General features: G+C 44.8%; 4 protein-coding genes across 7 annotated transcripts; 1 reads left to right on the top strand and 3 right to left on the bottom strand.

The window, feature by feature from the left end:
- Positions 1 to 298: 298 nt before the first annotated feature.
- On the bottom strand, positions 299 to 31,921 carry LOC309560289 (uncharacterized protein). The gene is made up of 8 exons (XM_082263888.1): positions 31,800 to 31,921; positions 22,280 to 22,461; positions 19,611 to 19,719; positions 15,540 to 15,629; positions 9,150 to 9,248; positions 3,920 to 4,072; positions 3,112 to 3,237; positions 299 to 1,191 (listed from the first exon to the last, which is right to left on the bottom strand). The coding sequence occupies exons 1-8, from the start codon at positions 31,810 to 31,812 to the stop codon at positions 611 to 613; spliced, it is 1,353 nt and encodes a 450-aa protein (XP_082120014.1). The 5' UTR covers positions 31,813 to 31,921; the 3' UTR covers positions 299 to 610.
- A 4,124-nt stretch (positions 31,922 to 36,045) lies between these two features.
- LOC309559955 (uncharacterized protein) lies at positions 36,046 to 54,603 on the top strand (the record flags this gene model as incomplete). The annotated part of the gene is made up of 4 exons (XM_082263432.1): positions 36,046 to 36,203; positions 46,686 to 46,910; positions 47,081 to 47,195; positions 52,766 to 54,603. The coding sequence occupies exons 1-4, from the start codon at positions 36,129 to 36,131 to the stop codon at positions 54,601 to 54,603; spliced, it is 2,253 nt and encodes a 750-aa protein (XP_082119558.1). The 5' UTR covers positions 36,046 to 36,128.
- Positions 54,604 to 65,383: 10,780 nt separating this feature from the next.
- On the bottom strand, positions 65,384 to 83,548 carry LOC309560367 (uncharacterized protein). 4 transcript variants are annotated; one of them, XM_082263994.1, is made up of 3 exons: positions 83,505 to 83,548; positions 72,382 to 72,481; positions 65,384 to 66,941 (listed from the first exon to the last, which is right to left on the bottom strand). In XM_082263994.1, the coding sequence occupies exon 3, from the start codon at positions 66,860 to 66,862 to the stop codon at positions 65,495 to 65,497; it is 1,368 nt and encodes a 455-aa protein (XP_082120120.1). In that variant the 5' UTR covers positions 66,863 to 66,941; positions 72,382 to 72,481; positions 83,505 to 83,548; the 3' UTR covers positions 65,384 to 65,494. The 4 variants fall into 4 exon arrangements, with proteins under 4 accessions (XP_082120120.1, XP_082120121.1, XP_082120123.1 ...); XM_082263995.1 differs by lacking the exon at positions 83,505 to 83,548 and adding an exon at positions 83,259 to 83,485; XM_082263997.1 differs by lacking the exon at positions 72,382 to 72,481.
- A 31,285-nt stretch (positions 83,549 to 114,833) lies between these two features.
- LOC309560498 (uncharacterized protein) lies at positions 114,834 to 115,611 on the bottom strand (the record flags this gene model as incomplete). The annotated part of the gene is made up of 1 exon (XM_082264130.1): positions 114,834 to 115,611. The coding sequence occupies exon 1, from the start codon at positions 115,605 to 115,607 to the stop codon at positions 114,834 to 114,836; it is 774 nt and encodes a 257-aa protein (XP_082120256.1). The 5' UTR covers positions 115,608 to 115,611.
- Between the last annotated feature and the right edge of the window lie 28,568 nt (positions 115,612 to 144,179).

A 144,179-nucleotide genomic window follows, 5' to 3' on the forward strand; every position in this document is an offset into this window, starting at 1 on the left:
CAGAGAAGGTTGTTGAATTTTGAAGGCTTCCTCATAGAGACTGTCTGAGTCAATGCTCAATAGAGAGGTAGGTATGAACACTTTTCTTTAACAGCACCCCTAATAAAAAAAAACAAAAAAAAAAAAAACACAGAAATACAACAAATACCAGTAACCGGGTCGCCCCTTTTAACAATACAGATTTCAGGATTCATACAGTTTTTATTGCATTTTTTTAATGAAGTAAAGTAAATCTGTATTAACCAATGCAGAGTCCCCCAATAGAGGGGAATAAACTCTATGGTTTAAAAAGACTCACTGAGAGGAAAATGGACAAACTGCAGCAGGTATGAGCTGCACACGCTTTCTGTAGACTTCTAAACCTTTCCATCATGGCTGACCCTCCGGGGGTTCCGAGAGGCAAAGTTACGGCACTTTGCCATAGTGCTGAAGCTAGCTGACCCCTTCCTTCATCCAGCACATACCCATGGTCTAGTGGGGCTGCTAATCATTGTGATCGGCCAATAGGAATGTCCAGCCTAAAACTTAACAATAACCTCCAACACTACCCAGAAATGTCAGAGCTTCACCAGTTATCATACTTATTGCACTGCGGAGAGGGGAAAGGCTTTTACCCAGTGTGAGTCTTTTGATGCCTCAACATGGCATCTTTTAATGAAAAGGCTTGTTCACAGTACTTGCAGACAAATGGTTTCTCCCCTGAGTGCTGCCGTAGATGGACAATCAGGCTGGCATATTGGCAGTAACTCTTGCCGCATTCGCTGCACACATGCCGCTTCTGCTCTGCGTGCATCCCGGAGTGCTTGACCACACTGGATTGCCGAGTGAAGCCTTTCCCACACACGGGGCAGGAGTAGGGCTTTTCACCAGTGTGGACTACCTTATGGAGGACGAGATGCTGGCGATTGAAGAACCTCCGGTCACACTGGTTACATTTATAGGGCCGCTCTCCAGTATGTGTTCTCATGTGACTGTTCAAGTGACTTTTGCATTTGTATGTCTTATCGCACTCATCGCACGAAAATGGACGCTCTCCACTATGTATCTTCATGTGTTTCACAAGGGTCCATTTATTGCCAAATACTTTCCCACACACTTCACAAGGAGAAGACGGCTCTCCTGATCTTGGCTTGTGTGTCCTGGCTCTTTTACTTGTAGGTTCCGATGGTAAGTAGTCTTGGTCTGTACAGTCTGCAAGAAGAAAGAGTGACAGTTGAGGATCCCCATAGAAATTGTCATTGCATACAGGTTTTAAAAGTCCATCCTGAATTTTGTAGGAGTTCTAATTGGTAAAGGCCAACCTCACAGGGAATGGATATTTCAGTTTTCTGTGGGCACGGGTGGATTGAATCACCAGCCAACTATTTTTATCTATTAGACTTCACTTGCAATATTTTCTGCCTCCTCTAACTATGCCTTAAAGTGAACTGGTTTCTTGCCTACACAAGGTAGAGCAACAGGTTCACTTTAAAGCGGAGTTTCAGCCACAAAATCGACATAACCGATTTTGTGGCCATCCGCTTGCTTTTCCTCACCTGAAACAGAAATGGATAGTTAGGATTTTTTTTTTTTTTACTTACCTTGTAATTGTAGAAAAATATACTCACCTGTCTTCCACTTCCTCCCTCGGCGGTTGCGGCCCGCGCCGTCACTTCCAGTTTGCAATGATTCCTGGGAGCTGAACGTCATCGCTCCCAGGAATCAATGCGACGGCACCGGCCCTGATCGTCACTTCCGGTGCAGCGCCGCATTCCTTGCTAAACAGCTTCTGGGCATGCCCAGAAGCTGTGGAGGAATGCGGCGCTGCACCGGAAGTGACGAGAGGAGCCGGTGCAGGCGCATTCTTGGAGAAGAAGACACTGAAGAGGACGCAGAAGAGGATCGCGCTGGCTTCAGCTGCCCACATCAGAGATGGCAACGCTGGAGAAGAAATTTTAAAAGTGAGTATTTCTTCTTGCAGGTAAGTGCGAACCGGGACAGATCAGAGGCTAGCCATTGTGGAATGTACTAGCCCTGACTGTCCCGGGGGTATTTTCATTGAAAAAATGTTTTTGTGCCCGAAACTCCACTTTAATGTGTACCTTCATAAATGCATACACTTGGAAACAAAGGTAAGCTTTAGGAGTCTCCACTTACACAGAGCTTTGGACTTCCCATTTTACAAAACTTAAAGTGGAGTTCCACCCAAAAGTGGAACTTCCGCTCATTTGCTTCTTTCCCCCCTCCGGTGCCACATTTAGCACCTTTCGGGGGGAGGGGGTATCAGGTACCTGTTTTTGACAGGTACCCTTCCCCCACTTCCGGGAGATGGCACCGTCCCTCGGAAGTTTGGCCTCCTCCTCCTTCCCCCCCGCCGCCGAGCCAATCCAAATGTGCAGCGCGCTTCGCACATGCGCATTAGGGACCCACCCCTGAAGCTGCAGGGCTTCGCTGCCAGGTCCCCTCTCCGGCAATGGCGGCTGCAGCAGCTGACAGCCAATGGAAACATTGGCTGCGGTGCCGACATCGCTGGACTCCAGGACAGGTAAGTGTCCTAATATTAAAAGTCAGCAGCTACAGTATGCAGACAAGAGGGTATGCTTAGCTGAGAAAACCCCTCAGGCATGGTCAATGAGTCCTACAGGGTGACAACACCGGAGTGTCTATGCTGTAGGAAGAGGGTGACAATGCTTCTAGAATTTGAGTAATAATTTTGTAATGCAGTTAACCCTCTCCGGGAAGTTAAAAATAAAAAAGGAATAGTGGCAGGATCAACCGGTAAGAAGTGCTGTTATTAGAGGCAAACATTTAGACTTTTTTGGATGCATTACAATACCTGTTTGATTAAGCTGCCAACACACCACATCACATTTAATGAACATGGCACTATATCATAACAGATGGTTTCCAAGTACACTGTATTGCTTTAATGCATTGGGGTGCCATTAAAAATGAATGGAACTACAATGCGTTTCATGTATAATTGTAATACAGCAGCATAAATGGCCCATAACCCTTACAAAAAATGAAATACTGAGCAATGCACAAATTGTATTAAATACATTATATAAAAAAAAATGAAAATTAAATTTGTGGAATACATTTTAACAAAAGGGTGAACAATGTGCTTACCTTGACTGACTGTGTTCTCATATACTGACATATCTGAATCTTGGCTTTCCTCTCCCTCCTCCTTGATGCGATTGATGATATTGTAAACATGTTTGCGATCATGAGAACGAGGGACCTGGGGAGATTCTGGAGGGACATGAAAATGTGCAGCTTTTAAATATGTAAAGAAAGAATTCCTCTCTATGTACTACAGCAATTCTAACAAAGGGTGATCATTCCATACCCCGTGCAAGTATCATTTTACAGGTATCATCAGTGCCTGCCCCAACTCCTAAACCAGTATTCCTTCTGCAGTCATACAAGTGTACCCCCTAATGTGCATACCAGGGTTTGACTGGGGGGTTCCAATAAACGGCAGTGGAAGAGTGCAGGGAAGACACATATCAGTGGTTGGGATGGAGAACATGCCACTTTTTCATGAATGGTCAAAGAAACAGATTTACTTTGAAAGCCCAAATCTGGGCTCCTCCCCCTTCCTTTTCCAAAGTTTTCATGATAGTCTTGTGATGCCCTATGGTCATCTTCACCTCTACTCCACACAAGGTGGTCCTCAAGGATGCAGAGAGCAGTGTTGGCCTGATGTCAGCCCCACTCTCTGCACCATTACATGGTAGACATAGGGTGTTGTAATGATGGCTGTCCATGACACCCTGCACTCACAGTATGCCCTCAGTCTACTGGGTGTAGTAGTGGATTACAGCATAGAAAATGACTATTTTTCATGAATGTTCTGCTCTGTCAGGAGCCTTTTCCCAAAGTCAGAAATAAAAGCTGTAAAGATGTCCATGTAACTTAAGTAACTGATTACCTTCATCCGCACTGTCCTCAGTGTCACCAGAGGACTCTCCACCAGGTTCAGATTTAATATCAAATGAAGAAATAAAGTTGAATCCAGATGCACTTTGGGCTTCTTCAAAAGGTAGGCGAACATTTACAGTAGATAGAAGGGCTGATGTCCCATCTAAAAGAGAGAACATACACCTCTCAGGTTACATGGAAATGGTTCACCCTTACCATAGTAACGGTACAGATCTATTGGACAAAACTGTTTTGCTTTCAGTAAAGGAGACACTGAAAACGAAGAAAAAGTATTGGTTGGACATACAGTTTAAAGTGATTGTAGTCTCTCTTTTTTTTTTTTTTTAAATAACAAACACACGTTATACTTACCTCCTCTGTGCAGTTGGTTCTGAACAGGGCAGCCGGGATTCTCCTCTTCTCGGGTCTCTTGTTCCTTCTCCTGGCCCCTCCCTCCTATTGAGTGCCCCCACAAAAGCAGCTTGCTATGGGGGCACCTGAGCCGAGCTGCAGCTCGGTGTGTCTATTAAGACACAGAGCTACTGTTCGGCCCAGCCCCCTCTCTCTCCTGATAGGCTCACTGATTTTGATTGACAGCCATGGGAGCCAATGGCGCCGTGGCTGTATCGCAGCCAATCAGTAGGGAGAGTCCCAGGATGGCTGAGGGACTTGTGGACATCGCTAGACAGAGAGACAAAACTGCATCCTGAATTTCCGGTACCAAAATGTACATTCGGTGCACCTCTTATAATAAATTTACATTTTTTTTTTTTTTTTTACACACACACAATTTTTTTTTTTTTTTTACAATTAGGCTTCAACGCTGGTTCGATTACAAAAAAGAGCTATGGAAAAAACTGACAAGAGGTCTAACTTTTCTATATTCTATAAAAAAAAATAGAATTTTTGACTTACTGTAAAATCCATTTCTCTAATGTTCAGTGACGGACACAGCTCCTGATTCTCCATAACCATTGGGTTATACTGCCCCTAGAGGAGTAGGATACTAGGCAGGAAAAAGCTTGACTACACCTATGGGCAGTCCCAGGGGGTATACACCCACAGTCAGCTATAGGCACTCGGTTTTGTTACAAGAAATGTCAGAAGAAAGCCAACTCCAAAGAGGGGTGGGGTCTGTGTCCGTTAATGAACATCAGAGGAATGGATTTTACGATAAGTCAAAAAATCCCATTTTCTCTTTCGTTCATTGATGGACACAGCTTCTGATTCTTAACCACTGGGACGTCCCAAAGCAGTGTAAAACATGAGGGGTGGGAAAACAGCAGAAAACAATTCCCAAGGCTAACCATAGCCAACCAGGTAACATGGAGCTCAATCATAACAACTGGAGCTCACCTGAAAAAAACAAAACACCCTCAAAGAGGACCAGGTCCTCTAAACAGCAGCCTGCAAAACCTTGCGGCCAAAAGAAGCACAGACGACCAGATGGCTGCCTTGCAAACCTACATCACTGATGCCTGATGCCAGAAGGCCCAGGAGGCACTAAGCGCCCTTAGTAGAGTGTGCCTTAACAGGGAAAGGAGGAACCTGACCCCTAATTGAATAGGCCTGAATCACTGTCTGTCTGATCCATCCAGAAATGGTCACAGCAGAAGCGGCCAACCCTTTGAGGTCTAATCGTGAGTACAAACAAACAAACAGTCAGTCTGATTTCCTAAAAGACTTCGTAGCCAGGTACACCCTGATTGCCCGAACCACATCCAGGGAATGCAGAGCAATTTCCTTAGGATGTTTAGGCCTGGGACATAAGGAAGGCAACACAATGTCTTCATTCAAATGGAAATCAAAGACGACCTTTGGAAGGAACAATGGACAGGGACGAAGAACCACCTTAGCTCTGTAAACCAACAGGTAAGGTGAACGACAAGACAACCCTGCCAGCTCAGACACCCTGCACGCAGAATCAATAGGCACCAAAAAGGCAACCTTCTGGGACAACGCAAGCAGGGGTACCTCCCAATATTTTTAAAGGGAGATTCCTGGATAGCTGACAACACCAATTTGAGGACCCATGGCGGTAATGGTGACCGCACTGGATGAACCAAGTGTCGAGCTCCCTGGATAAAAAGGTACGCACCAAGGTATGTGTGGCCAATAGACGTTGAAAGAAAACCAACAAACCCGAAACCTGGTCCTTGATGGTACTCAAGACTAGGCGCTGCACAACCCCTCCTTGGAGGAAAGCCAAGTTCCGAGCCACCGAAAAAGGAGCGAGAGAGAACCCCAAAAGACTCACACCACGCAAAGTATGTCTTCCAAGTATGATGGTAGATCTTCCTAGAGGTAGATTTTTAACCTTGAACAGCGTAGGAATCACCGATTCAGACAAACCTCTATCCTTCAGCACCTGGCTAGAGATCTGGTGTGGAACTGTGCAAACGGAACCGCCTCAAAAAGGTAGACATCATCAGGCCCAGCACCCACATGCAAGCCCAGAGGGATGACCATCTGCTGGACAACAGAAGCTGAATTGCCTCCTGCATTTTTTTTCCAGAGGAAGCAACACTCTGGCTGAGGCCGAACCCACCCAGATAGTTCAGTTTTGTGGACAGAACCAGAGCAGGCTTCTGAAGGTTCAACCGAACTCCCTCAGAGATCGCAGAGCAATCTCCAAGGTGTCTATCAGAGCAGTCGGAGACTCTGCTCACAGAAGATGGATCGTCCAGGTATCCCAGTACCGCGATGCAACAATGCTAGCCCCGGGGTCAACACTTGTAAAGACCTGAGGAGTGGAGGCGAGACCAAAAGGTAAATGCCACAAACTGATAATGCTCCCCTCCCACGGCAAAGCGGATGAAGTGCTAGTGACCAGCACGTATTGGAATGTGAAGGTAGATGTCCTTGATGTCAATGGAAGCGAGAAAATCCCCCAGATGTAGGGACGCCACTACCGTGCGAATGGACTCCATTCGGAACCTCTGTACCTGCACAAAGCAGTTTAGCGCCTTGAGGTCCAGAACTGGACGTACCTTGCCTTCCTTTCAGGAAACTGAACAGGTTTGAGTATCCCGAACCCGGGACAATCACCCCATGAAGTAACAAGTCTTGCACTGCCCCACAGTGACCCCGTAAGCGATCTGGGGAAAAGTGAAGGTTGAAAGGGAAGAACCTTTCCGGAGGAAAAGACCGAAACTCGATCTTGTAGCCAGACCGAATGACTTTGTGGACCCACTTGGCCTGTACAAGAGAGGTCCACGGATCCGGAAATCAGCAAAGACGTCCCCCCACCCCAGATACGGGTGGGGGCAGCCCTTCATGCAGAGGAAGCCTTGTCCGCAGGTCTGGAAGAGCCCCTCGTTGCTTGCCAGATTAGGTCATCTTGGAACCTCCGGGGGAAACCCTGAAGGACTTTTATCCCTTGGGGGACGAAAAAGGCCTCTTATGAGCCGAGAAGAATGACCTATGTCTGCGACGGGGTTCCTTGCCCTCCGTAGCCTGTGGAAGAAGAGTACTCTTTCCCCTTTGAGACCCTTAATGATGTCATCCAAGGAAGCTCCAAACAGGTGATCCCCCGCCAAGGGGGGATCAGATAAGGCCTTCTTGGAAGTCTGGTCCGCAGACAAGATAAGACGCTGAAGGACCACTGCTGATACAGACAGCCTAAAATCAAAGGAGCCGCATCCAAAGAGGCATCACAGAAACTGTAGCCCCTGGATCAACTGATCTGCCAGCTCCACAAAAGCAGGGGGAAGCCGTTTCCCCTCCAGGTCCTGGTGTAAAAGTTTGGCCCACTCATCAGAGTTTGCGACACCAGGGCAATTTAGTAAATACTGCCCAAAGCCAAACCAGCCATAGTGAAACATATGGTGGGCCAGAGCCTCCACTCTCCTATCAACTGGATATTTAAAGGCCAAGGACTCTGCAACCGGAATTAAGGTAGCTTTATTTAACCTGGAAACCAGCGAGTCCACTACAGGTGGGACCGTCCATTTTTTAAACAGGGAATCCTTATAAGGATACCACATAGCAAAACGCTTAGGAATCACAAGAGTGGGTTTTGGACAACCCCACTGTTATGTGACAATGTTGTCAAAGTAAGCAGGAAAAGGGGAACACCCCTAGCCACAGTGGAGGACCTGTGGTGCCAAAAGGGACCTGCGCCTCCGATGCAGCATCTCCGACATGTTTAAAATTTCAAGCTCTGACATAATCAGTGCATCCACCAGCGCTTTTTCATGCACAGCTAGAGGAGCAGAAGAAACATCCTCACTGTCTGAGCAGCCAGGGTGGGTGGACACAGACCCAGTAGGCAGCCAAAACAGATTCAGGATCTGATGGACAGATAATGCAGGGAAGGGCGATGCACACTATATACTAGGTCACCCAGAAAAACATAATCAGGGGAGGACCGCCGACTGCGATCCCGCAAGGGGGATGCTGACCCAGGGTCCACGAATGGACCTCCTACTGGACCCCGCAAAAAACAAGTGGGTCGCCCTCTGAGCCCCTCCATAGATGCCCGCACAAAAAAAAAAAAAAAAATGTAAAAAGGAAAAAAATTACTACGACCAGAGATCCCAGCAAGGAACTAGGTACTTACTCCTGACTAGGCAGAAAAAAAAAAATACTGAGTGCCTATAGCTGAGTAGCTTTTTCTGCTGTTTTCCCACTCCTCATGTTTGATACTGCTTTGGGATGTCCCAATGGTTAAGAAGACTCAGGAGCTGTGTCCGTCAATTAACAAAAGAGAAAATGGGATTTTTGATTTACTGTAAAATCCTTTTCGCTCTGTGGAGTTGGCTCTCTTCTGACACTGCTTGTAACAAAACCGAGTGCCTATAGCTGAGTGTAGGTGTATGCCCCCTGGGACTGCCCATAGGCATAGTCAAGCTTTCTCCTGCCTAGTGTCCTACTCCTGTAGGTGGCAGTATAACCCAATGGTTAAGAAAAAATCATGAGCTGTGTCCATAAACGAAAGAGAAAAAAAGTTTTGACTTTATATACACATTAGATATCAGAGTGGTCTGCTGCTGTCCTATGCACGCAGTAAAGCCAGTTTAGGAGGAAATAAAAACAACAGTATATTTTTTGGGTTGAAGGTTGAAACAAAAAGCAGCTAGAGCAAACCCATAAACACATGGAAAGAACATAGAAAGATGGGTGCAAGCAGCCACCTGGTGAGAAGTAAAAGCAGGACCCATGTACTTTAAGGCAATCCAACACATCTCTAAGCATAAAGCCAAGCATACTGACAATCTCTATTCATAGTGAATACTTGCCAGCAAAAAGATGAGGTTCTCTATCCGGCTCCTCCTTAATGCAGAGATTGATGGGGTAGTTTTTTTCTGTACTATCCAGCACTGGGGATGTTGGTTGTTCTGAAATCAAACAAACAAAAAACAAATCCACATCAAGCCACAAAGGTTATATAAATCTATTTTCAGGTGATTGGGCACTGGCAAAAGAGAGGCTACAGGGGCAGTGCCCAAATAAATCTTCCTGCTTATAGCATGCCTTTGCAAGAATACTAAGACGATATAGGTCTTCTTACTGAGAGAAATAAAACAGTTATCTCATCTTTTTGTCTTTTGCCTGTAATGTTGCTTTGGACACTAAAGCCTGTGTTAGGCGTTCTCCTTGGCACATTTGAGTTAGCTGCAGGGTGCTATACAGGTCCAGGGCCATTGTCCACCGCCAATAAAGCCTGATGACTGAGGACCCTTTCTGGGGTATTCCCACCGGGGGGGGGGGGGGGGAAGACCTAGATGGGCTTGCATCCTGATGCCTGGTTTGGGACTAGAAAAAGACAGCAGGTGTAAGTCAGGGCTTTATCTTTAAACTGATCCAGCAGGGGTGCAGTTTTTTTTTCAGGGTACAGCCGCAACACTTTCTTACGGTCACAGATCACAGCCTTGAGGAGCAGGCTGAAACACAATACATGCTGTTGCAGCCATAGAGCACGGGTTGCAACCCTTTTCATTGAGTCTGTCACAGTCTTGAATTTTTTAACTTTTAAATTTGCCATTCTTACGTCCCCCCTGACGTAGTGAATTTGTTTGGCACTGGAGTCGGGAGAATCTTTTTCATCCAGTGATGTGGACAGTTCTCACAACAGGTGCCAGCCTGTTGAGCTGGGGTGGAGTCCTGGATACCCTCTCGGTTCAGGGTCCTTGGTCGCTGGGGGGGAAGCTCGGTCTCCCATCAACATCCTAGATGTCAGGCAACTTGGTCAGCCCTTCAGAATTGGACCACCTGTCTCTGGGCTCACCCAACCAGAATCCAGTCAGACAATGTCACAGCAGTGGCTTATGTCAATCATCAGGGAGCACTAGAAGTGGCATAGTTTAACCACTTACCGCCCGCCCGCCGTCATATGACGGCGGGACGGTGCGGCTATTATCCTGGGCGGACGTCATATGACGTGACCCAGTAAATGCACGGCAGGCGCGCGATCGCGGGCGCGCCGCCGTGCACTGCCGGTGTCGGCGTGTCCCCGGGACACAGCCGGTCACCGGCAGGGGGGAAACAGCCAATGGGCGTGGCTGTTTCCCACGTGATCGGCTGTGTTCCAATGACACAGCCGATCACAATGGAGGCGGCCGGGAGATGACCGCGCATGCGCGATCGGGAGCGCGCAGCGCGGTCATGTCGGTGGCACTGTGTTCCGTAGGAACACAGCTGTCACCGGCGGTAGTAAACAGTCACTGACAGTGACTGTTTACTAAGTGATCGGCTGTGAATCCATTCACAGCCGATCACAAAATGTAAACACAGAGCAGTAACTGACTGTTACTAGCTCTTCTCCCCTCATACAGTTTCCAGTATGAGGGGAGAAGAGCTAGAAATAGTGAGTTACTGCTCTGTACACATGTAAAAAGTAAAATCACACTAAAATCACAGTAATAAAGGTCCCCACACAGTCCCCAGCCCCCCCCAATGTCACCTGTCACCCAACAGTCACCTCATCAGTGCCCAGAAATTGACACCCATAACGTTCACATGTGAGCGCAGCGATCGCGGGCAAAATCACCGCGATTCTGCCCGCGATCCGGAAATCATTGCAAATTGCGGGACGCCTGTGCGTTGCCCGTGATTTGCAATAGCACCCCAAACGCTGTGCGATGTTGCCGCCATTTCCGCCTGCCAAATCGCAGTAACATCGCGCAAACATCGCATGACGCCCAAAAAAGTACAAGAGTTTCTTTGGGGCGTCATGCGTTGTTTGCGTGATGTTACCGCGATTCGGCAGGCGGAAATCGCAGCAACATCGCACAGCGGGCAACGCACAGGCGTCCCGCCATTTGCAATGATTTCTGGATCGCGGGCAGAATCGCAGTGATTCTGCCCGTGATCGCTACGCTCACATGTGAATGTAGCCTAAAGTTCACCGGTCACCAGAGACTGCCATCAGTACCGCCGTGCACCATCGCCCGTCACCTGTCACCCATCAGTGACCATCGCCCCGTCACCTGTCACCCCATCAATCACCGTCACCTGTCACCCCATCAGTCATCGTCATCTGTCACCCCATCAGTCATCGTAACCTGTCACCCCATCAGTCACCGTCACCTGTCACCCCATCAGTCATCGTCACCTGTCACCCCATCAGTCACCGTCATCTGTCACCCTATCAATCATCGTCACTTGACACCCCATCAGTGATCGTCACTTGTCACCCCATCAATCATCGTCACATGTCACCCGGTCAGTGATTGTCATCTGTCACCTCATCAATCATCGTCACCTGTCACCTCATCAATCATCATCACCTGTCACCCCATCAGTCATCATCACCTGTCACCCCATCCGTCATCGTCACCTGTCACCCCATCAGTCATCGTCACCTGTCACCCCATCAGTCATCGTCACCTGTTTGCCATATACATGCAATCACTTACTGACCGCCTAACGACTATATGCGTCGGCCATTAAAAGCTAAATACTGGGGTTATGGCAGAAGATAGCCCCCATAACCCCGGTATTTTTTGAAACGGCGGGCGGTCGGCTTTCAGATAAGGGTGGTCCCAGTGGCGGATTCGCCGCGGAATTACCCTTACGGTGCAGGGGAAGAGGTGCCCCCCCCCCTCCTGCCGCGTCCCAGACGTTTTCCCAGCTTACCGGACCCGCCGGCAGCGGGGAAAACTATCCGGTCCCGGATCCTCAGAGACAGGAAGTCGAGTGAGGGCAAGATGGCCCTCACTCAACTCTATGGTCTTGGAGGACCGGAGCTACGTCAAAAGATGTTGCCTAGCAACCGGTTTAAAGGGCCGCTTTTTTTTTTTGCTTTTTTTTTTTTCCTCTTTCAACAATTTTTTTTTTTTTTTTTCTTTTTTAGTGTAGTTGTGAGGTGTGAGGTCTTTTTGACCCCAGATCTCACAATAAAGAGGACCTGTCATGCCTATTTCTATTACAAGGGATGTTTACATTCCTTGTAATAGGAATAAAAATTATCAAAACATTTTTTTTTTTTAAACTGTGTAAAAATAAAAAAATAATAAATAAAATAAATAGGAAAAAAAAAAAAAAAAAAAATTAAAGCGCCCTGTCCCCGTTAGCTCGCGCGCAGAAGCAAACGCATACGCAAGTCCCGCCCACATATGTAAACGGTGTTCAAACCATACATGTGAGGTATCGCCGCGATCGTTAGAGCGAGAGCAATAATTTAAGCCCTAGACCTCTTCTGTAACTCTAAGCTAGTAACCTGCAGAAATTTTTAAAATGTTGCCTATGGGGATTTTTAAGTACCAATGTTTGGCGCCATTCTGTGAGCATGCGCAATTTTGAAGCATGACATGTTGGGTATCTAATTACTCGGCGTAACATTATCGTTCACATTATGGAAAAAAAATTTGCTAAATTTACTGTTTTCTTATTTTTTAGATCAAAAAAGTGATTTTTTTTCAAAAAAAATCGCATTTGGAAGACTGCTGCGCAAATATGGTGTGATAAAAAATATTGCAACGATCTCCATTTTATTCTCTAGGGTCTCTGCTAAAAAAAAATATATAATGTTTGGGGGTTCCAAGTAGTTTTCTAGCAAAAAAATGATTTTAGCTTGTAAACACCAAGTGTCAAAAATAGGCCCAGTCTTAAAGTGGATAAATGGACAACTTTGTGTAAAGCGCTACTTGGATGTTAAGCCTATGTATGTGGCCAGGCTGTGAAAAAGTGTTACACATGTGGTATCGCCATACTCAGGAGGAATAGCAGAATGTATTTTGGGGTGCAATTTTTGCTATGTACATGCTATGTGTTAGAAATATTGCATAAATGGACAGCTTTGTGTAAAAAAAAATGTGTTTTCATTTTCTTTCCACATTTTCCAAAAACTTGTGGAAAAAAATGACATATTCAAAAGACTCATTATGCCTCAAAAATTATACGTTGGGGTGTTTGCTTTCCAAAATGGGGTCATTTTATAGGGGTTTCCATTGTCCTGGTGCTCCAGGGCCTTCAAAAGTACGATAGGTTGTCAGGAAATTATATGTGAAATTTGTGCTCCTAGAATGCCGGACGGTGCTGGTTGGATGTTAGGCCTCTGTATGTGGCCAGGCTGTGAAAAAGTCTCACACATGTGGTATCGCCATACTCAGAAGGAGTAGTAGAATGTGTTTTGGGGTGTAGTTGCAAGTATACATGTGCTGTGTGAGAGAAATAACCTGTTAATACGGCAATTTGTAAAAAAAAAATAAAATAAAAAAAAAAATCTTCATTTTGCAAAGCATTGTGGGAAAAAATTACAACTTCAAAAAACTCACCATGCCCCTTATTAAATACCTTGGAATGTCTACTTTCCAAAAAGGGGTCATTTGGGGGGTATTTGTACTTTCCTGACTTTTTAGTGTCTCAAGAAATGAGATAGGCCTTCAGTACATCAGGTGTGATCAAGTGTGATCAATTTTCAATGATTCACACCATAGCTTGTGGACTCTATAACTTTCACAAAGACCAAATAATATACACTTACTTGGGTTATTTTTACCAAAGATAAGTAGCAGTATAAATTTTGGCCAAAATTTGTGAAGAAAAATTACTAATTTGCAAAATTTTATGACAGAAACAAAGAAAAATGCGTTTTTTCACAATATTTTCAGTCTTTTTTTATTTATAGCACAAAAAATAAAAAACCCAGTAGTGATTAAATACCATCAAAAGAAAGCTCTATTTGTGTGAAAAAAAGGACACAATTTTTGAATGGGTACAGTGTTGCATGACTGAGTAATTCTCAGTCAAAGTGTGAGAGCGCTGAAAGCTGAAAATCGGTCTGGGCAGGAAGGGGGTGAAAGTGCACTGTAGGTAAGTGGTTAAAGAAAGTCTAACCTCATTCTACCTTGGGCAGAACTACATTCCCTGCGCTGATCTCACCACACCAGGCATGGACAATTATCAGGTCAACTTCCTCAAAAGTCAACGTCTTGATCTAGGGAATGGTCTCTCCACTCGGTGGTGTTTCAAACCCTCCCTCAGAAATCGATCTTCTGGCATCAGGGTTTAACAACAAACTGGACAAATCTGTTGCCAGGTCTAAGGATCCTTAAGCCTTCACAGCGGATTCTCTGGCTATTGAGTGGCTTCAGTTCAGCCTGATCTATGCCTTTCTCCCTTTACAGATTCTCATTTGTCTGATCCAAAGGATTGAGAAAAAGGACGTTTCATTGATTCTCTTGCCATCGAACTGGCCCAGGAGGACGCGGCACTTTGCAATACTCAGACTCCTGGCAGATTGTCCATGGGCCCTTCGATAACATTGAATCTTCTGTCCTAGGGGCCAGTTCGCCATTCTGCTTCTTGGTCACTGTCTTAAATGATTGCCCTGCTGAAGCCCAGGTCCTGAGAGACAGAGGTTTATTAGACTTGGTCATCTCTACATTCCTGAATGCTAGAAATTCAATGTCCCACGATATCTACCACTGCACACGGTGGGTTTACTTTACACAGTGCAGTGCTAGGAAATTCCATCCTAGGAAAAACACAGTGGGAGGAATACTGTCCTTCTTTCAATCTGGTCTGGAGTAGCATCAATGGACAAATCTCAGACCTGGCCATTCCGTTTCAAAGACTATTTGCAGTTCATTCCCCAATTAGGGCCTTTGCTCTGCTCACATCACTTTTCCTGTATGCTCCCCCAGTGATGCTGTGGGAACTTCATCTGGTTCTTTCACCTCTGACTACCTTTAAACCATCAGGTATATTCCTTTAGCCTACCTCACTTCCAAGGTGGCCTTTCTCGTTGCCTTATCTCCATGAGGCAGGTGCCTGGGTTAGTGGCTTTATTGTGCAAGGAGCCTTTCCTGATATTAAAGCTACTCCCACCACCATTCTGAGACTAATCTATCTACCCTGTGAAAAGCCTAAAATAAGGTATAATGGAAACAGAAAAAAAAAATAATTGGCATGTTAATAAGGTGGGAGGGAGGGAGGAATCAGGAAAAATGAAATATAGGCAGATAAACTTTAGCTTTAGAAAAACTATATTATAGGACTGCAGACTATAACTGAAGCAAACAGAGAAAATGTATAAAAACATAGGAACATACAAGATGGATGTAAGAAGTGTGCTTATTAGGAATTAAACTCAGGACATGTGCACTTCAAAGCAATACAACACATCACCAAGCCATGCATATTGTTGACGTCTACTCCTTATAAACTTCAATTTGAACACCTACCAGTGGAATGATGAAATTCCTCAATCGGCTCCTCTTTAATGCAGAGATTGATGGGGTAATTGTTTTCTGTGCTTTTCCGCACTGGGGCTTCTGAAATAGATTAAAAGCAAAACGCCATATTAAACCATGTTTTCTTAAACATCCGCCACCACTTCGCCCTCCCCCCCCAAAGAAAAAAAAATCTCTGGTATGCATGGGCACCTACTGTAGAGAAGAGCTCCCCCTCTCCTCTTCCCCATAAAAAAAGAGTGAGGAGCACTGTAGGTCACAGAATTAATAAGGCAGAATGCTAAATGTTAACACTAAGCACAGATTTAAGCAGCATCAACTTTTTTTTTTTGCATTTAAACTGATACAACAAAACTCTTTCAAAGTTACGTTTAACCGACGGAGAAGAAGCAAAATAAGAGAAATAGATTTATAAGATGTACAAAAACAGCGCTACTAGGCATACATATTCAAATGAGATAAGTGAAATATAAAGTGCATCAGTGACAACCTCTAAAATCAGTCATAAGAAAATATTATACCAAATATAAAATGATTTTGCCGAAAATACAATTGCTGTGCTTACATCATTAAAAGTCCAAATTTAAAGTGCAATAAAATTGTATTAATTGTGCAAAATTATTGTGCAAACAGTGCTAAATAAGGTGCAGTCCAAAGAAAGTTCTTCACTTAAATAGGTATTCGTGCTGAAAAAAGTGCAAAAATATGGAACGCTTCACGAATATGCGTGTCATCCTTGCGCAGGGGCCATGCTAATCTTCTCTGTATCGTTCCAATTTTAGTATATGTGCTGCCGAGGCAAGCACTTTCTTTGGACTGCACCTTATTTAGCACTGTTTGCACAATAATTTTGCACAATTAATACAATTTTATTGCACTTTAAATTTGGACTTTTAATGATGTAAGCACAGCAATTGTATTTTCGGCAAAATCATTTTATATTTGGTATATTATTTTCTTATGACTGATTTTAGAGGTTGTCACTGATGCACTTTATATTTCACTTATCTCATTTGATTATGTATGCCTAGTAGCGCTGTTTTTGTACATCTTATAAGTCTTCTTGGTTTTTTACCTTGTGAGCAGCAGCTGCAGACGGCACTATTTATTATCTATTTATGTAGCGTGGGTTTTAATACACATATTTTTTTAAAGAGAAATAGATTATTTTACCCTCTCATGGGACTTTGTCGGCAACCAAACACATGAAAATAGAAACATTTATTTAAAAGTACAAAAATGGTTTTCTTTATTGAGAACACATCATAAAATTCACCACTTGTGGCATTTTTTTTTTAAAAACAATGTTTTTTCATATACATTCACATAAGAGACAGAGAATCAGTATTGCAAAGATACAGATAGTGATCTGACCAGTTATTGTCCCCTAACTGGGATATCACGTCCACAGTGCGCTTCAACTGGAACTATTGGGATTGTCCCAGTTGAAGCGCACTGTGGAAGTGACATCCCATTTAGAGGACAGCAATTGGTCGTACCACTAACTGTCAAGTATATCTTTGTAATATTTATCCTGGGTCTTTCTTGTGATTGTATACAAAAAAAATAGTTTTAAAAAATGCCAAAAATCCAAGTTGTGAATTTTATGATGTGTTATCAATAAAGAAAACCATTTTTGCACTTTTAAAAAGTGTTTATATTTTCATATGTTTGGTTGCCAACAAAGTCCCATGAGAGGGTGAAAATCATTTCAATTTTGATGTATTATGGATGGGGACAACCCTTACCTACATTTGAAAGGATAAAACAAGCTTTAAAATAGATTGTTAGAGTTTACATACACAAATATAAAGCAGGTCTGTCATGAGAGGAATATGAAGGCTGCTAATGTTGACCTCTCCCTCTGAAAATCACAGTTGTCTGGCTTCTGTACCTTCTGACCTGTAACAATTAAGAGAGTAGGAATTATAACTTTTCAGCTTTTGCATGCTTGTTGGGTCTGTGATTCACACGAATTGAAGCCAGACAACTAGCAGTTTCAGAAGGTGTGCTTCACCTAGGTTTCCCTATTGACAGGTCAACATTATATCAGGGTAACAGACTTTAAACGGCATACGAAGATTGGCACAATGACAACTGGAAGAGTTATAAATACTGGAGAAAACTGACGTTTATTTCCACTATATTTACCCCTGGAAGCTGATACCATCATAATCTGTTATCGAGCAAAGTGCTTCTCCTCCAACACCCGTGAGATAGGGTGTTCAAGAGCTTCCATGACAAACTCCTGAAGAAGCTTTTTTCTCCCCATTAGTGGCTTCCCATGCCTTGCTCTGCATGGAGATGTCCTTGGTAGAGGCGCGGGGTTTCGCTTCCTCATGTTAGAGCCTTCCCCTAATGACTGGTGATCTAATGACTGGTGATCTAATGACTGGTGGGGTAATTATCAAGAAGTAGCATGAGAGATGGGGGAAGCACAGATCCACATGCTGGATTGAGCAGAGAGATACTTGCAAAGCAGGTCCTCAGGTACAGCTTCCTCTTCAGCAAGGAGAACCGTGATCAGCACAGTAATGACATTACCAAATCTCACTCTAAGTCTAGTGAGACTAGCAGTCAGATGGAGCAATGCTTTATAATGCAGATATGCAGCCATGGGACTCAAGGCACAGGAGTGTCTAGGTAGAAGAAGGGAACTGTTGTATTCTCAGGAGGAAATCAAGATAAAAAGTAAATCTTTAAAGCAGTTGTAAACCTAAAAAAAAAAAAAAAAAAACCCTGCAAGACAAAGGCATAATTAGCTAGTATGCATCGCATACTAGCTCATTATGAATTACTTACCTTAGAACGAAGCCTCGACACGGACCCCCGGACACCGCTGTGGGAGCTGACATGATCCCTCGGCGTCTCTTCCGGGTTTGGCGGCTCCGGCACTGTGATTGGCCGGAACCGCGATGACGTCACTCCCGTGCGCGGGAGTCATTTTCCAGCAAGCTTCCGTCAAGGAAAGCTGAAGGTCCGTGGGACCTTCAGCACGCATGCGCCGCTCGCGTGAGCGGCTGCATTGTAACGCTCCTGCGTTTCTTATATGGTGTGGATTTTCAGCTGCAGAAATAGATCCACGTCAGTAGTCATGTAAGAGATATGCTGAGATACCATTCCCAACCTCAATGACTCATCATGTGTGGAAGGTCTTATTTCAGCCAGTAAATACACACAGTTAGCAAGCTGGTTCCTAGAATGACTTTATGCATGTGGTAACACAATGATGAAGGTTGAGGGATAGGTTGAGTGAAGGTGATAGACACTTGAAGGTGAGACAGTAGCAGATGGATGCAGGAAGGTTTAGCAATGTTGTATGATAGCAGATGATAGAATAGCAGGTGGACATACAAAAGAGATCAACCCAGTGCAGAAAAGTAGCAGTAGTCTCAAGAGCTAGCAATCTAGTTTATGCAGATGTAATAAACAGTCTTTACTATGCAGAGCTAGATAGTGTAAGCTTAGTATAAGTTTATAGAGAATTCCCCTGCGGGGTACTTAGCACTATTAGCGATACAGCCGAAGGGTGGTTCAGGAGAGGCGGATGATCCAGTAGCGGGATAAAGGGATCAGCGCAGCGAGGTTCCGTCAGCGAAGTAAGCTTGCAAGCATGGAAGCTTCAAGCAAGGTTAGCATCCAAGTAAGGGTGTTTGAACGAACACATGTGAGTGAGAACCGACGCCTTAAATAGCCATCTAGTCCGGCGCTGAGTGATGACAGCTCCAGTCTTAAAGGTGTATGCGCACCTTTCCAAAAGTAAATGGTAGGGCGCATACACTTGTGGAAAATGTAATTTAGGGTACCAAAGGTACCGGAACATTACATGCATGCAGTGTAAATATCTCCTAAACCGTGCCGGTTTAGGAGATAATAATTGTACCTACAGGTAAGCCTTATTATAGGCTTACCTGTAGTTAAAAGTGGAAAAAAGCCGTATACTACCGCTTTAAGGGTGCTGTTTAAGCACAATTACAATTTCTAGATACTGGTAGCTTGCTTGATAATAGACTGTGAAGATGCTGTACATTTTTCCCAAAGATTTTTGAAGTTAGTTCTCACCAATGATACAGGTGTCCTGGAACTTCTTAGATTGCTCTCTATGTCCTTCAAGATATTCCCCCTCATCCTCAGAGATGGAGACAGCAACATCCTCACACTTTAAAGGCACCTGAAATAAAGAGGGAGCATAGGATAGGATAAGACAACTTTTGAAGAACAAGTGGAAGGAGCTAAATTATCTGTTATCTGCAAGTAAAGGTAGAAGAGGCAAAGATCCTTGAGCTCTCTGCCATCCAGAGTTTGGTAGGGAAGGAAATAATATACAGTCCATTCATAAAGAATTCAGACCCCCCTCACTTTGTTCAATTTTGTTAGGTTGCAGCCTGATACTGCAGTTGTGTTATTACAGTTTTTATTCTCATTAATCTACATTCAGTACCCCATAATGACAAAGTTAAAACATCATTTTAGAAAGGTCTGTGAATTTATTTAAAATAAAAAAACTGAAATTTTACATTTACTAAGTATGCAGACCCTTTACTCAGTACTTTGTTGGAAGAACCTTTGGCAGCAATTACAGCCTCAAGTATTATTGGGTAGAATGTGAAAAGCTTTGCAAACCTGGATTGGGAGACTTTCTGCCATTCTTCTTTGCAAATCCTCTCAAGCTCAGTCACATTGGATGGGGACCATCGTTGGACAGCCATTTTCAGGTCTCTCCATAGATGTTCAATAGGGTTCAAGTCAGGGTTCTTTACATTTACAGAGTTGTCCCTAACCCACTCCTGTGTTGTCTTGGCTTTGTGTTTAGGATCGTTGTCATGTTGGAAGGTGACATTTCGGGTTTTCATTGAGGTGATCTCTGTACTTTGCTCCATTCTGCTTTCCCTCAACCTTGACCAGTCTCTCAGAATTGAAGTCAAACAGTTTCAATTTTGGTCTCATCAGACCAGAGAATCTTGTTCCTCACAGTCAGAGTCCTTAAAGTGCTTTTTTGCAAACTCTAAGCAGGCTTTCATGTGTTTTGCACTGAGGAGAGGCTTCCGTTTAGCCACCCTGCCATAAAACCCAGATCAGTTGAGGGCTGCAGTGATGGGTCTCTGTAACAGATCACCAATACTTGGACCAAGTATTTCTGTCTTAGGTCTCCAGAATCTCACGTGATGCAGTGACCTGGCCCCTCAATTCCCCCCCCAGAATCTCACGTGATGCAGTGACCTGGCCCCTCAATTCTCCCCCAAACATCAGCCTAAGCTTGATGAAGGGTAAAACAAAAGACACTTTATTCAACAACTCACTTCCAATATATACAGTCTCATGTGTTTGATTTCATTATCATATGCAAATGCATAGAGAACATAGTCAACATACCTTGGTCATCTTGAAAGAGACAATAGGTGAATGAGACTGCAACATTATCACAATTAACTCAACACACAACAAGCCCCCAAAACAAAGCCGAATACATATTCCTAGAGGTGTAAAGACAAAACCACCTCTAAACAGATGACAGCAGAAGACGTAGGCTCGCAGACTGCCCGTTTTCGCTTTCAAAACACCTTACTATAAATGTCAATACACATCCCCACAGCAGACAATCGCTGAGTTTGACGTCATTAGCAACTCTTTAGTCTCTCAATGTGAGGAGAAGTCCTCTGCTGCAACAGGCAGCTTTAGGCTTGTAACATTGATCCCAGTCTGAGTCTGTATCTTGGGGTGACATGGATTTGAGTCCAAAGCAACACTACTCCCATGGTCCTCCAGCATATACCCCCACACAGAGGTGCACTCCCCTACAAGCCAGGGCCCATAGTCCGTGGGCAGGAGTCTGGCCACCACACACCTCCAGTAGCACGTGACGAACGTCCCAGCAAATGAGCGTTCGTCAGTCTCCTTCTGCTGGAACTTTATCCCATCCCCACATAGGATCTCTGGAGCTCAGTCAGAGTGACCATCAGGTTCTTGATCACCTCTATTATGAAGGCCCTTCCCCCCCCCCCCCCCGACTGCTCAGTTTGGCTGGGCGACCAACTCTTGGAAGAGTCCTGGTTGTGCCAAACTTCTTCCATTTGAGAATTATGGAGTCCACTGTGTTCTTGGGAATCTTCAGTGCAGCAGAAATTTTTTGTAGTCTTCCCCAGATCTGTGCCTTGCAGTAGTTCTGTCTCTGCAGGCAGTTCCTTTGACCTCATGGCTTTTGTATGTATACCGTATGCATTGTCAGCTGTGAGGCCTTTTATAGAAAGGTGTGTGTGTGTGTGTGTGTGTGTGTGCGTGCGCGCGCGCCTTTCCAAATCACTTCCAATCAATTTAATTTACCGGTGAACTTCAATCAAGGTGTTCTAACATCTCAGCAACGATTAAGAAAGTGTTGTTGTGAAGGGTCTGAATACCAATGTAATATTTCAGTTTTTCTTTTTTCATACATTTGCAAAAGTTTCCAAAATTCTGTTTTCACTTTGTTATTATGGGGTACGGAGCATAGATTAATGAGAAAATAAAAAAAAAAAACACACACACACACAATGGGGTTGATTTAATAAAACTGGAGCACTCACAATCTGGTTCAGTTGTACATGTTATCCAATCTGTTTCTAACTTCAGTTGGTTCAATTAAGCTTTGACAAAAAAAAAAAAAAAACTGAAAGCTGATGCGCCAGGTTTTGCTCTCCAATTTTAGTAAATCAACCCCAGTATATATAAATGTATTTTACTAATGAATTTCCCACCTCCCTAGTCAGTCGGACAATTTTGTTGGCCAGCTCTGCAATCATCTTCGGAGTCTTGTGCTCCATTCCCAGGAGAGTAAAGGAGAGCGCTGGACATCCAGAAGTGGAGTCACACACGTTGATTTTAACCTCTACAGCACGAATGCTGAATGTACATCGAGTCTCTTCACAACAATAAAATCCTGCACAAAGAGAGGAAGAGATCCTCTGTGAAACCTAAAGCAGAACGTTACCCATAACAACTTGATAAATAATGTTCTTTAGCAAGGAACATACAGTGGGTAAAGAAAAGAATCACCCCCATTAAAAATAATCACATTTTGTTGCTTTGCACCCTGAACTAAAGACAGACACAGTTTTTGTTTTATCCAGATGTATGCAACTTATAACATCCTAACATGTCAGAAAAAAACAGAATCGCTGAGTTGGAAAATAGATTATCCCCTTGTGGCAGTATTTTGTTGAACCACCTTTTGCTTTAATTACAGCCTTTAACCTGTCGGGATAGGTCTCTACTAACTTAGTACATCTAGACTTTGCAATATTTGCCCACTCTTCTTTGCAGAACTGCTCAATGATGGTGGCCATTTGTGGATTGCAGTCTTCATGTCATTCCATAGATTTTCAATGGGGTTTAAGTCTGGGCTCTGGTTAGGCCATGCAAGAACATTCACAGACATTCACCCTTTTCTCCTTTAACCACTGTGTGGTCATTTTTGCAGTGTGCTTTTGGTCATTGTCATGTTGGAAGGTAAACCTTCTTACCATTGACAACTTTCTGGCAGAGGGTAGCAGATTTTCCTCAAGAATTTGACTTATTTTGGCCCATCCATTTTTCCTTCTATCCTGACAAGTGCTCCAGTCCCTGCTGCTGAGAAACACCCCCATAACAGGATATTACCACCTCCATGGCTTACTGTAGGATTGGTGCTATTTGGATGATGAGCTGTATTGGATTTCCGCCAGACATATCGTTTGGTGTCAAGGCCAAATAATTACATTTTAGTCTCATCTGACCATAACACCTTTTTCCACATGGCCTCAGAATCTTCAAGGGGCAATTCGGCAAAGCTCAGTCGTGGCTGCCTGTGGCCTTTCTTGAGGAGTGGCTCTTTTTTTGCCACCCTTCCCTACAAGCCACGATTGTGGAGAATTTGTGATATTGTTGTCACATGCACAATGACCACTCTTGGTCATAAATTCCTGTAACTGCTTCAGAGTTGCTGTAGGCCTCTTGATAGCCTCTCTGACCACTTTCCTCCTTGCTCTTTCATCCAGTTTGGAGCGACGTCCTGATCCAGGGAGGGTTTGTTTTGTACCAAATACTTTCCACTTCTTAATAATAGACTGTGATTCTAGGCATTGATAAAGCCTTTATATTTTTTTTTTTTGTATTAATCTCTTGACTTGTGCCGGTCCACAACTTTATCCCTGAGATCTTTTGACAGTACCTTGCCACCCATAGTGGTTTGCGTCAGTTGCACTACCAAGGACTGAAATGCTCCAGGAAAGCGCTTTTCATGCTGAGCTAATCAAAATGTCCACAGCTGATCACAGTTGAACGTCAAATGGCTTTGAGTAGCATTGAGAAGGTGATTATCTACACCGGATAGAGATTTTTTTTTTGGGGGGGGGGGATCCTTTTTTCAACAGTGATTCTGTTTTTTTCTGACGTGTTGGTGGCATATCATTCATTTGGATGTTATAAGTTGTAAATACAGCTGGATAAAACAAACACAGTGTGTCTTCATTTCAGGCTGCAAAGCAAGGGGGATTCTTTTCTATACCCACTGTACATTTCACATTAATAATTATGCTACCAGAACTAGCGTGTGCTGTAAATTGCCTTCAACATTGCTCATGTTTCCTTTTTATTGAGGCTGCCATTTTTCTGAAGCCCCCGAACATCAGTAAATCATAAAGCGGAACTAAACCCATTCATTTATTAGTTTCAAAACCAGTTACATTCCTGAAATGTTGGGATTGCGGACTGTCACATTTGCTCATGTCCTCAACCAAACTGTCAAACGATCCAATGTCAAGTGTCATAACTGATCACATGTGCAGCACCATGGCAGTTGAAGATCAAACAGAAGCAGCTTCCTTGACTGTAAAGGACAGGAGAGTTTAATATTCTTTAAGGCTGTCAGGAGATTGTCCTCTACAAACTCGGAAGTACCTAAAAATGGCGAACAACTGTGCAGAGCAGGGAGAGATAGTGTATTACTGGACTTTTAAACAGTGCAGACCTCCTTTTTAATATTTTACATAGCTATACCTGCAAAAAAGAGGCCAGCCTGAAGTGATCTAGAAGGACTTAATTTTCTAACTTTAAAGCGGTGTTCCAGCCTCCCCCTCCAAAAATTCAAAGTCAGCAGCTACACACACTGTACACATACTGTAGCTGCTGACTTTTAATATTAGGACACTTACCGGTACCTGTCCTGGAGTCCAGCGATGTCGGCACCGCAGCCAATGTTTCCATCGGCTCTCGGGGGGTGCTGCCGCCGCCGCCATTGCCAGTGAGGGAACTCGGCAGTGAAGCCTTACGGCTTCACAGGTGGGTCTCTAATGCGCAAAGCACGCTGCGCATTTGGATTGGCTCGGCAGCGGGGGGAGGAGGAGGGGGCCAAACTTCCAAGGGACAGCCCAGCGGTGCCGTCTCCTGGAAGTGGGGAACGGGTACCTGTCAAAAGCAGGTACCCATTCCCCCCTCCCCCCTGAAAGGTGCCAAATGTGGCACCGGAGGGAGGCAGAAAGCATTTGAGCGGAAGTTCCACTTTTGGGTGGAACTCCGCTTTAAGTTTTTTAGCAGACAACAAAGTAATATACTGTATTCTACTAACACCTATGCCAAAGAGCAGGTAACGTCCCCCCAGCACAATTTCGCACCCCTCCCAAGGCGCCCCCCCAATACATATCTGACCCCCTCCCAGCCTAATTTCGCACCCCTCCCAAGGCGCCCCCCCAATACATATCTGACCCCCTCCCAGCCTAATTTCGCACCCCTCCCAAAGCGCCCCCCCCAATATGTATCTGAGCCCCCAACATAAGCCTACTACCTTCACAAAGCACCCCCTAATATGTATCTGTCCCGCCCAGCACAATTCCGCACCCCTCCCAAAGCATCTCCATGTATTCCTATGGCCCTAGTTTACACCAGTGCAGTCAAAAGGAGAACAGGTTTCATTTTTTTCTGTATGGAACGCAACAAAACGTATAGACATGAACCAGAACGCACACTGCCCTGAGATTGTTCAAGTGCCAAAATGAAAAGGAGAAAAATGCACAGGGACGCAAAATGCATCAAAAACGTGTGTAGACACATATGCAAAATCGCATCCAGAAATTGAGGAGTGAACCAGCCCTAAAAGTGTATATTAAACCCATGTGCAGGAGATTGTACAATAACCCTTTTCTCCCTATTAGTAAATACCTGGTTGATCCCGCCATATTCATGGGCTCACTGGTGGTGGCACCAATCTAGCAGTTGGTCCTCCGGCTGCTATGTTGTCACACTCACTGGGCATGCCTCTCCAGCCCCCCTTTAAAGGCCAATCACTTCTCTTCTCCTTCACCAAATGCCGTCTAACATGATTGGTTCTGCTGGATAAGAGGCGGTTCCACAGGTTGAATGGCAGGTGCCTGCTCCTATCCCCTCTCTCACCTGCAGCCAGCTCCTATGATGCCGGTCTGTCTTCCAGCAAGCTGCTATCCCTTCATCTGCTTGTGTGCTGGTTGCCGGGCAACAAGCTTGGTTCTGGCAGGACCCCCCCTCCTATTAGCCAATAAGCAAGCTGAGGAGTGAGGAGAGGAATCATAATAGCATTGGGTGCGGGGAGAAGAATAGACAGCAAGGAGGAGGAGGAGGAGGAGGAGGCGGCACCCAGATTATGTAGGGCCATATGTCAGGCTCCTTACAATGCATCTGTTTCCTCCCCCTCCTTACAGGCTTTATTTAATGATTTTATTCTTACACTGATCACAACTAAACTTTCTGCTTGCTCCGCCCCATATCTCAGCACAGGGCGGAGCAAGTGCACTGCATCATGTGACCAGCAAAAAAAAAAAAAAAAAAAGGTATCATATTTCCTTTTTTTTTTTTGGAAAAAAATCATATTTACTTTAGAGCCCGTTCCCACTTGTGTGACTTGTGCTGCGACTTAGGACTGCAAAGTCGCATGACATGTCACACCCCATGATTTCCAAAAAGTACTATTCATATCTGTGCGACTTCAAATCGCAGCGACTTCAAAGTAGTCCCTGGTCATTTGCAGTGTGGTTTTTAAAGGACACGTGACTCAAAAACTGCACCTATGGGGCTTTTTTGAGGCGCTTCCCATTCATGGAGAAGGGCGTTTTTGAGGCACTTCCAATTCATGGAGAGGAGCGTTTTTGAGGCACTTCCCATTCATGGAGAGGGGCGTTTTTGAGGCGCTTCCCATTCATGGAGAGGGGCGTTTTTGAGGTGCTTCCCATTCATGGAGAAGGGCGTTTTTGAGGCACTTCCCATTCATGGAGAGGAGCGTTTTTGAGGCGCTTCCCATTCATGGAGAGGGGCGTTTTTGAGGCGCTTCCCATTCATGGAGAGGAGCTTTTTTGAGGCGCTTCCCATTCATGGAGAGGGGCGTTTTTGAGGCGCTTCCCATTCATGGAGAGGGGCGTTTTTGAGGCACTTCCCATTCATGGAGAGGATTGTTTTTGAGACGCTTCCCATTCATGGCGAGGGGCGTTTTTGAGGCGCTTCCCATTCATGGAGAGGATCGTTTTTGAGGCACTTCCCATTCATGGAGAGGATCGTTTTTGAGGCACTTCCCATTCATGGAGAGGGGCGTTTTTGAGACGCTTCCCATTCATGGAGAGGATCGTTTTTGAGGCACTTCCCATTCATGGAGAGGATCGTTTTTGAGGCACTTCCCATTCATGGAGAGGATCGTTTTTGAGACACTTCCCATTCATGGAGAGGATCGTTTTTGAGGCACTTCCCATTCATGGAGAGGATCGTTTTTGAGGCACTTCCCATTCATGTCGAGGGGCGTTTTTGAGGCGCTTCCCATTCATGGAGTGGATCGTTTTTGAGGCGCTTCCCATTCATGGAGAGGATCGTTTTTGAGGCGCTTCCCATTCATGGAGAGGATCGTTTTTGAGGCGCTTCCCATTCATGGAGAGGATCGTTTTTGAGGCGCTTCCCATTCATGGAGAGGATCGTTTTTGAGGCGCTTCCCATTCATGGAGTGGATCGTTTTTGAGGCGCTTCCCATTCATGGAGAGGATTGTTTTTGAGGCGCTTCCCATTCATGGAGTGGATCGTTTTTGAGGCGCTTCCCATTCATGGAGAGGGGCGTTTTTGAGGCGCTTCCCATTCATGGAGAGGATCGTTTTTGAGGCGCTTCCCATTCATGGAGAGGAGCGTTTTTGAGGTGCTTCCCATTCATGGAGAGGGGCGTTTGAGGCACTTCCCATTCATGGAGAGGAGCGTTTTTGAGGCGCTTCCCATTCATGGAGAGGAGCGTTTTTGAGACGCTTCCCATTCATGGAGAGGGGCGTTTTTGAGACGCTTCCCATTCATGACCCATTCATTCAAACCTCCGCTGACACCCGCTGGCATCCGTATCCGATCCTGTCCGTGAAATCTGGAGGGATGGAAACCCTATTTTTCCATCCGTTCAGGGATTGGATTGGATCGGATGAGAGTGGACAGCCGGTCCGCTCTCATCCGATCCCCCATAGAGACACAATGCAAGCGGAGACGGAGCTGTCATCCGCCGGCTCGGCGGGGATCGGCGGATCGATCCTCGCTGAGCAGCACGGATCCGCCTACGGAGGCGGACTGTGTGAAAGAGCCCTTACAGAGGAGGTCTAGGGCTAGAATTATTTCTCTCGCTCTATCGATCGCGGCAATAACTTACATGTGTGGTTTCAACTCCGTTTACATATGTGGGCGTGACTAGTGTATGCGTTCGCTTTTGCGCGCAAGCTCGGAGGGACGGGCCACTTTAATTTTTTTTTTTTTTTCTTAACTATTTTATTTGTACACTTTAAAAACATTTTCTGATCACTTTTATTCCTATTACAAGGAATGTGAACATCCCTTGTAATAGAATGAGCAGGACAGGTCCTCTTTATTGTGGGATCTGGGGTCAAAAAGACCTCACATCTGACATCTACACTTCAAAGCAAAAAAAAAGGAAAAAAAATATGTCTCCTGTTTCATCATGAAAAAAGTGGGCCCTTTAAGGCCGTTGGGTGGAAGCGACGTATGATGTCGCTTTGGTCCTCCAAGGCCATAGAGTTCAGTGGGTGGCCACTCTACTTCCTGCTGGGGACCCAGAAGGACCGGTGTTGTAAAATTTTGTCGGACCCGTGAAAAAAATCGGACCTCGTCACTTCCGGCTGGTGCGAGCCCTGGTGCGCATGCGCACAAGATCGAGGAAATTCTAAGACTTGGCGAACAGCTGATTGAGAGGAGGAGGGGCTGAGGAGGGATGCACCTACCGCCGCGGGAAAATTGCGGTCACGGGCGAACCAAAGCTGCTAGAGACCCCAAAATTATATCGCATGTAGCCAAAACGCTCCCCTATAGCTGATAGAAATTTGGGGTCCCGGGGATGAAAGGGCGCGGAGTAGTGACCCCGTGGGTCTCGGGGATGAAAGGGCGCGGAGCAGTGACCCCGAGAACTTGGGACCACTGCTCCGCACCCTTTCATCCCCGAGACCCCAAATTTTAACAGCTGTAGGGGAGCATCTTGGCTACCTGCAATACAATTTTGGGGTCTCTAGCACATATGGTTCGCCCGTGACAGCAATTTTCCCGCGGCGGTGTGTGCGTCCCACCTCAGCCCCTCCTCCTCTCAATCAGCTGTTCTCTAAGTCTTAGAATTTCCTCGGACCTTGTGCGCATGCGCACCGGGGCTCGCACCAGCCGGAAGTGACGAGGTCCGGAATTTTCATGGGTCCGATAAAATTTTAGAACACCGGTGTAATGTTAAAAAAACCATTCCCCGTGAAGAAACCATACCCTCGTCACTTCCTGTGTGAAACAGCTGAGCAGCGCAGCAGTGCGCTGCTCAGAGCCCCGGATACCTAATTGAACAGCAAAGAATTTGACAAATGCGCATGCTCGGAGGGTATGAAATAATCACGGCACTGTGTGTAATGTTATACTTGCGGCTGTTACATAAAACAGGTCGGCTGCAAAATGAGTCATCTCCTCTCCTATCCCTGTCACTTCCCTGATATCCCCTAGTAAATATAAAAGCGGCGGCGGGTGTATGAGATGTAAATGACGGCGATCCTGGCTCCGTGATCCGCTTTTATATTTATTACCCGAGATCAGGGAAGTGAGAGGGGAAGGAGCGGAGATGATTTATGTTGCAGAGGAGCTGTTTTAATCTAACCGCCGCAAATGTAACTACTGTGAGAAATCCATACCCTCCGTAGGAGCACCGGAAGTGACGAGGGTATGGTTTTCTCACGGGTTTGTTTTTTTCACGGAACACCGGATCGTTTTCCCCGCTACTGATGGCTCCGGTAAGTGGGAAAACGACCTGGAAGCGGCGGGAGGGGGGTGGGCACCTCTCTCGTCGCCTATAAAAATGATCCTGGGGCGAAGCCACTGCTGGGACCACTTTTATGTGAAAGAGAACTGCCATCAAAGTAGCAACGTAAATATGCGGCGGGCGGTCCTGAAGTGGTTAAAAGAAGTCAATGCAAGTTTTGATGAAGTCGCCCCAAAGTAGTGCAGGAACCTTTCACAGCGATCTGTGAATGAATGAACTACAAGTCCTGTCTGCCTCCATGGTTCTCAATGAACTGTAAGGACATTGGTGAGCGATCTCCTAGTCCATTGATCTTCCTGGACTTCAGTAACTGTCTGCCCGCAGGAGCCTAAAGGCCCGTACACACGTACCGATCGTCGGCATACAAACGTCGGTGGACGAAGGATCTGCCGATTGTACGCGTGTTAGTATGGTGCCTCCGACAGATGTCTGCGCACAATCCGCGGACAAAAGTCTTTCGTGCAAACATGAAAATATTTGTATGCCGACACCAGAACGGACGATTGTTCGCCTGTCAGTACACAATTCGGCCGACAGACCGCAGATTTGCAAGACTGGGCATGCTCAGAAAATAGAAAACACAGGGAAAGTTAACCATTACATGACATCACTTCTGCAGTCGGCGGACAAAATTCTTGTGCTGTCCTTGTGCTGTCTTTGCACTTTTCAGCAGACACCGACATCCCGGGGAGAAAAGAGGAACATTTGTAAGCCGACCATCGGTACGTGTGTACGGGGCTTAACATTGCACCTGTGGGTGCAATGCTCTGCAGGCTCCTAAGAAAAAAAAAAACAATGTACATTTTTTTTGTTTTCTGCATGTATTTTACTTATTCTTTAGGGTGCATTCACATGTGTGAATGCACCCTGCCTGCAGTTACCCTGGGGGGGGGGGGGGGGGTCCCATGATTAGCTGTGAGTAGACCGCTCCATTGAAAGCAATGGAAGGCTCGGGACTCTCACAGCTGATCGCACCCTCTTCCATGTAATCCCACAATGCTGACTGCACCCTTAAGCTTATGCAGCTTTGAGCTCCTATTAACCCTTTGTTGGCCATGTCTCCAATGTCACTGACTACCTAGTAGAGAGACAGTCACTACACCAGGGATACATCACCAGCAATCAAAGGGTTACACTTCCATACAGACCCTTTAGACCTGATTTATTATTATTTATGTATTTTATGCCATATTCACATCGGTATATGTGCAATATACTGCACGGGATGCAGACTATTCCTGGCAGAACCACCAGATGATCCCGTGTAATATATACATCTCATTAGATAGAATCCTTCTTAAGACTTTATGTGCAAATGTGAAATCTGCAGAGATGTACGGTGCTGGACGCAGATCTGTCCCAATTATTTTATACATCGCTAAATCCAGCGCACATTTTTGTATTGATTTCCCATAGTGCTGCATGCACAGAAGATGACACACTGTATGTATTTTTGACACCCGTGTGAATGAGCCCTCCACCAAAAAACAATCATTCACATCAGTCCCACCCCCAATCCAATCTGCATCCCATCTCCAGACACCCCCTCCCCCCCAGAGGTGATCAGTCTCTTTGTACTGGGAGAGGAGATCCATACAAACACCTCCAGACTGTGTCCTGGATGGGACCCCCAATGTAGAGGATCAGGGAAGGACACAGCGCCCCCTATGGACAGTGACAGGAGCTGCATAATAGGTGATGGGGGTAGAAATGCAGGGAATGGAGAAATCAGTATTTAGGAGAGGGGTGCAGGGTGGGGGGGGGGGGGGTGCAGGGTGGGGGAGGGGTGTCTGTGTCCTCCACTGCTAGGAGATGGAAGATGAGAAAAGTCTACAGAAAGTAACATTTCCTATTCCATCCTATGAGCTGAGAAATGGATCCCCTCCCCCCAGCACACATGGATGGATCCTATATACACACACACACCAAATACACAACTTTTACCCCAACAAAGCTCTTACCTGCTTCTACCATGTGAGTGGGCGGGGCTGCTGACTCTCAGCTCTCATTGGCTCACCTCTACAGCTCCCCAAAGGCATTGTGGGACTTGTAGTGCTTCCAAAGCAGAAATCTCTTACTGGCTCAATGCCGAGCCCCAGCTCTGATTGGATGTTTGTCCCCGAACGGATTGCAGGGCATGCTGGGATAGCTTGGCTTTGCAGGGAGGAGATCCTGGGACTACAACTCCCATCAGCCCCAGAGGCTAGGGGGCGGGGTCCCTGGTGTGAGCAGCAGCCAATGGAGAGGAGCAATGGAGGAGAGGAGCAGTGGGGGATGGGGTGAGATGTAAGGTGAGAGATGTGTGCAGGGTTACATTGGAGATAGAAAGAGAAGCTGTCATCATTGTTACATGAAATGTCCTCATTGCTGGGAATAGAAATCATTGTGGGGATGATTATCCCATTTCTTCTCTATGGTGATTGGCCAGTGAGATCTCCATCTATTTATATTACACATCTTATTGTCATTAATATATATATATATATATATATGTATATATGTGTATACAGTATAATTGTTTGCTGGAGCAATACAAGTAATAAATAAGATGTGTAATATAAATAGATGGAGTGATATTGCAGATCTTATTGATTAGAGGAATGGATTTCCAGGCAGATGTGACAGCTGAGAATTATGTAGCAGTCAGTATAGAGAACAATGATGATTTGCAATGTATGTGTGCTGTATATATGATCAATGTGAAAGGATGCATTGGGGTTGATTTACTATAGAACTGTGCACTTTGTAATCAGAGTTGCTCCAGAGCTTCGTAAATGTGCTAAAGCTTTGCTGACTTCAATCATCCAATCATGTGCAAGCAAAAATGCTGTTTTTTTTTTCTTGCATGTGATTGGTTGTTCTTTGCAAAGTTATTCTATATAAAAAAAAAAAATGAATCCAAGTAATGCGAATAATTAGATTCAGCATCAGTTTATTTATATAGATTAAAGGGTTGATAAATGTGTTTAGCGAACGCATTGAGAAAATGGCGGCAGCCGTATTTCCTTTTCTCACAATTTAACCATGTCAGCTCCAGAAGATTTACCCCCCTTCACGACCTGGTCATTTTATACAATATGGCACTGCGTTACTTTAACTGACAATTGCGCGGTCCTGAGACACTGCACTTAAAGAAAATTTGTGTCCTTTTTTTCCCACAAATAGAGATTTCTTTTGATCACCTCCACCATTTAAATTTTTTGCGCTATAAACAAAAAAAATGCAATTTTGAAAAAAAAAAAAAAAAAAACATTTTTACTGTCTGCTATAAAACATATTCAGTAAAAAATCGAATTTCTTCATTAATTTCAGCCAATATGTATTCTGGTACATATTTCTGGTAAAAAAAAAAAATCCCAATAAGTGTGTATATATATATATATATATATATATATATATATATATAATTTCACTAAAGTTTTAGCGTCTACAAACTATGGAATATATTTATGAAATTTTTATTTATTTTAATAGTAATGGCAGCAATCAGTGACTTATAGCGGGACTGTAATATTGCGGCGGATAAATCAGACGCTGACGTTTTTTTTTGGAGCCAGTGACAGTAATACAGTGATTACTGCTAAAACTATGCTCTCACTGTACTTATGACACTGGCTGGAAAGAGGTTAACATCAGGGACGATCAAAGGGTTAAATGTGTGCCTAGGGAGTGCTAGCTAACTGTGAGGGGGAGGTGCTTATACTGCGGGAAGGCAGAGATCTGTGTTTCTGCTTAGCATGAACACAAGATCATTGCCTTCCCTTCTCACAGAACTGCAATCTGCCTTGATTACATAGCCAGATCGCCATTCTGTCTGTGCCTCGAACGATTGGCAGGTCCCGGCGGATGCAAAAACAAACACAACGCATATGCTGTGACATTCATTTTTACCAGCAACCCGAATGAGGCAAACATATGCGTGTTTTTTTTATGGCCAGAGAACGCACAAAGCTTAAAAGAGATGGATGAGCTTCTTTTGCCTTGCATATGGAAGCTCTTTGCGCACATTGCAAAAACGCATACATGCATGATTCCTGGCACTGTGCATTTTAGTGCGAATGGGGCCTTAAATCTGAACTCAGATTTAACCTTAGGCGCATAGTTACATTGGTCCAGCTTGGCACAATGTACTGTAGTATGCCTATCTCAAACCTGAGGTTCCGCTGTGGAAGCTGCCTATTACTGTCGTAATCGGCACTGCTCTCTGCGATCTTTCTGTGTCCTGTGCTGAGCACAGCTGCTCCACTGCATACTGACCACAAGAGGTCACTCACTCAGTAATGCCACCATTCACAGATCGCCCTGTATTTTTTTCAATGAATAAAAGGCATTCTCTGATTGGTCAGAATGGAGATCATGACATCACCACCCCTCCTCATCATTTTTCATCTAATTAGAGAATGCCTTGTATTCGTTAAAAAAATAAAAGGCAGTCTATGAATGGCAGCGATCTCCTGTGGTCAGTACAGAACCCAAAAGATCAATCTGATTGTCGGCTTTCATAGAAGAACCTCAGACATCAAGATATGCATACTTACATTCGGCCCAGCTGGAGCATTATAAGTATGCAATAAGGATCATGCTTGATGTTTAGCTTTAATTAAACATTTTTACAATGGTCTGTACTAGGGGTCTCCAAACTTTTTAAACAAAGGACCCGTTTACTGTCCTGCAGATTTTAGGGGGACCGGACTGTGGCTATCTGGAGTAGAAAATTACCTGGTATCTGTGGAAGTAAACAATGCCCCATTGTTGGTGCCATTGGGAGGAATTGTGCCCCATTATTAATGCCATTGGGAGGAACTGTGCCCCATCGTTGGTGTCACTGGGAGGAACTGTGCCCCATCGTTGGTGTCACTGGGAGGAACTGTGCCCCATCATTAACGCCATTGGGAGGAACTGTGCCCCATCGTTGTTGTCACTGGGAGGAACTGTGCCCCATCATTAACACCATTGGGAGGAACTGTGCTCCATCGTTGGTGTCACTGGGAGGAACTGTGCCCCATCATTAACGCCATTGGGAGGAACTGTGCCCCATGATTAACGCCATTGGGAGGAACTGTGCCCCATCGTCGGTGTCACTGGGAGGAACTTTGCCCCATCGTTGGTGTCACTGGGAGGAACTGTGCCCCATCATTAACACCATTGGGAGGAACTGTGCCCCATCGTTGGTGTCACTGAGAGGAACTGTGCCCCATCATTAATGCCATTGGGAGGAACTGTGCCCCATCGTTGGTGTCACTGGGAGGAACTGTGCCCCATCATTAGTATCATTGGGCCCCATTGTTGGCTTCACTGGTAGGAACTGTGCCTCATCATTGGTGTCATTAGGCCCAATTGTTGATGTCAATGGGTGGAACTGTGCCCCATCATTCATGCCATGGGGGGACTGTGCCCCATCATTGGTGTCACTGGGAGGAATTGTGCCCCATCATTAGTATCATTAGGCCCAATTGTTGATGTCAGTGGGTGGAACTGTGCCCCATCATTAATGCCATTGGGAGGAACTGTGCCCCATCGTTGGTGTCACTGGGAGGAACTGTGCCCCATCATTAGTATCATTGGGCCCCATTGTTGGCGTCACTGGTAGGAACTGTGCCCCATTATTGGTGTCATTAGGCCCAATTGTTGATGTCAATGGGTGGAACTGTGCCCCATCATTAATGCCATGGGGGGGGGGGGACTGTGCCCCATCGTTGGTGTCACTGGGAGTAACTGTGCCCCATCATTAGTATCATTAGGCCCAATTGTTGATTTCAGTGGGTGGAACTGTGCCCCATCATTAATGCCATTGGGAGGAACTGTGCCCCATCGTTGGTGTCACTGGGAGGAACTGTGCCCCATCATTAGGCCCAATTGTTGATTTCAGTGGGTGGAACTGTGCCCCATCGTCGGTGTCATTAGTAAAAATTTTGCCCTATTCATTGGCGTTATTAGTAGGAATTGTGCCGTGTCAATGGGAAGAATTGTGCCACATCATTGATGCCAAAAAAAATGAAATAGTGCCCCAAGGGCCAGACAAAAGCAAGCAAAGGGCCGCAGTTTGGAGAACACTGGTCTATTCCTTTTTTGGACCATTGGGGCAATCGTAAATTGAAGAGCACCAGTGCTGCTCACCTATTGTAATAATATATGTTACTTATGACAGCTGAATTCAATCAATTGAGTATCTTGGCTATGCTAAAATATCTGTTTTAACAGAGATCTGTTAAAGGACCTTCAAGTCTACGTGGTGTAGAAGGAGAACCTCAATAGTCCCCCATAGCCTGTGAGAGGAGCTGAAATAGAAGATGAAGGGTTGTACAATGGAGACAGAGAAGGTCATCAGCCACATCCTGGAGATCATCTACCTAATGACTGGAGAGGTGAGATCATTCCAGGCTTCTTAATGACCACTTGGGGACACTTTCAATATTCATCACTGTGTTGCACCCTTCTGATATTATCTATTTTTCCTTCATGTTGCTTCTCTTTTGATCTCCACTCTATAAGGTTTTTGCACAAGAGCTACATGATTTTGGCACCTGATGAGGTGAGTGTGCATCAGAATAAAGTGGGGTACACACTATAAGAAAATCAGAGGAATGATCGTCCGATTTTCCTCGTTGTCTTACAGCAAATTGGAACTGATGAACAATAATTTGTTGTACGAAAATTCTCAGACAAAGGCTTTTTTGTTGTTATAAACGGGGGGTTGTGAGAACCAGCGCTATGGATCAGAACTGACAGGCAGTAAAATATAAGGTTGCAGCCACCAACCGAACCCCTAAGAAACTTAGGGGCAGGAATATAGTGTGGGGGTGAATAGTTGGAAAACGGCGCTACCTAACGCATGTGCAAAGATGCGGGTGAGGAGGAGAAAAGTGCTTAGTGCATGCAAAGTGACATATAGATAGTTGTGTACATGGGTCGATATATATAAAATTTAGGCCAAGACAATAAATAAATAAATAAATAAAAAGTAAATGTGTAGTGTGGTAAAAATGTATGTTAAAAGATGTATATTGAATCAATAATATAGTGATTTCCAATAGGTGCTGCTGAATAAATAATGATTAATACAATTATTAAATAGGTAAATAATGTAGAATAAATACTGTTGAATAAGTAATGTTGGGTAAAATAACGCTGGATGTATTGGTTATAAATCGTTCTTAAATCAAAGGAGCAGTGAGGATACTAATTGTATACCTTTTGGGATGTAATTCTCCAATTTAAACACTAGGTGTCACACTTACCCTAAGACCACAGATGTTAAGTATATGAGCCAAAAGACAGGATGTAGGTGAGATCCTCAAACCTGTCTACTGACGGTCCCCTCGGACCCAAAAAGATCCCATCTGGGTACAAAAGGGAGAAAAGAGAAAAGCTACTCAGTGTGATAAGTGTAGATCGGGTATACAATATGATAGTAGCGACTCACGCTTGGGTAGATGCAGCAGATCCCTTCAGATATTGGCAGTCTGCGCCAAGGAAGCTCCTGCGTTCCAAGCCTAGGCGAGCTGCGGACCGGAAGTGACGTGGGTTTCCGCCCTACGTACGTTTCGTCATAGGACGTCTACGGGGAGCGGTACCCGTCAGTCGACCTCATCGTCCAGAAATAGCCAAAGTCATCCCATCAGCCAATCAATCGCCCTGATACACACCTGAGGATGATTGTACGATAATGGAAGAACGGTGGAGTGTACAGGCTTATTATAGGATGTCTCTCTAGGCTATAGTGATCATCATAATAGATCATGCTGCCATCTAGTGGATCAATTTTAAATTACAAGAGTATTAGAACAAAATTTTATTAAGAACGAATATGTGTAAAAAAAATTCCGTAAAAATGTGTGTAAGAAGAGGGATAAAAAATAGATATAAATAAAAATAAAAATGGGCATCAGACATTTATTTAAATGTTTTTAATAAGGAAAAAATATTTTTAATAAGGAAAAAATATAGAAGTGATGGAAAAAGTGTTTTGTGAGACATAAGGGTCCCGAAGGAACATTAGTGATAATCTGACCACAAGAAATTATATTAAAGAAAAAAATATTAATATTTAGTGTTTGCGTCGATATATATGAGCGTGTGAGTATATCCAAATAAAACATTAGTGAAAAGAATAGATGAATAGTATTAGTGGAGTGAAAATGAAAAATGTGTATAGAAATACACCCGTGAGATATTTATGGCTATAATGAAGTGTGGGAAGGGAAGTTTAAAAAATCCTCATGAACTGAGGTTAATGGAAACATCCAACTGTTTGGAAATAACGTGTCCAATTACATTCTGAGGTGACAACAGAAGTCCACCCATAGGGGAAATATAATAGTTATTCCTTAAAAAGCTTAAAATGTGGAGTGATGTTGGATGAGAAGGTCAAAAAAAAATTCCATAAAGATAAAAATAAAAATAGGAGTGGATATCATATGTAAGATAATAAGATAATAAATCAATTGATGCGTTGACTTCCATATCTCTTCAGAGATGGTGATCTTGATAATAATGAAGAATTGATGTTTAAGCGAAAAAAATTCCAAAAAGGTTAAAAACATTTAGGAGGCGCTGGACAGTCATTTATCAGATAGGAGAAGATCCTCAACATAAAAGATGGTATATTAATATTATCCAGATGTTAAATGAGGAGGCTAAAAAGAGGATGTCGGATGAGAAGGCTAGAAAAAATCCGCATCACAAATGATGTAAAATCCATAAGAAATATCTAAAAAATATCCAAAAAGTAGAGATGCGTATCGAAAAAAGAAAGAAGGCGTGTGGAAACAGGCTTAAAAAATACATATATAAAACATATGTAAAAACATATGTAAAAAATATATATCAAGAAATATAAAAATATATAAAAATAGCACATAAAGGATATCATAAAATGTCAGTAAAAAAGGGGAAGTAAAACAAGATATAAAAACAAAATGTAAAAAACAAAACCAAAAGAGGTTAATTCTTGAGGTAAAATCCAAAAGGAATAAAAATGAGTTATGTGTCTGTGATAAAACAATTTAAATCAATGTCGGCATTTAATCCCTCAGGACGGAGAGAACGCATTAAGAAAATCCATTTAGTTTCATTCTTTGATACCATTCTTCTTTTGTTGCTGCCTCTCCAATCGTTTTTTATTTTATCGATTCCATAAAAAATCATTCCTGTTGGATTCTGTGCATGAACCTCTTTAAAATGTCTTGATAGAGTGTGTTTTTCAAACCCCTTTTTGATGTTCTTTATGTGTTCTCTGATTCTTACGAAGAGGGGTCGTGTGGTTCTTCCGACATATTGCAATTTGCAAGGGCATTCCACCACATATGTGACATGTGTACTCGTACATGTGATGGTGTCTTTAATTTTATACTCTGTGCCCGTGACATTGGATTTAAAACTTTTTATTTTTTTCTGTTGTTTCCTGTTGTTTCTACAAGGGAGACATTTCTGACATCGGAAGAAACCATTGATGGCTGTGGGTAATAGGATCTTTTTAGGTGGATTAATTACATTATGCACAATTTTATCTCTTAGGGTAGGAGCTCGGCGATAGATAAATGATGGTCTTGTGGGCAAAAATTGCTTGAGAGTTTTATCTGCTCTGAGAATAGGCCAGTGTTTTCTGATAATTTTTTCCATATCTTTGTGTTGTTTGTTGAAGCCTGTAATAAATGCATACTCAAAGCTGTTACCGTTGTTTTTCTTTCTATTGTTATTTTCTGTGATTAAGTCCTCTCTTTTCATTTTCCTGACCAACTGTTTGATATGTTCAAGTTCCTTCTTCTTGTAGCCCTTTTCTAAAAATCTGGTTATTAATATATCGGCCTGATTGTCGAAGTCTTGTATGTCACTACAATTCCTCCTAATTCGTAGTAATTGGCCTTTGGGTATATTGCCTAGCCATCGTTGGTGGTGGCAACTTCGTGTAGGTATGTACCCATTCTTATCTGTTTTTTTGAAGAAGGTTTTACTTTGTAACTTACCATCCTTTTTAAAGAGCTCCAAATCTAGATAAGCGATTTTATTGAGGTCCCAGTTTCCCGTGAACGTAATTCCATATCCGTTATCACTAATCTCATCAAAGAAAACTTGTAATGATTCTGGGGTTTGTTGTTGTTTATTTGTTTTCTAATCATGCGCAGTCTTTTTTTTTTCTGATTTTTTTTTTTGTACAAAAATCTTATGAAAACGGTACACGTTTGTTTTGTTCCCGTACGAGAAAATTTCCTTACGAAAATTCAGAATCGGTTGTCGAAAGTTGTGTACACACTATACGAAAATTCTTTGGACGAAAATGTTCGCCCGATTTTCTTAGAGTGTGTACTAGCCTTTAGAATGACTTAAGGATAGTGTTTAAAACACAAATAAGCCTAAAAGCCAATATTTATTATATTGCAGCTTACCAATTCTTACATGTGATGGCTACATTTGTTTTATTTTATAAGCTTGCGTTCTTCTATTTTCATCTGGTGAACCAGCCAGCAAGTCAGTTTACATGGATGAGAGAGACCATTTAAAGTATAACTAAAGGCAAAACTTTTTTTTCTAGTTTTGGACAGCATGGAGCGGGATTAGAGCACCTGATAGTATTTATTTTTTGCTGTCTGTGCCCCTTATTAAGGAGATTTGCCCTCTCTATTTGTCCCGTTTTGCAATTATCATTAAAAGTGAAAGTAAAAGAAAATTCTACATTTTGGGTTGTCCCCAGAAAAATAATAGAGGGGAAATCTTCCCATGGGGATACTAGTTCTGGCGACCTGGGGTTCCCCAGGAATTCTCTCAATGTGCAGAGATTTCCTCTCACTTCCTGTTTGGCTATAGGACAGGAAGGGTCTCAGCCCGAGTCGTAGCGTTCCCCCCATTTCATTGGAGAGGGGTTTTGTCTGAAGCGGTGCCTGCCTGGTTCCTGGTAAGGTGAGTAGCTGTCGCGGTGGAGGGTTTTGAGGTGGACGGATTTTGTTGTAGCCTGTGTGTTCAATACACGGCAGCCATGTTTGTGTAGTTCGGCAGCCATTTTGCTGTGGTTTGCCATTGAAAATAGCGGCATCGATGACAGTGGACAGCAGTTTTGGCAGTGGGAACCCCTTCTCATCCCCTGGTGCTGACTCCTGGATCATTTTACTTCCTGATTGCCACACGTGTAGTGCAGATTATTCTGGTGGCTGCTTGTCTCTGCCAGTGGTGATTCTGGTAGGGATCCTTACCCTCTCTGCTAAGTATCGCTTGGTGCTTTGTGCCTGGCGACCGGTTGTTGCTGCCAGGGCAGTGGGGGTTGTCCCTTAGCAGTGTTTTACACTTTTTTATGGGGTCCCCCTAGTGACTCATGAAGTCTTTGGAGCACATTTCCCAACCTGATCCCCTCTCTGAAGCTGCGGGGTCCTCCGGGTCCCATTCATCCATGCACTGATGGTGGTCCTGCAGTCCCCTGTGTCCCAGGTGGAGGTGACTTGCAGGCGATGGGCTAGCAAAAAAGCACCCCCTGCCTCATCAGATCCTGAATCTGATTTGGCCGCCGCGGACGTGGGTCACCCTGCTGGGTCTGGAAACACGCGCCTGGAATCCTCTCAAAGTGAGGAAGATTCCTCCACGTCTGCGACCACACACGAAAAGGCACTGATGAATGCACTGATTGTATCTGTGCAGGAGACCCTGAAGATGGAGGACGCAGCTGAAGCTGCGACAGAGGTGCACGTACCCTTTGGCACTCACAAGCCATCCAGAGCGGCAAAGGTGTATCCTTTCCCTCCCTATTTTGACAGAATTGTCGCTAAAGAGTGGGAAAGAAGAAATCGTCCCCGTGTGATCCCTAGGCACTTTACTAGGTGTTACCTCTACAAGGAGTCCCTTATTTAGAAGTGGACTGTGCCACCGGCAGTGGATCCTCCGGTTTCCAGATTAAACAAGGCAACCATGATTCTGGTTGAAGAGTCCCCAGCCTTTAAGGATCCAGCTTCAGACTTCAAAAAAGGCCTTGGTTGATCTTCCTTTCCAAGGAAATCGCCTGTTTGGAGCTACCCTTGATGACATCATTAAAGGTCTCACAGGGGCAGAAGAGTACTTTTCTTCCACAGGCTACTAAGGGCAAGGAACCTTGTCGTAGATGTGGGCCTTCCTTCTCCGCTCAAAAGAAGTTTTTTTTTGACTGACAAGGGCTCAAAGCCTTTTAGGGCCTCTTCAGGAAGATCCAAACTAACCTGGTCTGGCAAGCCAAGATCGGGCTTCTCCAGACCCGTGGACAAGGCTCCTTCAGCATGAAGGTGCACCCTCTCCCGTATTGGGGGTGGGGGGACGTCTTCACTGGTTTCTGGACCCATGGACTTCCCTAGTGCAAGACAAGTGGGCTCACAAAGTCATTCAGTCTGGCTACAAAATTGAGAACAGGGCCTGTTTGGGGCGGTACAAGACCTGTTCCTTCAAGGGGCAATTGTCCCGGTTCCGACTTCGGACCGTTTTCAGGGCTTTTTTTAAACCTGTTCACAGTCCCCAGAAAGGAAGGCAAAGTGTGTCCAATCCTGGACCTCAAGGCGTTAAACTGCTTTGGGATCCTAATTTGGTGCTTTCAGCTCTGCAGAAGGTTCCTTTTGAAAATAATCAGGAGGCTCCCGTGCTTTCATTGTCTCAGAAGGTGGTCTTTTTAGTGGCTATCACTTCTGCGTGCAGGGTGTCGGAACTGGCGGCGTTATCCTGTCCTTCACCTTACCTGGTGATTCACAGGGATAAGGTGGCTCTTCCTCCCTGTCCGTCGTTCGTTCCATAGGTTGCCTCTGATTTTTTATTTGAATGAAGATATTGTGTTGCCTTCCTTGTGTCCCAGGCCTAAACATCCGAAGGAAATTGCCTTGCATGTGGTCTGGGCAATTAGGGTGTACCTAGCAGCTTTGGAATCTTTTGGGAAGTCAGACTTATTATTTGTGCTCACAGATGGGCCTCGGGAAAGGGTTGTCCGCTTCCTCTGCAACCATTACCAGATGGATCAGACAGATGGTTTTTCAGGCCTAGTCAGGTTCCTCCTTTCCCTGTCAAGGGGCCCTCTACTCTGGCACTTAGTGCCTCCTGGGCCTTCCGTCATCAGGCGTCAGTGAAGCAGGTTTGCAAGGCAGCAGTGCACACTTTTACAAAGTTTTTAAAAAATGGGTGTGTTGCCATCTGTGGATGCTTTCTTTTGGCCACAAGGTTTTGCAGGCTGCTGTTTAAGAGGTCCTGATCCTCTTTGAGGGTGTATTGTTTTTTTTTTCAGTTGGGCTCCGGTTGTTTGGTTGAGTTCCTGTTGCCTGGTTGGCTAATGTTTAGCCATGGGAATTTTTGGTTGTTCCCATCCCTCATGTTTAACACTGCTTTGGGACGTCCCAATGTTTATGAATACCAGGAGCTGTGTCCGTCAATGAACGTAAGAGAAAATGGGATTTTTGACTTACCGTAAAATCCTGTTCTCTGATGTTCTTTGACGAACACAGCACCCACCCCTCTGCAGAGTTATTCTCCAGACACTGCTTGTTACAAAACTGAGTGGCTATAGCAGAGAGAGGAAGTATACCCCCTGGGACTGCCCATGGGTGTAGCCAGAATTTTTTCTGCCTAGTGTCTTACTCCTGTAGGGGACAGTATATCCCAATGGTTATGAATACCAGGAGCTGTGTCTGTCAATGAACATCAGAGAAATAGATTTTATGGTAAGTCAAAAATCCCATTTGTTTTGCTAGAAAATTACTCAGAACCCTCAAACATTACATATGTTTTTTTAGCAGAGACCCTAGCCTAGGGAATACAATGGTGGTCATCGCAACTTTTCCTGTCACATGGTATTTGCGCAGAAATTTTTCAAACGTGTTTTTTTTTTTTTTTTTTTATGAATTAAAAAAAAAAAAAAACTGTAAAATTTGCCCAATTTTTTGTATACTGTACTGTGAAAGATGATGTTACGCCGAGTAAAAAAAGATACCTAACATGTCATGCTTTAAAATTACGCACACTCGTGGAATGGCGCCAAACTTCGGTACTGAAAAATCTCCATAGGCGACGATTTAAACATTTTTACAGGTTACCTGTTTAGAGTTACAGAGAAGGTTATGGGCTAGAATTGTTGGTCTCGCTCTACCGTTCTTTTATTTTTACACTTTCCCTTTAATTTTCTTTTATTTTTGATCACTTTTATTCCTATTACAAGGAATGTAAACATCCCTTGCAATAGGAATAAGGCATGACAGGTCCTCTTTAAGGAGAGATCTGGGGTCAATAAAACCCCAGATTTCTCCTCCAGGCTGGAAAATAAATAAAGAAAAAAAAAAACCAAAAAAAAAACGCTCTCTGCTTTTCAGCCGAGAAGATGGCAGTATCTACAACTGCCAGGCTGGACGTGACGTCAAAACGTCACGCCCGGGCCTCCGAGAGTCATAGAGACTGCCAGAAACCATGTGGTCCTCGGTATTCTCTATGATGAACTTCCGCCGTCGGCGGATTCCTTCTCTGGCTCGCTGATCGCACAGGCGAGCCGATACAAGCATCGGAGTGTGGCGGGAGGGGGTTGTTCCCTCCCGCCACCTGTAAGAACATTCAATTGGAACAACCGCTATGATTGTTCTTACGGTGCAGGGAATCGCCGGCTGAAAAAAAATGATATCTGAATGATGCCTGGAGCTGCACCCATCATTCAGATATCCCCACTCAAAGCCCAGGACATCCATATGAGGACATCATATGGAAGTGTTGAGACAGAATGAGACCTAATGAAATTTTAGTGTTGAGGGAGGGAAGTGTAGTTTGGAGGTTTAGTGTTGGGCAGTTAGAGGTTTTTGGTTAGCTGCAGTATTCACAGCAGTTCTCCCAGAGCTGGACGCTTCACTAAAAATAAAACATCCAATCCCCCTGGTTCAAAAAATGATAGGAAAATGGCTGCTGGAATCACCCAAACCTGACTGTATAGCACTCATGCTCAGTGAACCTAACCTAGGGTTGCCACGTTTTTAAAAAATATACCAGCCTTATGGTATTTTCCCTATTAACAATATTGGAAACAAAACCAATATTTACTAGCCAGCCAGGTGACAACCCTAACCACACAGCAGCTTGAACCCTCAATAGATACAATGAAGTCTAATGATTGTGACTGCCAGGTTTACTCTGCTCACTTTTGTATATAGTTTCATGTCCTTAGCTTTCTCTGTACTGTTGGCAAAGAAATCCTTAAACACACCTGTTGGAGAGTGTTATTGCCCTTTAATTGTTGCCCTCCTATAGTGTTGTAAAGAGTGGAGATAGTGCTAAGTTATATGCCTGCCGGTGGTGGGGCCCAGTGTACTTGGGGTATGAGAGCAAGACACCCCTGATCTGTAGTGATGTAGTACTATGTGGCCCACCCGTACACACCCACTACAGGCTCTGTTGTACACATATATAAAGGCTCACTAAGAAAGAAAAAAAGCAGTTTCTCATAGCCACCTATCTTAATACCTGGAAGGTGATTGATAAGCAGAAGAAGTTATAGGGGAAAGGCTTTAGGAAGTACGCTCCCAGAAACCCTGTGAGGTGCTCTCTGAATTCTTGCTGCAGTGAATTATAGATGATTTAGATCAAGGTTAACTGTGTGAAGATTCTGACTTTAGCATAGTTGCCAGATAAAATTTAGTTTGTGGATTTGGTTTGTTGCTTGGCATTGGTCTTCAACAAAGAATAAAGTGCAGTGGAACACCAACCAATTAAGTTTTTACAATCCTGACTGCTGTATTTTGATGAAAGCTGAAATCTGATTGGTGTTACTACACATCTCACACAGTCCTACCTGTTTGCACTACCTCAAGGTCAAAAAAGTGCTACAGTTAATGAGTCATTTTAGACTTTTGTGACATCTGGATTAACTTCTATGGTCTTTGAGTCTATAGAAGCCCGGAGAAAGCCCAGAGGGGCGATAAGCGTGAGGAGGGTGGGACCTGTGTGATGACATCACGCTGGGGGGCCTAGATGCCATCTTGCTGATCTGGCAGATCTACACTGTGTACATGCATGCTGTGAATAGACACTTGTATCTGTCTCTGAGCATTGTGAGTGTTACTTCTTTTTATTCTTTTATTAAAACGTCACTGGCACTACTACACTATTGGATCTTTTTTGTATATATCGCTTTGAGATTTTTTTTTTCTTTATGCAAGAGCTGCAGAATATGGAGATGTGACCTGGGTGCTGCTGACCTACTACCTATGTGATTATAGTGCTTTTGACCACCTTGATTATTTTAAGGGACCCACCACATCAGATGAAGAGATACCCAATTGGGCACGTGGGTGATACTCTTTAATGGCAGACCATGGTGGAAGATATCTGATACTGTGGAAGACTTACATTTATTTGTGACACAAACTGTGGTGGTGATCCTTTTTTTTTCCCTTTTGGACACTTATAATCTAATTGGATGACATAGAAGACTGTTTTCACGTTTTTTTACTTACAACCTAAATAGATGTAGCTGGCGGTTATCTCACATGAGCCGATTTTTCAATCCGCTATCAGATCAGATGCTGCTGCTGCCGTCTTCTCCACTAAGGAAAACTGTGTGTGAAGCATTGCAGCTTCACAGCAGACTCCCTACTGAACATGTGCGGGGCCCGGTTTTCTAATAGTGCCAGCTGCGGGGAAAGGGGGAGATGGGCCGAATTTCTGGCTGAGTTTGCCATGGGGAACTTAGCCATAAGTGAGGGCGGGTACCTATCAAAACCAGGTACTTGTTCCCCCCCAAAAAGGTAGCAGCAGATGGGGGGAGGGGGATTCAGATAAGCGGAGCTTACCCTTTTGGGTGGAGCTCCGCTTTAAGGAGTACGGTTAGTAGGCATAACGTCTGTGGTACCAGCTCATCAGCAGTTTATTGTATTGTACAGGAATACATGATCGTGAAGAAACCGCCGCTGTATAAGTGCTTTTCCCAAGTTTCTGAAGACCTTTGTCAAACCAAGCATTCTGTCCTAGAGATCCCAGCGGACTCAGAAGTTCATGTAAGGCGGAATGGATGCAACACTGCTTCATCGGTCATCTGTGGCATGCTGGGAGAAGCACAGACCGAGTCTCTAGATTCAGCCCTCCCGCCACCTCCTGGTGGTGCCCATGTAAGTGTGTTTGACCAGGATGGGTGAGTGACAGTAGATGTCAGTATCTTACATTTAAAACCAGTGAATCTGTAGGAATTGCTGATTGAGGACGGAGTGGTTTGTACAATATGTTCATACATTATTAGCAGGTGACTCATGATGTATTTTATTTATTTCTTTTGACTCAGGTGCAGATTAAGTGTGATGATGTTGCAATGTATTTGTCAATGGAGGAGTGGAAATATTTGGACCATCATAAGGAAGAATATAAGGTTACGATTGGGAAGAATCATTCTTTTCCTGGTAAGTTTATATAAAGGAAACCTGTATTGAGCGAAATAGGGGGTTGCCACTGCTGATCTACTTTTAACCACTTAAGCCCCGGAAGATTTTACCCCCATTCCGACCAGGGGGTATTTTGCGATTCGGCACTGTGTGACTTTAACGGACAATTGCGCAGTCGTGCGATGCTGTACCTAAACGAATTTGGCGTCCTTTTTTTCCCACAAACAGAGCTTTCTTTTGGTGGTATTTGATCACCTGTGCGATTTTTGATCACGCGCTATATACAAAAAAAGAGCGTCAATTTTGCAAAGATAGCAATATTTTTCACATTTTTTTATATGAAATTCCCCAAAAAAAAAATTTAAAAATCAAAATTTTTTACTTTTTCGGCCAATTTGTTTTATGCTACCTATGTTTGGTAAAAAAAAAAATCGCAAAAAGCGTATTTTGATTGGTTTGCGCAAAAGTTATCGCGTTTACTAACAAAGGGAAAGATTTCTGTCATTTTTGTTGTTTTTTTTTTTAACGTGTAATGGCGGCGATCTGCGATTTTTTTTTTTGCAGTACTGCGACATTGGGGCGGACAGATCGGACCCTTGACTGACATTTTTGACACTTTTGGGGTTACCAGTGACATTTCTACAGTAATCAGTGCTATATATATGCACTGTTACTGTAAAAATACACTGGTAGTGAAGGGGTTAACTTTATTTGGGAGGGAGGGGCTGTGTGTATCCCTAGGGGCGTGCTTTCTACTGTGATTGGCTGGGGCTTGAGCTGTATGGACACTGATCAACGGATCTACATACTAGATCCGAGTGATCAGTATCCTAACAGCAAGGAGAATGACAGGTGGCTTGTTTACACAAGCTGCCTGACATTCTCCCTCTCCCCCGCCGATCGCCGAGTGACCGGCGGACATCGGGTCCGCCGGTCACACGCGCGGGGGGGGGTCTGTGACCACGCGGGAGCAGGAGCGCGCCTCCGGGGGCGCGCGCTCGCTCCCTAGACCCTCACAAGCTAGTGACGTAGCCCTACGTCACTTTGCCTGTGAGGGGCTGACTGCCGACGTAGATCGGCGTTAGGCAGTCGGCAAGTGGTTAAAGAAACCTGGAAGTCAGGATTTTTTTTAATGGGGCCCTGTATAAGATCCATATCCATATTTTCCTCTGAGGTAGTTGGTGACACAGACAGTCCCGCTGATGAAGATCCTCAGCCACTGAAAACTTCAACTTCCACATTGGGCAGCACAGTGGCACAGTAGTTAGCACTTAAAGTGATTGTAAGGCTCCGTTCACATATTGGCATCCTGGATTGCGGGAGTTCTTGTACTTCTTTTAGGCGACAGGTGTCCCACAATTCTGTTTGTGTGATTTTACTGCAATACGTCAGGCCACAATCGCAGCAAAATTGCATGTCAAATCGGACCCAATTGCACTGTCTGAATTGGTGCGATACAGACTTAGCGGCACCCCACCGATTCCCAAAAGTAGTTCCTGTACTACTTTTGTCAATGTCGGGGGGTGGTTTTCAATAGACATCTGTGCAGGAACCTCTCACGATTTCAAAAACGGCTTCCGTGTGAACATGAGCTAAAGGATCAACTTTTTTTTAATTTTTTTTTAAAAGAACAAACATGTTATACTTACCTTCTCTGTGTAATGGTTTTACACAGAGCAGCCAAGATCCTCCTCTTCGCGGGTTCTCTTGGCTCCAACCCCATCTGAGCAAGCCACCCGCTATGGAGGCACTTATGCATGCTCGCTCCCAAGCCGGCTCTGTGTGTCCATACATAGAGCACAGCTTGGCCCAGCCCCCCTTTCCACTCCCTCGTCACTGGCTGTGATTGACATCAGCCAGAGCCAATGGCTCCTGCTGCTGTATCAGAGCCACTAAGGTGGCAGAGAGCCAGGAGAGCAGCTGCTTTTGTGCACATCGGGGGATCGAGATCAGGCTCAAGTAGGTAAAGGGGGGGGGGGGTTAGGAGCTACATACAGAAGGGTTTTTTAACTTAATGCACAACCTTCAGCCTTTACAACCACTTTAAGCCTTGCAGCCCTAGGGCTCTCAATTTGAGAGGGTTTCCTCTTGGATATTCTGGTTTCCTCCCACATTCCAAAGACATGCTAATAGGTTAATTGGCACAAGTTTGTATATGTATGCATGTGAGATAAGGCCCTTATATTGCATTTTATTCTATAATTTTATAGTATTTAAAGGCATTGAATATGATATTTTAATAGTGCTGTCCACCAAAATCAACATAATTTACTGATAGAGATATATACACTGCTCAAAAAAATTAAAGGAACACTTTTTAATCCGAGTATAGCATCAAGTCGAACTCCTAGGATATTGATCTGGTCAGTTAGGTAGCAGAAAGGATTGTTAATCAGTTTCAGCTGCTTTGGGGTTATTGAAATGACCAGAAGGTGCACTATATGGGCAACAATGAGACGACCTCATTACATTTGGAGGACAATGACAATTTCTTTTCCCTACTCATCTTTTCTGACTGTTTTCACTAGTTTTGCATTTGGCTAGGGTCAGTGTCACTACTGGTAGCATGAGGCGATACCTGCACCCTATAGAGGTTACACAGGCAGTCCAACTCCTCCAGGATGGCATCAATACGTGCCATTGCCAGAAGGTTTGCTGTGTCTCCCAGCACAGTCACAAGAGGAAGGAGGAGATTCTAGGAGACAGGCAGTTACTCTAGGAGAGCTGGACAGGGCTGTAGAAGGTCCTTAACCCATCAACAGGACCAGTATCTGCTCCTTTGTGCAAGGAGGAACAGTATGAGCACTGCCAGAGCCCTATAAAACGACCTCCAGCAGGCCACTGGTGTGAATGTCTCTGACCATACAATCAGAAAGACTTCATGAGGGTAGCCTTAAGGCCTGACGTCATATAGTGGGCCCTGTGCTCACTGCCTGGCACTGTACAGCTCGATGGGCATTTGCCATTGAACACCAGAATTGGCAGGTCTGCCACTGGTGCCCTGTGCTTTTCACAGATGATTTCCAGAAAACATATGGAGGCAGCTGAAACATTGCATTACCAAGAGACAGCCAAGAAACTTTAAGGATTTAGAAAAGATCTGTAAAAGAAGAGTGGACCAAAATCCCCCCTGAGATGTGTGCAAACCTGGTCACCAACTGCAACATACATCTTACCTCTGTGTTTCTCCACCAAGTACTAGGTCATGTTCTGCTTGGGGATCAATTACTTATTTTACTCACTGAAATGCAACTTAAAGTTATAGCATTTGGTGTATGTGTTTTTTTCTGGATTTTTGGTAGTCTACAGTATCTCACAAAAGTGAGTACACCCCTCACATTTTTGTAAATATTTTATTAGATCTTTTCATGTGACAACACTGAGGCTACGTTCACATGTGGGCGTTTTGGGGGCGTTTTTCTGCCCTAGGATCAGCTCTCAAAACGCCCAACAAGATAAATGCTATTCATTTCAATGGCCCCTGTTCACATCTCAGCGTTTTGACGCCGTGAGCAAAACGCCCAACGCTCAAAAAAGTACCTGAGCTGCTTTTTGGGCAGATTACAGGCGTTTTCCATTGGTCTCTAGTCAATCTAAAAATGCCTGCACAAAAAACGCCTGCAAAAACGCCCATAAAAACGACTGTAATAGCAACGCCAAGATGTGAACTTAGCCTGAAGAAATTACACTTTGCTACAATGTAAAGTAGTGAGTGTACAGCTTGTATACCAGTGTGAATTTGCTGTCCCCTCAAAATTACTCAACACACAGCCATTAATGTCTAAATTGTTAGCAACAAAAATGAGTACACCCCTAAGTGGAAATGTCCAAATTAGGCCAAAAATGTTGATATTTTGTATGGCCACCATTATTTTCCAGCACTGCCTTAACCCTATTGGGCATGGAGTTCACTAGAGCTTCACAGGTTGCCAATGGAGTCCTCTTCCACTCCTCCATGACAACTTCACAGAGCTGGTGGATGTTAGAGACCTTCGCTCCTCCACCTTCTGTTTGAGAATGCCCCACAGATGCTCAATAGGGTTTAGGTCTGGAGACATGCTTGGCCAGTCCTTCACTTTTACCCTCGGCTTCTTTAGCAAGGCACTGGTCATCTTGGGGGGGGGGGGGTGTTTTGGGTCGTTATCATGATCCGAAGGGAGGGGATCATGCTCTGCTTTAGTATGTCACAGTACATGTTGGCATTTATGATTCCCTCAAACTGTAGCTCCCCAGTGCCAGCAGCCCCAGGCCATGACACTCCTACCACCATGCTTGACTGTAGGCAAGACACACTTGTCTTTGTACTCCTCACCTGGTTGCGGCCAAACATGCTTGACCCCATCTGAACCAAATAAGTTTATCTTGTTCTCATCAGACCACAGGACATGGTTCCAGTAATCTATGTCCTTAGTCTGCTTGTCTTCAGCAAACTGTTTGTGGGCTTTGTGCATCATCCTTAGAAGAGGCTTCCTTCTAGGATGACAGCCATGCAGACCAATTTGATGCAGTGTGCAGCGTATGGTCTGAACACTGACAGGCTGACCCCCCCCCCCCCCGCCCCTTCAACCTCTGCAGCACTCAACTTCTTTGGTCGACCATGGCGAGGCCTGTGCTGAGTGGAACCTGTCCTATTAAACCGCTGTATGGTCTTGCCACCGTGCTGCAGTTCAGTTTCATGGTCTTGGCAATCTTATAGCCTAGGCCATCTTTATGTAGCGCAACAACTCTTTTTTTCAGATTCTCAGAGAGTTCTTTGCCATGAGGTGCCATGTTGCACTTCCAGTGACCAGTATGAGAGAGTGAGAGTGATGACACCAAATTTAACACACCTGCTCCCCCCCATTCACACCTGAGAACTTGTAACAGTAATGAGTCACATGACACTGGGAGGGAAAATGGCTAATTGAGCCCAATTCGGACATTTTGACTTAGGGTGTACTCACATTTGTTGCTAGCGGTTTACACATTAATGGCTGTGTGTTGAGTTATTTACACTATTATACAAGCTGTACACTCACTACTTTACATTGTAGTAAAGTGTCATTTCTTCAGTGTTGTCACATAAAAAAGATATAAAAAAATATTTACAAAAATGAGAAGGGTATACTCACTTTTGTGAGATAATTTATCTCTATCATTTAAATTACACCTATGATAAAAATTACAGACTCTTCATTTCTTTGTAAGTGGAAAAACTTACAAAATCTGCAGGGGATCAAATAATTATCTTCCCCACTGTATATGCCTTTAGATATCAGCAGGAATATCTCCCTGACCTAATTCCCAATTCTGGTCTTGTCCTCTTAGAAGTTTTGGGTGTTCTCACCCATCTCTGCACTTGTATTCCACATGAAATAAAATGAATCCCAAAGCTGTCAGAGAGTGGGAATCCCTCATAAAGGGCACAGCAGGTGTGCAGACCCAGGAACACAAGTACAGAGATTTCATCAATCGCGTCCTGGGAATGAAAAAAAAATTGTCAGGTGGTGTTATTCTCCAGCTTCAACCAAATATAAAATTATCATTTAGATAAATGAGTACTATCATGCATGTCACTGGGATAACTTAACAGATTTATTTTGTTTCAGCAGATGGACCAAATGGGCAATGTTTACAAGCTGATTATCCTTCCCAGTTAGATTTAAAACAAAGAGATTGTAACAGTAATGACACTATAAAAGAGGCAAAAACCATAGACTGGAATTCAGAAAACAGGTTTACAGCTCCTAAAGTATCTGGTTTCGGAGCTTGCAAGACGACCTCTTCACCTAAAAAAGAGAGTTCAGACAAAATATATGGACAAAAGAATACGACTGTAGAAACCTGGGACTCTGTACAAAGTAGAGAATTCTCTGCTTTGCAGAATAACAAAACTTTAAGCCACGAACCTCTGTCTAGCACATTCTTAGGGACAGAAATAAAGGACGAACAAATTCATTTTGAATGTGCAACAGATAACTGTGAAGGTACAACAGTAAAGATCAATAACTCTGATCAGGTGGATAATCCATCTCTAGACGGTGTCCAAAACCTTTTCTCAGGCATACTTCAAAAAACATACAGCCATAATGCATGGAGCAAACAAGAGTGCTTACTGGACAGCCCTCGAATAAACACAGTAAATGTTATGGACTCGTTTGTGGAGAGCAATTATTCTTTAGATTTTATCCCACAGTCCTTTTCAGAGAGATATCAACACATACCCATACTGGATTGCCATCAACCTAAGATGGCAGAATTCACTGGCCCTGCTTTGTTGGACAGTAATACTTTGGATCATGTTCAAAGCCCTTTTGGAGATATGCTCCAGAGAAAACCCTTTATGAAACCGCTATCTAACGAAAGATGCTCAGTAGTTGGTCAAGAAATCAAGAACCGAGAGGCGAGTGACTTTTGTCTGCAGAATGACCATAGCTTAACTGTCACAAATATTTTTAAGGATATACCCCAAAAAACCCATACAAAGACTGAACTTAAAAAACAAGATGGCCATCAAACTAAGACAGTAAACCTAAAATGTCCCTTGGAGAACAATGATACTAAGAATAACATCAACATTTTCCAGAATGTGTTTGAAAAAGCTCATATAAAAGGAAAACTAACTTACCAAGATGAAACCAAGAAAGTAGAAATCAATGACCCTTTAGTGGAGGGCAGTGATGCTTTGTACCAGCTCCCAAACTCTTTTTCAGATGGACTTCAAAGAACTTGCCTAAAGACCGAACTAATCCAACAGCATGCAACAAATGGTCATCAACAGAAAACAATGGATAAACCTGAATCTGCTCTGGCAGAAAGTCATATTTTTGGCTATGACACAAGGCCTCTACAAGGACATGGTAAGAGAAAATTAACCTATCAAGAATATTCAATATGTAGTCAGCAAAGTGAGATGGTAGAGTTTAACCGTTCTACTTCAGAAAACAATAGCAGTTCAAATATAAATTGGCAGGTGAATATTAAGCCTTCGACTAATTTAGATCACCAGTATTTCATAAAGGAACCCGTACAGAATAGTAAAAACAGCACCTGGCAAGCTGGAAAAGCTCAGCCCTCCAGTAAGCCACTGAAAATGGTATCGTGTAGTGACTGTGGAAAAATGTTCTCTCGTAACTCCTATCTTTCGAGACACCAGAGACTTCATACTGGAGAAAAACCCTTCACGTGTTCTGAATGTGGAAAGAGCTTCTCTTGGATGTCATCCCTAGTAACGCACAAAAGGACACACCTTGGAGAGAAGCCTTTCTCCTGCAAGCAGTGCGGGAAAAGATTTTCTGATTATTCTGGCATTATCAAACATCGAAGAAGCCACACGGGGGAAAAACCCTATTCTTGTCTCATCTGCGGAGTGCGCTTTGCACAGACTTATCAACTGGTCAAGCACCAGGCTGTCCATTTGGTGGAAAATGTGGCAGAAAAGTCTTAAAAACGAGAGTAATTCTGCATTCCAACTTCACTCTGCAAGCAAAAACTATATATGCAAGAATAATTAAATGGAATATTCAGTTTGTAGACCCTGTATCTGCTCATTCTTTTATAATCAACACCAGTCCATTTTTTAGGGACTTTTAATTACATTTCCAAATTGTTAAACTAAGCACATCAATTACCATGGATGCAGATGAACTTAAAACCCAACTTCAGTCACTTTTTTTTTTTTTTTTTTCCTTAGTTGAACATCTACTCCCAGCAGTCCGATGTATGAGCGGGGGCTACTTACGGTCTTTAAAGCCCAACTTCGGGCAAATTTTGTTTTGTCTCCTGTGTAGAGGGACTGTGCCCGCACTGCATGGGTCAACTCTGTTTTTTCTAGGGGTGAACACAAAGTTCATTATTATCTGATCCGGCGATCCTCTGGAAAACTGTGCTCCCCACAGTCCAGCGATGGATTGTTCCTGTGTATGGAGCATGCTGACGTCTGAAAAGTCAATTTTCAAGACTGCTGGAGCACAGGTGTGCCAAACTTGTTTTGTGCAGGGAGGATTGGCGGGTCAGGTATGTATCTCTGCTGTCCTCCCCCCTAGAACAAAACCAAAGCCCAGAATTCAGTTTTACGGCTACAATTAAAAGCAGAGTTCCACCCAAAAGTGGAACTTTCACTGATCTGCTTCCATTCCCCTCCTCCGGTGACACATTTGTCACCTTTCGGGGGGTGGGGGCGGGAGGTGGGGGGGAAGGGTACCTGCTTTTGACAGGTATCCTTCCCCACTTCCAGGAGACAGCCCTGCGGCACTGTCCCTGGGAAGTTTGGCCCCCCCTCTTCCTTCCCCCGCCGCTGGGCCAATTAAAAAGCACAGCGCGCTTTGCGAATGCGCAGTAGGTAACCAACTGTTAAGCCGAAAGGTTTCACTGCCGGTTTCCCTTATTAAGAATGGCGGTATCACCTGACAGCCGATCCGAAAATTGGCTGGGGTGCCGACCTTGTGGGCTCCCTGGACAGGTAAGTGTCTATATATTAAAAGTCAGCAGCTACAGTATTTGTAGCTGCAGACATTTAATTTTTTTTTACCCCCAGGCGGAACTCCTCTGCCTTTTTCAGTAGCAACACTTTTTTTTTCACAAAGCAATAACAAACAAGGACAGCTCCAATTATGGCAGTAGCCATGTAGTTGCTTATTAATTCCTTTTACAAAATAGGATCAGATCCGCCTGTCAGTTTTTTAGGCGGATCTGATCGGATGCCCCATTCAGCCCTATGGAGCAGCGGATGTCAGCGGAGACATGTCCGCTGACACCCGCTGCATCCGATCCTGTCCGTGAAATCTGGACGGATGGAAACCCTATTTTCCATCCGTCCTGGCGATCGGATCGGATGAGAGCGGACAGGCGGTCCGCTCTCATCCGATTCCCCATAGAGAGCAGCGGGGCTGTGACACCTCCCTCTCCGCACTGCAAGCGGAGACGGAGCTGTCATCCGCCGCCTCAGCGGGGATCGCGGATCGATCCCTGCTGAGCAGCACGGATCCGCCTAGTCCTAAAGCTGTACCCTTGAAAGATATAAAATACACAAATAATGCAGCTTTGTTTTCATTAATGATTTATATATATATATATATATATATATATATACACACACACACACACACACACACACACACTGCCTTGAAAAAAATACTCATAACCCCCTTAAAATTTTCCACATTTTGTCATGTTACAACCAAAATGTAAATGTATTTTATTGGGATTTTATGTGATAGACCAACACAAAGTGGCATATAATTGTGAAGTGGAAGGAAAATGATAAATGGTTTTCAATTTTTTTTTTTTTTACAAATATCTGAAAAGTGTGGTGTGCATTTGTATTCAGCCCCAAATCAATATTTTGTAGAACCACCTTTCGCTGCAATTACAACTGCAAGTCTTTTTGGGTACCAGCTCTGCACATGTAGAGAGTGACATTTTTGCCCATTCAAAATAGCTCAAGCTCTGTCAGATTGGATGCAGAACATCTGTGAACAGCAATTTTCAAGTCTTGCCACAAATTGTCTGTTGGCAATAGGTCTGGACTTTGACTGGGCCATTTGAACACGTGAATATGCTTTGATCTAAACCATTCCATTGTAGCGCTGGCTGTATGTTTAGGGTCGTTGTCCTGCTGAAAATTGAACCTCCACCCTAGTCTTTTGCAGACTCTAACAGGTTTTTCTTCTAAGATTGCCCTGTATTTGCCTCCATCCATCTTCCCATCAACTCTGACCAGCTTCCCTGTCCCTGCTGAAGAAAAGAATGGCTGCCACCACCATGTTTCACGGTGGGGATGGTATGTTCAGGGTGATGTGCAGTGTTTGTTTTTTGTCACACATCTCATTTTGCTTATAGGCCAAAAAGTTCAATTTTGGTCTCATCTGCACAGAGCACCTTCTTCCACATGTTTGTTGTGTCCCCTACATGGCTTTTCGCTAACTACAAACGGGACTTCTTATGGCTTTCTTTCAACAATGGCTTTCTTCTTGACACTTTTTCATAAACGCCAGATTTGTGAAGTGCACGGCTAATAGTTGTCCTGTGGACAGATTCTCCCACCTGAGCTGTGGATCTCTGCAGCTCCTCCAGAGTTACCATGGGCCTCTTGGCTGCATCTCTGATTAATGTTCTCCTTGCCTGGCCTGTCAGTTTAGGTGGACGGCCATGTCTTGGTAGCTTTGCAGTTGTGCCATACTCTTCATTTTCAGATGATGGATTGAACAGTGCTGTGTGAGATGTTCCAAAGGTTGGGATATTTTTTTATAACCTAACCCTGCTTTAAAAGTCTCCACAACTTTAACCCTGACTTGTCTGGTGTGCTCTTTGCCCTTCATAATGCGGTTTGTTCAAAGTTTTTTTAACCTCTGAGGGCTTCACAGAACAGCTGTATTTCTACTAAAATTAAATTACACTCAAGTGTGTCTCTATTTACGAATTAGGTGATTTCTGAAGGCAATTGGTTAGTTAGGGGTATCTGAGTAAAGGAGGCTGAATACAAAAATGCACACCACACTTTTCAGATATTAGTAAAAAACATTTAATTGTTTATGCAATTATGTGCCACTTTGTGTTGGTCTATCACATAAAATCCCAATATAATACATTTATGGTTTTGGTTGCAACATGACAAAATGTGGAAAATGTCAAGGGGTATGAATACTTTTTCAAGGCACTGTATATATTTTATGCAAGTATCTGAAGTTGGCTTGGTATCGGTACCTTGTACAGCAGAGTTCAGGCTGTGGGAGGGAAAGAGAGCAAATCAGTTGTGTTGCAGTGCAAGAAGCATACTGGTAAGAAAAAACACAGGTCTTCTGTTTTCCCAAAGACAAGGAGAGAGTCAGTGGGACAGAAGGACAAATAATTGCATTGACTTTTGGTCCCTCCCTAATCCCTTGTCACAGGAAACAAAAGGGAAATCTTTCCTTTGGAGACAAAAAAAAAAAAAAAAAAAAAAAAAAAACAATAAAAACTTGGCACAGATTTTAACCCATAACCCTGTACAAAGAAAAAAGGCTGATTTATTGTAAAGTACTGAGTAAATGGTGCTATATAACCTGTAATAAATAAAAGTATGGCTTTAAATTGATATTAAAGCTTGTTTTTTTTTTTTTTTTTAAATTAACAAACATGTTATAGGTACCTGCTCTGTGCAGTAGTTTTGCACAGAGCAGCTCCAACCCTCTTCTTTTCGTGTCCCCCACCCGGCGCTCCTGGCCTCTCCCCCTCGGGCAGTGCCCCCCCCTCCCTGCTCTGGGGCACCGATGCGTGCTCGCTCCAAAGCCACTGCTCTATGCATCTATAAGACATATAGAGTCGTGGCTCGGCCCCTCCCCCTTCTCTCCTTATTGGCTTACTGACTGTGATTGACAGCAGTGTTAGCCAGTAGGCTCCCGCTGCTGTCTCAGCCAAAAACGAGTGCATGCATAGAATGCATGAAGGTAAAAAACCTTCAGCCTTTAGAATCACTTTAACCTACAGCACAATAAACTTGGTTCCTAAAGTAGAGGCCTGCACTGGGCCCATCTAAATAAATCAGACTCCTGTGTTGTGAGCCATATCTGAATTCTTGGATATGGATTGGAAAAGTCTGGAGGAAACATTTTGGCACCTTATCTTTTTCTATTCACATGACAGGGATTCAGGTCAGGTATTACCCAACACCTATGGGTCTGTGGTAGGGATCGACTGATTATAGTTGGGGCCGATATTCACTTTTTTGAAGTATCGAGCACAAACTTGCCAATATGGCTTCAAGTGGTTGTATCGTGGGGATGCCTGCAGCTACGAACATTACCCCGGTACGGTTTTTTAGAGCCGACGGTCGGCTTTCTTGTAAAAACAACCGATGCAGCAAATCAGCCACTCGGCTGTTATTACAAGCAGCAGGAGGGGACTTCCTCTCCGTCCCGCCCAGGTCTCACGTCCCACTGGGAGGCCTGAGGGACCAGCCGGCACGCCGAAGACCTGAACAAAGCTGGAATCGGCTCTGATCATGTCTCTGATTTAGTAACCCGGAAGCCATATCATGACATTACTTGCAGTTACTGCAGCTATAAAGGCGCCAGATTTAAAAAAAAAAAAAAGAGTGTTCAAAACATCCAAACTTGCATTGTGAATGCTTTTAAGTGCAGAGGAGGGGTTTGGGGTCTTATAGACCCTAGATCCCTCCATAAAGAGTACCTGTCACTGCCTATTACTGTCACAAGTGATGTTTACATTCCTTGTGACAGCAATAAAAGTGATCAATTTTTTTTTAAAAAGGACAGTGTGAAAATGTACAGAATATATCGGTACCTAATATCAGCTATCCTGAAGGGCGGCCGGAAAATAGATATCGGCACTGAAAAAACTATATTGGTCAATCCCGAATCTGTGGTATTTAAAGGACCCTTTGGCAGCCTGACATCTGTGTTCATCTATATATAGTGTGCAGTGAAAAGAGATGAGCGAAATTTAAGAGTTTTCATTTTCTGCAATTTCAGCAAAACAAGACAGGGAAAATTTTGGAAACAAAATCCAGATATGGCAGTGTCTAGTCTCCCATAACATCTTTTTTCTTCATGCTTCTTCTTTTCCACACTGTGGTGATCCCAACTCTTCACAATATAAAATGGGTTCAAAGACATTTACAGTCCCACGCTGTCCAGCAGCACGCAGGCATTTCTTGTGCAGCTTGGGTGTCACATGTACTCCCCCTGTAGTTGGTGGAGTATTGAAGCTAACATATTGGCCTGTAGATGGAATACCTATTGGGATATGCAGCAGATCACTAAAGTGAGACCAGTGCATGACACTAGTCCTTGCCCAAGGCCCAATCGTGTTGACAACTATAGTGTAGATCAGTGTATCTCAACTCCGGTCCTTAGGGCACACTAAAAGGCCAGATTTTAAGTATTACCTTGGGGAGATGCAGACTAAATTACTAAGCAGCAAATGATATCACCTGTGATGTATTTCAGTTTTCTTGCAAACCTGGCCTGTTATGCCTCGTACACACGCAACCATTATCTGCCGATCTATCGGCCGTCTTTTGTTCAATGTTGTTGTGTTGGTTGGAATGTGCCTAGACTGCACACAAATTTTCTCGGCCAACAAAAATCTACTTCAGAAGTGATGTCATGTGCTGGTTTACTTTCCGTGTGTTTTTTCTTCTCTGAGCATGCCCAGTCTTGCTCGTCAGATTTTTGTCTGCCAAAATCTGTACTGACTGACGGAAAATCGGCCGTTGTGTTGACGGCCAACAAAAATTTTATAGCCTGCACACCAGATTTTATTTGGCCGAAAAGTCGCAGTCGGTTGTCGAAAGCATCATACTAACAAGCCGAAAATCAGCCGATCGGACGTTGGCCCGAAAATGCACAGCCAACTATCGACGCGTGTGTACGGGGCATTAGTGTGCTCTGAGGACCGGAGTTGAGAAACACTGGTCTAGATCAGCCTCTCAACCTTATTACCCTGGAGAAACCCTTGAATTATTTTCTTCCGGTCTCCGGGAACTTTTGCTACAATAACATATACCTACAGTTTGTGGAACGGAAGTGTGATCACTAAAATTTTTTATTTTGTTTTTTTTTTTTTAATGGAAGAATAAATAATATAGCATATCTCTTATATTTGATTCAACAGGTAGGTTTTCTTAACACCCACCTACTCTGTACAACATATATCTGTAATAACCTTGAAATGAAATGGATAGAAATAACACAAATAAATTCAGAAAGTAAAAACTGTGGTGACCCCTAACATAAGTGTTCATTGTAGAAGTGCCATCATGCATTGGGTAATGTAGGTAGGTGACCAATTCACCGGTGGGCACTGCTCAAGGAACCCTGATGGAGACAGACTGCTCTGGTATGGTCACATGATCTCTACTTCAAAGAAAAAAAAAGTGCAAATGGACCGGAGCCGAGTTTGGAGGAGGAAGGCGAAAGGTGGATTTTTTTTTTTGTTATTTGGGAGATAGGCTTGAAAAAGACACAAAGCTCTTTTGATTTTGAAGTTAACATTTGCCAAGCTGGATCGAATTTGGCCCAGTTCAGCAGGAATCAGCCAACATTCAAGGCGAATATGGGCAGCCTAAAGTAGAACTATAGGCAAAACCTTTTTTTTTTCCCCCATGTCAGATAGAGTAAGGGAGGGTTATAACCCCTGCCACTTATTTGTTACCATCTGTGTCCCATTAGTGAGATTTCCAATAACTTCCTGTCCCATAGCCAAAAAAGGAAGTGAGAGGAAATCTTAAAATTAAGGGAATTAGCGGTGCACCAAAATTAAATTCTGTCGAAACGGAAAATTCAGGATGCACTTGGGCAAAACCGACATTGATGGTTTTTATTTTTTTGAAAATTCTTTTTATTGAGTTGTAAAACAAAGTACACAAACAGAGCCGTTGGGCATACCCAGGCTCAAACAAACAACAATAGAAAAACTTAACTATATCAACAAACCCCCCAACCATGGCTGCTGCTTAGGAATAGCATGTGCATACCTTAGAACATCATACAAGGATACCAATGCGCATGACACCCAACTACTTCGGGCCAAGTGTGCGACAAGAGCCAACCAGGTCTCACACTACCTCAGTCTACAATGGGACAGTCCAGGAATAGAGTCAGGGCATTCCAACATCCGCAACATCTTATTCCACAACAGTGTCCTTGGCCTCAAGCCACAGGCCCCAGACCTTAATGAATTCATTGGGACAACCCCTGTGCGTGTAGACCGCCTTATATATAATGGAACCACCGAGTTCACCAGGGCCTTCCACTGAGATATCGTGGGGGGCCTAGGTCCCTTCCAACAAATTGATGGTTTTTAAATAAATATATTTATAAATAATTGTATATTCAACTTTTTAATTAATATTATGAATTTAAATGAATATTACATTTCTTGTCGGCCATTATCCTCACCTTTTGAAGCGGTGTTAAAAATCCTGCTTGCTACATTTTTTGGTGCATATTTGATCAGTTAAAAAAAAAAAAAATGCACCTCCCCATTGATAAACATTGAAAACGCAGCAAGAACACATAAAAAATGTACCGGTGTTGAGTTTTTGATGCATAAGTCACATGACCTATGAAAAAACACACCATAAGCACGGTAAAATAGCGCCAAAATCATGGGTGCTTTTGGCAGCCTTTATCGGCACCTTTTTTTCTTTTGCACAACGCTAAGAACCATATTTTCTGCAGCTGAAATTTCGGTGCATCACTAAAGGGAATCCCTTGTGGACCCCCAAGTCACCAGAACTAGAGTCTTCATTGTATGATTTGGCCTCTATTACTTTTCTGGGGACAGCCACAAATGTGGGATTTTCTTTTAATATCACTTTCAACGATAGAGAAGGTGAATTTCCCCAACAAGGGAACAGATGGCAATAAAAAGTGACAGGGGTTCTTCTAATCCCTCTCCATTCTATCAAAAACTAAAAAAAGTTTTACCATTACCTTGGGGTTCACACTTGTGAGATCACAGACATTGCATGTGATTCGCACAGCATTGCAGATCACATGCGATGTCTGTGAGATGCAAATTCAGCCATACAAAATGTATGGCTGAAATCGCATTCACACTAAAATGGTGCAGGACACTTTTTTCGGTCCGTACTGGAATAGGATCGCATGGGTGTTCATACCTCTGTGACCTGATTCCTGCATCATTTGACAGTTCTCACTGTGATTCGATCGGGGGATTTCATTACCTTTACATTGACACCCCCAGCGGGTCGCAGATGTCAGTGTGAGATTCAGGTGTGATCCGGGAACCGGCGCGGAATCGCAGGGTTTCCTGCATCGCACCAGTGTGAACGGGGACTTAGTTGTACCTGTTTTGTTTGCCCGACTGTAAAGTGCTAACGATGAAGAACAGATACATATGGAAGAATAAACTCTAATTTGGACAGCCATCATTTTAGGTACACTGTATTTTTTTACAAACAATTGTACATTTTCTAAAGTTATAATGGGTTCATGCTATGCAGCAACAAACATTTAAAGGTATTCCTTGATTAGTAAAGCTAAATCATAAAAAAAAAAAAAAACAAAGTCTCTTTTGTCGTCCTTAGTAAAATACTTTCTATATATGCCCCCACAAGCACAAATTAATATTTTCAGCTTAAATCTGCTAAATATATTCCAGGTTTATTCTCCTGCGGAGTTAGGCCTTTTTCACATGGACTTTAGCTGGTATAAGAGCAGTGTGAACAGCAAGCTTTGACAAAGCATGTGCAGAGCTCTCAGCAAGCTTTGATAAAGCTTTTAAAGTACCATTTAGCGCCGGTTTTTAAAATTCTGAACAGGGATCCTAATGGGTGCGTTGATAGCCATTTTAAAGAAGAAGTTAACCTTTGGGAACATGTTCCCCCTGCTGCAGCCTCTCCCTGACCCACAGCCTCTAATGACAGTGAGCCAGGGATCTTCTCCCCGAACTCGCTAAAAAAAGTGCGGTTCCCCCAACCCAGTTGCATCATTCATTGACAAAAGGTCTGTGAATGGGAGAACTACAAGTACAGACAGCCTGTGCGGCTGTTGGATTGTAATTCTCAATGAACTACCATCGCGATGTTGAGTGTTCTACGTTTTCAGGTTCCTAGTAATAGAAATAAAAATGTATATTTTTTTTTTTTCCTGCAAATATATGTGCATTATTATTTTTTTCACAAAAGAGAACTTATCCTTTAAACAAGCTGCTAGCAGGCTTTAATAAGCTTCAAGAAGTGTTGAAGCCTGCTAGTAGCTTGTTTAAAGTGGCAATCAACATTCCGTTAGGATCTGTGTTCAACATTCAAAAACTGGAGCTGAATAGTATTTTAGAAGCTTCAACAAAAGGTTACTGAAAGCTCTGCAAATGCTTTGTCAAAGCTTGCTGTTCTCACTGCTCTTATACAAGCTGAAGCCCGTGTAAAACAGGCTAAGACCTAGCGCTCTCCAGTCAGAAAAGCTCATACTCCTTGCTGATAGAACTCTAGTTTAGACATCTGCAAACAGATCACTGCTTCCACAGAGAACAAGGGTCCCCACTCTGCCACGTGTTAGCAGGTGGCAAGCTTTTTTACTCAGGCTATGGATGCTTAATTTTCTTAAAAAACTAAAAATTAACTGCAAGCCTTTGCATACCATTTGTTTGGATACACCTGGAATTTCTTTAGCGGATTTAAACACAAAATTTAGTTAGGGTCCTTTCACACGGCCGCTCCGTGTGTCCGCAAATCATCCCATCAGTTTGCGGATGATTTGCGGACATAATGTAAGTGAATGGCACTGCGGGTGTCAGCGGAATACCATCCGCTGACACCCGATTTTCCTCCTGTCAGTTCTGTTCCGTTTCTACGAATGGAACAGAACCCCATTTTTTCTTCCGTGTAAAACACGGAAAGGAAGGAAAATCGGATGTCAGCGGTGTCATCCGCTGACATCCGCAGTGCCATATACTTACATTATGTCCGCATATCATCCGCAAACGGATGGGATGATATGCGGGCACACGGAGCGGATGACAGAAATGTCATCCGCTCCGTGGAGAAAAAAAAAAAAAAAAAAGTCCCGCAGCGGATTTAAGCAGCGGAGCGGCCGTCTGAAAGGAGCCTTAGGCTTTTAGCCCCAATGCATGAGATCTTAGTGTTTTGGTGTGGGCTGAAGGAACAGGTGCACCATCCAGCCCAGCTGTAGACATTCTATGAGACTAAGGCCCCTTTCACACTATCCGTCCGTCGGACGGATTCCGTTTTTATCAGCGGGGGATCGAGCCGCCGATCCCCCGCTGAGCAGGAGGATGACAGCTGTGTCTCTGCGCTGTGTGCGGAGACACAGCTGTCAGTTCCCCATGCATCTCTATGGGGGAAATCGAATGGGAACGGACCGTCTGTCTGTTCTCATCCGATCCGATCGACGGATGGAAAATAGGGTTTCCATCCGTCTAGATTTGAAGGATCGGATGTCAGCGGACATGTCTCCGCTGACATCCGATGCCCCATAGAGATGCATGGGGGGACCGTTCAGATCCGCCAAAAAAACGGACAGGCGGATCTGAATGGTCCGCCTGTGTGAAAGGGGCCTTAAAGCTACTGCTGGGGCTGGACATCGCACCAAGTGATACTAACATTCAGGGCAGTGTGCGCCCAGGGACGAATACGGTCTGTGTTTTGGGCATTAAACGTTAGTACCATGGGATGCGCCATCCAGCCCCGTCTAGCCACAACAGCTTTCAGCCTCTCAGAGTCTTCCAGGCTGCTGGCAGCAGGGCAGGAAGGTTTGCCTGTGCCTTCCATCCACACCAAAATGCTGGGATCTTATGTATAGGGGCTAAACTCAGAGTTTGCATGAGGCCTTAGGCTTTACATTTTCTCTGTGTCAATGACCTGGTGGATCACAATCTGTGGTGTGCTTCCACCGACAATGTATTTTCTTGTGCAGTAAAAGGGAAAAGCTTAGAATGAAACTTTTCCCACACTCACATGTGTATGGCTTCTGTCTACATTCATCAAACTCAACCTCACTATCATGATCCAGGTCATTGACTTCCTCAGTCAAATCCGGAGTCTTATGCGTTTTTTGATGCCTATACAGATGAGAGGTGCTAGTGTAACTTTTACCACAATCGCACTTGTAACGCTTCCCTATTTCATTGTCCTCAGCCTCCTTGTTCTCTCTGAGAGGCAAATTCTGTGCATGGTGAGCCTTCTGATGTCTATAGAGATGAGAACTGCAAGTATAACGCTTCCCACAGAAACACAAATGGGGTTTCATCCTTTGCTCCAAGTTCTCAGGCTCTTCTTTTACCGGACGTTCTAGAAAAACATTCTCTTCTGCGTGTGTTTTTTGATGTCTATAAAGGTGTGAGCTACAGCTGTAGGTTTTCCCACAGTCACATATAAAGCTCCTTGCGGTTTGGGTGTCGGAATCCAGATGGGTTCTCTGATGCCTATATAGATGAGAGGAGCATGTGTAGCTCTTGCCGCAAGCACAGACATAGGGCTTCATTTTTTCCTCCTGGTCCTCTACATTAGGATATGGGGCAGCCTGATCTGTAGTCGCCAGTGGCGCTTTCTCAGTACAACTATTTTGGTGCCTTCTTAGGTTTGAGTTGCGAGTGTACTGTTTTCCACACCGGCAGGTAAAACATCGTTCTACGGGTTTCTTTTCACGGATTACATTATTGTAGTGTCCACTAGGCTGGATTTGTGAGCCATGGGTCTTCCGATGATGTCTATTCAGATGTGAGGTACAGGTGTAGCTTTTCCCACAGAAACAAGTATATGGCTTTACCCTTTTCTCTTCTGCCACTGTGCTCATATTTTGATTCTCATCATTATCTTTTACCATCCATTTTTCGTCTTTGAGGTCCACTTTTAATGGTGGACCAAAAGAATGTCCCCCAAGATCTTGGTTTGTACTCTGACTGATGTCACATTCCTCCTGCTCTTCTTTAATTTTGTTAAATTTTTCAAGGCCGATACCTTGTACAGGAGGTCCATCTGCCAACCCACAGACTTCTCCGTTTATTCTATTAGGATCAGACTGCTCTTCTTCTGGCTCTCTTTTTACTCCCAACACTTCCGTCATGTTGGATTTTGTTTTGCAAAGAACTGTATTTTGTTCTATCCATTCTTCAGTGGGAGCAGTTGGGTCTGGGGAAGAATTATCGGTTCTTTGCTTCTTTTGTGTTATAGGAACTCCTTTAGATATCCTGGATGAGGCTCTTTTCCTAGGCGGGCCCATGATCTTCTCCCGAGCGAAACCATGAAAAGCTTTGATTTGCCAGGATTAAATAGCTTATTCCTGACTGCTCAGCCCAGCACTGTTAACAGAGACACACAAAAAATATAAAGTTCTGAGGTGCTTATTATATATATATAAAAAGACAAAACATGTACAAGAATTAGGGATGCACCGAAATAAAAATTTTGGGCCGAAACCGAAAATGCAGGATGCCCTTTGCCGAAAACCAAACCCGAAAATGACTTTTTCCCCCCAAATAATTTTAAAATAGATAGAAGAGGGGCGTAGACCAAAAACAGGCAGCGACCTACACCTGTCGCTGCCACCCTGTCACAGTATATGTACTTTGATGGGTTGGCAAGTGGTTAATTTAATTACCAATGGTATTTCTATTATGCAGCATGAGGGGGTTAATGTATTGTCACTGCTGGTCACTCATCTATTATTAGTGACCAACCAGTGGCAGTTAATTAACCCCTTTGTGCTGCATTAGTGCAACCAGTATCAGTGTTTAACTGCCCTGCCACTTGTCGGTCACTAATGCATCAGTGACCAGCAGTGACAATACATTAACCCCCTCATGCTGCATAATACTAATACCATTTGTAAGCTGCCTCAGCTAACCCCCCCCCCCCCCACTGCCTCAGCGTCCCCCTCGGCAGTACACCCTCCCACCCCTCTGCCTCAACGTCCCTCCCCATCCCAACGATTCAATCTCCTTACTGTAGTGTCACTCTGCTGAGTGCTCCTCCGGTGTCCTTCATTCAAAAGACGCGCCTCTGGCCGGCTGCCCGCCTCCCAGTGATGTCACTACTACTACGATCTGTGTATGAATTAAGTGACACACCGGGAGGGCAGGCGAGCGGCCGCTAATGCGGTAGCTGTAACTATGTGAGCTTCACTTCACTTCCCTGTCAGCGGGGGACGATGAGCATGAATGAACTGACACACCGGGCGGGAGGAGCGGCCGCTAATAGCTATAACTATGTGAGCCTTCACTTCCCTGTCAGCGGGGGACGATGAGCATGAATGAACTGACACACCGGGCGGGGGGAGCGGCCGCATATAGCTATAACTATGTGAGCCTTCACTTCCCTGTCAGAGGAGATACCCGCATGAGAGGGAAGTGAAGGCTTACATAGTTATAGCTATTAGCGGCCACTTCCCCCGCCCGGTGTGTCAGTTCATTCATGCTCATCTACCCGCTGACAGGGAAGTGAAGGGACGCTCACATAGTTACAGCTACCGTATTAGCGGCTGCTCGCCCGCCCTCCCGCCCAGTGTGTCCCTTCATTCATGAACAGATCATAGTAGTAGGGACATCATTGAGAGGCGGGCGGTCGGCCAGAGGCGGGACTTTTTAAACCTGCTAATTTCGGCATTTTTAACCAATTATCGGCCGAAATAGGATAGGCCCATTTTTGGCCGATAATTTCGGTGGCCGAAATTTCGGTGCATCCCTAACAAGAATAAAGCAATACAGTTACTTAGTGCGATTGACATTGGGCTAAGAAGCCAACATTCCCCAATACCCTATTTTGCAATACACAATAGAAAGCCAGAGGTTAAGACCTAAACTACTGAGCCTACATCCCCATAATATGGAAAGGAACAAGGAGAGAAAACCCTCTGTGGGACTTTAGGGGCTATTATGCTATACAACCGGCTTTATTCATGACAAAAAGGAATAGGCATTAACCCTTTACAGACTATACCATCACCAGACACTTTATTAGGTACACCTTGCTAGTACCGGGTTAGACACCTTTTTGCCTTTAGAACTGCCTTAATTCTTCATGGGATAGATTCAACAATGTGATGGAAACATTCCTCAGAGATTTTGTCCCATATTGACATGATAGCATCACTCGGTTGCTGAAGATTGGCCGGCTGCACATCCATGATGTGAATCTCCCATCCACCACATCTCAAAGGTGCTCTATTGGATGAGATGTGGTGACAGTGGAGGCCATTGGAGTACAGTGACCTCATTGTCACGTTCAAGAAACCAGTGGTGAGATGATTTGAGCTTTGTGACATGCTGGAAGGAGCCATCAGAAGATGGGTACACTGTAGTCATAAAGGGATGGACATGGTCAGCAACAATATTCAGGTAGGCAGTGGCATTTAAACAATGCTCAATTGGTACTAAGGGGACCCAAGGTGTGCCAAGAAAATATCCCCCACACCATTACACCGCCGCCAGCCTGAACCATTTATACAAGGCAGGATGGATCCATGCTTCCATGTTGTTTAGGCCATTATCTGACCCTGAATGTCACAGCTGAAATAGAGACTCATCAGACCAGGCAACGTTTTTCCAATCTTCTATTGTCCAATTTTGGTGAGCCTGTGCAAACTGTAGCCTCAATTTCCTGTGTTTAGCTGACAGGAGTGGCACCCGGTGGGGTCTTCTGTTGCTGTAGCCCATCTGCTTCAAGGTTTGATGTGTTGTGTATTCAGAGATGGTATTCTGCATATCTTGGTTGTAACAAGTGGTTACTGTTGCTTTTCTATCATCTTGAACCAGTCTGCCAATTTTCCTGACATAGACAAGGCATTTTTATCCACACAACTGCCACTCACGGGATATTTTCTCTTTTTCGGACCATTCCCTGTAAACCCTAGAAATGGGTGTGCGTGAAAATCCCAGTAGATCAGCAGTTTTTGAAATACTCAGACTGGCTCGTCTAGCACCAAAAACCATGCCACATTCAAAGTCACTTAAATCCCCATTCTGATGCGCGGTTTGAACTTCAGCAAGTCATCTTCCCCACATCTAGATGCCTAAATGCATCAAGCTGCTACCATGTGATTGGCCAATTAGAAATTTGTGTTACCAAGCAATTGAACAGGTGCACCTAATAAAGTGGCCAGTGAGTGTATATTAAGATATCCACTAATTGCTTGCTCATAGACAGTGGTCTCCAAACTACGGCCCTTGGCATACCCTTATCTGGCCTTGGGGCACTATATTGCTCCCACTGATATGAGGCATTATTCCTCCCACTGACACCAAGGATGGGGCACTATTCCTTCCACTGACACCAAGGATGGGGCACTATTCCTCCCACTGACACCAAGGATGGGGCACTATTCCTCCCACTGACACCAATGATGGGGCACTATTCCTCCCACTGACACCAATGATGGGGCACTATTCCTCCCACTGACACCAATGATGGGGCACTATTCCTCCCACTGACACCAATGATGGGGCACTATTCCTCCCACTGACACCAATGATGGGGCACTATTCCTCCCACTGACACCAATGATGGGGCACTATTCCTCCCACTGACACCAATGATGGGGCACTATTCCTCCCAATGACACCAATGATGGGGCACTATTCCTCCCACTGACACCAATGATGGGGCACTATTCCTCCCACTGACACCAATGATGGGGCACTATTCCTCCCACTGACACCATTAATGGGGCACTAATATTTCCTCTAATACCAAACATTGTTTATTCCCATTAGCCGTGGTCCAGCCCCCCTAAAGTCTGAAGCAAAAGAAACTGGCCCTTTGTTTAGAAAGTTTGGAGACCCCTGCCCTATGATATTGCATGTAAGCCTGAAAAAAATCAAAGAGAAATGAAGCAAAAACATTTGAAGAAGCAATAAGTTACTAGACAAAACAAATCTATAGAGCTTGTTGAAAGGGAACTTTAGATTGCTGACTAGTAGTAAAATACCTTCATCCCCACACCTGGGTTCTTTACTGTGCAGTCCTGCAGAAAAAAACGAGAAGTCATGACCAGCTCCTACTATATATTGGTCCAATTCTTGCCGCTTGGTCACTGCCCCACTAGATGGCTGGAGCCCTCAATGAGTATGGACCAGCCATTGGAATGAACAAGCCCAATGGTGTGCATATGCAATAAGAGGTGCATGCAGCCAGTAGTTTTTGCTGTAAAGGATGACTGAACTCCTGCGCATGTGCAGGAGTGACATTGTCCTGTGCTGGCCAATATAAATGGCAGCAGTCCAGTACCCAGAAGAAGCCAGTAGAAATTGCAGGCAAGGAACCTCTAAAAAAATTGAAGGAGAGGTAAGTATTGCGTTTTCTGCTTTCATTTGTTAGTCAAGACCTTCTAAATCTGCTAGTGCATCTAACATTATCCTCTCCCCAGATTGAAAATGCTGCTGCCCAAAAGGTGCATCTGTTACGCCTCCAGTGCAGCAGAGACACCCTAAGACACGAAGTGCGTTACTGACCAGGTCACCAGGTTAAAACAAAAGGAAAAAAGCCATAAAACAAAAAAGAAAAAAGCTGTGTGCCCCCCCCCCCCATGTAGTGCGCCCTGCTGTGTGCCCCCCCATGTAGTGCACCCTGCTGTGTGCCCCCCCATGTAGTGCGCCCTGCTGTGTGCCCCCCCATGTAGTGCGCCCTCATGTAGTGCGCCCTGCTGTGTGCCCCCATGTAGTGCGCCCTGCTGTGTGCCCCCATGTAGCGCGCCCTGCTGTGTGCCCCCATGTAGCGCGCCCTGCTGTGTGCCCCCATGTAGCACACTCTGCTCTGTGCTCTCCATGTAGCGTGCCCCGCTGTGTGCTCTCCATGTAGCGTGCCCCGCTGTGTGCTCTCCATGTAGCGTGCCCCGCTGTGTGCTCTCCATGTAGCGTGCCCCGCTGTGTGCTCTCCATGTAGCGTGCCCCGCTGTGTGCTCTCCATGTAGCGTGCCCCGCTGTGTGCTCTCCATGTAGCGTGCCCCGCTGTGTGCTCTCCATGTAGCGTGCCCCGCTGTGTGCTCTCCATGTAGCGTGCCCCGCTGTGTGCTCTCCATGTAGCGTGCCCCGCTGTGTGCTCTCCATGTAGCGTGCCCCGCTGTGTGCTCTCATGTAGCGTGCCCCGCTGTGTGCTCTCATGTAGCGTGCCCCGCTGTGTGCTCTCATGTAGCGTGCCCCGCTGTGTGCTCTCCATGTAGCGTGCCCCGCTGTGTGCTCTCATGTAGCGTGCCCCGCTGTGTGCTCTCATGTAGCGTGCCCCGCTGTGTGCTCTCCATGTAGCGTGCCCCGCTGTGTGCTCTCCATGTAGCGTGCCCCGCTGTGTGCTCTCCATGTAGCGTGCCCCGCTGTGTGCTCTCCATGTAGCGTGCCCCGCTGTGTGCTCTCCATGTAGCGTGCCCCGCTGTGTGCTCTCCATGTAGCGTGCCCCGCTGTGTGCTCTCATGTAGCGTGCCCCGCTGTGTGCTCTCATGTAACGTGCCCCGCTGTGTGCTCTCATGTAGCGTGCCCCGCTGTGTGCTCTCATGTAGCGTGCCCCGCTGTGTGCTCTCATGTAGCGTGCCCCGCTGTGTGCTCTCATGTAGCGTGCCCCGCTGTGTGCGCTCATGTAGCGTGCCCCGCTGTGTGCGCTCATGTAGCGTGCCCCGCTGTGTGCGCTCATGTAGCGTGCCCCGCTGTGTGCGCTCATGTAGCGTGCCCCGCTGTGTGCGCTCATGTAGCGTGCCCTGCTCCGACGTAGTGTGACCTCTTTTGACAAATGAAATGACAATTTAGCTAAATACAGTACCTGGTGTATCCCAGAAGCCCAAACACTTGAGCGCTCTTAATGGCAAATCTTGACTCCCACTTTCCTCAACTCCCTATTGATAACTTGAGCCACCCTTCACCTGAAAAAAACAACAAAAAACAAACATAAAAGGGAGCAGTGAGTGTACTTGCTTTACGCTTTATTAAGCAGACCACCTATCAAAGTGATGGGTCATTATTTAAGTACGAGAGACAGGATGGTAAGAGTCAATCAGCAACCTGGTCACTATTTGTAGGGCACCACAGGGTCTGTGCGCTTCCATTCCTAGTCTATGAAAGGTCCATGCTGATGCAATGACAAGTATGCATCGGTTTAAATGGCCTACAACTACAACTTAAAGCAGAAGTAGACCCTAAACCCTAACATTTCCCAGCAAGTAGGGCCTTTTAACAGAATATAAATCATAACTCTTCAGCCAAAAAAACAGGGGTTTATAACCTAAGGTCCATGAACCCCTAAGTGGTCCATAGATAGGTTTCTGGTGTCCTGATTAAAAAGCCATAGCTGCCTTAGCTGTCAAGGAAGGGGTCGGCTTGGACACATTATGGTTCTCTTTGTGCCATACTGAGGCTAAAACAGAAATGAACCCCAGTGAGGGCAGCCAGCATTTCCCATAATGGGCAAGTATGTATAACATACTTACACATTAACCCACACTTGCCTCTGGCTGCGTTCTGCTGAGATCCCAGCATCCACTCCTGTCCCTGCTGCTGCCATATACTCTTCTGGGTCCGCCATCCTTCTTTACCAACTGGGCTGGCACAGTCAATGTATCTCCCACACATGTGCACTGGGGATACATTACCTCCCCTACCGGCATCTTTAAGATGCCAGGACTGTACACCATGCCTGGCATGTCCTGTAAACAGTGTGCAAATTAAAAAAAAAAAAATGTTGGCAGGTAAATAGATTTTTTTTAGCCCATATCCCATCTAGTTGTGTTGGTCCATAAGCCCTGCCCCACTGAAGCCCTACATTGCACTAATGATAGCCAACTAGCCTAAAACGTGCGGTGGTTGGCCACGGGGACATAAAGGAAAAATTTGCATGATTCAATCCATGACCTATAATATGAAATATTTCCCTTATTTTTGGGACCTGTGATAAAGGTGGGACAAGCCAATTCCATTTGTTTTAGGAAGGCAGTGCTCCTGGCTTTCAAGGTTTCAAATCAAACAGGAAGATATGATCTTGCATAATATCCTCTACATACAATGATAGGCAGTGACTTGGCCATAATATATTTAGGGTCTGTTCATGCCTCATTGCACTGTGCCACAACAGTAGGCTGCCTAAAGTGGGGTACACACTAGTAGAAAATCTGCCGAAAATTCCCATCCGAAGTAAAATCGTCCTATTTTCGGCTAGTGTGTACACAACTTTCAGCAGCCGATGCCAACATTTTCAACGAAAAAAAACGGAGGGACAAACACCAAAACATTTTCGTTTCATGTGTATGCAGTACGTCCACGAAAAATCGGATACGAAAGACCGCGCATGATCTGAAGTTGCTGACAACCCGGAATTCTAGGAACCAATGCCCTAAAATCGGTTATGACCGCTGAGCATGAGAGAGAAAAATCGGAGGATATTTCGCCTGATTTTCATCAAGTGCGTACGAGCCTTTACACAATGTGTGAAATGTGCACGCTGCGGCACACCGCATTAGGCAGCCTATTCAAACTGATTGCTCTGCAACGCACCTCGCTGCATGATAATATAGGTCTTGCTACATTTCTTTACAGCCCAATGCACTGCACATTGTATATTGTGGTGCGTGGGGTGAATCACTAGACACCTTCACAAAAACAAAGCGTTGCTGCATGTCGTGATAACACGCACATTGTACTACGGGTCACCACAACATGTAGGTGTGAATGGGCCCTAACCTGCACAGTCATTTCTCTTCCTCTATATTCCCTTTCTATTGTGCTATAATTTTCATAATCCAGTTTGCATTCTTTGATTCTCAATTTGGCGCTATGCATACATTATACACATCACAAGGTTTCAGGCTCAAGTGTATTTCAATCTGCATTTTGTTGTTCATTTGTGGCTTTTTTTTGACAGGGAGCCCAATATTTACTATGAACTATATTTAACCCCTTAAAGAGGTTGTAAACCCCCCCCAAATTTTTATTTTTTTTGCAACCTGCAAGACAAACACATAATGAGCTAGTATGCATCGCATACTAGCTCATTATGAAATACTTACCTTAGAACGAGCCCCCGCCGTGCCATCCGCTTACCTGCATGACGGGCGACATGTCCAGTCGCCCTTCTTCCGGGATCGCGGCATCCGGCCATCTGATTGGCCGGAGCCGCGGTGACGTCACTCCCACGCACGCGCGCGGGAGCCGACGGTTACGGCACGGAGCTCTGAAGGAACGGCACGACTGGCCGTTCCTTCACAGCGCATGCGCCAGTGACGTCACTGGCTGCATGTAAGGTAAATATCTCCTAAAAACGGTACATGTTTAGGAGATATTTACAGTACCAATAGGTAAGCCTTATCATAGACTTACCTATAGGTACAACATGCAGAGGAGGGTTTACTTCCTCTTTAACCACTTCAGCTCCAGGAGGTTTTACCCCTTAATGACCAGGCCATTTTTTGCGATTCGGTACTGCGTTACTTTAAAGAAAAATTGCGCAGCTGTGCGATGCTGTACCCAAATACATTTGATGTCCTTTTTTCCCCACAAATAGAGCTTTCTTTTGGTGGTATTCTATCACCTCTGCGATTTTTAGATTTTGCGCTATAAAAAAAAAAAAAAAAAAAGAAAAAACAAAAAACAATATATTTTTTACTTTCTGCTATAAAACATTCCCAAAAAAAAAAAAAAAAAAAAAATGTAAAAAAATCTTTTATTTTTATCAGTTTAGGCAAATTTGTACTCTGCTAAAAAAATCCCAAAAAGCATATTTTAATTGGTTTGCGCAAAAGTTATCGCGTTTATAAACTACGGATAGATTTTTGGACTTTTTATTTATTTTTTGTTTTTATTAGTAATGGCGGCGATCAGGGATTTTTAGTGGGACTGCGACACTGCGGCAGACAGATCGGACCCCTAACTGATATTTTTGACACTTTTTGGGGACCAGTGACATTAATACAGTAATAAGTGCTAAATATTATGCACTGTTACTGTATAAATGACACTGGCAGGGAGGGGGTTAACACTGGGGGTGATCAAAGGGGTAAATGTATGCCTAATAGTACTTACTGACTGTGGGGGGGGGGGCTCTGTGACAGGCACAGAGAGATCGGGGTTTCCTGATCTCTCTCTGCCTGTGTGAGAGAAGACCCGCTTGCTTTGTTTACATAAGCAGGCGGGTCTTCTGTCAGTTTCTGCGACGATCACAGGAGGCCGGCGTTGATCGCTGCCGCTCCTCCCACTGCATCTAATCACAGCAGCAGGGACGCGTGTGGTGCGCACATAATCACATAGTACTGCAGTCGAGCCGCCCTGCCGCAGTAAATCTGCGTGGCGCGGTCGGTAAGAGGTTGTAAAGTAAGCACAGAAGGCCTTCTGTGTGCAGCAGCCCCCTAATACTTACCTGTACCCCCTTTAGTTTAAGTGATGTTGAAGCAGTGACTCGGCTACCCGAGACTCTCCCTCCTCATTGGCTGAGACAGCAGTGGAGTACCATTGGCTCCTGCTGCCTCCAATCGAATTCAGTGAGCCAATGAGGAGAGAAAAGGGGGCGGGGCTGGGCCGCGGCTCCGTGTCTGAACAGACACATGGAGCTGTGGCTTAGGTCAGGTGTTCATAGCAAGCTGCTTGCTGTGGGAGCACTCAGCAGGAGGGACGGACCAAAAGAGCCAGAGAGGGGCCGAAGAGGAGGAGGATCCAGGCAGCTCTATGCAAAACCACTAAACAGAGCAGGTAAGTATAACACATTTGTTATTTTTACCCAAAAAAAACAAAAATGAGACTTTACAATTACTTTAATGTCACCTCCAGGGGGTCCTTTAAAGCGGAGTTCCACCCAAAAATGGAACTTCCGCTATTTTGCTCCCCCTCCTGCTTAAAGGTCCCAGAAGTTTGGCCCCCTCCTCCTTCCCCCGCCACCGAGCCAATAGGAATGCGCAGTGCGCTACGCGCATGTGCAGTAGGGAGCCGGCCGTGAAGCCGCAAGGCTTCACTGCCAGGTTCCCTTACTGGCAATGGCAGCACCCGACATCGCCGGACTCAAGGACAGGCAAGTGCCGGCATCGCTGGACTCCAGGACAGGCCAAGTGCCGACATCGCTGGACTCCAGGACAGGCAAGTGTCCTAATATTAAAAGTCAGCAGACTTAATTTTTGGAGGGGGAAGGCAGAACTCCGCTTTAAGTGGGCTTTGAAGTGGAACTAGACCCGTTTCAGGCAACAAAGCTGCCTTTTTGGACTTGCAACTGCCATGGTGCTGCACATGCGATCAGTTATGACACCAGACAATTTATGGTTTTACAGTTTAGTTGAGAGAACAAGCAAATGTGACAGTTAGCAATCCCAGCATGCCGGGAATGTAACTACTTTTTAAAACCATTAAATTGATGGGTTTAGTTCTGCATTAATAGAGAAGTATGAATTTACTTTTTTTTTTAAATCATACTTATCTAGGTGGATGCAGAATCGATCTGATGCTGCATCAGTTTCCGATATCTCTGAGGCTGAGAAATGAGCCACCAGACGCCGCTGATTGCTCAGTTCTCCCTGCCGCTCTGAGCAGAGAGCTGGTGACTGCCTGCCCCCCGTGCTCACTGCTGTGCTGTGTAGGGGGGTAGGAGCGCTTGGCTTAGGCTCTCAGTGGGTCACTGAGGGGCTGAGTCAGGTGTTGGGCCAGGCATGTGGGTGGATTCTGACCATATGGTTACAATCTTTTCCCAGCCAGGACAGGGATGAAAACATTTCACAGGATTGCAAAACCGACTGCACTCATGTGATCCACAGAAGTACAGCCAAACCAGCACATCAGGAGGCAGCACAGCTTCTGTATCATGTGAGCACTGTGATCAGCTCTCATGATTGGTAGCATGCCCTGAGGGCTCCTGATCAGAAGCCTTGACAATTCATTTAGTGTGCTGGGTGCGCCCTTGGCACACAACCTCCTGCCGCAATGGATATTACAGCCCAACTCTCCTGCCACTGCATACATGTTATATGATCACCAAGAGGTTAATATACTTTTTAATATCATCAGTCTTCCAGTGTATAAAGGTTTTATTATTAACCACTTGCCTCCCAAGCCAATTCTGACACTTCTCTCCTACATGGAAAAACAAAAATAATAATTTTTTTGCTAGAAAATTACTCAGGACCCCCAAACATTAAATACATTTTTTTAATCAGAGACCATAGGGCGGTTGTTGGAACTTTAAGTCACACAGTATTTGCGCAGCAATTTTTTAAACTTTTTTTTGTGGGGAAAAAAAAACAACACCTTAATGAATTAAAAAAAAAACATTAGTTAGCCGGATTTTTTTTTGTATAATGTGAAAGATGATGCTACGCCGAGTAAATAGATACCTAACATGCCACTAGTGGTGCACCGAAATTTCGGCCACCGAAATTTTCGACCGAAAATGGGCTTATTCCATTTCGGCCGAAATAGGGTTAAAAATGCCGATAGTAAAGATGGCCGCCGCGAGCGCAGCGCAAGTTTCAAAAGACCCGCCTCTGGCCGTCCTTTCCTTTCTAAAGATCCGCCTCTGGCCGTCCTTTCCTTTCTAAAGACCCGCCTCTGGCCGTCCTTTCCTTTCTAAAGACCCGCCTCTGGCCGTCCTTTCCTTTCAAAAGACCCGCCTCTGGCCGCCGGCAGCCCGCCTCCCGGTGATGTCACTACTACTAAGCTCTATGCATGAATGAACTAACAGACCCGGCGGGCGGGTGAGCGGCCGCTAATAGCTGTAACTAAGTATGCTCTTCACCTTGTTATCAGGCGGGTATCTCCGCTGACATGGAAGTGAAGAGCTTACTTAATTATAGCTATTAGCGGCCGCTCGCCCGCCGGGTCTGTTAGTTCATTCATGCATGCATAGATCGTAGTAATAGTGGCATCACCGGGAGGCGGGCTGCCGGCGGCCAGAGGCGGGTCTTTTGAAACGAAAGGACGGACACCGGAGGAGCTGCAAGTAAGGACTCGGAGATGGAATCATTGGGATGGGGAGGGACATTTTAAGTAAGTACATGCTGTTTTATTGAATCATTTTACCAAAAAAATATTATACTACGGACAGTTCATATAACGGAGGAAACCCAGGATCATTGCAGATGGAATACAATTATTTTAAAGACCCAAAAGCCAGATAAAGCATTTGGAGGTCCCCTAGACATGAGCAGATATACACAGATCAACATACAAAGCTATGCAATGCTATACTGTTACCTTACAGCAGTAAGGTGAGTGGCCTGTGAGCACTTAGTTGTTATTACATTGAAGATTTAGGCAGGGGGAGGGGGGGCGCTGAGCCAGGGGGGGGAGGGAAGCTGAGGCGAGGTTACCAATGGTATTAGTATTATGCAGCATGAGGGGGTTAATGTATTGCCACTGCTGGTCACTGATGCATTAGTGACCGATCAGTGACAGTTAATTAACCCCTTTGTGCTGCATTAGTTCACCAGTATCAGTGCAACCAGTGTTAATTAACACTGATACTGGTTGCACTAATGCAGCACAAAGGGGTTAATTAACTGCCACTGATCGGTCACTAATGCACCAGTGACCAGCAGTGGCAATACCTTAACCCCTCATGCTGAATACAAATACCATTTGGGGAAAAAAGTCATTTTCGGTTTCGGTTTTCGGCCAAGGGCATCCTGCATTTTCGGTTTCGGCCCAGAATTTTCATTTCGGTGCATCCCTACATGCCACGCTTTAAAATGCGCACACTCGGCTAAAAAATTCTACAGGTTACCAGTTTAGAGTTACAGAGGAGGTCTAGTGCTAGAAATATTGCTCTAATTCTAACGTTTGCTGCGATACCTCACATGTGGTTTGAATGTCGTTTACATATGTGTAAATATATGGGCACGACCTACGAATGCGTTCTTTTCTGTGTGCAAACATGCGGAGACGCGTTACATTTTTTTTATTGTTTATTTTATTTACATCTTTTCTTTACTTTTTGATCACTTTTTTCCTATTACAAATAAAGAGAGCATCACTTGTAATAAGAATAGCACATGACAGGTCCTCTTTATGGAGAGATGTGAGGTCTATAAGACCCCACATCTCTCCTCTAAGCTGGAAAACCTGAGATAAAAAAAAATTAAAAAATTGATCTCAGGCTTTCTAACCAAAAAAAACGGCAGTGTTTACATGTGCCGGCACCAGAAGGGACGTCACTTCTGGCCTTCGAGAGTCATAGAGATGACTGGGGACCATCTGCTCCTCGGTCAGGTTCATTCTCAGGCTCGCCGATCTCGAGACCGGAGAAGCACCAGAGGGTGGCGGGGACGTCCCCTCTCACCGCCTCTAAAAAACAATCAAGCACCGAAATAGCTACTATGATGTTTTTACTGTGCAGGGAATCGCCGGCTGAAAAAAGTGATATCTGGATGATGCCTGCATCTGCTCCTATCATTCACCTATCTCCACTTCACGTCCCCAACATCATATGACGTGAACCCGGGGGAAGTGGTTAAAATTTCAATGAACATACCCCCGGGAGAGTCAGGGCTAGTACATTCCACAATGGATAGCCTCTGAACTGTCCCGGTTCGCACTTACCTGCAAGAAGAAATACTCACTTTTAAAATTTCTTCTCCAGCGCTGCCATCTCAGGCATGGGCAGCTTGAAGCCAGCGCGATCCTCTTCGGTCCTACGATGCACTGCACCGGCCCCGCTGTCACTTCCGGGGCCGCAGCGTCATCCCTGCACAGCTTCTGGGCATGCCCAGAAGCTGTTTAGCAAGGTATGACGCGCCTACACCGGAACTGACGTTGGGGCCGGTGCAGGCGCATTGATTCCAGGGAGCGATGACGTTCAGCTCCCAGGAATCATTGCAAAGCGGAAGTGACGGCGCGGGCCGCGGCCGCCGAGGGAGGCAGTGGAAGAAAGGTGAGTATATTTTTCTGCAATTACAAGGTAAGTAAAAGAAAAAAAAAAAAAAAATCTTAATTATCCATTTCTGTTTCAGGTGACCTATAGCAAGCGGATGGCCCAAAATCGACTAGGTCGATTTTGGGGCCGGAACTCCGCTTTAAAATATTCCCTTTACTTTTCATTTATCCTATAGGCTACAAATATGAATCATTTAGGAATCATCTTCCATATATGTATGATGACATTATTTATGAATGATCCCTTGCCATTTTTTAAATATTGCCCTTAGTTACTATATTGTTTTTGGGCCATTTACATACCTCATGAAGCCTGACTGGAAAACTTACCAAGGATGCCGCTAATGACAGTACACATGATGAGAAATTTGTATGAAAATACCCGCTTTCGGATAGATTGTTCGATAATCTAAGCATTAGTACACGGCCGTCGCACCCGACTATGGGCGGTCGTACAAAAAAGGACCAATACTAAAAATTGTTTTTGTTTGTGAACAGAACGAACGATTATCATATAAATGGTATAATAATCGGACGAAAATATTCGAGGGAAGGGTAGTGTGCATGATCGGAAACAAACGAACAACCCAGAAAAAAAAAAAAAAAAAAAATGATCGCGTGAAACGAAAAATCATTTTTTCCATGTAAATGGACTTTGTATGAATTTTAGAACATCATTATAATTGTGCAGGATATCCGTGCAATCAGTGTATGTGTATTGTATAATACAGAACATTCAATTACTGTTAAAGACATGCAATGTATAGGTTGTTAATTATTAGTGCCGGTTCACATTAGTGCGATGACAGAGATTGCATGTAATTCAGAGGGCACTGCTCCTAAAATTACATGCGATCTATGTGCGGTGCAAATTCAGCCATACAGTTTGTATAGCTGAATTCACACCGCAATCGCACTAAAACACGCACAGGACCCTTTCTTTGGTCCGCAGCAGAATCGGATCGCATGGTGGTTCACACTAGGAACTTTCAGATCGCACTGCGATATGCGATCTGATCTGGGGGTGTCGTTAACTTTTAATTGACACCCCCAGCGTATCGCATGTGGAAGTGTGAACTGCCAGGGGTGCGGATGCGATGCGGGAACACGCTGTATATTTGCAGCGTTCCCGCATTGCAAAAATGTGAACCGGTGTTCTGTGAGAATTACCTACCCGTGAGAAAAACCTACCCTCGTCACTTCCGGTTCACCCTCAGTGTGTGTAACGCGGCGGTTACATTAAAACAGCTGGGCTACAATATGAGTCATCTCCGCTCCCATCACTGTGACTTCCCTCATCTCGGCAAGTAAATATAAAAGCGGCGGCGGGTGTATGAAAACATAATTCACGGACCCGCCAGCCGCTTTTATATTTACTAGCCAAGATGAGGGAAGTCACAGGGTCAGGAGCGGAGATTACTCGTATTGTAGCCCAGCTGTTTTAATGTACCCGCCGCGTGGGTAGGTTTTTTTCACGGACACCCTCATCAATTCATGCTAGTGCGCATGCGCACTACACAGCTCCTCATCTGTTCCTATAGGTATCCGGGTCTGTGAGCATGCGCACTGCTGCGCTGCTCAGCTGTTCCTGGCCGGAAATGACGAGGGTAGGTTTTTCTCACGGGGTAGGTAATTCTCACGTTACACCGGCACTTATCCTTCATGCATCCCCTGTGAAATTGTAATAAAAAGGAGTTGTGCTGTTTTAATGAAGATAGAGTAGCAAGGGACTGACCTACATCTTTCACCTTATCTTTGTATGCGATTAGAAAATCGCTGCAACATGGCTACGCACATGGGACATTTAATTTGCTCGTACCAGAATTAATATATATATATAAAGCTGGCGATATGAGACTAACATGCCTTTATATGTGTTTATGCACCTATATATGTTTAATGCATCTTTATACAGGTTTTATGCATCTTTGTACGCGTTTAAGCAGCTTTATTTGTGTTTATGCGTCTTTATGTACCTTTACACTTTTTTATGCACCTTTATATGTGTTTACGCGTCTTTATATACGTTTATAGGTCTTTATAAGTGTTTAAGCATCTTTATACGTGTTTATGTACCTTTACACTAGTTTATTCAGCTTTACACATGTTTATGCACCTTTATATGTGTCTTTATACGTGTTTATCTCTTTATACAGGTTTTTGCACCGTTATATGCTTTTATGTGTCTTTATACATGTTTATGCATCTTTATATGTGTTTATATACCTTTATATAGGTTTATGTGTCTTTATACAGGTTTACTCACCCTGATACGTGTTTATGCATCTTTGTATGTGGTTAAGCACCTTTATACATGTTTATGTACCTTTACACTAGTTTACGTGTCTTTATATCGGTTTATACACCTATATATGGATTTGAATGTAATATCTTCAGCTGTGTCCTACTTCTGTCTGTACAGGACTAAGCGCAGCGCACATTTTGCCATGTATACAGAGCTGTGTGTATGGGCAGCACATTGATTACTATAGTGCTGGGATTAGATAAGTACTTCTCTCTCCTGTAGGTAGGTACACACAGAGTGGATGAGCCCTGTTAGGGAGGAGAGGCCCGGGGACTGTAGTGATGGAAGTGATCCTGCACTATATATATATATATATATATATATATATATATATATATATATATATATATATATATATATATATATATATATATATATATACATACATAACATTGCAATCCTCACGCACGTACCCGGATGTGTGTAATCCACCCTCCCAGCAGGGGGCCTGTGCCGGCGGCATACACAGCACGTATTGCCCGCGCTCTCTACCTACTTACCCCTCCTGGAGGCCGCCTACAGGACAATGGCGGAATGACACCAGGCACACACCCTATTGTCCTAGGCTCAGTCGGCGCTCTCTCAGACAGGCAGCTCTCTCCGCACTGCAGTCACCTATGAACGGATCATAGAGCAGGATGGATGGCTCACTTCTAGCAGCCCAGCAGGCAAGGTTTATGCTGGCCTGCTTCTATTGTCTGCTGGAGGGAACCACTGCAAACTACAATTCCCACAATCCTCCTCACCTTCCCATGTGAGCTGCAGGGAAGCCATTCCTAGAGCAGCTTGTAGCGTGAGAATTACCTACCCCGTGAGAATTACCTACCCCTCGTCACTTCCGGCCAGGAACAGCTGAGCAGCGCAGTAGTGCGCATGCTCACAGGGCCGGATACCTAAAGGGACGACAGAGGAGCTGACTAGTGCGCATGCGCACTAGTATGGAAATAGGACGGTGCACCGTGGAAAAAACCTACCCACGCGGCGGTGAAATAAAACAGCGGGGTTGCAATGCGAATCATCTCCGCTCATGTGGCTGTCACTTCCCTGCTCTCGGCAAGTAAATATAAAAGCGGCTGGCGTCTCCGTGATTTATGTTTACATACACCCGCCGCCGCTTTTATATTTACTTGCCGAGAGCAGGGAAGTGACCGGGACAGGAGCGGAGATGATTCCTATTGCAGCCCAGTTGTTTTAATGTAACGGCTGCATTCCATACAGTGCCGTGAACCGGAAGTGACGAGGGGTAGGTTTTTCTCACGGGTAGGTAATTCTCACGGAACACAGCTCGTGATTTCCGCCCTGCAGCGCCCTGTGAACTGCAACTCCCACAATGCAATGGTGTGAGGGCTCATGGCAGTGCATTGTGGGAGTTGGAGTTTCACTGTTCAGGGGCAGCGTGTAGAGGAAGTGCTCACCGACCAGAGTCTGCAGGTAACGGAAGTGACGTTCCGTTAGCTGCGCATGCGTTCCACCGTTACCAGTCTGCTAATCTGACAGATACTTGTAGTCGGATCCGAAGGCGGCAGCGGACATCTTACTACACCCAGCTAGAGTTTGAACTTTAGAATCATTTTAGCAATAAAGTGAGCGTATATAAATAAATATAGTGCATTGACATCTGTGGGCCCCGGAAGATTTACCCCCTTCATGACCTGGCCATTTTTTGCAATACGGCACTGCGTTACTGTAACTGACAATTGAGCGGTCATGCGACACTGTACCCATAAACGGACACCAATGTTTTTCCAACATTGGTGTCCGTTTATGAAACCGAAATGAGCAGCGATCCTGATGACTGCAGCTCAGCTCGGATCATTATCGGTTTATGAAACAGAGGTGATCGGGGGAGAACATGTTCTCTAATGATCATCTCCGCACCACAGAGAATCTGTCATTGACTGACGCAGAAACGGGCAGTTTATAAAGCTGCCATCTCTGTCAGAATTCACACTCCCACATTCACCAACCCAGAGGTGGAGAATCGGAGCGAGGAGACAGAATGGGGGGAGAACTGAGGGGAAGAAGGAAGATTACTGATTTCCTTATTCCTCAAACAGACCCCCCAACACAGAAAACATGTCCCCCTCAGGCATCCCTACCTGCGAAAACTAATTCCTGGGAGGTGGCACTCCGCCCACCCCACCCCCGCACTCATACCTCCCAACAGTCCCGGATTGGGCGGGACTTTCCCGCATTCAGACCTGTGTCCCGCTGTCCAGGCATTTTGTCCCGCATAATCCTGTTGATTATTACTTTTAGCTCACCTGCAGCAGTGTGAAGATCCAGCACAGGCAGGGATTGGTGAATAAGCCAGCTATGTGTGCACTGCAGCCACAATAAGAGACTTCAGCTGTCAAATCCGAGCTGTGATGTCGGGTATGGGCGGGAATGCTACCCAAACCCTCCCCCTCAAGCAACCAGGGTATAAGGCATGGGTGTCCAACCTTTTGGGTTCTCTGGGCCACATTGAGTGTAGAGAAATTTTCTCGGGCCGCATATAAAATATATACTATAGTTAAGGTATATAAGTAATAAAACGCCGCCGCGCCCGTCCCCCTCCCATCATGCTGTCCCCCCATACTGCCCTCCACTGCCCCCCTTCCTTCATGCTGTCTCCCATACTGCCCCTTCCTGTCACACTGACCCCCCCCATACCTCCCAACTGTCCCGGAATCCACGGGACTGTCCCACAATTTGAAGGGGGTCCCGCGGCGCTGGGCTGAAGTCCAGAGCAAAGCAGTGCGCGCCGAGTCCACCCATTGTGTGACAATAGCGAATGAAAATTCGCTATTGTCACACAGATCCTCCTCCTGGCCAATCAGGAAGCGGGTCTTCCTGATTGGCCAAAAGGCAAAACCATGCCATTGGCCGAGGAGGAGGCAGGACTCGAGGAGACGCCGGGGGACTGAGGAGAAGCCGCTGCAGGTAAGTGCACCGGTCTCGGGTGGGGGGGCACGGTACGCTGGTCATTCTGCATTAAGGGGTCACGCTGGTCATTCTGCATTAAAGGGGTCACGCTGGTCATTCTGCATTAAAGGGGTCACGCTGGCCATTTTGCATTGAAAGGGGGTCACGCTGGTTATTCTGCATTAAAGCGGTCACTCTGGTCATTCTGCATTAAAGGGGTCACGCTGGTTATTCTGCATTGAAAGGGGTCACGCTGGTTATTCTGCATTGAAAGGGGTCATGCTGGTCATTCTGCATTAAAGGGGTCATGCGGGTCATTCTGCATTAAAGGGGGTCACACTGGTCATTCTGCATTAAAGGGATCACGCTGGTCATTCTGCATTAAAGGGGTCACGCTGGTCATTCTGCATTAAAGGGGTCACGCGGGTCATTCTGCATTAAAGGGATCACGCTGTTCATTCTGCATTAAAGGGGTCACGCTGGCCATTCTGCATTGAAAGGGGGTCACGCTGGTTATTCTGCATTAAAGCGGTCACTCTGGTCATTCTGCATTAAAGGGGACACGCTGGTTATTCTGCATTGAAAGGGGTCACGCTGGTTATTCTGCATTGAAAGGGGTCATGCTGGTCATTCTGCATTAAAGGGGTCACGCGGGTCATTCTGCATTAAAGGGATCACGCTGGTCATTCTGCATTAAAGGGATCACGCTGGTCATTCTGCATTAAAGGGGTCACGCTGGTCATTCTGCATTAAAGGGGTCACGCTGGTTACTCTGCATTGAAAGGGGGTCACGCTGGTTATTCTGCATTAAAGTGGTCACTCTGGTCATTCTGCATTAAAGGGGTCACGCTGGTTATTCTGCATTGAAAGGGGTCACGCTGGTTATTCTGCATTGAAAGGGGTCATGCTGGTTATTCTGCATTAAAGGGGTCACGCTGGTTATTCTCCGTTAAAGGGGTCACGCTGGCCATTCTGCATTAAAGGGGTCATGCTGGTCACTCTGCATTGAAGGGGGCACGCTGGTCTCTCTGCATTGAAAGGGGCACGCTGGTCTCTCTGTATTGAAAGGGGGCACGCTGGTCATTCTGTATTGAAAGAGGGCACGTTAGTCATTCTGTATTGAAAGGGGGCACGCTGGTCATTCTGCATTGAAAGGGGTCATGCTGGTCTCTCTGCATTGAAAAGGGTCACACTGGCCATTCTGCATTGAAAGGGGTCACACTGGTTATTCTGCATTGAAAGGGGGTACGCTGGTCATTCTGCATTGAAAGGGGCATGCTGGTCTGTCTGCATTGAAGGGGGCACGCTGGTCTGTCTGCATTGAAGGGGGCACGCTGGTCATTCTGCATTGAAGGGGGCACGCTGGTCATTCTGCATTGAAGGGGGCACGCTGGTCTCTCTCTTTTACAGCGTTTTTTGCCGCAAAGCAATGCCTATTACATTTTTCTGTTTGCTCCCCCCAAAAGGGGGCATTTGGGTTGGATGGAGCTGGGGGCATTTGGGGTGGATGGAGCTGGGGTGGGCATATGGGGTGAATGGAGCTGGATGAGGGGGGTGGATGGAGCTGGGGTGGGCATTGGAGGTGGATAGAGCTGCTGGGGGTATTTGGGGTGGATGGGGGGGGGGGGGTGTATGGAGCTGGGTGGGCATTTGGGGTGTATAGAGCTGGGGGTGTGGATGGTGAAGAGTCCGACCCCTGCATTCTGTACATTACATACTCCTGTCTCCTGCATTTTGTACATTACACTCTCCTGTCTCCTGAATTTTGTACATTACACTCTCCTGCACTATATACACAATACTGTACATTATATATTTCTCACCAAAGTCTTCATTGTCTCAACAGTTGCTGGTTGTTATGCAGTCTCTGACTATTTTAATGAAGTTCTTCTTTAAGGTAGGCTGAGCAATCAAAGCATATTTTACGAGTACTAGGAAGTCTGGGTTTTTGTTTACCCTATCCCTTAAGCCCCTCCCACTGCTAAGCAATTGGCCACACCCACAATTTGCAGCGGCAGGTTTTGTTTCTCTTTTAGTGTCCCTCATTGCGAAGTTCAAAAGTTGTGAGGTATGTATACATGCATCATCAAAAGGGATTGGCCTAGGGTACATTCCTTATAAGGGGGTATAAACTAATCAGTTTCAAGCTTTACAAGCTATAGGAAACACGCTCCATTTACGGACATTAACTTATTCAGTAGATTCTATTGGTTAATAATGAAAGCTTAGACATTTCTGATCTCATCCTAAGAAAGAGGAACTAGAAGGCGATGGTATTCTACAGGAAACAGATAGTATTATTAGAACATGCTATAATGTGTCAATTGCCAGATGCGTGCAGAAATCTTTGTCTTAAATGAAGTTTAAACACATAGATACAAAATGGATACTAAAGATGGAGGAGGATGTCCCACGCTCCTACAGGGACCAGTGACATTACTACAGTAATCAGTGCTAAATAATATGCACTATTACTGTATAAATGACACTGGCAGGGAAGGGGTTAACACTGGGGGTGATCAAAGGGGTTAATATATGCCTAAGTATGCTTACCGTAAGACTGTGGGGGGGGGGGGGGGGTCTGTGACAGGCACAGAGAGATCAAAGTTTCAGCTTGGCTGAAACTCCAGATCTCTCCCTGCCTTTCTGACAGAAGACTCGCCAGCTTTGTTTACATAAGTAGGCGGGTCTGTCAGTTTCTCTGACGATTGCGGGAGGCCGGCGGCAATCGCCGTCACTCCTCCGGCGGCCCGCCTCCTGCTGTGTCTAAACACAGCGGGAGCGCGGCCCCGGCAGCGCGTGCACGGCCCCCGAGATCTCGCGCAAAAAAATCACGTAGATCTACGTGATTTTGCGCAGCCGAGTCGCCCTGCCGCAGTAATGCTATGGTGGGCAGTCGGCAAGAGGTTAATAAACGAGCACCAGTGATTTTCTCGTACTGCAATCTCGCTTTGTCTCACAACATTACAGGCAAGAGGCAACCCATTCACTTATACACGGATCTTGGCCATTTTCAGAGGAAAAACGTTTCCTCTGTCCTCCCTGTGAGAAGTGAAGTTCTCCGTTTCATAAACAGAACTGCCGAGAAGTGAACTGAGAGAAAACCTCCAAATAGAGATTTATTTTGGTGGTATTTGGTCACCTCTGCAATTTTTTATTTTTTGCGCTATAAACAAAAAATTTGAAAAAAAAAAAAAAAAATGTTTTACCGTTTGCTATAAAAAAACGTATCCAATAAAAAAAATGTAGAAAAAATCGAATTTCTTCATAAGTTTAGGCCAATATGTGTTCTGCTACATACAAAGTAATTTTGGTAAAAAAAAAAAATCCAAAAAAGGGTATATTGATTGGTTTACGCAAAAGTTATTGCGTCTACAAACTTTGGAATAGATTTATTTTTTTATTACTGTATTAATGAAGGCAATCGGCAACTTATAGGGGGACTGAAATATTGCAGCAGACAGTCTGACACTAAAGCCTCGTACACACGTACCGAATGTCGGCCGAACGATCGGCCGTCTTTTGTCCGGTGCTGTCCTGTCAGCTGAAAACTGCAAAAGACTGCACACGAATTTTGTCGGCCAACAACAGCCGACTGCAGAAGTGATGTCATGTGATGGTTTACTTTCCGTGTGCTTTTTCTTTTCTGAGCATGCCCAGTCTTGCTAATCGGCTGTTTGTCGGCCGAATTCTGTACTGACTGGTGAACAATCGGCCGTTCTGGTGTTGGCCAACAAAAATTTTAATGCCTGCACACCAGATTCTGTTTGGCCGTAAAGTCGCAGTCGGTTGTCGGAAGCATCATACTAACAAGCCGGCAATCGGCCGATCGGTCGGCGGCCGAATATTTACGGCCGACAATCGCTACGTGTGTACGGGGCTTTACTGACACTTTTGACAGTGCGGGAACCATTGACACTAATACAGTGATCAGTGCTAAAAATATGCACTGTTACTGAACTAATGACACTGGCAGGGAAGGGGTTAAACATCTAGGGTGATCAAAGGGTTAAATGTGTGCTTAGCTGGTGTTTATGTGTACAGTGTGCTGCTTATACTAAGGCTGGGTTCACACTGATATGTGGAAAACACAGCATGTGATTCGCACAGGAATCGCACCGCATTCCTGTGCACATCACATGTGATGTCTGTGCGGTGCGATTTTGAGCTATACATTTTCTATGGCTTAAATCGCATCACATCCACACCAAAATGGTGCAGGACCCTTTTTTTTCCCCACAACTGATCACTTCAGTGTTCACACCCACATGGTGCAATTCTGGCAATCGCACTGCATTGTGCCATCTGACATTACATGCCTGTGCGACTTTGAAATGTTGCACTATGTCTTCTGTGATGTGATCAATAAAAGAATTGGACGTAATTGATGATCCATGGTGTGCTGGCAAATATGTACAGGTAATCTAATATTGACACCCGCAGCAGATGGTAAGGACAGGACACCGTGCGATTGTGAAGCAGTGCGATGCGATGCGGGGAGACACAGCAAATCTTGTGCGTTTCCTGCATCACATCAGTGTAAACCAGGGCTAAGGCAAGTAATGGATTTTAAAAAAGCTTGTGGGTTTACCTGCGCTATGGTTGTGTGTCACAAATACCTGTTATATACGTGAAATTACGTGAACGAAAAAATGTTTGGGGAAAATGTGAGAATTAACCACTTTAAGACCGGAAGGATTTGCCCCCTTCCTGACCAGGCCCTATTTTGCGATTCCGCACTGTGTTACTTTAACGGACAATTGCGTGGTCGTGCAAAGCTGTACTTAAATTAAATTGATGTCCTTTTTTCCCACAAATAGAGCTTTCTTTTGGTGGTATTTGATCACCTCTGCGATTTTTATTTTTTTGCGCTATAAAAAAAGAGCGACAATTTTGAAAAAAAAAAAAAAAAAACAATATTTTTCACATTCTGCTATATGACATTCTCAAAAAAAAAAAAATTAAAAATCTAATTTTTTTTTATCATTTTAGACCAATTTGTTTTCTACTACATATTTTTGGTAAAAAAAAAAAAAAAAATCGCAATAAGCGTATTTTGATTGGTTTGCACAAAAGTTATCGCGTCTACTAACTACAGGAAAGATTTATGTAATTTTTATGTTTTTTTTTTTTTTTTTACTAGTAATGGCGGCAATTTGCGATTTTTTGCGAGACTGTGACATTGTGGCGGACATATCGGACCCCTAACTGACATTTTTGACACTTTTGGGGGGACCAGTGACATTACTACAGTAATCAGTGCTAAACATATTATCTGTTACTGTAATAATGACACTGACAGGGAAGGGGTACCATTGTGGGTGATCAAGGGGTTAAATGTGAGCCTATGGGAGTGATTCTAACTGTGGGGGGGGGCGTGGCTTTTGAAATGACCATAGAGATCTGTGATCCTATATAGAAGGATCACAGGGGCTCTGTGATCATTCCAGGGAGAAGGACGGTCGGCTGTGTTTAGAACAGCTGACTGTTCTCTCTCAGCGGGGAACGATCGTGGCTGTCAGGTGGCAATCGGGAGCCGCCTGCCCGCTGCATCGGAGTCCCCGCTGACGAGTGCCTCCCCTGGTGCTATATGTACGGCGATTTACCTGGGTGCGGCTGCCTGCCGCCGTATAACTGCGGCGGGCAGTCGGGAACAGGTTAAACTGTGAAAAATGAAACTAAAATAAATTGTAATTGGAGCTGCTGCTAAGGTGAAATAACCTCATAAACTAACAGAAATTTAAACTAGCGCTGCTTCCACATATAAATCGCATATAATAAATGATGCATAAAAAGTGCCAGGGCATTGAATATAGTGCACACAAAGTGCCAGTGCTGATGAGTTCTTCTAGTGAGATCCAAGGTCCCCTCCTGAAATCCCCACTCACCAACAACAATATTCAAACAGGCATGGAATACATCCTTCGGCAAAGTTTGTAGATATGGTTCCTCTCCTCCTACCAGAATAGGGCTCTCTGCAAGGTTGTGGTATAAAATCCAATAGATTGGAAGGTGGTTTTCCTGCCTGTTTGAATATTATTGTTGGTGAGTGGGGATTTCAGGAGAGGAGCGCGGAGTGGCACCTTGGATCTCACTAGAAGAACGCATCAGCACTGGCACTTTGTTTGCACTGATGGACTATATTCAATGCACTGGAACAAATTTAATATATGTGATTTATATGTGAAAGCTAGTTTACATTTACAGAGCAGGATGGTTGTATCGGAGATTTGACCCAGAAATCTGACAAACAAATTCTGGCAATGCTGAGTAAATTCCAGCATGTTTTCATGCCAATACATTATTGAGAGATGGCGATGGAGAGGTGTTCTCCGGTCCATATCAGAAAAGTGCAGCATAGGGTGACAATGCACAGGGCTGCTGATAGGGGAGACCATCAGTCCCCCGAGCCAATGGGGGGGGTCCACACAGGGAGGGAGATTAGTGATGAACGTCATTTACAGAAATCTTCCTCCAGCACCTGCAAGCTGATCTCTCCCCCTCTCCCTGCTACCAGATTTTATCTACTAAGAGACAGTTGTCCCTCATTAATCCCCCTCCCTGTGTGCCCCCCCCCCCCTCTCAGCGCTGGCGCTAATGTTAGCTCTGCTCCGGAGTTTGTTATCTCTGTAACTTTGTTTCTCTCCCTGCAGTTCTTCCTATACTCCTTGTCCTAGTCGGTATATTTTTTTTCATCTCTCTCCCCCATTTCTCGGTCTTCCTGACACAGTCACAGCTGATCAACTGCATTCGATTACATGGCCTCAAATAGCAGGAGGACATTTCTAGACTAACTTTAGAAAGTATTATGATGCAGAAAGAGTAGTTGATGCTGGGAACAGCCTTCCAGCAGAGGTAGTGAGCCAACAGTAAGTGAATTTTAAACTTAGTTCAAACCTATGCGTTTTTTAGTGCATTTTGCAGAAACGCACTTCAGTCCATTTAACATGGTTTCCTATGGATCTACAAAGTAGTTCACATCTGTGCGTTTTGAGCCAGTGCGTTTTTTGGAAAGGGTCAGGGACTTTTTTTTCCCCACAGCAGATTACGTTTTACATGTAATAGACTTCAATGGACCCGCAATGAAAATGCAAAAGTGTTGCATTTTTGATGGGTTTTATTTGGCTAATAGAAAAGTAAGACAGTTCTGTTCATGGAGTGAGACTGATGCGACTTTACACTCTGTGGCACTCAAGTACCATCAAAGCAGTGCAGGAACCTTTATGTGTTCAAAGTTGCATGTTAGGGTTAGAGGTGTTTGTTATGGTTAGCGGGAATTGTTATGGTTAGCGGTAATTCTTAGGGATAGCGGTAATTCTTAGGGTTAGTGGTAAGGCCTCATGCACAATGGACGTTTTTACAGCTGCTGTTTTTGGTGTCAAGACGTTTTTTTCTCCAGCCAGTAAACTCCCCAGTGTGTTATCCTATGTGTCCATGCGCACACAGGCTGCTAAAAGCAGTTTTTGGCAGGGGCGTTTTCTGGCTTGAAAAACCCCCCCAGAACTAATACGTTTTAGGAGGCGTTTTTCAGTTGCAACTCTGATAAAAGCTAAAAAATGCAGAAAAACAACAAAAAACGCAGCTATTTGGCGTTTATCAATGTTTTTGAGCCATAAGCTTTTGTGGGAGTATCATTTTGCTAAAAAAAAAAAAGGCTAAAAAATGCTACAGCTAAAAACAGCTAAAAAAAATGCGGGAAAACACTGAAAAACGCTACTGCAAAAAGCTGAAAAACGCCTTCTACAGCTACAGCTTTCTACTGACGTTTTAAAAATGTCCAGTGTGCATGAGGCCTAATTGTAAGAGTTAGCGGTAATTCTTAGGGTTAGTGGTAAATATTGGGGTTAGGGGAAATTGTTAGGGTTAGAGTTAACGGTAATTGTTAAGGGTAGATTAGAGTTAGGGTTAGCAGTAATTGTTGGGGTTAGGGCTAATTGTTGGGGTTAGGGCTAATTGTTGGGGTTAGGGTTAATGGTAATTGTTAGGATTAGAGTTCATTGTTAGGGTTAGCAGTATTTGTAAGGGTTAGTGGTAATTGTTGGGGTTAGAGTTAGCGGTAATTGTTAGGGTTAGAATTAGCATCAATTGTTAGAGTTAGGGTTAATGCTAATTGTTGTGGTTAGGATTAGCGGTAATTGTTAGGGTTAGAGTTATGGTTAGCGGTCATTGTTAGGATTAGAGGTAATTGTTAGGATTAGCCATAATTGTTGGGGTTAGGGTTAGCAGTAGTTGTTAGGGTTAGTTAGCGGTAATTGTTGGGGTTGGTGTTAGAGTGAACGGTATTTGTTAGGGTTAGGGATAATTGTTGGGGTTGGTGTTAGAGTGAACGGTATTTGTTAGGGTTAGGGGTAATTGTTGGGGTTAGCGGTCATTGTTAAGATTAGGGGTAATTGTTAGGGTTAGAGTTAGCGGTAATTGTTAGGGTTATCGGTAATTGTTGGGGTTAGTAGTAATCGTTAAGGTTAGTGGTAATTGTTGGGGTTAGAGTTAGGGGTAATTGTTAGAGTTAGGGTTAGCGGTAATTGTTGAAGTTAGAGTTAGGGGTAATTGTTAGAGTTAGGGTTAGCGGTAATTGTTGAATTTAGAGTTAGGGGTAATTGTTAGAGTTAGGGTTAGCGGTAATTGTTGAAGTTAGAGTTAGGGGTAATTGTTAGAGTTAGGGTTAGCGGTAATTGTTGAAGTTAGAGTTAGGGGTAATTGTTAGAGTTAGGGTTAGCGGTAATTGTTGAAGTTAGAGTTAGGGGTAATTGTTAGAGTTAGGGTTAGCGGTAATTGTTGAAGTTAGAGTTAGGGGTAATTGTTAGAGTTAGGGTTAGTGGTAATTGTTGAAGTTAGAGTTAGGGGTAATTGTTAGAGTTAGGGTTAGCGGTAATTGTTGAAGTTAGAGTTAGGGGTAATTGTTAGAGTTAGGGTTAGCGGTAATTGTTGAAGTTAAAGTTAGGGGTAATTGTTAGAGTTAGGGTTAGCGGTAATTGTTGAAGTTAGAGTTAGGGGTAATTGTTAGAGTTAGGGTTAGCGGTAATTGTTGAAGTTAGAGTTGGGGGTAATTGTTAGAGTTAGGGTTAGTGGTAATTGTTGAAGTTAGAGTTAGGGGTAATTGTTAGAGTTAGGGTTAGCGGTAATTGTTGAAGTTAGAGTTAGGGGTAATTGTTAGAGTTAGGGTTAGCGGTAATTGTTGGGGTTAGTGGTAATTGTTAGGGTTAGAGTTAGCAGTAATTGTTAGAGTTAGGGTTAGCGGTAATTGTTGGGGTTAGTGGTAATTGTTAGAGTTAGCAGTAATTGTTGGGGTTAGCGGGACTTGTTGGGTTTAGCAGTAATTGTTAGGGTGGGGGGTAATTGTTAGGGTTAGCAGTAATTGTTAGGGTTAGAGTAAGCAGTAACTGTTAGAGTTAGGGTTAGCGGTACTTGTTGGGGTTAGCGGTAATTGTTAGGGGTAATTGTTAGGGTTAGCAGTAACTGTTAGAGTTAGGGTTAGTGGTAATTGTTGGGGTTAGAGTTAGCGGTACTTGTTGGGGTTAGCAGTAATTGTTGGGGTTAGAGTTAGTGGTACTTGTTAGAACTAGAACGCTAACCCCAACAATTACCGTTAACCTTAATAATTACCACTAATCCTAGCCCTTAACTCTATCATGGGATTTCGGACACATAAAGATTCCTGCTACTTTGATGCTACTTCAGTGCCAGAGAGTGTAAAGTCACATCAAAGTCACACTCCATTAACAGAACTGTCATACTTTCCTATTAGCCAAAATAAACCGTGCAGGAAAAACACATTAACTGCAACCTGCATTGACGTGAACATACAGTAGCCTTAAACATGATCATAGATCATAGGACAATCATAGATCTCTAGAGACAAATAAATACTTAGAAGAAGCAGACTTAAAGCGGTAGTATCCCGCTTTTTGACACTTTTACCTACAGGTAAGCCTATAATAAGGCTTACCTGTAGGTATAATGTGGTTCTCAATTCCGGTCCTCGGGACCCACTAACAGGCCAGATTTTAAGTATTACCTTGGGGGATGCAGACTAGAATACTGCAATCACTGAGCAGCAAATGAGATCACCTGTGATGTAATTTAGTTATCTTGCAAACCTGGCCTGTTGGTGGGTCCCGAGGACCGGAGTTGGGAACCACTGTCCTAAACCGGCACGGTTTAGGAGATATTTGCAGTGCATGCAGCCGCTCACGCGAGCGGCGCATGCGCTCTGAAGGTCCGGGGGGACCTTCAGTTTTCCTAGCCGGCAGCTTGCCGGAAAATCACTCCCGCGCGCATGCGCGGGAGTGACGTCATCGCGGCTCCGGCCAATCACAGAGCCGGAGCCGCCGAACCCGGAAGAGACGCTTCCGGATCATGGCGGCGCCCGCAGCGATGTCCGGGGGTCCGCGTCGGGGCTTCGTTCTAAGGTAAGTAATGCATAATGCATACTAGCTCATTATGGCTTTGTCTTGCAGGTTTTTTTTTTTTTTTTCATTTTCGGGTTTACAACCGCTTTAACAGGCCACTTAGTTTTCATGTACTGTCGCTATGCTATGTTTCTATGGCAAGAATGAATGAGGAGTCCTTGCAGAGAATCAAATCAAGATGGAAACAGATCTGTTTCTTTCTTGTATCAAACAAAAGAGGAATTGCTTGAAACAAATCTATGATATTTAAATCATGTGTCATTACATGTACTCACAGCATTGGACTAGGGTCACATACAGTATCTCACAAAAGTGAGTACACCCCTCACATTTTTGTAAATATTTTATTATATCTTTTCATGTGACAACACTGAAGAAATTACACTTTGCTACTTTTGCTGAAACAGAAAATGGCCTTCCCAATTGTTGCGGCAAACATATCTAAAATGTTTTTGTATACAGTACTATTAATATTTTCCCTCACTGCAGATGCCTGAACTCAATAATTTGGAAAGATTACCCCATACTTTTGGCCATAGAGTGCAGTACACTCCTCACATTTTTGTAAATATTTTATTCTATCTTTACATGTGACAACACTGAAGAAATTACACTTTGCTACAATGTAAAGTAGTGAGTGTACAGCTTGTATAACAGTGTAAATTCGCTGTCCCCTCAAAATAACTCAACACACAGCCATTCATGTCTAAACCGCTGGCAACAAAAGGGAGTACACCCCTAAGTGAAAATCTCCAAAGTGTCAATATTTTGTGTGGCCACCATTATTTTTCCAGCACTGCCTTAACCCTCTTGGGCATGGAGTTCACCCGAGCTGCAAAGGTTGCCACTGGAGTCCTCTTCCACTCCTCCATGATGACATCACAGAGCTGGTGGATGTTAGAGATCTTGCGCTCCTCCACCTTCTGTTTGAAAATGCCCCATAGATGCTCAGTAGGGTTTAGATCTGGAGATGTGCTTGGCCAGTCCAACACCTTTACCCTCAGCTTCTTTAGCAAGGCAGTGGTCGTCTTGGAGGTGTGTTTGGGGTCTTTATCACATTGGAATACTGCCCTGCGGCCCAGTCTCTGAAGGGAGGGGATCATGCTCCGACTCAGTATGTCACAGTACATGTTGGCATTCATGGTTCCTCAATGAACTGTAGCTCCCCAGTGCCGGCAGCACTCATGCAGCCCCAGGCCATGACACTTCCACCACCATGCTTGACTATAGGCAAGACACACTTGTATTTGTACTCCTCACCTGGTTGATACACACGCTTGACACCATCTGAACCAAATAAGTTTATCTTGGCCTCATCATTGTTCATCATCTTTAGAAGAGTCTTCCTTCTGGGACGACAGCCATGCAGACCAATTTGATGCAGTGTGCGGCGTATGGTCTGAGCACTGACAGGCTGACCCCCCCACCCCTTCAACCTCTGCAGCAATGTTGGCAGCACTCATACATCTTTTTCCCAAAGACAACCTCTGGATAGGACGCTGAGCACGTGCACTAAACTTCTTTGGTAGAAACCTCAGCTGCAGCGAGGGGGGAGTGGCCTAGAGAGGACGAGATGTGAGGACGTGCGAGAAGGAGCTCCCGCTAACCCCTCTCCCGGACCTACCCGACACGGCACAGCTATAGCGGCATGCTAACGACTAACACGGCCAGGAACCGCCCAGTGACCCGCTCGACCAGCGAACGACCAGCGGCGGACAGGCGCCAGCCACAGAGGAAGTCGGACGGCGGTATTCAGCGATACTTTCAAAATTGTCTACCCGGGGCACCTGAAACAAAGATGGCGGCCGCGCGTGGGGGTGTACAGCCCAAACAGAGCGTGCAGCAGCGAGCAGAGAAAGGAGAAAAGCTGTCGGAAGAGAGCCCAGCAAACCTTGTGGTGATGGGGAGAGAAGCCGAAGCAGCCCTCGGTAACCAGCAAGAGAGTAGTAGCCCAGAAATTAAGGACTTACTGAAAGCTCTGCCGACAAAAACAGAGATTGAAGCTTTGATTTTGAGGATTGAGGAAACACACCAGCGAGACATACAGGAGCTCCGCAAGGATATGACCCAACTGACCAACAAAGTTACCTCAAATGAAGCGGAAACCATACGAGTAAAAGATCAAGTGGCTGATGTAAAGAGAACCACAGAGACACTTCTAGAGCTTACTATTAATATGCAGCTTCGTATTGAAGATACAGAAGATCGGAGCCGCAGAGGAAATTTAAAGCTGAGAGGTGTACCAGAAGTGGAAGGGGAAAACCTGCAGGAGAAGGTGAGAGACATCTTTTTAAAAGTGCTTGCCCCTAACTCCCACCCTGCGGCCCCCTTGGAAATAGACAGGGTCCATAGAGTAGCAGGGTACAGACAAATAGACCCTAGCAGACCTCGTGATATTGTATGCAAGATCCATCACTATACACAAAAAGAGGAGATCCTTCGCAAAGCCTGGGATATAGGCATAATCGAAATCGCAGGGTCTAAAATAAAAATACTCCCGGACTTGTCTAAAAATACTTTATATCGCAGATCACTACTACGGCCAGTATTGGACAGAGCCAAGCAGCTGGGTTTTAGATATAGATGGGGTTACCCGCTGGCGGTAACCTTTTTCAAAGAAAGAGACATGTTTGTTCTGCGAACCCCGACAGATCTACCCAGTTTATTCGAATTTCTTGGTACGGAACCTGTCCGGGTGGAGGATTGGTGCGCAATTGACCCTAGGAAAACGGGGTATTTAAACTGGAACCCCCTCAAAGGGGGGATGAATGGAAACAGAAATAGGAAAGCATGGTTCCAAGAGGCTCGAGAGACTGGAGGATCAAGCTGAAGGAGAGAGCGGAAATGAAAAATGATGTAGGAATGTCACCATAGGGACTCTTTTTTTGGGCTCCTTTTTTCCCTTTTTTTTTTTTTTTATTTTTCAATATAAACCCCTTCCTACGACAGGGACCAAGAGACACTCGCCCCTCCACACCCTCGTATAAAATTTATTCTCAGTGAACTTGATACGTATTTTTCTCTAAACACTTGGAAAAGAGGGGTTTTTTTTTTTTTTTTTTCTTTTTCCCTTTTATTTTTTGGGGTGTTGTTAGTTTTTTTCTTTTGTACTTACTTTAATAGAGCACAAGAGTCACGAATCACGAGTGTGGAGAGTGTAGGGGGTCCTTATGGGTTATGAAGGGTCTGTGTTTTTGTTTGTTGTATAACATTCTTTCCTTTTTCTTTTTTTTTTTTCCTCCCCTCTTTTGGGGGTGTTTTATTGGTTCAGGTTGTGTGAAGCTACATATTAAAAATTTTTTTTTTTTTTTTTTTTTTTTTCTCTTCTCCTTTTTTTTTTTTTTTGGGGCACACAATTAGTAGATGATCTTCTAATTGAAGTAGGTGGGGTAAGACAGCAGGGAGCTGCCTGCACATTCACAATATGGCAAATTGTTGTAAAATTGATTCACGAATAGCACTACGGGTTTTCTTTTGGAATACATATGGAATACATATGCTTAAAGGACCATTTTTTTTGGGTCCCTAAGAAGGGTGAAGATCACGGAGAAAGAAGGAGGGTCACCTCCCTTTTTTTTTTTTTTTTTTTTTTGCCCCGGGGATAGCAGTATATTACAGATATTTTTCAGAAAGTGTGAAGGGTGGTGAAAGAATCAATTAATTACCTGTAGGTCTGAAGAACTTGTAGGGGGGGAGAGGGAGTGATAATTGTAGCATTGTGAGAGAGGAGGTGGGGTGGGGGGGGGGAGAGGGGACGGAGGAGTGCGCCCCCTCTCTGTACCTTCCCCTTCACCCTTTCTGTTTTTTGTTTTTTCCTTTTGTTCGTTTCTGTTACCAGCATGTAATAAACTAATAGAGGGCGTGACAGGGACTGGAAACAGTACCCGGAGTTAGGGGACATTGTATTAGGGAAGAGGGGATCGGAACAGAATGGGGGTAATATACAGACCTCTATCATTTACAAATCAAATTTATTTGGCTCCTTTTTCTCTTTCTTTTTACTATCGAGGGCTCTGTCTCCTTTCTCCCTTTTTTTTTTTTTTTTTTTTTTTTTAGGGATCGTAGACGAACAGCCATTAAATTGCTTAAGTCAAGATTTAATTGACTGAATGATTTTAAAGAGAGGACAGAAATGGGACCCCCTTCCCCTGGGTTTTTTTTGTTTTTTTTTTTTCCTTCTCCTTGAGACCAGTATGCTGATAAGCCAATAGAGGGCGTGGTAGGTATCGGAAACAGTATATGGAATGAAGGGGACATCATATTAGGGAAAAGGGGAACGGAGTAGACTGGGGGTAACATACAGACCCCTTTCATTTTCATATTAAACTTAGTAGCTCCCATTTCTCTCTCTCTTTACTATCAAGGGCTTTGTTTTCCTCCTTTTTTTTTTTTTTTTGTCCCCGGGGGCATAGGCGCAACGTAACGCTTATTTCCAATTTCCCCCCTCCTCCTTTTATTGTGATACAGAGGAAGGTCGGGAGAAAAATAGGCCGGGAGAAGTAGACAGAAAAAAGGAATGAATTTAGACATGCCGAAGATTATGGAAATGATCAGTGTCGGGGTTTGGGAGAGGGAAGGGAGAGTGGTATTCTCTAATCCAATCCAACCATAACCCCATTTAGGAATTAGCTCATAGAACCAACATAGTTTGGATGAGCTACCTAGCGTAAAGCTATTTAGCGACCTCTCTAAAGTTGAGAGGCCAAGAGGGTATCTCCCCTTCTCCCCCCCTGTCCTCCATAAATTTATTTATTTATTTTTTTTTTTGGCCTTTATCCTCTCTCTCTCTTCCACTCCTCTCCTATTGAGCAATGGAAAACATAAAAATTTTATCCATCAATGCAAAAGGCCTGAACACTCCAGAGAAAAGGAGAATCTTGCTGGACGATCTGAATAGATCTAGGGTAGATATTGCAATGGTGCAGGAGACACACTTCAGGGAGGATAAATGTCCAAAGCTTGGTAATAATTCCTTCCCCATAGTATACCATTCTACTAACTGGGAGGCAAAGTCAAAGGGCGTATCCATCCTTCTATCAAGGAACATACCTTGGAAATGTACCCAAATTATGAGCGACCCAAATGGACGCTATTTGTTTGTGAAAGGGACTATAAGAGAGACCATAGTTACACTAGTTAACATGTATGTCCCAAATGTAAAACAGGATTGCTTCTTGAGGAGGAGCATGGATGCACTTAATGACTTCAGAGAGGGCCATTTAATAATAGGGGGGGATATGAATATACCCTTGATCCCTTCAGAAGACACATCAAGGGGCATATCATCAATTCCGCCCAGAGTAAGAAAGCAGTTCGCTAAGACACTACAGGAGGGACAATTAATAGACGCATGGCGTATAATGCACCCAAGAGAAAGAGATTACTCATTCTATTCCTCTTTACATCAACAATATTCCCGCATAGATTACTTTTTAATCCCGCATAATCAACTACATGCAATAAAAGACATAGTGATAGGCTCAGCAACTTGGTCAGACCATGCCCCAATTACAATAACCTACGACTTACCAGACAAAAGAGAAAGGAGAGAAACAACGTGGAGATTGAATGAAAACCTTTTACAAGACCAGGTGACAATGACAGAAGTTGAATCAGAAATGGAATTCTTTTTTTTAACCAATACTATTGTAGATTCAGACCCAGGGATAATATGGGAAACGCATAAAGCAGTTATAAGAGGCATTTTTATTAAGCATGGGGCTAGGATCAAAAAACAACGAACTAAACAACTAGAACAGTTACTCCAACTGCTAAATAAAGTAGAAGCGAAACATAAACATGCACCGTCAGAGGAGGGAAAGGCAGAACTTCTGAAGATAAGAAGGGACATCAATGAACTTCTAGCCTTTAGAGTTAAAGCAGCAATTCAAAAAACGAAAAGGATCACATATGAATCAGGGGACAAATGTGGGAAGTTATTAGCAAAATCACTTAGAGATCAAAACTTGACGACTTATATTCCACATTTAGTAACGGATGCAGGACAGAAACTCACATACCCTAAACAGATAACTCAGGAATTCAAAAAATATTATGAAACATTATATAATTTAAAAACCCCCATAACCCCACAATCTCAAATGGAGGAGTATGTACAAATTTCACAAATGCCCCAGCTGTCTGAAGAGGAGAGTAAGATACTTGAGTCACCAATTACATTAACAGAGATAATGGAGACTATAAAAAATACGAAAGTTGGGAAGGCGCCGGGACCTGACGGGTTTACGATTCACTATTATAAGAAACTAATTCCATACCTGAAAGAATTCATGAAAGATATGTTTAATGCGTGGGGGGCAGGGAAAACAATCCCTAAAGAAACTATACATGCACATATTTCGGTAATCCCCAAGGAGGGGAAAGACCCCACCTCGTGTAAAAGTTACAGACCAATTTCCCTGTTGAACACGGATTTTAAAATTTTTACAAAGATCCTAGCAGTTAGACTACAGAAATATTTGACGAAATTGATCCATCTGGATCAGGTGGGATTTGTCCCAAGCCGTGAGGCGAGGGACAATACGACCAAGTTGCTGAATCTATTACATATAATCCACCAAAATAAAATACCAACCGTTCTACTTAACACTGACGCAGAGAAAGCGTTCGATAGGGTACGGTGGGAGTATATGTTCGTAGTCCTTCGTTACATAGGAATAGGGGAAAAAATGTTAAGATGGATAAAACAAAGTTACTCAACCCCCTCAGCAAAAGTAAAAGTAAATGGAATTCTTTCTACAGAGTTTTTAATCACAAACGGAACGAGACAGGGTTGTCCCCTGTCCCCGCTCCTGTTCGTATTATCATTAGAACCGTTCCTGTGTAGAATCCGAATGAACCCAGACATTTCGGGTATCATAGTGGGGAAGGACCAATATAAATTATCAGCGTACGCCGACGACGTTCTATTTTCGATTACAAAGCCAGTTATATCACTTCCTAATTTATTAACCGAATTAGGGAAGTACGGAACCCAATCTAATATGAAGATAAACTTTATTAAATCCGAAACAATGGGAATAGAACTAGCAGGGACACTTCAACAACAATTAAGGGCAAATTTTAAGTTGAATTGGACAAAGACGGCTTTAAAATATCTAGGGACGTCAATTACTTCAAAAATCTCACAATTGTTTAAGATGAATTTTATCCCCCTATTAAAATCCATAAATGCATTATTACAAAAGTGGAAAGGAGGAATGTATTCATGGATGGGAAGGTGCAATATAATTAAAATGAGTGTTTTACCAAAATTTCTGTATATTTTCCAGGCACTTCCCATCCACATTCCACCTCGATACTTGTCCCAGATTGAAACCATGATAATGGATTTTATTTGGAAATCAAAACGCCCCAGGGTAGGGAAGAAATATTTATTTAGATTCAAAACAGATGGGGGGCTGGCGATTCCGAATATGAAGAGATATTATCATGCCGTTCAACTAGGCAGAATGATTGATTGGTGTCGCCATAGAGAATACAAGTTATGGCCAAACATAGAGCAGGCACAATGTGAGGTATCACTGAAAAGAGCCCCCTGGTGTCATAAGAACCTGCCAACAGCTATTAAGAATCACCCTGTTATAGGAAACACAATTAAAATATGCGCAAAAATATTTAAACAAGACAATCTTATACGGGAGAATTCCTTACTATACCCGGTCCTGGGGAACCCCCTCTTTGAGCCAGGGTGTCAAGACAGGAAGTTTAAGGCTTTAGTAGAAAGGGGAATCTTTCAGATTCTTGATTTCCGCTCAGACACAGGATGGGTGACCACAGATGAGTTAACAGATGGGTCAGGCCTTTTCGGCCTAGACTCATGGAGGGCTTTTCAGTTACGCCACTTTCTGGGAACATTGAAAGCCCCCCCTCAGGGAGATAAAGAGGTAACACCCTATGAAAAAGTATGCACCCAAAATGGAATACTGGAACATACTATATCCAAAATGTACTCCTTGTTAATGACATCAGTGGTACAGCATAAATTCCCTTTCTTGAGGGAGTGGGAAAGGGAAATGGGCATTACTTTCTCACCAGAACAAGAAAATCAAATAATTAAGTCAGTATTTGCTACCTCAATGTGTGCTAGAATTCAAGAAATGAATTATAAAATTTTTTCCAGGTGGTATTACACTCCGGTTAAAATGAATAAAATTTCTATAACAAATACAGACCGATGCTGGAGATGCGGGACAGAGAGAGGCACAATGCTTCATATATTCTGGGCATGTCCTAAATTAGAAATGTATTGGGAACAGATTCTGAAGATAATACAAAAAATTACGAAAAGTTATATCCCCAAAGAACCGGCTTTGTTTCTGCTCCACGTCTCTAGCATACCGATACAAAATTATAATAAATCTATTATACCACATTTAATAAATGCAGCCAGGACATGTATTCCTCTCAGGTGGAAAGAGACTGAGCCACCTAATATAATTACGTGGTTTAGGAAGGTGGAGGAAATAAATAACTTGGAAAGCTTGGTCTCTTCCGCCCGCCAACAAACTGATAAATATGAGAAGAAATGGAAACAATGGATAGATTACGTAAACTCAGGAGAAGGACAACTTTAAAACACAGAGAAAGAATTAGATATAATGGATAAATAAGTATAAGGAAGAGGTTCGGGAGATGAGGAGAGAGGGGAGGGGAGATTTGAGAGGGAGGGGGAAGGGAAAAGAAAAAAGATTTTGTTTTTTTTTTTTTTTTTTTTTTGGAGGTGGGGAGGAGGGGAGAGAGGGAAAAGGACTGAAATGGGAGATTTGGGTTCGGTTATAGAAAGCCTAAGGAAGACTTTGGTCACTTTTGAGTCGAACCGAATATTTTGAAATTTGTAATCGTGAAAGTTGAAATGTTCGGCTATAGAATGTTTAAAGGAAGGTTATGGCTCTTTTGAGTTGAACTAAATATTGTATAATTTGTAATTGTGAAAGTTGGAATGTATTCAATACAATGTATATGTAACTGAACTTAAAGAAATAAAGAAATAATTTGAAAAAAAAAAACTTCTTTGGTAAACCCCCATTAGATTGTAAGCTCTTCTGAGCAGGGGCCTCTTAATCCTCTTGTATTTTATTGTATTGTAACTGTATTGTCTCCCTTTTATATTGTAAAGTGCTGCGTAAACAGCTGGCACTATATAAATCCTGAATAATAATAACCATGGTGAGGCCTGTGCTGAGTGGAACCTGTCCTGTTAAACCGCTGTATGGTCTTGGCCACGGTGCTGCAGCTCAGTTTCAGGGTCTTGGCAATCTTCTTATATCCTAGGCCATCTTAATGTAGAGCAACAATTCTTTTTTTCAGATCCTCAGAGAGTTCTTTGCCATGAGGTGCCATGTTGAACTTCCAGTGACCAGTATAAGAGAGTGAGAGCGATAACACCAAATTTAACACACCTGCTCCCCATTCACACCTGAGACCTTGTAACACTAACAAGTCACATGACACCAGGGAGGGAAAATGGCTAATTGGTCCTAATTTGGACATTGTCACTTAGGGGTGTACTCACTTTTGTTGCCAGTGGTTTAGACATTAATGGCTGTGTTGAGTTATTTTGAGGGGGCAGCAATTTTACACTGTTATACAAGCTTCTTCCCTACTGAAGAAGTCGAGCGCCCTATGACCGATGACGCAACGCGTATAGGAGGGCGGAGACTTCCAGAGCAACCAGGAAGCCGGCAGCCAGCTCCGTGTGAGCGGAGACAAGCGGCCAAAGTTCACACTGCTCTCAGTGCTGTACTATGTAAGTTCTCGTTATGCTAATTCCCAAAAAATTATTTTAAAACAGAGAGCATTAGATCCCTTTGCCTCTCTCTCGTTTTTATGCAAAACGAAATACACTCAGAGAGTGATGTTGTGAGCAACTTTAGCCATTATCATATCCAAGCCATTGAGCAATCCCTATTGAAACGGGCTTGAGGAGAGAGATCTTTGACCCTTAAGAGGAACTGCTCATTTGACGTAGTGATAACACACAGGTCATAGTTTCAGGTGAGAGGCCATCTTTTAGGTGGTGGTGGTGGAAGCACTGGCACTTTTTAAGCACTGGTTAAGTACCTTCCATTTGTTTTTTGCACATGGGCAAAAGAAGCTTTATGGACTTATAAATTTGGATATTGTTTTGCACATCATGAATCCTTAATGCTTCATGTGATTTATTTTGGCACACCGTCACTTTACTATTTGTCTCAAGCACCTTATGTTGTCAATTTGCACTAGCTTTTGCACTTTTTTTTTATCACAGAGTCACTTTTTTTAAAGCACCTTAGCCAGCTAGCATATACTGGCATTTGATGCAGAGTTTTCAATAGCGCTGTACCTTATTTTATATTATAGTGCTTTGACATTGCAGTGGTAAGCACAGTTGGTATAGCTGCTGTGTCGCACATAATACTATTTAATAGTTTGTGCTGATTTATCAACTTTTGTCACAATTACAGTAGGAACCCCTTTGCGGCTCTCTGCAGCAGCTGAAAGGCAATTTCTACCCCTCCTGCCAGCTTACATCTGCTGCAGGGAGAGACACAGGACATCGCTCCTGTAATTGCTTCTCCAACGTCCATCCCTCTCTTTTGTGCCAGCTTCTGATTCCCCCCCCCATGTGCCCTCTTTTCACTGTGCCGTGTCCCCTTTTCACTGTGCCGCGCCCCCCCCCCCCCCCCCACCTCCCGCAGCACTGCAGGCTTCCCTGTCCTGTAGAAAATAAATAAATAAATAATTTGTAAAAAAAATAAAAATAAAAAAAAAATTGTAAAAAAAAAAAATATATATTTGTAAAAAAAAAAAAAAAAATTAAACATTATTATAAATTATAAAAAATTGTAAAATTAAATAGTTGTATACATTTAAAAAAAAAAAAATGATAATTTTTTTTCAAATGTAAAAAGCAAATAAAAAAGGGCTAATTGACACAGGTTCTCTGTTATGAATGTGTCCGCTAATAATGATTTTAGTGTATTTTTAGTGAAAATAATGTCTTGATATATTCGGTGTGGGGGGGGGGGGGTGGCTCTGTCAGGTAGGCTGTACGGGGCCCCGTGATTTCTAACAGCAGCCCTGCTGCCATGCAATAGTGTGAGCTGGTCCTTTTCAACCAGTAAGATCCAGCTTTAAATATCCCTCTACATCCTGTCCCCTGTTTTTAAAATTTTCACATTCAAAAAGGACGGCACACCACAAGGTAGTTTAAAAATAATATTTATTGTTAGTCAGTAGTCTATGGGGGGCTGCTAAAAATCAGGCAATCTCAGCTTAAATTTCTGGAGTGCTAATTTTACAAAAACAGGTCACTTTTTTCAAACCAATTACAGGCGGTCCCCGGGTTACAAACGGAGGGAGACAACAGGAAGTGAGGAGAAATCTCCCCCTAGGAAGGGAAATTCACTCCTGGAAGAGTTCTCATGGGAAAAAGGTGTCTCCACTGAAGCTTTATCACCAATCCTTGTTTCCACAACAACCCAAAATTTTCAAAATCCATTTGTCATAGGGACAGAAAGTGAGGTGAAATCTTCTGAACAGGGGTACAGACAGCAAAACAAAATGGTACAGGGGTGTTAACCCTTCCCTATGCTATCCCAAAAAATTTAAAATGATTTTTTTGGCTGGAGCTAAATACTTAAAAAAATATACCTGTTCCGACTTACAAACAAATTCGACTTAAGAACAAACCTCCAGTCCCCATCTTGTTCGTAACCCGGGGACCGCCTGTATTAGCAAAATTGCAGCCTCAGTGCCGGTTCACATTGGTGCGATGCGGGAACCCTGCAAATCCACTGCAGGTTTCTGCATCGCACCCGAATCGCAGGTAGTTAACACTGCCATATGCAAACTGCTGGGGGTGTCAATACAAAGTTAATGACACCCCCAGATTAGTTTGCATATCGCAGTGCGAACTTATTCGGACAGGAATCGGATCACATAGGTGTGAACACCCATGCGATCCGATTCTGGTGCGGACCAAAAAAAGGGTCCTGCACGACTTCGGTCTGAATGTGATACGAATTCAGCCCTACAATCTGTATAGCTGAATTTGCAGCGCACAGATATCGCATATGATTTAAAGAGCAGTGCGGTGCGAATCACATGCCATGTCTGACATCGCTATAGTGTGAACCGGCACTTAGATTGTGCCAAATTTTCAGCCAGCCCCAATTCCATCAAGCCCCTGTGCTTTATTAAAAAAAAAAAAAAAAATTAAAACGTTACATGATTCAGTGTACATTCATCCAAGTATTTACATTATATTTGGAATGGAATAATCAGAAGGAATCATTTCCAACTTTTTAAACATAAAAACCAGTGCAGCATTATTTTCTCTCTAAAATATTTGCTTTAAAACATGTTAAAGAACTGTGACAATATATAATTTTCAAACAATGTATTTTACCTTTGATGTTGTGGCTGTGCTCCAAATATGTTAGGTCCCTTTCACACACAGGCGGACTCCGTTTTTCTCAGCGGGGGATCGATCCAACAATCCCCGGCTGAGCAGGAGGATGACAGCTGTGTCTCTGCGCTGTGTGTGGAGACAGAGCTGTCAGGTCCCCATTCATCTTTATGGGGGAATCCGATGAGAACGGACCGTCTGTCTGTTCTCATCCGATCCGATAGATGGATTGAAAATAGGGTTTCCATGTGTCCGGTTATGACTAATCGGATCGGATGTCAGCGGATATGTCTCCGCTGACATCCGATGCCCCATATGGCACTTTTCCACTGCATGGAACCGAACGGTTTGGCTCACTTTTGCGCTTTTCCACTGCATGGTACGTGTTAGAACGGTTCGGTACGGTAGCGCTTTTCCACTACATGGTACGGCTCGCTTAAAAACAGTACTACCTCGGTTGGGGTTCCAAGCGGGCCGTACCGATCCCATATCCCACAATCCTTTGCATGCCGCATTGATTGTTTGTCACTACTAGCCACTGATTGGTCAGAGAATTGTTGTAATCCCACCCACTTACTACTAAGTACTACAACAGTGGAAAAGCAAACCAAGCCGAGTAGAGCCAATACAGTGCTGAACGGTGCCGACTCGTACCACGCAGTGGAAAAGCAAACTGAGCCGAGCTGGGCCAAGCAGTGCCGAGTGGAGCCGAGCCGGTACTTGCAGTGGAAAAGTGCCAATAGAGATGCATGGGGCGTCCGTTCAGGCGGATCTGAACGGACTCCATGTGTGAAAGGGGCCTAATAGTAACTCTAGAGCCAGAAAAGCATTTAAGAAGTAAATTTTCCCTAAAACATGGCAAACCTTAATTTTTTTAAATGTAGGCCCACTTTGATTTACTAACTACTACAGTGTTCATTCTGTCAGTAGTGTAAAGATATAAGGGGATAGTGGAAGATTTAAAACTCCTTGGCCTTTTTAAGGCAGAAACATCAGCTTTGGACCTGAGCTTCAGCACATTGGAAGTTTCTGAGTTGTACCACTGTATGTGCAAATTTAGTGTAAAGAGGACTAATCAAGATAGAAATAAAAGAGGTCCTACTGAAGACATGATTTGAAAGTGTCAAGCTCCAGTGTTGTTCACCTCATCTTCCTTTAATGTTGAGTCACTAACCTGCAACACGTATGGGAGTGCTGGCTTGTCTCTGGATCCTTGCTTGTTGCAGGTCAGTAACAGAAAGCTAGGGTTTATAGCCATGGAGCTTTCACTTTAAAAACACACCAGGAGGGGGCAAACGCCCTGTGCATTACCAACACCCAATGTTTATTAAATCCAAAAGACAAAAACATACTCACAAGCACAGAAAGGAACAACTCCATCCGTGGGCGGTGTCATCTGGCCATGTATGCCAAAAATGGAAGGCTAACATGTTTTGGGGGGGGGGGGGGGGACATGCCCCTTCTACAGAGCTCTGAAGGGAGCACTTCCCCCAAAATGCGTTAGCCTTCCAACTTTGGCATACATGGTCAGATGACACCGCCCAGGGATGGAGTTATGTTTACTACACCCGTTACTTTCTGTACTTGTGAGTATGATTTTATCTTTTGGATTTAACCTGTTTCCGACCGCCCGCCGCCTATTTACTGCAGCAGTGCGGCCCTCCTGCGCAAACCGACATAGACCTACGTCGGTCGGGCGCCTGCAGCTCGGGAGCGAGCTCGTGCCGCCGGTGGTGCGCTCCCTCCCCTACTCGGCAGTGGGGACTCCGATGCACGGGGCAGGTGGCTCCTATTGCTGCCCAACACCTGCGATCGTTCACCGCTGAGAGAGAATGACGGGCAGCTGTTGTAAACACATCTGACCGTTCTTCTCTCTGAAATGATCACAGAGCTCCTGTGATCCTATAGGATCACAAGTCTCTGTGATCATTTCACAAGCCACACCCCCCCATAGTTAGAATCACTCCCCTAGGCTCACATTTAACCCCTTGATCACCCACAGTTTTAACCCCTTCCCTGTCAGTGTCATTATTACAGTAACAGTGCATATTTTTAGCACTGATTACTGTAGTCACTGGTCCCCCCAAAAGTGTCAAAAAAATGTCAGTTAGGGGTCCGATCTGTCCGCCGCAGTCCTGCTAAAAATCAGACATCGCCGCCATTACTAGTAAAAAAACACAAAAATTACATAAATCTTTCCCGTAGTTTGTAGACGTGATAACTTTTGCGCAAACCAATCAAAATACACTTATTGCGATTTTTTTAAAACAAAAATATGTAGCAGAAAACAAATTGGCCTAAAATGTTAAAAAAAATTTTGATTTTTAAAATTTAGTTTTTTGAGAATGTCATATAGCAGAAAGTGAAAAATATTGTTTTTTTTTTTTCCTTCAGAATTGTCGCTCTTTTTTTGTTTATAGCGCAAAAAATAAAAATTGCACAGGGGATCAAATATCATATTTTTTTTGTGGGGAAAAAAAGGACATCAATTTTATTTGGGTATGGCGTCGCACGACCGCACAATTGTCAGTTAAAATAATGCAGAATCGCAAAATATGGCTTGGTCATTAAGGGGGAAAATCTTCCGGTCCAGAATTGGTTAATAAACGTTGGCGTTGGTAATGCTGTAGATGTTTGCACCCTCCTGTGTGTTTTACAGTTCTTTGGAGATTTCCCGGTCTGCATGAGATGAAGCATTACAGGTTGTGGCACCATTGGATGCATAACAGTTTGAGCACTGGAGTGTTAGGGTCATTTCACACGGAGTGGACTGTTTTTGATCCGCTCCGGCACTTTTTTTTTTTTTTTTTTTTTTTTTTTTACGGACACGGATGACACTTGTGTCATCCGGTCCATATCTCCGTTTACCATCCCATCCGTTTGCGGATGATAAACGGAGATAATGTATGTCAATGGGATTGCGGATGTCACTGCTGACATCCGTTTTTGCGTCCGTTCCGTTTTTTTAAACGGAAGAAAAATAGGGTTCTGTTCCGTTCCAAAAAACGGAACTGATCGGAAAGGACGCAAATCGGATGTCAGCGGATGGTCATCCTCTGACATCCGCAATCCCATTGACATACATTATCTCCGTTTATCATCCTCAAAAAAATGGGATGAAATAGGGGCATACGGAGCGCCCGTGTGAAAGAGCCCTTAAAGAACTTTTCCATTGAGCTTCAAAACAGGTCAATACTGACAACTGTCATACTGATATGACAACTTCCTCTAAACTAAATTACTTAAGCAGAAGAAGTGCACAGAACCCCCCTGTTTAGGGATCTAAATATGGTCACTGACTACAGTTTGATCATTTGTTAGCAAATCCTGGCAATCAAAAAAAAATGTGCCCAACAAGAACAAGCATACTAGAGAATGTAGAAAAAAGTCCTGTCTGCAGTTTTCACTTTGTAGAAAAAAATTATTTTAACATGGTCAACGTTTTAGGATCATATGAAAGTAAATCTGAAGATTGAAAACCTTTTTTTGCTTTGATTTTATAGTTTTGGAAAGAGCAGAGAACGGTTGTGGTCCTGTCTAGACAGGCATTTGTTTGCATCAAAACTGCTCCTCTCCCCATGCTGGGCCATGGCATTTCAAAAGCAGCTTAGATAGAAAGCGCCTGCAGATCATATGCACCTGTCAATGAACGTTGTATGTTCTCAGAAACCAAACCGAAAGGCTAAGGCCCTCTCACCTCAGTGATTTGAAGCACTTTTCTGGAAGCACTTTAAAGTAGAACTATAGGCAAAACTTATTTTTTCCATTTTGGATAGAGCAAGGGAGGGTTATATCCCCTGTAAGGTTTATTTTTGCCATCTGTGTCCCATTGGGGAGATTTGCCTTCACTTCCTGCCCCATAGCCAGTACAGGAAATGAGAGGAAATTCCTGCAAACTAAGGAAATGCCTTTGGGACTCCCAGATCACTAGAACAAGTGTCCCCATTGGAAGATTTCCCCTCTATTACTTTTCTGGGTACAACCCAAAATTTGGTATTTTCTTTTACTTATACTTTCAATAGTAATGGTAACTAGGACAAATAGAGGGTGAATCTCCCAAACGGGGGTACAGACAGCAATAAAAACTGACAGGTGATCTAATCCCTCTCCACTCGATCCAAAACTAAAAAAAAGGTTTTGCCTTTAGTTATACTTTAACACTCAACATAAGGATACCTATTGAATCCTGCGATGCCTTTTCACACTTAAAGAGGATTTCCACCCAAAAGGGGAACTTCCGCTTTAAGTACTCCTTACTCCTTGACATGCCATGTCATTTTTTTTTTTTGGGGGGGGGAGCGGATACCTAGTTTTGACAGGTACCCGCTCCCACTTACACTCTGGCTGCCTAGGTGGCTCGAGCAGATCTCCCCTCTCCCTACCGCCATGCAATCTTCTGGGACACGCCAGAGGTCCCAGGAGATTGCCCAGCCATTAAGGACGCGCAGCATGGCTCGCGCATGCGCAGCCGGCTGTGAAGCTGCAAGCTGCCACAGCCGGGTACCCACACTAGTGATGCCAGCACTGGGGAGAGGAGGGAGGATTCGGGTGGCCGCATCGCTGGATCGTGGGACAGGTAAGTATGTGTTTATTAAAAGTCAGCAGCTACACTTTTTGTAGCTGCGGACTTTTAATAAACACAGAAATGGCTGGAACTCCGCTTTGCGTGTCCTGGTGCTTGAAGCTGCTTGTCGTCACTTAAAGCTTGAAAAAGTACATGAGCTTCTCTGGGGCAAAAAATCATTTCTTTGGTTTCTACAGGCTTCAATGGTAGCACCTGAAAAAAAGTTTTTTTTTTTACCCAATTTCTTACCTCTCAATAGCTAGCTTTCTTTTGGTTTTGGGGAAAATGCCACGAATTAACATAAAACACCCCAAAAACAGTCAGAGAAGCTCAAGCGAGAACCTAGCCTAAAATACAGGAGTAGTTCACCTGAAAGTAACTGCTTTTGCCCCTTTTTATGTGTCCCATGGGGGAGACTTCCCTTTACTTCCTGTCCTGGAAACACAACAGGAACTAATTAGGACATCTCTCTTAAAGTGGAGTTTCACCCATTTTAGTTACTTTAGATGTATGTAATCCCCTTTAAAACTACTTTTACCAATGGAAACTTTTTTTTTTTTTTGCTAGTAAATACCTTATTTTCTTCTTTATTCATCCTCTCCTCACTTCCGGGTCCGGCCGCCGATCGGCGATTACGTCATTCGGCGATTCGCAGGGGGTGCTGGGATGTATCTCATGGCATGAAATCTCGCATTATTACACAGGAGCTGAGCTGTACTGTTTGTATTGAGGCCGTGCTCTGCCCCGCCTCCTCTCAGTGAGCTGTACAGTATGTATTGTATTGAGGCCGTGCTATGCCCCGCCTCCTCTCAGTGAGCGAGGACTGAAAGCATTATATCCTCACTGAGCTCACTGAGAGGAGGCAGGGCAGAGCACGGCCTCAATACAATACATACAGTACAGCTCACTGAGAGGAGGCGGGGCAGAGCATGGCCTCAATACAAACAGCTCAGCTCTTGTCTAAGAATGCGAGATTTCATGCCATCCCAGCACCCCCTACGAATCGCCGAATGACGTAATCGCCGATCGGCGGCCGGACCCGGAAGTGAGGAGAGGATGGATAAAGAAGAAGAGAAGGTATTTACTAGCACAAAAAAAAAAAGATTCCATTGGTAAAAGTAGTTTTAAAGGGGATTACATACATCTATGTAATCCAAGTTATTAAAAATGGGTGGAACTCCGCTTTAAGTAAATTTTAAATCCACCATTAGGTAGTGGTCACCAAAACAGGTGTACTCGATGGAAGATTTTCCCTCTATTCCCATTTTTGTGACAACTGTAAGTTTTGGTTTATCCATTACTTTTTGTTTTCATGGTGGAAGATTTCCCCTCTATATCAGTTCACTGTAAAGGTTTGGATTATCCATCACTTTTTGCCTTGGTATCAATGGTCATGGGAATCTACAGAGGGGGGTCTCCTCCCTGCAGGGACATAGCAAAAGAAAATCAAGATACATCTGAGCCAAAAATTAAAGTTACATGGCTATAAAATGGTACAGAACAAAACATGAAAGCCAGCACTAAAGTCCAAATAGGAAGATTTTGGTAAAGCCCCATATCAGGAGATATAGCAACGTTTCAGGGGCACACCAACTCTCTTTATCAAAATGTCCGTCCTGAAGGTTGGTTTATCTTCTAGTATTGAACTCTTATTTGGACTTTGGCTGTTGACTTATTCTGCAGTTTTAAGCCCCACCGATCTGACACTTCCACTCAATCTAAAATGATAAAAGGAGCGATACCATTCCAAGCATCACATGACCCTTGGAACAGCCTTCCCACTTCACCAATTATCCGAGTCATCTGTTGTACCAGAAGACTCATCCGATTCCCCAGACTCATCCGATTCTCCAATTGGAATTTTGTTTTGGCTGTGAGCTCTGTAGTGGACATCCAGAGTACACTTCCTGCTGAACCTCTTCTTGCACTTCTCACACTTGAAGGGTTTATCACCAGTGTGGATTCTTAAGTGCCTATTGAGATGATTCTTCCTGCAAAAACTTTTCGGACACTCAGGGCACTTATGCGGCTTCAACCCAATGTGGGTTCTCTGATGGATAGTAAGTTGGGTCTTGTTGACAAATTGTTTCCCGCACTCAGTACAGTTGAAGGGCTTCACCCCTGTGTGGGATCTCTCATGGACAGTAAGGTGGGCCTTATTAATAAACTGTTTCCCACACTCGGAACATTTAAAAGGCCTTTCTCCTGTATGAGTCCTCTTATGGCGGTCCAGTTCCACCTTGTCTCGGAAGCTTTTCTCGCACTCGGTACATTTGTAGAGTCTCTTTCCGGAGTGGAGGGCTTCATGTCTTTTGTAATGGCCACCTTGTTTGAAGGTCTTCTTGCACAGTGGACATGTAAACTTTCGCTTCTCCTTCTGGCCTTCAACAACCTTGGTCGGCTCCTTGGCTTCACTCAAGCGTCCTTCACTGCTGCAACTCTTTGAGGGTTTGAAGTCAGGGCTTCTGCCTGACTTTCTCCGAGACTTTTTTTTCTGTCTCTTCACATTTTTTTCTGAATTCTCAGGATCAGAACTTATACTGCTGTCTGACTCCATGTTATTTTTATTGATCTCCCAAACTTTTAGTTCACCTGGTATATAGTGTAAAACACTTCTAAGATAGAACCAGTATATGGTGGCACCAAATTAATGAAATGTGGAACATCAACACTGTCTTTGCCTTATGGTTTACAGTCACAAGCATTTTACCTCAGGTACTTCCACTGAATATTTTTTGTTTATTATCTGCAAAAACAAAATTGAGAATATTGTTAGGAATGATTCTTAGAAATTCAAATTGAACTTTTTACTTTTGGCTTTCGACACAGCGGGGTTATAATGTCTCCCAGTTATGACTCTGGTTTGGCTGAAAACAAATACAGTGTACACACTACACAGCATCTCTGAGCTCTAGAAGGCAGGGGACTAGGATCTGATGTCACACACTACAGAGAACATAGAGGAGAGCCGAGTGTAAGCTGAGACCTGAGTGAAGGGAAAGGACACCCCCTGCTCCTCTAAACAGATCATAGGGAAACATGCACAGATGAGACCGTCGACCACCTGCTGTGTGCTGGGGGGGGGGGGTGGGAGGAGGCCATCTCCTGGGATTCTGTGGTGTCGGCATAGACTGTCTAATTGGAGTGGTTTCATAATTATCAGTCAGCGGTGCAGCTGCAGAGCACTTATGAGGTAAGCTTCTGGGCCTGCATCCCTTTAGATGTGTTATTATGGGGAGTATGTCACCAAAAATTAGATTTTTGTTGCAGGGGATGCCAGAAATCTGACTTGTATCTTAGGCAGATTTCTGGGAAAATTGGTGAGCCAATCACACAAGCAGGAAATTATGTTTCTGGGGTGTGGTCAGTAAACATTCTGTGTACAGAACAACTCCATGTTGCCACATTGCTTTGCATTTTCAGAAAATTACAGCGGCTGCAGATTGAAAAGGAAAGGTCATTTTTAATACCATTCAATTACAATATGATTGGTATCGCAATTGTATACGTTATACTATTTTTTCCCCAGGCAATACCAGGCACTTTCATCCCCTTCCTGCCAAGGCAATTTTTCAGTGCTAATACGTCTGTGATAACGCCCTGGAGGAGAGCGAAACACGACGACGCAATTTTCGGTCCCACGCTCGCTGTGACGTCAGATCCGGTAACGGTGGAACGCAAGCCGGGACCACGAGATCCCGCAGCACACCGCGATTGTCCTAGGACTTTTTACCTGCCTGACATACAGAGCTTGATTTTAACTATGGAAATCTGAGTGTGTTTTACCTTATCTTCAATAAATTTCACGTTGATGTAAGCAATATCACGCTATTGCGACCTTTCTCTTTCCTATGATCCTTTGACATGCTGAGTTCCTAAGGAGTCCCTTAAAGGTCCCAGACTAGCCTTAAGGATAACTGCCGGATTCTCTGACCGGACTAAGCCTGGTTGACCCTTATGCTATACGGTCTAGGGGTCCACATTGTCCGGTAAGTTTGATATCCTGGGGGAGAGGAAGAGTCACCCAATTCACCTCACCATGGCAGCATGCTAATGCACAACTTCCAGCACTTGAGCACCTTTTTTTCTTGATAGAACTTTTTTCACTGGCTACTTGCTGAAGCATTTTTATTACTTGTTGGACATTTTTTGATTGTTATTTATTCATTTGGATTATTGTATTTCATGAACTTGATTTCACCATCTGCACAGGGATTATTATCACTGCGAGTGGTCACATTATCTCATCTAATCACCACACAGGGTGATATAAATATATATATATATATATATATATATATATATATATATATATATATATATATATTTAGTTTTAAGGAATCAGATCTACTAATGGTTTTATATTGATATATATTTATTGACACTATATATAATTATTGTTACTATTCTATACCATCTCAAGTGTCTCATCACCACAATATTGATTATATCAATTTTGCGCTGTTTTTTTCACTTACATATTTAAATCCTTTTGATTTTGGCACAGCAGCACTTTGGAGTTAATATTAACATTATTCAGCATAGCGCAGCATTACATTTTTGTTCACATAACAATTTTTCAGTGCTGTCACATTTTTAAAGGCAAATGCCATGCAACACTGTACCCAAATTAATTTTTTTTTTTTTTTTTTTTTGAGATAGATAGAGCTTCTTTTTAGTGGTATTTAGTCACCACTGGGTTTTTTTTTTTTTTTTTTTGCTAAACAAGCAAAAAAAAACAAAAATTTTGAAAAAAAAAAAAAGTGCTTTCTTAGTTTCTGTTTATAAAATTTAGTACCGTATATACTCGAGTATAAGCCGAGTTTTTCAGCACATTTTTTTGTGCTGAAAACGTCCCCCTCGGCTTATACTCGAGTCAAGGAAAAAAAAAAAGTCCCTGGCCGCTCCGACGGGCTTAAGCTTTAAAAATGGCGCCGCCCGTCGCATACATGTCACCGCGCACGCGCCGCCGCAGCTCGGGAGATGCCGGGAATAGCCGAAATTATACGAGCGGCGGCGGCGCGTGCGCAATGACGTGTCGGCGCCGGGCAGCGCCATTTTTAAAATGAAGGCGCCTCTGGAACAGGTAAGTGAAACAGCTTCACTACCTGCCATTATGCAGGGCTGCAGGCACACTACAAGGGATGCAGTGCTGCGGGCATGGTCCACCTGTACCATGCCCACAGCACTGCATCTCCTGTAGTATGCCTACAACCCCGGATCCTCTTGTACCATGCCAGCCACCCTGCATTCTCCTGTACCATGCCAGCCACCCTGCATTCTCCTGTACCATGCCAGCCACCCTGCATTCTCCTGTACCATGCCAGTACCCTGCATTCTCCTGCACCATGCCAGTACCCTGCATTCTCCTGCACCATGCCAGTATCCTGCATTCTCCTGTACCATGCCAGCCACCCTGCATTCTCCTGTACCATGCCAGTACCCTGCATTCTCCTGCACCATGCCAGTACCCTGCATTCTCCTGTACCATGCCAGTACCCTACATTCTCCTGCACCATGCCAGTACCCTGCATTCTCCTGCACCATGCCAGTACCCTGCATTCTCCTGCACCATGCCAGTCACCCTGCATTCTCCTGTACCATGCCAGTACCCTGCATTCTCCTGTACCATGCCAGTACCCTGCATTCTCCTGCACCATGCCAGTCACCCTGCATTCTCCTGTACCATGCCAGTACCCTGCATTCTCCTGCACCATGCCAGTACCCTGCATTCTCCTGCACCATGCCCGCCGCCCTGCATTCTCACCCTAGGCTTATACTCGAGTCAATCATTTTTCCCATCTTTTTGTGGTAAAAGTAGGGGCCTCAGCTTATACTCGAGTATATACAGTAAATAGGTAATCTTTCTTCAAAAATTGAGGTCAAAATGTATACCGCTACAATTCTTTGGAAAAAATAACACAAATCAGTGTATATTATTTATATTATTTAGTCTGTGTGAAAGTTAGAGTTTACAAACTATGGTACATATATTTGAAAATTGTAAATCAATTCTGATGTACTGACTCATTTCTTGAGGCACTAAAAGGGAAGGACAGTACAAAAAAAAAAATGCCCCCCTTTCAGACAGCAGACAGTGCAAGGTATTTAGTAAGAGGCATTGTGAGTTTTTTTGAAGTTGTACATTTTTTTTCCACAATTTTTTGGATCATGACGAAATTAGGTAAAAAAAAAAAAAAAAAAGAAATTTCTCACAAAGTTATTTTAATAACTTATGTCTCGCACACAACATAGACATACTTAGAATTACACATTGCACATTCTGCTATGCCTCCCAAGTGTGGAGAATCATGTGTGTGTGTCTTTTTCACAGGCTAACCACATAGAGGGACCCAAAATCCAAGGAGCACCTTTGGGCTTTCAAGCAGCATAAATTACATGTAAAATTATGCATCTAAGTTTCTGACTACCTATCACATTCTTGGAGGCCCCGGAGCACCAGGGCAGTATCAACACCCACAAAAAGACCCTACTTAGAAAATACCTTGGAGTGTTTGCTTTCCTAAGAGGCATAATGAATCTTTTGAAAATTTAATTTTTGCCACAAGTCTTTGGAAAATACAGGAATAAAAATTAAAATGACACCTCGAAACACATTCTGCTACTCCTGAGTGTGGCGATACCACAGGTGTGAGACTTTTTCACGACTAGCCACACAGAGGGGCCCAAAATCCAAGAAGTACTTTCAGGCCTTCGAAAAGGCCTTAATTTATGCATCTAATTTTATAGTTACATAGTAGGTGAGGTTGAATAAAGACAATAGTCCATCTAGTTCAACCTGTGTAGGTGTATGTGGCCGTAATCATCTCTCATACCCCTGAATGTTCTGATTCTTGAGATGTACGTCTAAGAGTCTTTTGAAAGCCACCATACTTCCCGCAGAAACCACCTCTTGTGGTAGAGAATTCCACAATCTTGTAGCCCTAACAGTAAAGAACCCCCCACGTTGCCTGTGGTTAAAAAGCTTCTCCTCTAATCGCATTGTATGCCCTCTAGTCCTCATGCAATCCTTCCGACTGAATAGCTTTTTTTCTATGCTGAGATCACCATTGAGATATTTATAAATTGCTATCATGTCCCCTCTCAGGCGTCTCTTCTCCAGGGAGAAGAAATCAAGCGATTGCAGACGCTCTTCATAATTAAGGTCCTCCAATCCCCCAATTGGTTTAGTTGCCCTTCTCAGGACTTTCTCCAGCTCCAACACATCCCTCCTGAGTGCCAGCGACCAGAACTGGACAGAATACTCTAGATGTGGTCGGACCAGAGAGTTTTATAAATATTTCTTGACTACTTATCACATTTTGGGATACCCTGGAGCACCAGGACAGTGGAATCACCCATAAAATGACCACATGTTGGAAAGCAAACACCCCAAGGTATTTTCCAAGAGGCACGAGTCGTCTTTTGAATAGCTCATTTTTTTGCCACAAGTTTTTGGAAAAAAGAGGAATAAAAATGTAACTTAATTTTTTTTTTTTTTTAAAAGTGGTCAATTTAAAAAGATATTTCTCACATACAGCATGGGCATACTCATTACAACCCAAAACAAATTGTGCTACTCCTTCTAAGTATGGCAATACCACATATCTGAGACTGTCTGGACTGAGTATCTTATTGGACATTGTATCTTGTGTATCACACAAATCAACCAATTCTATCAAAACCAATGTACTGTAACGGTCGCCTCTATACGAGTGGTCAGGGAATATAGCTTAGTGTAACATCACCTATAGCAGTCCCAGTTCCATTAAGCCAAGCAGGTCTAGCCTACTGGTATGTGGCTGCCCCCAGGAATGCCATGTTCACTAGACAGGAAGTAGAGGAGGCTAAAAAAAGGAAGTACAGGTTCCAGGAGTGCAGGTGTCCACAGGGGCTGGCTGGGACTGGCGTCTCGTTGGAACATGGTCAGTTGGACGTGCAGATGGGTCAGTTAGGGACAAGGCAGAGATATATTTAGCATATTCGCTAAGGATCGGTTCAGGCAACAGGCAAAAACGTGGTCAATAAACAGGCAAATTAGAAACAATAATTCTAGCTACATTGGTCTAGTGTCACTGCAGCTGGTGTGATGGTGATCAGAGAACTGTGACTGGCTGCATTTTTAGGGCTCGTGTACATGTGACGTTGAGGGTAGATGTGCACCGAATGGAAATTTTGGTGCCGAAACCAAAAATGCAGGATGCCCTTGCTGAAAACTGAAAATGGCAGTTTTTAAAAAATATTTACATTTTTATATATAAATGTTATTTTATATTCCACTTTTTCATTAATATCATCAATTTAAAGGGTAACTCCACCTTCGTGGGGAAAAAAATTAGCAAATAAAGAAAAAACAATATAGCGTATACAAAATTGCGACACAAATCATATTGTAATTGAATGGCAATAAAAATGACCTTTCCTTTTCAATCTGCAGCCCCTGTCATTTTCTGAAAATGCAATGCAATATGGCTACCTGGAGCTGTTCTGTACACAGAATGTGTACTGACCACATCCCAGAAACATCATTTTCTGCTTGTGTGATTGGCTCACCAATTTTCCCAGAAGTCTGCCTAAGGTACAAGTCAGATTTCTAGCATCCCGTGCAACAAAAATTACATTTTTGGTAAGATACTCCCAATAGGAACACGTCTAAAGGGATGCAGGCCCAGCAGATTTCCTTATTACAGCCCTGCAGCTGCACAGCTGACAGATAATTAAGAAACCACTCCAATTAGACTCACTCAGCACAGGAGCACAGAGGAACAAACAGGGATTTCTTCAGAATAACAAAAGGTAGGAATCTGCAACAAAGTTTGGTAAAATCCTTGTAATGTACAGAGATCACCCCGAGGGGAATGTTTTTTTTCTCAACAAAAGTGGAGTTACGTTTTAAATGAATATGAATTAATTGGCGGCCATTATCGGGACCTTTAGCGGAAGAAAAGCTCAAATAAAATGTACCCTTTAAATTCAATGTATGTCTTCACACTGGTCCGTTGGACTTCCATTGAGGTGTTAAAAATCCTGCTTGCTGCATTTTTGTCAGAAAAAAAAAAAAAGCACAAAAAAAAGAAAACGCACCTCCCTGTTGAAATGCATTGAAAATGCAGCAAGAATGCATCATTAACGCACCCGTGTTACGCTTTTGAGTAACATGACTTATGAAAAACATACCATAAGCACAGTAACATTTTGGTAAAATTGGCACTGAATTGCAGCAAAATCACGGCCAATTTGCGGCAAAATGCATGTGTTTTTGGTGCCATTATCAGTACCCTTTTTCCTTATCGGCCGAATGCCGATAACACTATTTTCGCCCTGATATGTTTTGGCAGCCGAAATTTTAGTGCATCTCTAGTTGGGGGGGGGGGCTTACAGTAAAATCTCATGGATGAGCCGCAGTTTTACCATCCCTCAACCAGCTGCAAAGTCTGGGAGAGATACAATGCCTCCCAACTTCTGTCAAATGCTATCTGAAGATGGACGCTCTTCAGAGAGCATTCCACATCTGAACAAATCCTTATGGTGACACAATGACTGCTGTGGCGGCGATCAGGGACACTTTGAATGGTGCGGTGGTGATCAGGGACACTGTGACTAGTGCGGCGGAGATCAGGGACGCTGACTGGTGCGGCGGCGATCAGGGACACTGTGACTGGTGCGGCGGCGATCAGGGACACTGTGACTGGTGCGGTGGCGATCAGGGACACTGTGACTAATGCGGCGGTGATTAGGGACACTGTGACTGGTGCGGCGGTGATCAGGGACACTGTGACTAATGCGGCGGTGATCAGGGACACTGTGACTGGTGCGGCGGTGATCAGGGACACTGTGACTGGTGCGGCGGTGATCAGGGACACTGTGACTGGTGCGGCGGTGATCAGGGACACTGTGACTGGTGCGGCGGTGATCAGGGACACTGTGACTGGTGCGGCGGTGATCAGGGACACTGTGACTAATGCGGCGGTGATCAGGGACACCGTGACTAATGCGGCGGTGATTAGGGACACTGTGGGTGGGTAGCGGTGATCAGGGGCACTGTGACTGGTGCGGTGGCGATCAGGGACACTGTGACTAATGCGGCGGTGATTAGGGACACTGTGACTGGTGCGGCGGTGATCAGGGACACTGTGACTGGTGCGGCGGTGATCAGGGACACTGTGACTGGTGCGGCGGTGATCAGGGACACTGTGACTAATGCGGCGGTGATCAGGGGCACTGTGACTAATGCGGCGGTGATCAGGGACACTGTGACTAATGCGGCGGTGATCAGGGACACTGTGACTAATGCGGCGGTGATCAGGGGCACTGTGACTGGTGCGGCAGCTGATGGAAACATCGGCTGCGGTGCCGACATCGCTGGACTCCTGGACAGGTAAGTGTCCTAATATTAAAAGTCAGCAGCTACAATATGTGTGCAGCATGTGTACAGTATACAGTATGTGTAGCTGCTGACTTTTAATTTTTGGAGGAGGGGGGGGGGGTGAGGCTGGAACACAGTTTTAACTCTATAATACATGGCAGTCCCTGTACATTTTACAGCTTGACTGAACCTAGAGTTGTGGGGGTTACATATACCCTAATAATAATAAATCAGCATGTTCTTTTTAATAGATGGTGTAATGTATTAATCTGTACCTGGCCCTCCAGGGATGGCAGTGCCTGCTCTTACCTCCTTCATGTGCAGGATCTGGGGAAAGAGACACCACGATAAAAACTCATGATCTGATCATCCAACTCTCCTACTTCGCTCCAACTCATACGTGGAGTTTAGCCTGGAATCGGATTAGTGCGAAGAAAATACATGAGACGCTGCCAGTGCAGTCCTTAGATAGTCGCGCAGTGATTGGCTCAGTAGCCTTGAAACCCGCTCGTGATTGGTGGAGATCGTTGGTGGAATGCACGTTTACTTCTTTGATTGGCTGAGGCCGCAGTGTGATTGGTGGAATTCACTGCTGAAACGAACGCTACATTTCCGGGTTTCATTTCTCTGTACTACGATTGGTGCAGCCCGCTACTGGAACGCACACCATGCTTCCAGGCATCTGGCTCGCTCGGTGATTGGTGGAGGCCGGCGCTGGAACGCACTCTGTTTCCGGTTTTCTGCTGACAGCGCAGAGCGCCTCGTGTTATACACTGGGGAATCAGAGGCCAAGGTCAGCCCAGACTGGAGGGAGCAGAGTTGGGTTGGCTGTGACTGGGAAGAAGGGAGGAATAAGCAAGAAGAGACATTATTCAGGAGATGAAGTTAGAACGGAGACACTCAAGAGAACCTAAGTTGGGTTTAAAGTGACATTTTTCTGGGTGAATCATAGCAGCCAATCAGATTTTAGCTACAACTCTTCTGTGTGCCATTTTCTCTAAGTGATTGTAAACGATCACATAGTACACATTAAGCATACCTCCCAACTTTTTAACTTCAGAATGAGGGACGCTGGAGGAGTGAAAAGACCTGTGGCACGCTACGTTGCAGTAAATTGTGGGCGTGATCCAGTGTCTAGCAGTGGGAGGGGCTTAACAAATATGTTTACACAAAACCCTGGCTTCCTACCTATAAAATATGCATTAATTGCTTTGTCTGAGCCTACCTAAAGAAGAACTTCATTAAAATAATCAAGGACTGCATAGCAACTGTTGAGACAGAGTTTGAAGAGTTTTGTAAGAAGTATATAATGTACAGTATTGTGTATATAGTGCGGGAGTGTGTAAAGCAGAGCACGGGTTGGGAGTGCTGCAGTCAGTGTTGGGTTTAGGCTACATAATGCACAGAATACAGGGTCCAGGAGTACATAATGCACAGAAGGCAGGGTGCAGGAGTACATAATGCCAGTATGCAGGGTCTAGGAGTACATAATGCACAGTATGCAGGGTGCAGGAGTACATAATGCACAGTATGCAGGGTGCAGGAGTACATAATGCAGGGTGCAGGAGTACATAATGCACAGTATGCAGGAGTACATAATGCACAGTATGCAGGGTCCAGGAGTACATAATGCACAGTATGCAGGGTCCAGGAGTACATAATGCAGGGTCCAGGAGTACATAATGCACAGAATGCAGGGTCCAGGAGTACATAATGCACAGAATACAGGGTCCAGGAGTAGACAGTATGCAGGATCCAGGAGTACATAGTGCACATAATGCAGGGTGCAGGAGTACATAATGTACAGAAGGCAGGGTGCAGGAGTACATAAGTACATAATGCCAGTATGCAGGGTCCAGGAGTACATAATGCACAGTATGCAGGGTGCAGGAGTACATAATGCACAGTATGCAGGGTCCAGGAGTACATAATGCACAGAATACAGGGTCCAGGAGTACACAGTATGCAGGATCCAGGAGTACATAGTGCACATAATGCAGGGTGCAGGAGTACATAATGTACAGAAGGCAGGGTGCAGGAGTACATAAGTACATAATGCCAGTATGCAGGGTCCAGGAGTACATAATGCACAGTATGCAGGGTGCAGGAGTACATAATGCACAGTATGCAGGGTACAGGACTACATAATGCACAGTATGCAGGGTACAGGACTACATAATGCACAGTATGCAGGGTCCAGGAGTACATAATGCACAGTATGCAGGGTCCAGCAGTACATAATGCACAGAATGCAGGGTCCAGGAGTACATAATGCACAGTATGCAGGGTCCAGGAGTACATAATGCACAGTATGCAGGGTCCAGGAGTACATAATGCACAGAATACAGGGTCCAGGAGTACACAGTATGCAGGAGCACATAAGGCAGGGTGCAGGAGTACATAATGTACAGAAGGCAGGGTGCAGGAGTACATAAGTACATAATGCCAGTATGCAGGGTCCAGGAGTACATAATGCACAGTATGCAGGGTCCAGGAGTACATAATGCACAGTATGCAGGGTCCAGGAGTACATAATGCACAGAATACAGGGTCCAGGAGTACATAATGCACAGTATGTAAGGAACAGCAGTGTGTAATGCATAAAAAGAGTCAGAGGTACAAAACTGAGTGCAGGAGATGGGTGCGTAACTCACAGTAGAGGGGTAAGGAAAGGGAAAAATTCCTCCCACATACAAGAGATGAGACTGCAGACATGGTACAAGAGACGGTCAGAGACTGCGGACATGGTACAAGAGATGGTCAGAGACTGCGGACATGGTACAAGAGATGGTCAGAGACTGCGGACATGGTACAAGAGATGGTCAGAGGCTGCGGACATGGTACAAGAGATGGTCAGAGGCTGCGGACATGGTACAAGAGATGGTCAGAGACTGCAGGCATGATACAAGAGATGGTCAGAGGCTGCGGACATGGTACAAGAGATGGCCAGAGACTGCGGACATGATACATAAGACTTTAATCCATGAAAATAGTGCAGCGCTACACACACATAATAACAAGACACTGATTTACAATTTAAATGTGCAAAGTATGCTGAACCATAAGGTGCGTGCAAAATATTAAAGTGCTAGAAAAATGTGCAACATGCTACAAAAAAGGTGCAATCAATATTAGTGTAAACAAATCACTCATAAAGTGCACTAATTGATAAATGTCCATATAGAGTGCATAAAAAGTTCATAAATTATTTTTTCAAATCCAAAACTTGGCAGCAAAAAGGTGCTTATAAAAATGCTCGTGCTTCCTTCACTACAAATGGATGGCCTCTCACCTCGGGGTTAGACCTGTGTTATACCACAAGGTCTCATCAGCTGTTCCCCTGAGGGGATATAATGAGCCACACCACCGTATCTGGAATCCTTCCTCTGACTCACTTTCAATACAGGGCTAGTCTTCACTCATATGACTATCACCAAGCTGATAAGTACTTGAAAAAAGAGGGAGAAATCTGGTGCTCGCTGCATAAAATCTATTTGCAATAAAATATCAAATTTTCCACTTACAAAATTGGCACATGAAGCTGTGCGGGCTTTCCTGATGTATCTGTTAATGAAGCTGGCCACCGAGTCCCGCCAGACTGGAGATCTCCACCCCTATACACGTTACCTCATACGTTTACCACAATCTACTTCTTCAGTAGTGGTCAAGACACTGTCAGAGACTGCAGACATGATACAAGAGACTGTGGGCATGATACAAGAAACTGTCAGAGACTGCGGACGTGATACAAGAGACTGTCAGAGACGCGGACATGATACAAGAGACTGTCAGAGACTGCAGGCATGATACAAGAGACTGTCAGAGACTGCAGGCATGATACAAGAGACTGTCAGAGACTGCAGGCATGATACAAGAGACTGTCAGACTGCGGGCATGATACAAGAAATTGTCAGAGACTGCGGACATGATACAAAAAACTGTCAGAGACTGCGGACATGATACAAGAGACTGTCAGAGGCTGAGAACATGATACAAGAGACTGTCAGAGGCTGAGAACATGATACAAGAGACTGTCAGAGGCTGAGAACATGATACAAGAGACTGTCAGAGGCTGAGGACATGATACAAGAGACTTCAGAGGCTGAGGACATGATACAAGAGACTGTCAGAGGCTGAGGACATGATACAAGAGACTGTCAGAGGCTGAGGACATGATACAAGAGACTTCAGAGGCTGAGGACATGATACAAGAGACTGTCAGAGGCTGAGGACATGATACAAGAGACTGTCAGAGGCTGAGGACATGATACAAGAGACTGTCAGAGACTGCAGACATGATACAAGAGACTGTCAGAGGCTGAGGACATGATACAAGAGACTTCAGAGGCTGAGGACATGATACAAGAGACTGTCAGAGGCTGAGGACATGATACAAGAGACTGTCAGAGGCTGAGGACATGATACAAGAGACTGTCAGAGACTGCAGACATGATACCAGAGACTGTCAGAGACTGCGGGCATGATACCAGAGACTGTCAGAGACTGCGGGCATGATACAAGAGACTTATAGAGACTGTGGTCATGATACAAGAGACTGTCAGAGGCTGAGGACATAATACAAGAGACTGTCAGAGACTGCGGAAATGATACAAGAGACTGTGGGCATGATACAGGGGTTGTTGGAGTATGTGAGAGACTGGAGACACAGTACATGACATATTACAGATAAGTGTCTGTCTCCCAAAACATAAAATGCTGTTAAAGTCCAATTTTCTTGAAGTTGAAAAGAACACGAATAATCCTTCCAGTGAATATGTGCCAGCGGTGTAAGGGTTACCTGCAATGTACTTTCTCCGATCCCCGGTCAGGCAAGGTGATGTGCCCCCCCTCCGTGTACAGGAAAACATCACAGGGGGAGGAGGAGGGGCGGCTTCCGTGTACTCTGTACACACACTGACTGCAGAGGCAGCCCTGGAGACATCCGGCTGCAATGCAAAGTGTTGTCCGCGGCGTGCGGGAACCAAGACATCCAGCACATGCCGCGGGCATTCCAGGACTCAGCCCTGATTGGCCGGGATCGCGGGACAGGGATCAATTTGCAGGACAGTCCCGGCCAATCAGGGACGGTTGGGAGACATTAGGACAGGTAAGTGTCCTGATATTAAAAGTCAGCAGCTACAATATTTGTAGCTAATGACTTAATTTTTTCTGAAGGAGCCTGGAGCTCCTCTTTACGTGTGAGGTCAGGCACTAAAATTGCACAAAGTTTGCAGCGATATCTCACGTGTGATGCAGTCCATCCGTCTAAATATGTGTGCTGGATCTACAATATGTGTGCATTTACATGGGAGCATAGGGAAGCTTTTTTTAATTTCATTTTTTCAACAATTTTTTTTTTGTTAAACATTTTATTGCTACCACAGGGATGAACAAGATTGTGATAGCTTTAGGCTGTGACAGGTTCTCTTTATTGAGAAATCTAGGGTCTATTATCCCCTGATCCCTCCCAACACCCTTCAAAGCATTAGTTAGCACACAGATCTGTTTGATTAGCTGCTTCCCTGGCTTTAATGGCCAGGAAAAGACAGCTGAGAAACCTTGACACTTCCGTGATCGTTTTTCACAGAGGAGATGGGGGAGAGGATGTTCTTATAGCTCCTCTGTGGGCAGCCAATCAGACCCTTTACAGTGTTTTCAGGCTTCCCGGTGGAACGGGAGAACCCAGGAATGGAGGGGGGTGGAGGGCTCTGTAGCACTGTAAAAGTGATTGGGTGGCTGTAGAGTGGCCCGGATCACTTTTACAGGAAAGCCGATCACCAGCACTAAAAAACAGTACCAGGATTACAGCTGCAGCCATGGTCCTGGTGTAACTGTTTGCTACTCAGGACATTTATATGCATGCATTGGACACATCAAGTAGTTTAAAAATTACCTCGAAATTTAGCGCGCTCATGACATTCTGTGGTCACTTCCTCCGGTGCACTGAAATCTTAAGCATAGTTACATAGTGAGGTTAAAAAGACACCAGTCAATCCAGTTCAACCTATGCTGAGTGTGTGTATAATAAGTGTTTATGTCAATAGTACATTGTATACCCCTGTATGTTGTGCTCATTAAGGTACCCATCTAATAGTTTTTTGAAACTATTGATGCTCCCCGCTGATACCACTGCTTGTGGAAGAGAATTCCACATCCTTGCCGCTCTGACAGTAAAGAACCCTTTACGCAGTTTAAGGTTAAACCGCTTCTCTTCTAATTTTAGTAAATGGCCACGAGTTCTTTTATATTCCCTTTCGTTGAAAAGTTTGTTACCTATGCTTGGGTTGCCAGTACAGTATTTGTACATTGATATCATATCCCCTCTCAAGCATCTCCTCTCCAGAGAGAATAAGTTCAATACTTATAGTCTTTCCTCATAGCTGATGTCCTCCATTCCCTTTAATAGCTTTGTTGCCCTTCTCTGGACTCTCTCCAGTTCCAGCACATCCTTCTCGAGGATTGGACGGCATACTCCAGATGCGACTGGACCAGAGTCTTGTAAAGTGGGAGAATAATTGTTTCTCTATCGCTCATTGACAGACGTAGTCTTCTTGATTCTCAAGAGCTGGGTTATGTTGTCTCCGCAGGAGTAGGACTAGGCAGAATGACAAAACGTTCTGGCTCCACCCTAGGGGGCAGTCCCTGAGGGTATATCCTCCCTCTCTCTGCTACAGGGAATCAGTTTTTTTCTGTCTAGTCAGGAGTAAGGACCTAAGCTCCTTGCTGGGATCTTTTGGTCCTGGCAAGACTTTTTTTCTTTAAGAAAAAGACATTTTTTAGGTAGTTTTCTCCAGTGTTTTTTTCCTGTGAGATCTTCAAGCAAAAATGCCGGACTGGGCGACACTTGTGGTCACCCCAGCCGGCCTACGAGCGCGTGCAGACCAGGCATTGCGCTTGGTCGGCCGCGACATATTCAAGTAAGTATGCGGGGCCGGGCGACGGGCTGGATGTGAGATCCAGTGGTCACCCCGGTTTCTGCCTAAAAGGCGCGTGCAGACCAGTGCGCTGAGTCGGCCGCGACGGAGTCCCAGTAAAGGGACTGACTTTGCGAGTTAAAGCTCGCTTGGACGCCAGGACCAGAGAGTCGAGGCGTCCACAAACCCCCACCCCGGTGGAGAGGGTATTATGAAGAGAGGGTGCCTGTCGGTTCGGTATGGTGAGTAAAACGTTCCCTTTTTTTTTTCCTCATTTATGAGGCAGTATATATTATGGGCCCCTCCATATATGGTCAGTATATATCTGACACTTACAAGTCCCCCTTGTAATACAGCATGTGTTTGTGGGAAGTGGACTTGGTTCAAGAGCTAACACTCTACCCAGCAGACTGTAACATTACAGCAGATATAGGAGGTATAATCCTACCTTATGTGCAGTGTATCTCTGTAGATCCATATGTCACCTCTCAGCAGAGTGCAGGTGGATGTGCTGGGAAGACGATATCGGCGGTCCGCCGCCATTTTGCCGTAGACCGAATACATATATGTCCTCAGGTCACGCCGGCCGCCATGTTTTTGGAGTCTTATGTCTCTTCTATGGGGGCGGCCATGTTTTGTGAGCCCAGCTTCCTCGTGGAGGGCTGGGAACGCCGGAAGGCGTACACAGGGGGCGGAGCCACGCCTTCTGCCCGGGAAAAAGCAAACAGCTCCTTCCAGTCTGTGTAAGACAGACGCTGGCTGCAGTTTGTTGGAAACTGCACTGCATCGGTTGGTGAGCCTTGGGGGTCCCTCTCTCTCTCTCTGGGATCGAGAAGCAGGTACTCTGGGGGGCGCTATTGCGCTAGGGGGAGACACAAAAAAAAAAAGAAAAAGTTTTTTTGTTTATTGCTGGCAAAGTGTCCTGTATTAACATGGACCCTGCCACTCATGTATCTCCTCCGGATCCCCTCGAGGGGTCTGCGGGATCCTCCAGCACCCCATTGACAATTGAATCTTTGTCAGCTATTATGGAAACTTTTGTGTCCCGGGTGGAAGTGGCTTGTCAGGGACAGGGCGCAAGAAAGCGACCCCCGCCTAACCCCTTATTATGTAAAACCTCGGATTCAGACTCTGAGCCTATTTCTGCAGTTGCAGGTACTTCATCTGGTATTGGTGTCTCGGGTCCTGTCTCTTCAGACAGTGAGGAGGATGTTTCGGCATCTGCCATAGCCCGAGAGGAAGCGTTGGTAAACGCACTCATTGTATCTGTTCAAGAGACTTTAAGGTTACAGGGTATTCCATCAGAAATAGCTGAAACTGAGATCCCTTTTGGGACTAAAAAGCGCATCAAAGTGGCAAAGGTTTTTCCATTGCCCAAATGTTTTGGCAATCCAATCGATGAAGAATGGCGTCTGCCAAAACGCACTTTTAATATTTCCAAACGCATTGACAGGCGTTATCCGTTTGAGGAAACCCTTATTAAGAAATGGACAGAACCACCTGTGGTGGATTCACCTATTGCTAGATTGAATAAAGCCACGGTTATTCCTTTAGAAGACGCTCCGTCTTTTAAAGATCCAGTGGATCGCAAGATAGAAGCTATGTCTCGCACCATGTTTTCCTTGATTGGATCAGCTTTCAGGCCAATAATTGCTATTGGTCTGGTTTCGCAGGCTGTAACTGAATGGACCAAGTGGTTACGCCGGGACTTAGAAGAAGTCCCTCAGGCGGTATCAGATTTGTTGGAACAAATGATACAGGGGTTACAGTTTGTATGTGATGCGGCGTTAGACGCCACTCCATTAATGGCGCGAGCATCAGTCTCAGCAGTGGTTCTCAGGCGTACACTGTGGCTAAAAGGTTGGATAGCCGACCAAGGTTCCAAAAAAGCATTGGCTAATATCCCCTTTTCAGGAGAGCGTCTATTTGGAGCCAACTTAGATGAGATCATTAAGGATCTCACCGGTGGAAAAAGCACCTTTTTACCGCAAAATTTTAAAGGTAAAGGAACTCGTCAAAGACGAGGGCCTTCTTTTTCTGCTCACAAGAGGTTTTTTCGTCCAGCGGGTGAAAAAACTAAGTCCTCCAAAGCTCCTGCAGGAGGCGTCAGGGGTCGGTGGTCGGGCAAGCAAAAGCCCGCCCCCTCCAGACCCGAAGATAAACCATCCAAAGCCTGAAGGTGCGCCCCCACCCATAACTGGGGTGGGGGGACGTCTTCGCCGGTTCCCGGATCCATGGCTTTCCAGAATCCCGGACAAATGGGTTTGCGAAGTCATAAAGTCAGGGTACAAGATCGAGTTTCGATCTCTCCCACCGGCGCGATTCTTCCCTTCCAATATCCGACTATCTCCGGATCGTCTAGAAGATCTGCGGAGAGCAGTCACAGATCTACTACAACAAGGAGTGGTAGTCCACGTTCCTTGGACAGAACGGTTTCAAGGGTTTTATTCAAACCTGTTTACAATACCCAGGAAAGAGGGCAAAGTGCGTCCAATTCTGGACTTAAGAGCGCTCAATTCTTTCGTCAACATAAGAAGATTCAGAATGGAGTCCATTCGCACGGTAGCAGCCTTCCTGCATCCAGGGGATGTCCTAGCGTCCATAGACATCAAGGACGCCTATCTTCACATTCCCATTTTCGCAGGACATCAGCGTTTTCTACGCTTTTCCGTAGAGGAGAACCACTATCAGTTTGTGGCGTTACCTTTCGGTCTCGCCACGGCTCCGCGGGTCTTCACAAAGGTGTTGGCCCCTATGTTGGCACTTCTGCGCCAAAGAGGTATATCGATTCTAGGTTACCTAGACGATCTTCTGCTTCATGCAGAATCTCCTCAGACCTTGCTACAAAACATAGAAATTACTATGATTTCTTTACAGGAATTCGGGTGGCTGGTGAACCAGCAAAAGTCATTTCTGGTTCCCACCCAGAGGCTCGAATATCTGGGTCTAATTCTAGACACAGTCAGGACGAGAGTTTTCCTTCCGGTAGGGAAACTTCGAAAGATTCAATCAGCAGTCCAGTTGTTACTGTCCAACAGCTGGTCTTCCCTTCGGACGTGCATGAGGGTTCTGGGGTTGATGGTGGCTTCATTCGAAGCAGTCCCATTTGCCCAGTCCCATACCCGAATTCTTCAGCAAGAGATTCTTCTCAGATGGAATCGGAATCCGGAATCCCTGGACAATCAGATACGATTGAGCAAACAGACCAGAGAGTCTCTGGTTTGGTGGCTTCGGTCTCCAATGCTCAGCCAGGGAAAGTCATTTCTGCCAATATATTGGACGATAGTGACCACGGATGCCAGTCTATCCGGATGGGGAGGAATTCTTGGTCAGTTATCTGTCCAGGGACTTTGGTCCCCGGAAGAATCCAGATTACCGATAAATGTATTGGAACTGAGAGCGATCAGACTTTGTCTGATTCACTGGACCGAGCAGCTCCAGGGCAGCCCGGTTCGGATCCAGTCGGACAATGCCACGGCCGTGGCTTATGTCAATCATCAGGGGGGCACCAAGAGTGTCCGAGCGGCCAAAGAAGTGGCTTGCATTCTTCGCTGGGCGGAACGATTTGTTCCAGCAATCTCTGCGGTGTTCATTCCGGGGGTGGAGAATTGGCAGGCAGATTATCTCAGCCGTCAGACCCTGGATCAGGGGGAATGGTCCCTCCATCCAGACGTTTTCCACCAGTTGTGCCTACGGTGGGGCACCCCGGATGTGGATCTGTTGGCATCACGATTCAACAGGAAAGTTCAGAGATTCGTGGCTCGCTCCCGCGATCCTCTAGCAGAAACCGCAGACGCACTGATCGCCCCGTGGGGGCAATACCAGCTAATATATGCCTTCCCTCCTCTCGCGTTACTGCCAAGACTTCTTCGCAGGGTAGAGGAGGAAGGAATCCCAGTAATCCTGGTAGCTCCGGACTGGCCTCGTCGAGCTTGGTACGCCGACATGGTCAGACTGGTGGCGGACGTCCCGTGGAGACTTCCTCTCAGGGAGGATCTACTGTCTCAGGGACCGATCTTCCATCCTGCTTTACGATCGCTGGCTTTAACGGCCTGGCTATTGAGACCCAGGTGCTGAAGGACAAAGGTTTGTCAGCTTCAGTTATTCCTACTCTAGTTGAAGCAAGGAAAGCGACTTCCAGAAAGATTTATCATCGCACATGGAAGTCCTACATTGCATGGTGTGAACCTTTGGGGTTCCGTCCTCGGTCTTATTCGATTAGTCGAATATTGACTTTTCTGCAACAAGGGGTTGAGCAGAAACTGGCCTTGAGTACTATCAAGGGTCAGGTCTCAGCATTAGCCATCTTCTTTCAGAAGCCTTTGGCTACTCATTCCTTGGTGCGGAATTTCATCCAGGGGGTGCGACATCTGGCTCCGCCAGTGCACGCGCCGTTACCCCCCTGGGATCTTAATTTAGTGTTGTCGGTTCTTCAGAAACCTCCCTTTGAAGATATTAGGGAGATTCCTCTACTAGGGATGATCGAACTTTTGAAAAGTTCGGTTCGACCAGAACACCCGAACTTCACGAAAGTTCGGTTCGGATTTCAGAACCCCATTGAAATCAATGGGACCCGAACTTCTGTAATCAAAAAACACCATTTTTAAGCCCTAAAACCCAATAAATGCCCCTAAAAAGTGCCTAGGGTTCTGGGTCATGCCCCAGGGACTATTAATCACACAAAAAAAAGTTCTTAAAAATTGTCGTTTTTGATAGATAGCCAATTATTGAAAAAATAAAAAAAAAAAAAAAAAAAAGAGATTTCTTTGGATTTAGTGTCTGGGGGGTCTAAAAGTTGTACCTGTGAAGTTTCAGCTCTGTAGCATGTCCAGAACCAGAATTACAGCATACCAAACCTTCAAAAATGACTTTTTTGCTTAACCGCACCTTTCTTTTGCTCCTAATCAACGGCTCAGCCAATGTGTATGATGGGGACATAATGCAGTGCACTGGGAACAAGATTAGAGTTTTTTTTGGAAAAAGGTGCTGTCTCTTTAAATGTGCATATAATTAACGGGTGTATTTCCACAATGGGGCTTTTATTACCAAATGTTTCAAGAAGTCCAAAGATGTATGTAATTGCACTTTATTTCATGTAAAATGGTGTTTGGTGCACTTTAACTTGAAATCTCACAAGAAACAGACATATATGCACGGATACATTGAGGGTTAGGGGTAGGGGCCACAATGTAGTGCAGAGTGAACAAGATTAGAGATGTTTTGGATGAATACTGTTGTCTCTTGACTTTGAATAGAAGTAAAGGATGCTTAAAAATTGGGCATTTGGTGGTGCGGACGATGCCTTGACACCATATCCCTATGAAAGTGCTGGTAATGAAAGCAATAATTGCCTTTGTAAGGAAAAAAATTACAATGATATGCATCTGTGTGACAGGTGCGCAAAAATTGTTGTTTGGGTGTTGGCGGAGCCATACCACTGTAAGCCCAAAGAGCTGGTGTTGAAGAAGGCGTAAAAATTATGAAGGTGTGCACCTGTGGAACAGGTGCGCAAACATGGTAGTTTTGGTGTTGGCGGAGCCTCCCCACCATAACCCCAAAGAGCTGGCTTTGAAGGAGGCCCAAAAATTGTAAAGGTGTGCACCTGTGGAACAGGTTCGCAAACATGGTAGTTTTTGTTTAGCATAGCCTCCCCACCTTAACCCCAAAGAGCTGGTGTTGAAGGAGGCCCAAAAATTGTAAAGGTGTGCACCTGTGGAACAGGTTCGCAAACATGGTAGTTTTTGTTTAGCATAGCCTCCCCACCTTAACCCCAAAGAGCTGGTGTTGAAGGAGGCCCAAAAATTGTAAAGGTGTGCACCTGTGGAACAGGTTCGCAAACATGGTAGTTTTTGTTTAGCATAGCCTCCCCACCTTAACCCCAAAGAGCTGGTGTTGAAGGAGGCCCAAAAATTGTAAAGGTGTGCACCTGTGGAACAGGTTCGCAAACATGGTAGTTTTTGTTTAGCATAGCCTCCCCACCTTAACCCCAAAGAGCTGGTGTTGAAGGAGGCCCAAAAATTGTAAAGGTGTGCACCTGTGGAACAGGTTCGCAAACATGGTAGTTTTTGTTTAGCATAGCCTCCCCACCTTAACCCCAAAGAGCTGGTGTTGAAGGAGGCCCAAAAATTGTAAAGGTGTGCACCTGTGGAACAGGTGCGCAAACATTGTCGTTTTTGTTTTAGCATAGCCTCCCCACCTTAACCCCAAAGAGCTGGTGTTGAAGGAGGCCCAAAAATTGTAAAGGTGTGCACCTGTGGAACAGGTTCGCAAACATGGTAGTTTTTGTTTTAGCATAGCCTCCCCACCTTAACCCCAAAGAGCTGGTGTTGAAGGAGGCCCAAAAATTGTAAAGGTGTGCACCTGTGGAACAGGTTCGCAAACATGGTAGTTTTTGTTTAGCATAGCCTCCCCACCTTAACCCCAAAGAGCTGGTGTTGAAGGAGGCCCAAAAATTGTAAAGGTGTGCACCTGTGGAACAGGTGCGCAAACATTGTCGTTTTTGTTTAGCATAGCCTCCCCACCTTAACCCCAAAGAGCTGGTGTTGAAGGAGGCCCAAAAATTGTAAAGGTGTGCACCTGTGGAACAGGTGCGCAAACATTGTCGTTTTTGTTTTAGCATAGCCTCCCCACCTTAACCCCAAAGAGCTGGCGTTGAAGGAGGCCCAAAAATTGTAAAGGTGTGCACCTGTGGAACAGGTGCGCAAACATTGTCGTTTTTGTTTTAGCATAGCCTCCCCACCTTAACCCCAAAGAGCTGGTGTTGAAGGAGGCCCAAAAATTGTAAAGGTGTGCACCTGTGGAACAGGTGCGCAAACATTGTCGTTTTTGTTTTAGCATAGCCTCCCCACCTTAACCCCAAAGAGCTGGTGTTGAAGGAGGCCCAAAAATTGTAAAGGTGTGTACCTGTGGAACAGGTGCGCAAACATTGTCGTTTTTGTTTTAGCATAGCCTCCCCACCTTAACCCCAAAGAGCTGGTGTTGAAGGAGGCCCAAAAATTGTAAAGGTGTGCACCTGTGGAACAGGTGCGCAAACATTGTCGTTTTTGTCATAACCAAAATGAGGTTCTGTGAACGTAAAGAGAATGAGAGGAGGGTTTGAGGGTGGCACCATGGTCCAGGCTTAAACTGAGGCTCAACTGCCACATCACAACGATAGCCTAGTCTATAAGGTCTGCATCAGGTGCATCAAAGCTTGATATCCACGACTGATTCATCTTAATGAATGTCAAACGGTCGACTGAGTCGAGGGAGAGTCTAGTTCGATGGTCTGTGACGAATCCTCCTGCTGCGCTGAATGCCCGTTCCGATAGGACACTGGAAGCAGGGCAGGCCAACAACTCCATGGCATACTGGGCCAGTTCTGGCCAGTGGTCTAATCTTAAGACCCAGTATGCCAGTGGATCGGATTCGTCACATGAAAAGCCCTCTGTGTCACTTTGTGCCCTCACGTAATCGTCCACCATGTGATGCAGACGCTGTCGATGCGATGTGGCAGCTGAGAGGCCTGGGCGGTGAGGACTAAAAAAAGACCGAAAGGCATCCGTCAACCGCACGCCTTCTCCAACGCTCCTCTCGTGACCACCAGTAGAATCCATGGTAGGTTGTCCCCGCCCCTGCACCCTACGGGAGTCGGGGAACATGTTCACCAGATTCCTCTTGAGACTGTCCTCAAGGGATTTGATCCTGTGGACTCTATGGGTGGATGGGAAAAGCTCCGAGACTTTACACTTGTACCGGGGGTCAAGTAGGGTGGCCAACCAATAGTGGTTAGTCTCTTTAATGGCCTTGATTCTGGGGTCCTTTCGCAGGCTCTGGAGCATGATGTTTCCCATGCGTCGCAAATTAGCGAAGGCCTGAGAAGCTGACTCCTCGGGGTCACTCATAACGACATTATCTTCAACGGGCTCCTCCTCCTCCCAGCCACGTACTACTCCAAAGTGTCCCGAGGGAGTCAAACTAGGCCTTGCAGATTGCCGCATGTCTTCCTCCTCCTCCTCCTCAAACCCTGCAAAAGTTCCCGCAGAATCGTCCTCCTCCTCCTCTTCCACCCCTGGATCCTGCTCGGGCCTCTGGGAGCTAGGCATAATGGGGTCAGGATTCTCAGGATAAAGGGGGCCTTGAGAGGCAAGGAAGTCCTCCTCTTCCTCCTGCTGCTCTGCCTCCAGTGCCCTGTCCATAATGCCACGCAGAGTGTGCTCCAACAAAAACAGTACCGGTAGGGTGTCACTGATGCATGCGCTGTCCCGGCTGACCATCCTTGTGGCCTCCTCAAATGGCGAGAGGACAGCGCATGCATCCTTAATCAAAAGCCACTGCCGTGGTGAAAAGAAGCCCAGGCGCGCAGAGCCAGTGCTGGTGCCGTACTCGCATAGGTATTCATTGAGGGCCCTCTGCTGCGTGTACAGGCGCTGCAGCATAGCCAAGGTGGAGTTCCAGCGGGTGGGCATGTCACAGATGAGGTGGTGTACCGGCAGGTGAAACTCGCGCTGCACTTCGGCCAAACGTGCAGTGGCACTGTACGACCGCCTGAAGTGACTGCACACCCTTCTTGCCATCCTTAGCACATCCTGCATTCCCGGGTACGAGTTCAAAAACCGCTGTACCACGAGATTCAGGACATGCGCCAGGCATGGCACATGGGTTAACTTTCCCTGACGAAGGGCGGCCAGGAGGTTTGACCCATTATCAGTAACCACCATCCCTGGCTGCAGCTGGCGTGGTGTCAACCACCTCTGGGCCTGTGCCTGCAGAGCCCCAAGAATCTGAGGGGCAGTGTGCTGCCTGTCCCCTAGACACACAAGCTGCAGCACTGCGTGACACCTTTTGGCCTGAGACATAGAATAGCCCTTTGAACGTTTACGTGGTATCTCATCATATTCAAAGGACCATTCTGCAGAGGAGGGCATGGAGGAGGTAGAGGAGGAGGAGCAGGAGGGGGTAGAAGTGATCGATCTACCCGGATCAGCGACACCACCAGCTGTTTGCAGACGTGGGGGCAACACTGGCTGCAGCACCGAGCCCTGGCTACAATCCCTTCCACTGGCAAGCAGTGTCACCCAGTGAGCAGTGACAGAAATGTACCGTCCCTGCCCATGTTTGCTTGACCAAGTGTCAGCCGTCAAGTGTATCTTACGGCTGACTGACTTGGCCAGGGATGACACTACATTGCCTTCCACATGTTGGTATAGGGATGGCAGGGCCTTACGGGAAAAGTAATGCCGACTTGGCACCTGCCACTGTGGAACTGCACATTTTGCGAAGTCACGGAAGGGAGCAGACTCTACCAGGTTAAATGGTAATAGTTGCAGAGCCAGTAGTTTAGCCAAACTACTGTTTAGACGCTGGGCATGTGGGTGGCGGGGAGTATACATTTTTTTTCGTTCCAGCATGTGTGGAATCGAAATTTGGCGTCTAGATGATACAGCTGGTGGTGTGCTGGAGGTAGATGCGACACTGCCTGCTATATCATCATCCCTGCCAGTGGAGGCTGCCAACAGGTGACGAGTGACTATAGCAGGGCCAGGAACAGACTGATGTGCGGGTGGAGCAGGTGGAGCAGATGGAGCATGAGGAGGAGCGCGAGGAGAACTAGGAGGCCGACTGACCAATCTTTGGCCCTTTTGTGGGTTCTTTAAATGCTCCTGCCAACGGGCCGAGTGGTGGGTTGTCAAATGCCTGTTTAGGCAGCTTGTACCCAGGTGGTTGACATTTTTGCCACGTTTTATACCCTTCTTACAAATCTTGCAGATCGCAACTGTTTTATCTGCATGGGATGTCTCAAAAAAGGCCCAGCAAGATGAGGTGTGTATAGTGGCCCGGGAGACAACAGGTGCGGCCTTAGATGGAGTAGGCCGTCTGCTCTCCCCTCTTGCTTGCTCTGCCTCCTCCTCAACCTCAGACCCAACATCTGACTCCATCAAAGACTGAGCATCAGGCCTGGCCTGGGAGACAACAGGTGCGGCCTTAGATGGAGCGGGCCGTCTGCTCTCCCCTCTTGTTTGCTCTGCCTCCTCCTCAACCTCAGACCCAACATCTGATTCTATCAAAGACTGAGCATCAGGCCTGGCCTGGGAGACAACAGGTGCGGCCTTAGATGGAGCGGGCCGTCTGCTCTCCCCTCTTGTTTGCTCTGCCTCCTCCTCAAACTCAGACCCAACATCAGACTCCATAAAGGACTGAGCATCAGGCTGGAGTAGATGGCCGACACTGTGGTCAAACAGCTCAGCTGACTCCTCTGCCATGTCTGAAATTGGGTCTAAGGGAGGACATGAGGTGGACATGGACTCATCTGTATTTGTTCTGACAACTGCAGAAGACTGACCACTTTTCTCTGCCTGGGTCACTGTAGTTGCAGATGATGCCGATGATGAGGGTTTGTTCATATAGTCCACCACCTCCTGTACATACTGTGGACGTATAGCTTGGCCACTGCCGGAGAACAATCCAAATGGTGGCCTGGCTGAGGACTGACCACCACGTCCACCCCTGCCTCTAGACACCCTAGAAGCTGTGCCCCTTTCCGCAGCAGGGCCACGTATGCCTTTTCTTGGTCTACCAGGCATATTTGTCACTGATGCGTTGGCAACTGTGTGCGGTGAAAAACGCACACTGCTATGCGACCCACAGTTGTCGCTGGATACAGCACAGCAGTTGCGGTTCACGCACAGTAGCAAAGCCTTTTGCACAGTGGACCTAACGCTTTGAACAACAGGCGTTAGGTTGTCACTGATGCGTTGGCAACTGTGTGCGGTGAAAAACGCACACTGCTATGCGACCCACAGTTGTCGCTGGATACAGCACAGCAGTTGCGTGTCACGCACAGTTGCAAAGGCTTTTGTACAGTGCACCTAACGCTTTGAACAACAGGCGTTAAGTTGTCACTGATGCGTTGGCAACTGTGTGCGGTGAAAAACGCACACTGCTATGCGACCCACAGTTGTCGCTGGATACAGCACAGCAGTTGCGGTTCACGCACAGTAGCAAAGCCTTTTGCACAGTGGACCTAACGCTTTGAACAACAGGCGTTAGGTTGTCACTGATGCGTTGGCAACTGTGTGCGGTGAAAAACGCACACTGCTATGCGACCCACAGTTGTCGCTGGATACAGCACAGCAGTTGCGGTTCACGCACAGTAGCAAAGCCTTTTGCACAGTGGACCTAACGCTTTGAACAACAGGCGTTAGGTTGTCACTGATGCGTTGGCAACTGTGTGCGGTGAAAAACGCACACTGCTATGCGACCCACAGTTGTCGCTGGATACAGCACAGCAGTTGCGTGTCACGCACAGTTGCAAAGGCTTTTGTACAGTGCACCTAACGCTTTGAACAACAGGCGTTAAGTTGTCACTGATGCGTTGGCAACTGTGTGCGGTGAAAAACGCACACTGCTATGCGACCCACAGTTGTCGCTGGATACAGCACAGCAGTTGCGGTTCACGCACAGTAGCAAAGCCTTTTGCACAGTGGACCTAACGCTTTGAACAACAGGCGTTAGGTTGTCACTGATGCGTTGGCAACTGTGTGCGGTGAAAAACGCACACTGCTATGCGACCCACAGTTGTCGCTGGATACAGCACAGCAGTTGCGTGTCACGCACAGTTGCAAAGGCTTTTGTACAGTGCACCTAACGCTTTGAACAACAGGCGTTAAGTTGTCACTGTATTTTGCTGCCTAGCAAGCACGTATACCTGCTGTGATACAGCAGCACTGTGCAACGTGCTCACTAAACAGAACCCTCACACTTTCCCTACAGAAACTAAATTTTCAAATCTAACTAATGTAGTACAAAGTTCCCTAACTACACTAGATATCCCTTTCCACTAAATAGAAAGCTCCATACAGCAGAAGACTGACACTGTCCCTTAAGTTTTTTTTTTTTTTTTTTTTAACTCTAAGAACCAGCACAATCGCTGTATCTAACTACACTGGCTGTAAGCTAAATACAATTCTGCTATATGGAGCTTTAGAACCACTCGATATGTAGGAAATGTAGTGTAGCAAGCAGGAGTCAGACAGAACTGCTTCAACTCTCTTCAACAGGCTCTGGATAACTGTGCTAGGGGTTAGGCGGGGCCATCTTATATAGTGTGGGGCGTATTCACTCCTGATTGGCCTCTGGTCCCCGTAGTCACTCCAATCACGTTCCTAGGAGACTCCTGCCCCCTCATTGGCTTTTGCAGACGTTTCTGGGCCAATCACGGGCTTTTAAAGCCCAGTTCCTGTCCCAGTGCATTTTGGGCGGTTCTGGTGGCCGAATACCGAACTTTTGCCGCAAAAAGTTCGGTATTCGGCCGAATATCGAACATCCAATGTTCGGGTCGAACCGATGGTCGACCCGAACCGTTCGATCATCCCTATCCTCTACCCACGTTGTCCCAGAAGGTGGCCTTCTTGGTGGCTATTACTTCTGCACGCAGGGTGTCAGAACTGGCCGCATTATCTTGTCGTTCACCATATCTGGTGGTTCATAGAGATAAGGTGGTTCTTCGTCCGAATCCATCCTTCCTACCAAAAGTGGTTTCAGAATTTCATCTGAATGAAGAAATTGTATTACCTTCCCTGTGTCCTAAGCCCAGTCATCCTCGGGAATTTGCTTTGCACTCCTTGGATGTGGTCCGGGCGATCAGGGTATACTTGAAAACGACAGACTCGTTTCGCAAGACGGATTCACTTTTTGTGATCCCAGATGGACCCAAAAAGGGGTTGCCTGCATCTGCCGCGACCATTTCCAGATGGATCAGACAGACGGTAGTGCAGGCTTATTCTATTAAGGGTCGGGAGCCCCCGTTCCCTGTTAAGGCGCACTCCACTCGGGCACTTAGTGCGTCATGGGCCTTTCGCCATCAGGCGTCAGTGGTCCAGGTGTGCAAGGCGGCTACCTGGTCGTCGGTGCATACCTTCTCTAAACATTATAAAGTTGATGTAATGGCATCGTCTGATGCCTCATTTGGCCGCAAGGTTTTGCAGGCCGCAATTTGAGGAGACCAGTGGTCTACCTCGAGGGTTTTTTTCCGTTGGAAAATTTTTTCTTTTAGTCTCATTCTTTGTTTATAATGAGCCTTTAAAACTTCTAGTTTGGCACCGGTTGGGCCTACTAGATTGGATTTGATTTTGTCAATCCCACCCCTCATTTGTGGCACTGCTTCTGGATGTCCCAGCTCTTGAGAATCAAGAAGACTACGTCTGTCAATGAGCGATAGAGAAAAATGGATTTTTGTAAGAACTTACCGTAAAATCCTTTTCTCTTAAGCTCATTGACAGACGTAGTACCCGCCCCTCTATCATTGAGTTGGGTTGGGTTAATTTCTCTGTACTGCTTTAAACAGAACTGATTCCCTGTAGCAGAGAGAGGGAGGATATACCCTCAGGGACTGCCCCCTAGGGTGGAGCCAGAACGTTTTGTCATTCTGCCTAGTCCTACTCCTGCGGAGACAACATAACCCAGCTCTTGAGAATCAAGAAGACTACGTCTGTCAATGAGCTTAAGAGAAAAGGATTTTACGGTAAGTTCTTACAAAAATCCATTTTTTATCTCTGGAGTGAATCCCGTTTTTTGTACATGCCAGTATTATGTTGGCTTTACTTTACTTTGCTGAGCTTGTCGTCTACTAAGACCCTCAGGTCCTGTTCCATCTTAGATTCCCCCAAAGGCTCTCCCCCTGGTGAGTAACTTGTGTTCGCATTTCTGGCACCAAAATGCATTACCTTACATTTTCCAACATTAAACCTCATCTGCCATGTAGATGCCCACCCCATTATTTTGTTCAGGTCTTCTTGTAAGGTTTCCACATCCTGCGTAGAAGTTATTGCCCTGCTTAATTTAGCATTGTTTGCAAATATGGAGATTGAGC

Source organism: Pelophylax lessonae (genome assembly GCF_965119305.1).
Source record: "Pelophylax lessonae genome assembly, chromosome: 7".
NCBI lineage: Eukaryota > Metazoa > Chordata > Amphibia > Anura > Ranidae > Pelophylax > Pelophylax lessonae.

Bases quoted from the DNA above. Each gene is read 5' to 3' on its own strand.
- LOC309560289 (XM_082263888.1), bottom strand. The intron at 19,720-22,279 runs GTGGGAAATTCA...TCTTTATTTCAG, and splicing joins TTGTCCGACTGACTAGGGAG to GTGCCTTTAAAGTGTGAGGA. The intron at 4,073-9,149 runs GCAAGTATTCAC...TCTCTCTTTTAG, and splicing joins AGAACCTCATCTTTTTGCTG to ATGGGACATCAGCCCTTCTA.
- LOC309560367 (XM_082263997.1), bottom strand. From the start codon at position 66,862: ATGGGCCCGCCTAGGAAAAGAGCCTCATCCAGGATATCTAAAGGAGTT.